This window comes from Microcebus murinus, chromosome 18 (assembly GCF_040939455.1).
Source record: "Microcebus murinus isolate Inina chromosome 18, M.murinus_Inina_mat1.0, whole genome shotgun sequence".
NCBI classification, from domain to species: Eukaryota; Metazoa; Chordata; class Mammalia; order Primates; family Cheirogaleidae; genus Microcebus; species Microcebus murinus.
The window spans coordinates 60,052,392-60,188,171 of NC_134121.1; the positions used below are offsets into that span (position 1 = coordinate 60,052,392).

Below are 135,780 nucleotides of genomic sequence, written 5' to 3' on the forward strand. Positions count from 1 at the left end.
AGGGGAGCCCGTCGGGAGAGGTGGGCGGCAGCCAGGGCGCCTGGCTGTCACGAGAGGCCCCGCCTGGGGAGGAAGAGGTCCTGTCCTACCCCAGAGACCTCCAGCTTGCGGAGCCCCTGCCCGCACGCCACCCCAGGCGAGCACAAGTCCCAGCCCAGGCCACACCTCAGAGAGGCCTTTGTGGGTCTCCCAGATGGAACTCAGCTGGGTGACATGTGGCACTGTGCGTGTCACAGCCCCGACGGCCGCCTGTAACTCTACGGGCTCCTGGTCTGTCCGTTCAACGCCAGCCTTCCCTGCCAGACCCCAGGCTCCCACAGCTTTGCAAAGCCTCTGGCGCCGGACACAGTGAGTGCTCAGTAAACAGGGGCTGGAGGAAGGAGTGGAGCACTGGCTCACGGCCAGGCGACACCTTTCTGCTGGGACCCGCACTTGGCGGGAGGGGGGTTTGCCCCCAAGCCTGTTCTCCACCCGCACACCTGCCCTGGAGGTGGTGCCAACAAACACCATGGACGCAGGCAGGGGCCCCTTGCGTATCCCTCGGGCTCTCCCAGCCGCTGCGGCCCCCGCGCCCACCTGTTGATAACGTGGTTGCTCAGGTGCCGTTTGAACATGAGGCTCCAGCGCTTGATGGTGCTGAGCAGGGCCTGCTTGAAGGGGCGGCAGTCACACTGCAGCCAGCCGTGGAACACCCTCGAGTTCTCGCACCTGGACACCTCCTCGTACAGCTTCTCGTAGGAGTCGATCTGGAAAACAGCCGCCAGAGCCCGTCACGGCCCCGAGCCCGCCGGGGCGTCCGCTGCACCTGCCGCGCCGACCTGCCGGCTGCCGTGGGGGTGGGGCCTCAGTGGGCAGGTGCCTGGCTGCGCTGGGCATCGGGGGCTCGTTACAAGTTACGTTTCCTTCTCCAGCGCCCCAGGGCTCCTTCCGGCCCCAGCGGTCAACCCCAGAGTGGCACAGTCTGCCAGAAAGGGACAGAACGGGCAATGCCACAGCACTTCTGAAGCAGAATAGGACAGAGGCTTCGAGAGGCTCCCAAAGGGAACCCCTTAACTCATCCTTCTTCATGCTGCTGCTGTGTAGCCCAGGGGCTCTCGGATTCCTCCAGCCCCCCGACCCTGTGCGGCAGAATCGCCATGCTTTGGGAACAGAGTTGGGGGTTCGTGTATCAACTATGTTTCCTTATTTTCTGCAGCTGTCAGATGAAATGTTATGCAAATGTCTGTTAGAACCATTTGGTCTAAAGTGTAGTTTAAAGCCAATGTTGCTTTTTTTTTTTCTTTTCTTTTCATTAGAGATGGGATCTCACTTTGTCACCTGGGCTAGAGTGCAGTGGTGCAATCATAGCTCACTGCAACCTCTAACTCTTGTGCTCCAGCCATCCTCCTGCCTCAGTCTCCTGAGTAGTGAGGACTATGGGTACACATGCCACCATGCCTGGCTAATTTTTTTTTTTTTTTTTTTTAAGAGATGAGGTCTTGCTATGTTATTCAGGCTGGTCTTGAATTCCTGGCCTCAAGCAATCCTTCCACCTCAGCCTCCCAGATTGCTGGGATTATAGGAGTGAGCCACCATGCCTGGCTAAATCTAGTTTCTTTGCTAATTTTCTGCCTGGCTGATCTAATCTGAGAGTGGGGTGTTGAAGTTCTCAACCATTATCGTATTGGATTCTCTCTCTCCCATTAGAACTGATATTTGCTTTATAAACCTGAGTGATCTGGTGTTTGATGCATATATGTGTAGAATTGTTATACCCTCTTGCTGAATTGATCCATTTATCATTAAATAATGACCTTGTTTGTCTCCTTTTTTTACTATTTTTGACTTAAAATCTATTTTATCTGATGTAAGTATAGCTCCTCCTGCTCACTTTTGGTTTCCGTCTGTGTGGAATATCTCTCTGTCCCTTCATTTTCAGTCTATATGTGTCTTCACAGGTGAGTTTCTTTTAGGCAGCTTATAATCGGGTCATGGTTATTTCTTAAAATCCATTCAGCCAAACTATATCTTTTAAGTGGAGAATTTAATCCATTTACACTCAAGGCTATTAATTGACAGTTGCCATTTTCTGTATTATTGATGTTCTGACACCTGGGGCCTTGCTGGCCCTGGAGGGACAGCCCCCGCCCAGGCCCGGTTGACTTCCAGAGACAGCAAACAACTCACCTGGGAGCAAACCAGCCAACCAGAGTCCATGTCTCCCACCATCCCTTTATCAGACTCTCACAGGGTCTTACACCCTGGGGCTCGATCCACCTGCCCCAATCACCCCAGGGCCAGGTACCAGATAACTCAGGACAGTTCCTGTGGCCCGGAGCCTGCGGAAACTATTCAAACTAGCCAACCCTCAGCCTGCTTATTCTGCCCGTTCCTTCTGTGGAAACCACGGTGCAGGCTCTTGCCCGTGTTTGCCCTCATTCCCTCCGACTCCTGCCTGGCCCTGGAGCTCCCCTGCACAGCCCTGTGTGGCGTGGTGTGCCCCCTCCTTGGGAGCAGTGGGTAATGAGCTGTCTCCCCCACGGCAGACACCTCCTGACCTGTCTGCCTCACCAGACCTGAACAACAACAAAATCTACACCTTAAAGCAATTCACCCAAGTTTTAAATCCTTTACACAGGAGGATTCAGAGACAAGGGTGCCAGCGGGCGAGGTCTGCACCCACCTGCTGCTGGAACTGAGCAAGGGTGGGCGGTGTCTTGAGGGTGGCATCATCCACCCGGATGTCCACGTCCTCCGAGGTTGGCGGGCGCCCAAGGATCAGGAAATTCTTCATGAACTCCTGGGGGTCGTCCATCCAGAGGTAGGAGTACTTCTCGAAGGAGTCCTGGTACTCCTCGGCCTCCTTCATGGTGTTGATGACCTGGCTGGTCAGCTCCTCCCGCATCTCTATGAGGTCTGACATGTCCTCCAGGTCTGTCTGAGGGGGCAGGAGAGACGCGACCAGGTGAGGCGGTCTGCCTGCCTGCCTTCGTCACCCAGATTGGCTTGCCCCGCCTTGCAGAGTGGCTCTCTGCTGGTGGAAGTGTTGCTAAGCTCTCATAACAGGACACAGGAAAATCTGCAGCTCATTTTTATGACTCACAGATGTTGTAGGGACCGGCAGGATCTATCAAGCGACTCCCCTCTTCGGTGAGCACTTAGGTCTTTTTTGAATTTCATTTTACCGTCACGCAAACAGACACACACACCTCCTCCGACCTGCCCTCTTTGGAGAGCTGGAGTTCCTATGACCCTTGCAACCCCAGGCTCCGGCCTGGCCCTGCATGGGGCTTGGTGGGTATTCGGTGCCTCTGGAGCAGATGGGGCCACATTTGTCACAGTGCCTGAGGGCCACGACATTCAGTGTTCAAATTACAGAATGGAGTGACCATCAGGAAGCGGAGAGGATCACATCTGCATCGGGGTCGGATGGGGGAAGGGAGCCCGGGCAGGCAGCAGGAGAAGCCACGCTGGGGAGGAGGACGGACCGGGGAGTGGGGGCAGGGGGTTGGGCTTGTTGCCCTGGAACCTGACAGCGTGGAGACCCAGGACCCCCTCATCGCATCCAGAGCCATCGTCACTGGAGACGCGCAGGTCTGGGCGCTGCCCAGGTGGGAGGGCGAGTCCAAACCAGGCAGGCAGCTGACGGCCACACGGGAGAGCGGGGAGGGCCGCGGGAGGCCCACACTGACCCTGTAGCTCATCCTGTTCTTGGCCAGCCGGGGGATGAGCCTGGCCACGTTGTAGATGTCGTTGATCAGGCTCTCGATCAGCGCCAGGAAGCCGCGCTCCGAGCCCACCTCCAGGGACGGGCTGAAGGTGAGCCCCTCCTCTTCCAGCGCCATGTGGATCTCGAACAGGGGCGCGACGCTCTCCTGAAACAGGCCAGGGCAGGGTCAACGCCTCCGCCGGTCAGCCAGCTGTCCTCAATGCCCAGGTTGCCCACTCGGGGCTCTGGCCGAGGCGTGGCTGCCTCCCGCTGGCCTGCACCGCCGCGGGGAGCACACACCTGGGGGAGCACATCCCTCAGGGAGTACCCGCCTCGGGGAGCACCCGGAGCCACCCATACCCAGGGCACACCCTCGACGCCAAGAGCAGGCTGGGGCAGGCCAGGGCAAGGCCTCCGCTCCAGGCCCGTGTCTGCCACTTCCAGCTGCGTGACCTCGGGCGTGTCTCTGAACTCCCGGTGTCCCCAGGTAGATAAATGTGAGGACTGCCGTTTAACAGACAGACGTCCATGCTCTCCATCCCTCTGGGTTACTGCGAGGACTAAACGGAGCAGTAATGTACAAAGCGAGAACAACGGCGGCGGGGCAGGCCCTCACGCCGTCCCTGGGGAGCCCCGTGTACGAAGCTCGCGCACGGCCGTGTCTCCGTGCACTCTCCGTGCCCTCGGGAGGCCGTGGGCCTGCGTGTGCGGCCTTCTGAGAGGGGCGGGATCGAGGCCCATCCAGCGCTCCTCCCGCCAGCCCAGCGACTCTGGGCTGCGCCTGCAGGGGGCCGTGGGATTGCACCCATCTTCCCCCGAACGCAGGCCCCCGTGGGCGGGGGTCACGCAGCCCCCCATTTCCCCACGGGCAGGGGAGGGCCGTTCGCTAGTGTCTGAGTCAGGCGCTGCTTGGCACGACGGTAGGCCGTCACGGACCGAGGGGACACACTTTTCTACAGACCCTATCTCGGGGGTCTGCTCCTGCCATAGGGCCACCTGCACCTGCACTCGGAGGGCTCCCCCGAGTTTTCCAGAAGGACCTGTTGTTGCCAGGGTACCCTATGGCTTAGGCTGCGACTCCCCTCCCTGTGTTGCTGTACGCCTGAGCAGCTCAGTTCGTCGCTGGGGTTTTGGTGAACCTCACGATTGGCAGGGACGACCACTTTCGGTAGCAGAATTGTGGGTCTGCGACCGGTCACCCACCGGCCCCCGAGACATACGTCCCGGGCTCAACACCCCTGCCAGAGCGACTGCCTGTACTTTCCCCGGGGAGTCGCCACGTGCAGCCTCCGACGGAGACCTGGTCCTGCGTTTGTGGGAGTATGCATGCGAATACTTTGCAACTCACATCTAGAACCATGTTGTCCGTCAGGTAATTCACAGATTTGCGGATGAAATCCTCGAACTCCTCCAAGACCATGTCGTCGACGTAGTTGACGTACTCCTTCCAGGACGCGCTCGCCGTGTCCGCTCTGAACAGCTCTGCGTTTTCCTGCCAACGGCAGCACACAGTTGGCCGCCGTTTCACCGGTCGCGCGTTCACTCTTTGACGGACCAACCTGCTCGCTCAGTGGCTCTCCAGGCCACCCTTGTCCTCGTTCACGCACGACAGGCACACACGCGGGTCTGCTTGGAGCTTCCAGGCGGGGCTCCCCCACGCCGGGGCTCCCCCACGCCGGGGCCCCCACCCAGGCCGCTGCTCCCCACGCGCGCCAGGCCTGCGTCTCCTGATCTTCCAGGCTTTGGATTAAACGTCACTTCTTCCCAACGGCCCTCCCTGAGCACCCTGTCCATCCACTCATCCACCCACCACCCACCCATCTCAGGTTGGGGGTCCCGTCCCAGCCCCCGCCGGCACCCCTCTAGCAATCTGTCATCTGTGCCCACATGGCACGGACGGCCACTCTGAGTTACTTTATTTACTTATCTTGGGTCTGTATGCCCTTTTGACGCCCGGCGTCACGAGGGCAAGGCCTGACCGTCCTCCCCAGCCCTGCGCCCCCAGCACTCAACAGTGTGCCTGGGACCCAGCAGAAGCTGGTGAATGGTAGTGGGGGGGGAGCATCTTCTCTTTTGCAGGTCAACACAGAGCTCTGCCTCTCACCCCCTCCTCGGAGACCAGCTAAAATGCAAGCTCAGCGAAATGACTGTGAGCGAGGAAGCCACGAACACCCCCTGGGCTGCCAGGAATCCACACAGAGCAATCAGGAGTCTCTACTGCTTTGCACTCTCCCTCTGAACGTGCAAACCCTCGGGGGCTGCCCCAGAGCTCTGCGGGACGAGACCCGCGGACCCTGGAGACCACTGGCAAGGAGAAATAACCTAGGTTCTAGGCAGCAAAGCAGGCGTGGCCATCGCATTCCACCCATTCACGCGCGTTGGCACACACACCGCGTGTTCTCTTCCCGTGTTACTGCTCCTGCCCACTCGGGGGCGAGAAGCCAGCGGACACCGACACGCACACGGACCTGCCCCCAGCAGCTCGCCCCGGCGGAACGGGGTCTGTTGACGTGGTGTGAAGATGGCACTTGCCTATACCGACTTCGTGCTGGGCGGGGGCTCTGACCCCTCAGAGCGGGGCGGGCGGGCACTAGCCAGGGGCATCGGGCTTCCGGGCGTACAGGGGAGAGGGCTGCTGCTTTAGGGTAAGGCTCTCTTGGGTCAAGGATCCCAGACGCCCGTGGCCACTAAAACGCACGTCAGTCCTCTCTGTGAAGCGCTCGCTCTGCCCCGCCCCTCCCCCTGCCCAGGGCGCCGGCTCCCGCGTGCGACCCCGGCTCCCGCGTGCGACCCCGGCGCGTCCTCACCGCGACCATGGCCTGGATCTTCAGGCCGGCTTCCTTCACCGCCAGGTAGCGCTTGTTGAGGTTGGCCATCCTTCCGTCCAGGTCTAGCAGGGCCTCTTTCTTGTTGTCCTTTCTTTCAAACAGCGGGTTGGCCGACCAGTCCTGGAAGGAAAGCCCAGGCGTGAGAAAGAAGTGTTCTGGGGGGAACGCGTCTCGCCTCGCTCCTTTGCCACGAGCGTTTGGTATGCACGTCCTGGTCCCTGGTGGCCGCGCTCTTCCTGCCCTTGGACCACTTTGACACCGTCGTCCGGGGCCAGAGTGTTTAACGGTGGGTTCCCACTGCGCTCGGCCACAGGGCGCACTTTCCGTGGGCCTCTCTGTGAGCCCCTGTCTGCCCAGGACCCCCGCGGCCCCGCGGAGCCGGCTGGCTCACCTTCATGACCTGTGAAATCCCCTCGATGTTCTGCTTTGCTTTTTGCATCCTGTTCTGCAAGTTATACAGAATCTCTCTCATCTCTTGAATATATTGAAACACACCTAAAATATAAGCACGGAGGAATCTCACAGAACGAACGATTCAGCAGGATGAGAACTTGTCTTGGCTTAACGCTCATTGTTACAAGACGGCCATTGGAAAGTACTTCTTTTCTAGAATATGATTTCCAGAAGAAGTCACCGAGAGTTCCCCGAAATGAAATTCCAGGGAACGACGTATATTGTGGCTCATTCGGAAATGGGGCTTTCTTATCTCCAAACGCGTGGATGCCTCACTCCGCTCGGGAGCCTGGGCGGCTGATGTTCAAGGCCCCACCTCGGGGAGCCCCCGCCCCGCCAGCCGTGAGCCTGCAGCCACGAGCAGGTCACTGCTGCGGAAACCTGGACATCTTCCCAAAGCTGTCAGGGCCTGGGGCAACCGGAGCGGGGGCGTGTTCTCAGGCAGAAGGGGGAGCAGAGAAGCATGCCCTCCGCACAGAAAAGTCCAGAGGGACCCTGCTTTCAGGGAAACGGACAGTGACACTCGGTCCCACCTTCCAGTTGAGACAGTGGAGGGAGGACACGGCAGAGGGGAAGCGAACAGGTGGCAAAAGGCAAGTGTGAGGGTATTGGAACGGAGAGGAGCAATGGCAGGGAGCCCGTCGGCACCGGGGCAGGGCCGGGGCATCGGAAGTTGGAGGGCTTCTGCCTGGTCTGGTGGTGGGATGGAGGGAGGAGGGGGCTCCTGGCCACACCTCTCTCTACTCTGCCAGTGTCAGCCCCGAGCCAGCTGGGCTGTGCACGCTGGCAACACGACAAAGGCCGGGCCGCAGCAAGCCCGGTTTGTAAACTTCGGAGCCGCCTGGCATTCCCCGGCAGCCTTTGCCCGATTCCATTTGTAAGCGACACAAACGGGACTTTGTGTCTTTGGCCCGGGCAAGCAGTCAGCACTGACTCTCCTCTAGCTCGAAGCGCAACCCTGGTGCAGTTCAGGCAGCTCCATGAGGCCGCGAGGCAGAAGTGGCTGCTCCAGGGGCGTTCGAGGACAGGGGCCGGGCAGGTTGGACCCCCATGTTTAACCTGGGTGGGACAAACATGGCCTGGATACCTTCACCATTCCAGAACAACGTTGTTTCCGCGCTCTGCAACTTGACGTCAATTGCTTCCAATTCCGACTTTATTAGCGGAAATTCTACGTCCTTCACCGTAGTCTTTATCTGCAAAACAGAAGCTACAGGTTTTATTCCAGACCTGACAAGATTGATGTTAAATTGTCCTATGGTAGGATTCTTACTACTCAATACCAAGCTAGCTACGATGAGGGTTATTTGTTTGAAAATATATATGAATCATATTTCAGGAGACTCCAATTTTTATCACCAAGGATATATATACATATTTCTTTATTATCTATGGTTTACGGTAGAAAACGACGAGAATACTGTATGTAGAAACAGTGAGTGTGTAGGCCCAGACGTTTCGTATTTGGCTTAGAGTCAGAAAGAAAAAAAAAATCAAAGAAACACACGTGGATCACCGAGAATTTCCGGGCTCGGAACCTCTCCTGGGGTCATAAAGCTAAAGCCCAAAGTCTGCGTGTGCAGCAGGAAACCGGGGCCTGCCGACAGACGCCGCTGCGCCCGGACCGCCGTTAACAGCGGCGCGGGTTCTACGCGGTCCCGCCCGCTCTGGGAAATTAGTCTGATGCTTGAAAACCCGAATTTACAGAACAGAACAAGCAAGGGAGACGTTTTTATAGAGGAGTCCCTTAAATGACAAGCACCGTTTGAGCCTTGGGATATCGCCCCTCCCGGCAACACGTCGCTCTACGCAGAGCTTTCCCGGGACCCCTCTCTATGGAGCGAGGGGTTCTGCAGAGTTGAAATTGCACGTCAGACGCCGACCATTTGCCTTCGGGGTGATCTCCTACGCATATCCGGCGCTTTGAATGGCGCCCCGGGCCGGGGCCAGGCACTCTCAGCAGAGGTGGGGGCGGGGGGGAAGAGGGAAAAAAGCCCGAGAGACGTTACCAGCCGAAAACCAGACGGAAGCAAAAGCGGCAGCGACGGGGCTGGCGCCGTCGGGTCCACCGGTCAGGGGTGGCTGTTACCCGGTGACAGGGACGGTGGCCTCTTCCCGAGCACGGAGCCCTTGCTCTGAGCACACATCCCGAGCAAGACAGTCTCATGATGCACCTTTTGGCGTACTTGTGACCAGGCTGTTGCACACGAGCTCAGGAAGGGAGCCCTTCACACAGAACTCAACCGCTGGGAAGAGGAGCCGAGCGGCCGATGACTGGACAGCAGGGCCGCCTGGTGGCTAGAATCCAGGCCCCCCATCCCGGCTGTGGCACCCTGGTGGAGGGACACTCCGGTGTGCGTGAAGACCGGGCTTCGGCCCTTGCCCACAACTCACACGGACACTGGGGAGGGCGATTCACCGCCTGCCTGCACACAGCCCCCAAACGTAGCTGCACGTGACCACGCCCTTGCGACTGCCAGAGCGGCAGAGCCAGGGTGCCGCCGCCCGGTTAACGTGCCTTCGTGTTGCCCTCCGACAGCCCACGCTGCAAACCCAGCAGCGTCACGGGGCGGGGGCACAGACACATGCGAGTGGTCGCTCAGACATGCCAGCAGCTTCCTTGAGCAGCCACGTCCACGGCGGCCGGGCCGTGCGGAGGCCCGTGGTGTCCCCCAGCGGGAGAAGACGCGCTTCGGAAGGACCCAGGCTCGTCTTCAGAGGGGAGCTCGGCGTGAGAGCTCGGCTCAGAGTCTGACTCTCCTGCGCCCCACCCGGCCCGCGCTTTCGTAGGCAGAGCGTCACGGCTCGCAGTTGAGGATAACACGATTGATTCACAGATTGGACGTCGCGTGCTTGGCTGGGTTCTGTTTGGAAACAGCAGCACTGGAAGAGCCATCTTTTGTTTCCTTTTGAACACCGCTTGTTGGATTTTTTTCCTGCTCAGAGAAAACCTTTGGCGTTGAATGTTTGCCTGCATCACGGGGCGTTTTCCCCGCACGCCGCGGCCGGGCATCCCGGGGGTGGAGGATGCTGGGCCCGGGGCTGCCGGTCTTGGGAAGAAGGCGGACTGAGGGGGCCCGTCGGACAGACGCAGGTGTTTTGTGGCACAAGTGAGACAGTGAGCATTTTAGGTTGCAAACGGAATGAATGGAACAGCTTGCTTTATCCTGGACGTAGTGCCGGTCACACTCCAGCCTGCCCCGATTCCCCAGCGGAGCAGGGAGTGGACCGCGCTCGGTTCTTTGGTGGCCGTGGGGGGACAGACCCACACGACAGCCCGAGCTGGCGCCCTCGCCTCCCTGGGCCTCTGCAGCCTCTTCTCGAAGGAGGTCGCTTCTGCTGACGGCGGTTTCCTCGACCCGCCCGCAGCCGCGCTCTGCCTCCGTGACATTCCAGCCTGCGTTCTAGAAGCATCTAAGGTGGGCGCTGACTTCCCGGGTTTGGTCACGTGTGGCATTGTCCGGTCACCGTCCCCTGTGCAAACAAGTCCTCATCGGTAGAAATGCCTTTTGAATTCACAGCCTCACCGCTGCCATGTCCTTCTCTGCAGGCCGGAAGGTGCCTGGCGTGGCGGAGCTCGCACACGGGTGGACCGGGCGCTCCGTGCCAACCCCCGCGGGCTCCAGCGGGCAGCCGACGCAGACAGATGGCAGGCGGTGGGACTTGGCCTCCACGGTCACATGAGGCGATGCCTCTCGGCACGCCTCTCCCCGTATGTCCTGTGGGCTCCCTTTCTCTGGAGAGGCAGCCGCCTCCGCAAGCCGGGAAAGACCAGGAGACAGACTGTCCCCGCAGCCTCTGGGAGCAACGGCCTGGCCACCGCCGAGACTTAGGCAGAGTGAAACAGGCTGGGGAATCTGACTTCCAGAGCTGGAAGGTGACAGAGGTGTGTTCCTGGTGGTACTTTGTCACGCGGCAACGGGAGACGAGCAGAGTCCGCGTCTGGCCGTTCCACTGTGGCTCGGGGGAGGGTTGAGTGTGTGGCACGGTGGTCGCCTTTTGCAGGGTCTGGGTAAGGGGTCCGTGAGAAAGGGGGTGCCTGGAACGGAGACAGGCACCGCGACCCCCCACGGAGCCCCGCGGCCACGCTCCCCCCACCCCTCCGACTCCTGACTCGGCTTCCAGCTTTTCTTGCTGGGAGGGGCCTGGCCCCTGAGGCTGATCAGTTACGGACAGCCTTTGCAATCACCATGTCCGGCCCTGGACCGGGTGGACGTCAGGAGTCCAGGCCGAGAAGGAATCTCGAACCACGGGGCGGGCGGAGGGTGGACACCACCCCCAGGGCCTGCACACGCACGCAGCTTCCTCACTGCCGGCAACAGGCGCACGCGTGACCTCGTCCCATCCCTGCACACTCATGGGAGTCACAGGAGTAACGCAGAAGGACTTTAGCGTCATCCGAATATGTGTAGGAGAGTAAGACTCTATAAAGAATCACGTAACATCAGCCCAAGTCAACGGGAACAAGGTTTCCGTTGTTGGCAGTTTGAGTTTTCACGCCTTTGCTGCTGCTGTTTTGTGAATAACGAAGACTGTCCTGAACCACATCTGAATATTAAGATGTGCTCATTATTCTGTCCCACTTGGAGATCGTACGCCAGCATTTGTTCTAAACAAAACCCAAAACTAGGCAAACACACGCACAAGATAAACCGCACCAACTCACCTCGTTATACCAGCCCACAATGAGCTCCAAGTTGCCCACAAACTTGCGGAAGGTTTCGTTGTCTGAGAACAGACTCTCCGCGCTGACTGGAATCTCCTTTTGTTGCTGGAAATTCAAGTACTTGACTTCTCTCAGAACCGCCACCAGCTAAACGGCAAATGAGGACCAAAGCACATGTGGGAAGAGGATGTCAGTGGTGCGGCGCTCAGCAACCCAGGGAAGGCCTGTCCCGGGACGCCCCTGCAGCAGGGGGGTGTGGCGGTTGGTGGGAGGCGGCGTTTGCTAGCAGGACGGGGATGTTCCACCCTGCCTGCCGGTCCTGACCCGAAAGCGCTCACGTCAACCTCCTCACCTCTGACCTCCCCCAGGTCTTCGGAGAAAGGCTTCAGAGCTCCGCCTGGGGCCTGCCTTCCGTCTCCTCCCACCCGGCTATGGCCGAGAGACCAAGGGGGGCGTGGCACCCCTAGTGCTCCTGACGACAGAGCCGGTCCCTTCCTGTGGCCAGGGAGGGCCCCTCCTGCCTCTGTCCTCTGCGTCTGTCTGAACCATCCGGGTGTTAGCCACCGGCCACCCACCTGCAGCCCACCAGCATGACCTCTGCCCGCTCCCCGCCCTGCCCAGCCAGATGCTTGTCTGAGTCCAGCAGCTCTTTCTTTTTTTTTTTTTTTAATGTTTTCAAATTGGTGTTTCTTCTTGGGATCACACAGAAGCTTCCAAAAAGGCGCTCATTGAAGCCACCGTCAAGGACGCTACTGCCCTGCCTCACCTTAAACATACCCGGGACACGCTCCGAAAAGGAAGCTTCAGGCTAACTACGGCACAAACACCAACCTCCACAAATGCACACTGCCGGGGGGAGGGATCCGGCCTCAGGGTCATGGGGGCCCTCGGGTCCCACCCCTCCCCGGGGCGCCCTTGGCGCGGCCTGCCCCCGGCACCTACCGCTCTGCTAAAGTTGACCTGGATGAGGTCTGTGTCGGCGTCGCGCTGGATCAGCGGCTGGCCCAGGTTGAAGTGGCAGTCCTCGTCCACCCTCTCCACCCACTGCTGGTAGGTCTTATGGCGGCAGGCCGCCAGCAGGGCCATCATCTCGTCATACTTCCGGTAGACCAGCTTGGCCTCCTCGCTGGACATGACCCTGCGGCCAGAGCCGGGCGGGGTGGTGAGGCTCCGGGCCTCGCTTGCACGTCCCGCTCGGGGTCTCTTCCGCAGCCCCCGCCGCCGCTGCCGGGGCTCGGGGTACTGAAGCAGACAGCTGGCCGTCTGTCTGTTTCTTTGAGGCCGACAGACTGAGCGTGGAAAGGGACAAGGGCCAGGCCAGATGTAAAAGGAGAATCGCGAACCGCTGTCTGCAGCAGCCAGCCCACAAGTCAGACAATAAACCGGGTAGCAGTCGGCCCCGCAGGGACGGGCCTTGGCTAATAACCAGCTCCCCGACGTCTGCCCTCCCTTCCACCTGGGGAGCAGCACCCCCACCCCCAGCTGGTCACCCAGGCTCGGCCAGCTGCGCCAACCTCCCCAAGCCCAGAGAATCCCTGTTTCCTCCGCAGAGCTTCGCCCCCCTCTGCCTGCAGGCCGCTGGCACACGACAGTGGCCAGGGCGGAGCTGACTCTGCGTCCCCATGCGGGTGGTCTTCGTTTATTTCTGCAAGGCTGACGGCCAAGGGTGAGGGCAGGCCGGACACTTTGGAGCACGCCCACCGAGAAGGCGTTCGGGGAGGAGAGGGGACGTGAGCAGGGTTTTGCTTTGGGAGGTGAAGGTTTGGCCGGCAGGAGGCGCGGGACTGTCGGGGCTGGGACGGCCCCTCTCCCTCCCACCCCACACGCCGTGACTCACGGGTGCTCGATGTGCTTTAGGTGCTTCATGGACACCTCCAGCCTCTCCTGCAGCTCCAGGCTCCACTTGAGCTGCCCGGCCACGGGGGGCATGTTTTTGTGGATCGGGGGGATGTTCCCCTCCGCGGAGGCGGCCATCTGCTTGTCGTACAAGATCTTGGCGTTGTCCAGCTCGGCGTCGAACATCTCCAGCAAGACCGAGTACCTGGGCACCACCTCGGCGAGGATCAGAGGCCGCTCCAAGAGGCTCCCGCACATGTACAGGAGCTGGGGAGGACGGGAAGAGGTGGCTTCGCCGGAGTCCCCGCCCCTTCCCCATCCTGGTCCCCAGCCTGTGGAGCAAGAGAACGTGCGCCTGGTCAAAACAAAAGGATCGTTTGAACCTTTCCCTGTGCGGAGGCCGGTTAGGCAGACGCCTCTGTGGTTCTCGCGTTGAGGTTCGCTGCGTCCCCAGACGTTGGCTCCTAACCCGGCAGCACACACTCGGCCCAAGGCTAGAAAAATTTGTTCCAGGCCCAGAGAAATCAGCATTTGAGTAAGGAAGATTTGAACAACTAAACAAAATTGAACCGTTAAAAAATAGCCACAACACTGCGTGTGTATACCTAGGCTGTCACTCTGGCAACCGGATGGAGAGATGCCGTACTCGCAAGAAGTGTCGCTCTTAGGAAGAGCGCTGTCAGCCTCGGGGACGTGCTCAGGCAACAAAAACCACATCGGGGAATTTGTTAAGCTCTGAAAAAGTTCTGGGGGAACAGGGGACAGACAAGGGGGAAGGGGAGCCGCAGAGGGAGGGTCTTACACTGCACACGGGGTCCCCGATGCCAAACCGGCCCGGTGCCGGGTGTCAGTGCGGAGCCCACGAGCTTCCCGGGCTGCAGGGACAAGGACCGCACACCGGGGCGGCAGGGCTGGAGCTGCCCCAGGGTCAGATGGGCCCCAGACTTCAGCTTCAGAAATACGACCACTGTCCCTAAAAGTCGCCGTTGGAGGAAAGACTGAAACAGGACTATGAAGAACGGGAGGGAGCTCCTTCAGGCCCGGAGCGCCTCACGGGGCGGCACTGACTCACAGGCCGCGGGGGCTCGGGGGCAGCTGCAGACAGGCGAGGCCACAGTCTCTTCCCCCGATCCCCCTCCAAAATTGACACGTGACAGTTGGGAAAGAAAAACGTTCCTGTTATTGGTTTGTGACAGTCCTGGTTCTTCCTTGCCTCTTCCCATTTTCCTTTCCTTCTTTCCACATGTGCACATTGTTTGGCCTACGGCTTCCGGGAAGGAAGCTAATTTTACCTCCTGCCAGGAGGAGGTCATGCGGAAGATTGCTCTAGAACTTCCCTGGCTGCGTGTGACTTGCTGACAGCGAGAACTCGTTTGGGGAGACGCGGGGCGCGGAGAGGACCGGAGGGAGGGAAACCCCAGGGGCCTCATTAGAGCACAGCGCCGTCAAACGCGGAGAAAGATGGTCTCAGGTCGAGGAGAGAGACCAACAGATGGACGTGGGAATGGTTTGCAAGTTATTTCCCTCCTTTTTGTTTTTCTGGCTTAAAGTTAACATTTTAAAGAACGACCCTTTCCTTTTAGAGCACCGGAGCCGACCCCCACCCCAGCGGCGGCTGTGCTCCGCGGGAAAGCCCGGGCACGGTCACCGCGTCTGTTCTCACCGGGCCGGGCTCCGTCCCCAGGGGCCACCTGCTCCTCCCAGAGCGGGGACCCGAGACTCCAGTGCAAAGGTGGGGTTGCCCGCCCAGCTCCTTCCCCGGGGGCTGGGGGCGGTCGGCTCCCCACCCACTGCCGCCCCCTGTCTGTTCGCCCCCTTGTTCCAAACCAGATTGATGGGGGTGAAACTCCCATGTGCCTCTGGGGCAGGAGAAACTCTGGGGACTCAGCCTGCCCTGGCCAGGGGACCAGTCACTTCACCTCTCTGATCTTTCCGGGCCCATTTGGTCATCTGCACAGCCGGGAGGAGCAGCACCTCCGGTGGGGCTGGGCTGGGATGTTGAAGGTGGCGACACCACCGGCCTGGCCTGTCCAGTCCTCGCGCTCCAGCCTCACCCTCAACCCTGAAGACCCAGCCGCAGGGGAGGAACTGGGGTCTCCAAACTCTTCTTGGGACCCTTCTGTCTCGGGTAGCCCAGAAAGCATTGGGGCTGCACGCCTGTGGGGCTGCTCTTGAGTGGAACTCCCTCCCGACAAGGTCCGGAACAGCCAGGCCGCCCAGCTAGAGCCGGTCCTGCCCCGCAGGGAAACCCAGAAGTGCCTGCCTGTGCTGGGCTCGGGTCCCAGTGAACTGGAGTCATCAAGCGCCTGCCCTCAGGGCGTGTATACTCCAGCTGGGAGGACATCAGTACACAACAGAATGAATACAAGACCAAGCTTCAGTGTCCCCCTGAGGAGAGGGAACGAGCTGGTACTGGAGGGAGGGAGGGGGGCTCTCTGGCCAGTGGTGGCACTTGGTTGGAGGCAGGAAGTGAGGACCCGTGACCAGGGATTCAGCTGTCTGGGCAAGAGTCTTCCTGGGAAGGGAACAGTGACAAAGATTCTTGGCTTGGCCAAACTTCGGCTCCCGACCCTCCTCTCCTAGGCCTGTCTGTGCACCGTCCTTGTAAAATCCGGTTTTAGCGAAGAACCCGCTGAGTCAGCTTAGCAAAAAGCACCATCCTCAATATCTGACCACCCTTGGCCACCCCCCAGGGGACGTCCAGTCACCCTGGCCTGTCTCAGCAAGAGTCCTTTTGGGTTGGTTTGGCCAGAATCCCCCGACCCAACTTCCCTCCTGCTAACTTCCCACCCACCGACCCCACCTGCCCCGTGGCTGTAAATTCCACTTGCCCCTCAGTATCTGGAGCTGAGCCCAGTCTCTCCGCCATGCCAGACCCCGTTGAGGGGTCCCTGTACCTACTGCCATAGTCCTAAATAAAGTCTGCTTTACCTTGCTTTAACAAGTGTCATTGAACAATGTTTTTTCTTTAACAAGAGCAAGAAGGTACCGTATTAATTTGCATTCATTGATATTTTGCCTCAAGCACCAAGAGGATCCAAGACTTAATTGATCATTACATTTGCAGAGCTTCAAATTCCTATGTATTTGCATTTTTAAAAAGAATGTTTAAGAGGCAACGGAACATCCTGGCATTTGCATGGGAGAGATCTGTGTGCTGGGGGTGGAGGGACACCCAGCCCCGACATCCTCCAGAAAGATGACACCACGCGGGCTGCCCAGGCCAACCCAGTTGCCTTCCCAGTCCCGGGAGCCCCTCTGGCCACATGGCTCAGAAGGGGCCCCCCCTGGAAATAGTCAGACTCGGGGGCTGGTCAGGGGTTCTTGCTCCCCTTTTTACTGGCTAGCTGTGCAACCTCAAGTAGGCTTCTTGACCTGTCTGGGCTGGTAAAATAAGGTAGATAATATAGGTAAGGAGCTGAGCAAAGAGCCTGGCTGTTGTGAGAATTAAATGAGATGACGTACTGCTTAGCACCGTGCCTGGGACCAGAGACCTTATAGCAATCATCGGGCTCTCCTGTGGGCATCGCACACTCTGCGGCAACCCAGAGGTTACAAAGTGAACGGAAGACATAGCTCTGAGACTCATAGTTGACAAACAACGCGTAACACTAAGCAGAGAGATCAAAGTAAGCTAGTCAAGCCTATACTTGTATCTGTTCACTTACATTCTCCATACCTGTTCTCCAGATAAGCTGAAGCCACACACACACTAAACCCTGCAGTGATTCTGCCACCGATTGTTGGTCGGGGCCAGGCAGGTCCCAAGCGAAGCATGGAAAGGGCTGGGCTGGGGCAATAGGGAGTGGCGGGGACTGGGGCAAACTGGACCAGTCACGGTCGGCGTGGGGACCCACTCAGACTCCCGTGTTGGCACCAAGATTAATTTAAAGGAAGCACATTTGAGGTTCAACCGATGCAGAGAGAAGCCTGCTGCCGTAAACGCCCCCTCTCAGGGGAGTTTCATCGCCAGGAACGAGAGGGGCCGCTGGCACCTGCACAAACCAACGTCACACAAGCCGTCCTGCCTGCACTTTGTTCTCCTAAAGCCCACTTGCCTTTCCTTCACCAAAACCCACTCGTTTTTCCACAGAAGCCCTTTGTCCTCCCCTTCCCTTCCCCTGCTAATTGGGCAATAAACCCCAACCTCTAGCTGTCCAGGGAGCCACTTCTTGTGTGTGAGCCGTATACACGCACACGTGTGCTCTGCCCTCTCTCCTGTTAATCTGTCGCCTGGCAGACGATTGCTCTGCAGCCCCGCCACCGGGCCCCGGACGGCAGAGGCACCGCCTGCCCCCACGTTCTGCCTGCGGGGACAGCGGCGGCTCCCCTCCAGCGCCTGCCGCCACGAGGGGCCACGCGTCCAGGACGGCCGGATCTGCTCGGCCGGGAGAAGGTGGAAGTCCCGACTCTGATGTGAAACTTTCTCGAGTTTTAAACGTTGGTGACATTTCCAAAAAATTTTCATGTATTTTTTGAAAAAGTGATACAAGACCTGGCAAATCTGCAGAGACAGGAAGCTCACTGGCTGCCCCGGGTCGGGAGGTGGTGGAGAGACGGGTGGCTGGGGTGCGGGGACGGTCCAAAGCTGACCGTGCAGGGCCGAGTGAACCTGCACGTACCAAACCCACTTAATGGGCTTCAGCTGGGCGATGCACGCGGGAGGGTCACAGCCCCCACGCACTGGCGAGCGGAGCGGCCCGCCAGCCGTCCCTGGGCAGCCCGGGCCGAGTCCACGCTGCGGACACGTTGGCACTAACACCAGGGCCCCGAGTTATCTGATGGGACCATGACTTCGATTGTTCAAAACACGAGAAAAAAATCCCAAAACCAGCATGCCTACCCGACTGGCGACTGCCTCACGGCACCTGCGTGCAGGCTCCCCGACCACGTGCCAGGCACACACGGACGGTGCCCGGACCGTGGAACCCGAGGCCGGAGAGTAAAGGGCAGGTGGGTGGGGTGGGCCGGCCAGGAATCCCAGAGGGCAGCCGTCCATGGGTGGGACACGTGGAATGACCCACGGCCTGGACGGGCTCTCTGTCCGTGTGGACTAGGAGATGGAAAGGGTTTGTCTCCTCATTAGAAAACACCGGCTTTGTGAGACGACGGCGGCGGCAGACGTGAGTCAGGGTGAAAAAGAGCCATCTGGTGGGGCCCTGGCAGGAGCTTCTCTGCAACGCTGCCGGCTCACACATACAGTCACGCACACGCTCGCGTGTGCTCACACGCACGCTCACATGCACACCCTCACTCACACACCTGCTCAAGCTCATGCTCACACACACATATGCTCACATGCATGCTCGCATACATGCACACACTCATGCTCACACTCACATGCACACACTCACGCACCTGCTCGTGCTTATGCTCACACGTGCTCACTCACATGCTCACATGCATGACCACTCATGCTCACACACACGCTCGCACTCACGCATGTTCACACTCACACACCCACATGCATGCTCACATTCACACTCACGCTTGCGCTCACACTCACACTCACTTGTGCTCCCCCTCATGCCCGTGTTCTCTCGGGGAGGCCAGCGGAGGAACGAGGCCCAGGGGGAGCCCCGTGCTGGGAAGAAGGTTGGGCTCAATAACCCTCAAGTTCCATCTGAACAAAAGATCATAAGAAAACTCGAATGTGGTGGCAGAAGTTTAAATGACCACCTCCTAGGCAAGAAGTTCAGACAAGAAAGAGAAGGGACCCTTTCTCAAGGGCTCCTCCAAATTGCAGAATGGTTTGTGATCCCACGCCCAGGGACTTTATAAAATAAGCGCTGGAATTATCAGCTAGAAAATATAAAAGGGTCACGTGCAAAATGTTTCTGAAGATTTGAGCTGGTATAAAAAAAGCTAGCAAGCAACAAGGGGTTATTGAGAAATGCCAGAGGTATGTGGAAAAGAACTTAGAACTTTTAGAAATGACAAGCTCAATGGAGGGGTTACATGGGGGCCAACTAGACACAGCAAAAGAGAGACTTACTGAACTGGAAATTAGAGCTGCAGAGATCACTCAGAATTCACAGAGCAGAGAGTAGGGGAGATAGGAACTATGAGACTAGGAGACACAGAGGACGGACTGAGAAGGGCTGCTGTCCTGCCGGCTGGATCTAACTGAAATCCTAGAAGAACAGAAACAACTGGAGAGAGAGAATGGCTGAACCATTCCCAGAGTAGCTGAAAGGCAATAACGCACGGACATAGAAAGCACGGCCTCATCTCATGCAAGATAAATAAGAAATCCACACCTGCACGTCTCCTAATGGGTCCGAGCTAGGACAGAGGCTCAGAGTTACAACAGAGACCAAAACAGCAGCAATTTGAGCACCGGTTTACGTCACTGTCTACGTCACCTAGTCTGTGGCGATTTGTCGCAAGACGCTGTGAGTTCAGCTCAGCGGGTTGGAGTGTACGTGTTTCCTTTTTCTGGCAACTCTCCCTCTCTGTAACTTCTGCTCCTTCTAAGTGGTGGGAAATTGCATCAAATAAGAATAAGTGGGCACCTTTCTTCTCGGCGAGCACAAGGACCAGTCAAGTAACTAAAGTAATTGTCACCACACCCACGTTCTCCCCTTCCTCTAAGGTGTGGCAGTAAAAGCCACCCGAAACTACTCCGGGTGTTCACTGTGACGGCCCCGAGGCGGGAAGGGCCCTGTCCTCTCCGGGCCACTCCTCACCTCTAGGGGAAGGCGTCGGACGAGACGGCCTCCAGGGTCCTGCTCAGCACGAGCCCGGCGCTGCCCTGGTGGGCTCCAAGTCAGCCTGAGTCCCCGGCGTGCACACTCACCTTCGCAGAGGACTCGATAGAGCTGCAGTCATCAAACGCTTGGCCAAACGTGGTGGCCAGCCTCCTATCCAGATCTTGAATTTTGGTCTCAAAATCAGCATAATCAGAGTCAAAACTCTAAAAGTAAACGAAAACACCAACCTCGTCATCGTCGGCACACAGGGCAGGGCAGGTGACCCCTCTGGGGCCACGTCTCGGCGGAACGGGCTTCCCGCCCTGGGGACCGCGCCGTGCGCAGCCTTCAGAGCACAGGGCCTGCCCGTCACGGGCTCCCTCCGTGCGTCTCCCCGCTCCCTGGGGCATTTGTCCGCCAGCCCGTGCGGGGACTCACCGAGTCTCCGGGGTCCAAGGGATCGTATTTGCAGTCCGCAAACACCTTCACCAGCTCGAAGACCTCCTCGTAGATCTGGTTCACCTGGTGCCCCAGGATGTTGCCCTTCACCCCGCCCAGCTCGATCTTCTCCAGCTTCAGAAACTCGATCGCCGTCTTGTAAAGATCCTAGTGGGCGGAAGAAGGAAAACACTTAGTCAATTCTTTTTTTTTTTTTTTTTGAGACAGCTTCTCTGTCGCCCAGGCTGGAGTGCCGTGGCATCAGCACAGCTCACTGCAACCTCAAACTCCTGGCCTCAAGCCATCCTCCCCGCCTCGGCCTCCTACAGCGCTGGGATGACAGGCATGCGCCACCGTGCCCGGCCAGCCCTCATCTCCGTAACCAAACTCAAGGGTCCGGTTACAAAATGAGCTCTGACCCCAGCCAAGAGAAGCCGGGAGCAGAATCACCCCAGGAGACAGACCGTGGGGGGGACAGGCCCATCTGTCTGTGTTGCTGCTCCTTACACGGGCGTTCCGTCCCCCGCACGTGAGCTCTGAGCTGCAGACGAGGAGGCGACGTCAGGAGAGGAGAAGGCCGAGGCGTCTCTCAGCGCACCTCGCTGTACCAGGCCCCCCGCTTCCTCGGCGGGGAGCAGGGGGAGAGGTGCTGGGCGGCGGGGAGCAGGGGGAGAGGTGCTGGGCGGCGGGGAGCAGGGGGGCAGGTGCGGGGAGCAGGGGGACAGGTGCGGGGAGCAGGGGACAGGTACTGGGCGGTTCCTGGCGCTCTCGAGCAGCCTCACACCTCTGCCGCCTGGACAACCGCCCACGCCTCGAGCCCTCCCGCAGGCCACCAAGAGGCTGGCGCCGGGACGCTGGACGGCCCCACGTGCACGCAAGTTCTGCTTCCTCTAGGCCAGGCTCCTGCCGCTTCTGTGTCCCTCCGCGTGCCGGCCGCAGTGCCAGGTGGCACCAGGCGGCGTTTGGAACCAAAGATGCTCCAGTGGGGCTGGCACCACTCCCTAAGCCGGCACCCAGGCCGGGGGTGGGGCTGGACGTCCCAAGCCACGAGACCACGGAAAACCCAGGGAAAGCATAGGCGCAGCATGCTGGGAGCTCTCGGGCCCTCCGGCCCAACGAGGGGACAAGGCCGGCCAAGCTGGCACCGCTGGCACCGCCCGCTTGGCAGAAGTGGACGGTGAAGCCACTTCCCCCCTTCACTTCCTCCTGACTCGGAATCTGTAACGTAGGAACCGACAGCGACTTGGCCAGACACTCAACTGGGAGGTCTCAGGCGCGAATGAAGACCCCACGATCGACATTTCGGGGTCCTGAGTGGGCCTCCCTCCTCTGCCCCGCAGAGGCTTCAGATGAGGGCCGGACGGGCCTTTCCCGAGCCGCAGCCAACGGTGTGCACCCTGAAATCAGCACTCAGTGGCCCCAGGATGACCCTTCCTTTTTCATGATGTGAGGTATATGTGCACAAAGTTAAGAAAAAGTCACATCATACCACATGCAGAAGATATGAAACAAAAAGCAAAACTGTCTTGCCCTGCCCTCTCACTTCTCCACAGAGAAAACCATCCCGGACCATCCTTAAGTTGCCAAGTGTCACTCGAGTATCCACATGGTGCTCACACAGGCTTCTTCTAAGTCAGGCATCCTCAAACTGCAGCCCGAGGGCCACATGCGGCCCGCCGAGGACATTTATCCGGCTCACCGGGTGTTTCTGCCGCCGCTGCCTGTCCTGCTTAGCAGCCGACTGGTCCCGGGCCCACAGTGCGCATGTGTGGAATGTGCACCGCACTCTCCAATGGGCTGAGGGACAGTGAACTGGCCCCCCTGTTTAAAAAGTTTGAGGACCCCTGTTCTAAGTCTTCCTTTGTGATAATTCAGTCCCTCTAAGTGGCTCTGCCCTTGGCCCCCAGGCCCCAGGCTCATCTTTAAGGCGCCAGATGGGGAAAGTAATCAAAGTAGGTCATGTGCCTTCTCGGCTGACAACTCCAGCTGGGAGGTGGCCGCCCCCAGGACACGGCGTCCCAGCAACACCGAGGTCCGAGCCAGACACCACCGTCCCCACGGGGGAGACGGTTCCGACAGGGACGAGGACGGCAGATGCAACACCCCAAGCAGGGAGCAGGCTGGGGAGTGAAGAGGAACCAGATTTTGTTTTTACCTCGATGGTCTGGATGCGGTGGAAGAAGGAGCTCATTCTGGAAAACGCCAGGGATGAAGGGAATTCCCAAGGCACCGGCTCTTTGTCCTTTATAGGGGAGAGAGGGAGGAGAGAGACAAGGCCGTGTTTGCGTCAAACACTCCCACACGTTGGGGACGACGTACACGTGGCCTGGTTTCCGCTGTGACGTCTGCGAAGCAGGACGCACCTTGAAGAACACCTTCATGTTGGCGCAGCAGTAGTCGTAGGCGCGGTACAGCTCCCTGAGCACGGTCACCGACAGGGAGATGCCCAGCAGGACCTCTTCGATCTCGCCCTGCAGGCCCTTCAGCACCTCGTCTGGGCTCAGGAAGCTTCGAGTCTGGGAGAGGGCGGACAGACACCCCCAAGCTCCGACGAGCCGTCTGGGGCCATGACAGGCGGGCCGCCTGCCGGCCGTCAGCCTGACACACAACCACCCGCCGTGGGGCCGTGACCCCTTCTTCTGGCACATGACCTGTCCTTGGGCATGTGGCCCCACCCGTCTGCCAACTGCTGGGACTCTTTGGGGGGTCTGAGCTGTGCCCCTTACTTGCACCCCGCTGCATGCCAAGGCCCCAGCTGACGTGGGTTTGGGTCACAGGTGATTGGAGCCCCCCAGAGACAGGGGACCCACAGTGCCCTCTGGTCCTGCAGCCGGGGCCACAGGCAAGACTTTGACACACACAGACGGCCCGCCGGTGGCCGGCTAACGGGCACGTGTGAGGGGCAAGCAGCAAAGGACGTCTCTGGGGGAGGGAGATGGGGGTGGCGAGGGGCGGGGCCAGGTAAACCCCACAGAGCTCCCGGCTGCGTCTCGGGCGCTGGGTCTCTTGGCACAGAGCCTCCCGCTCTGTCCGCTCTTCCCTTCCTCCTCCCTGCCCGTGTGGGGCGGGCTCAGTGCTGCCCGGGTCCTGGGAAGACTCTAAGCTGTCACCAGGAGTGCTGGACCCCAGCCCAGGGCAGGACAACACCTGCGCTGACACCACAGGGGGACGCGGGCGGCGGGGAGCAACGGGGCGGGCTGGGGCGGGCTACCATCTCGATGATCTGGTTGCAGAACTCCTGCAGGATGACGAGGACCCTGGAGGGCGTGTTGTAGTGCTCCGAGGTGGCCCAGATGAAGGCGATGGTGTCCAGCACCTTGGCGATGAAGTTGGGGAGCTGGGGAGAGGCGGGCCGGGCACCCCGTCAGGACATCTCGGCCCTCCCCTTCCCAGGGCCCTCGCGGGGCCTCCGGAAGAGGGTCCCCCGGGGAGGGGAGAGGCAACTTCCAAGGCTCAGGAAGCCCACAGCCCCCTGCGCCATCGAGGCACGAGAACCACCCCCCCGAGAGCAAGCGCCTCCCGCGCACCAGCGTGAAGTCGGCCTGCTCCATCTCCTCCAGCAGCACCCGCAGGGGCTTCAGGTAGAGCACGATGTCCTCCGCCTCCTTCAGCCCTGCACGCGGCAAGCACAGGCTCGTCAGCACGTGGGCGGGACGCAGGCGGAAAAGGTGCGTGCGCCTAGACCCGCTCCTTCCAGGGACAGGACCGTTCTCGGGAGGGGGCGTGCCAGGGACGATGCCTGCAGGGAAGGTGAACACCCGCCGCCCGCCCCTACTGGGAGGCCCCGACAGTTTCCCGGGCACGCGCACGGGGGGCACAAGCTCACCCTCAGTGACGCTCGTGTACACGTTCTGCAGCGCTGGCCAGTAGCAGCTTTTGGCTTTCTCCAGGATCTCGACTATCTTGTTCACTTTGGGTCTGTTTAGCTGGGAGGAGAGGAGGTGGCCTTTCGCTGGGCTCGGGGCCCCTCGCCCGAGGCCAGCCGCCCCCGCGCCGCCCGAGGCTGAGGCATCTGCACGGGGCGCCCGGGCGGGCAGCGCCACGAGGTTGCAGCTGGGCGAGCGGCCGGGAAGAGGCCCTACCTGCTCGTGGATGCACTTGAGGTTCATCAGCCGGGTGTCCCAGAACTCGAACTCGACCCGGGGCAGCGGGTGCAGCCCGTCCAGCAGGGCCTGGGCCGAGTCCTTGCTCAGCACGTCCCGGATCTGGTGGGACCAGTCGATGATGATGGTCTCGATGGCGTGCAGGAGAGAGTTGTCCAGCGAGGAGGGCAGCCTGCCGGGCAGAGGGCGGGGCAGCTGCTCTCGAGGCGACCGTGCACATACGTGGGTTCCACTGAGCGCCCCCGCCGGCGGGAACCCGCCCCTCTCCCGACAGGCCCCAGACCACCGGCAGCAGCACCAGGTCTGGGCTGACGTCCGTGGTGCCTTCTGGCCACCTGGGGAGGCCGAGCAACTTCCCAAGCCTCCAGCGGGCAGGAGACCCTGAGCGGAGATGGGTGTGGTCGGAGATGCCCGTGCCGGGGCTGCACCTCCAGGAAGAGGAAGAGGAAGGACTCTGGAACAAACCCCATTCCAGGACGGCTCCTCCCGGCAGCTCCTACGGGGGCCGCCACGGGCACGGTGCTGGGACGTAGTGGACACTCGGCGCAGGGCTCGCCTGCGGGAGCCCCCAGGAGCAGTCGCCCCCAGATGTGAGCGTAGGGGACCTTTCAACGGTCTCACATTCAAGGGCGGTTGCCAGTGGTGGCAGGGCAGGCGCAAAGGGACATCTGGGGGGCTCCTGGGCTTCCCAGGGCCTGTGAGACACCAGGGCCTCTGTGCAGACACCCACCTACCTGCTGGAAGTCCCTTCCACCCCTGCTCACGGCCCTTGGTACCTACACCTTAAAGCTGAGCGTCCTGTGTCCTGGCCAAGACCACAGCGTGACACCTTTGACGTGCCGTGTGGCGATAGGGCCGTACACAGCCGTGACCAGGGGAGGGGCCTCAAGGGCCAGAGCCGGGCTCCCCGGCAACCGGAACCCGTACCTTCACTCTTCTGGCACCATCCACCTCAGACCCAGCACCGTCTAGGCACCGCCCTGCCTTTCTGTGCTTCATGGCTTTAAAGCACGAGGGCGGTTTGCGGCAGAACAGCGTGGCGGGCCTCGGCCCCCACGTGTCCCCTGCGAGTCCCCCGGCCGGGGCCGCCCACCTCTCCATGGACTCCAGCGCGCCGTCCAGGCTGCCCAGGTGCTCGGGGATGGGCAGCAGGGTTTTCCCCTTGATCTTGCCGCCTGTCACAAACATCTCGTTCTTCAGCTTGTGGACTTGCTTCACGATGTCTTCCGACACCACCCGGGGCCATCCCTCCATGTTCTCGGTCTGGTTCAGCAGCGAGTAGAGGACCTAGGAGGAGACACGCCTGTAGCTCTGCCAGGCCTCACCTGCTCGGCGGCCGAGGACCCAAGTCCCCAAGTCCCCGGGGGGATTCGGAAGACCTTGGTGTCTGGAGTCCTGGGAAAACCAGTCCTCCTGCTCAGTCGGGGTGTTTGGACCAACGATGACAGCCCAGCTCCCAGGTCTTTGTGGGGGAAAAGCCACCTCCAAGAAAGGGGGACCCCAATGCTTCTAACCACAGCACCCCCTCCCTGCTGCCCTGGAGGCCGTGGCGGGTTAGACTGTTCCCCAGGTCCACATGCCCGGTCTAACCGCCACCACCTCAGAATGTGACTGCATTTGAAGACAGGGTCCTTAAGGAGGTAATTAGGTTAAAACGAGGTCCCTGCGCTGGGCCCTAATCCAACATGACTGTCTTTGTAAGGAGAGGAGACTGGGACACAGACACACGCGGAAGGACGACTGTGTGCGGTCACAGGGAGGAGACGGCCACCTATGAGCCAAGGACAAAGGCCTTGGAGAAAACCAACCAAATCAGCCCAGCCGACACCTCCGCCCTGCACTCCAGCCTCCAGGACTGCGGGGACGTAAACGTGCGTCGCGCAAGGCGGGGACCCCGGTCGCTACTCTGCAGACGAGGAGAGTAGTGGCTGGGAAGGCCGAGGACCTCTGACCCGAGGACTCCGGCTCCCCACAATGTGACACCCCCTCCCCATCACACCCGCCCAGAGTGACGCTGGGGAGGAGGCGGGACAGCAGAGGGACGCACAAAACGGCACCTCTGTTGTCCCCCTTTTCTAACTCAAAGTCCCCAAGTTGGGGAAACCCATCTGCTAGTACTCAGCTAGCTCACACCTTCCGAGGCCACCGGCGGCAACGGTGCGGCAGTCTCAAGGACGTCGAGAGAGAACCAGGTGAGGGACGGGGCTTCTCAGACTGCAGGTGTGCGGGCATCGCCCGGGGCCTTGCTGGACTGCAGGTGTGTCTCGGCAGGCCCGGGCGGGCGCGGCCCGCGCACCCGCATTGCCGACAGCTCCCAGGTGATGCTGCCGCCGCTGGCCCGTGGACCTCCCTCCGAGCTGCAGGGCTCCAGGCCACTCGCTGAGCGTCTGACAGATGACCCCGACTCCCACCTGGGCAGGCCCAGAAGTGCGTACCTCTTCCACCACCGCGATGAGCTGGTCCACCGGCGAGGGGCTTATGTCCCCGTAGAGGAGGCACGTCTTGTAGTTGGTCTTGGTGACGGGCTCGTTCTCCGTCTTGAGGAAGTAAATCCCTTTGGACTTGAGGGACTCGGGGAAGCCCAGGCAGGGCACGATCATGCCGGCGGGGTTGAGCGTCAGCACCAGAACCGACACGTCTGGCTTTTCAAAGAACTCCATGAACAAGGCCACGTGCTCTTCTGCTCCGATCAGTTTGCTCCACTTGTCAGGCTTGAACTTGAGGATGAGGGAAGCAACCGTCTCCAGGTATTCGATTCTGACGTCCGTGCTGGCCATCCCAACTCTTACACCGCGGTCCTCTGTGGAGTGAACAGAGACACAGGTGCCAAACCCGGGCTTCTCCGTGTCCCGCCCATCCCGGGAACCGTGTGAAATCTCTGCCACCCACGCGAGGAGAAGGGGCTCATTGCGACTGTGCAGCTCTTAGCCGTGGACGGGTAGTGGGCAGGGAGGAGGAGGAGGGTGTCGTCCACGCACTCCAGCTGCCACCTGCCCTGCCTGCCCGCTGTGGGGAATCCAGTTGTGACCAAGGTTCATGGATGGGAAACACAGACATGGACGCAAGAGAGGAGAGAGAAAAGGAAGTGACTGTCACTAGGGGAGAGAAGGGGTGCAGTGGGAAGGCACGGCCCCCCAGAACACATCAAAGCACAGAGGGAAGGAAGCAGACCCGAAGTGCGGGATGTGAGATTCAGCATGCTCCCCCCGTCCTAACCCCAGCTGGAGCACACCCCAACTTTGCCCTGCTCTGCCCCCCAGTTCCCTCCCAGGACTCTAGCTGCAGACCCCTCACGAGCCGCTCACGGCCTGCTGGGAGAACCTCAGCCCTGACCGTAAGAGCACGATAGAGCCTCAAGGTCTTCCTGAGAAGCTGGAGGCGGGCATTGGGGGGCCAACCCCAGCCTCAGTTTCCTGCCCTACACCATGTCTCAGGGGCGGGATCACATCCCCGCATGAACCTGACTGCGCCTCAGCGATGACGAGTCTCCAGGATAGAGAAACAAGCAAGAGGGACAACCCGACATTCCTGACTGCCCGCCGCCAATGACAACAGTCACTTTTTCCTTTGTCCCCATAAAATCAGCAAGCCAGGTGGCCTTGCCACTGGCACCCCCGTCTCTTTCTTTGGGCTGCCCCATTGTCTCCCTGCTCTTTCCTCCCCCACTCTCTTACCCCTCTTTCTCTCTCCTCTAAGAAGGATAAAACGAATTTTTTTACTTTGCTATTTCTTAATCACCATGTGAGAACTCTCTCTCTACCTCTCTTGGGCGCCGCTAGGCTTTCCCACCCTGACACCGACCAGTTCCCGGCGAGCAGAGGGGCGATAGGCGGGGCTGCTGTCTGCCAGGCCTGGTCCCCCCGTCCTGGGTCCCCTCTGGAGGCCCCTCAACTGGTCCTCCTGCCCCCCTAAATGCTTAAAGGCTGCTCACAGCGACCAGCTACTCCAGCCGAAAACACAGAACCGACGGGCAGCCTCTCCCACGCTGGGAAAGGAAATGGCTCCCTTCCCTCGAGGGGCTCCAACTGCCACAGAACTTCTGGAAGTCTCCTCAGGGCACCTGGGGCTTCCAGAACTTTCTCCTGGGGATCCCACTAACCAGTGTGCAAATGAGTAGCCAACTCATGGTTCCCCACAGTGAAAGGCTCTTAGTGTAACAGGGAATGGCCCGGCAAGAAAAAATAAAAAGGCAGCAAGAATGTTTTCTGTCTTTTTGAAGCTTCCTCCACTCTTTTTTGAGGAATGAAGCCCGCACCCCTGCCTCAGGCGTGGTGGGGAAGAGCAGGGACAGGGCCTCTTGTTCCCTTCCAGGTGGCACCAGCCCTCAGGGGGGCAGCTGGCAGAGTCCACAGGCGTGGCTTTGGCAGAGAGGGGACAATTAGAATAGTTAACACAGTAATTGCCTGAAGCTGATAACCCTCCCTTTAAAAGCTCTGTCTCTCACCCATGCAAAAATGAAAGAGAAAAATTAAATTGAGGTGATCAATGAAGTAAGCTCTAGAAACTGGAAAAAAAAAAAAGAAAGAAAAAGCTTTGTCTGCTTATGCTCAGGAAATTTGGATTTTGAGACCATTTTTCCTCCTTTGCCGGCAAAGCAAAATCTCTTTCCTCATCCCCCAAACACTCATCCCTCATTCTTCTGATTCGGCCTCGTGGACAAGTGCCGAGTTCTCGGTAACATTAGTTTAAGATAATTTAATTTCAGCTGAACACTCTTTGGCTTTTAACCGGAGCATTTAGTCCACTTCCATTTCTGTCACTGCTAATATGTTGGATTTAAATCTATTGTCTTATTGTTTCCTATTCATCTTGTCTGCTCGATGTTCCCTTTCCCTTCCTGCCGTCTTCTGGATGAAGTAATTTTTATTATTTCAGACCCCCATGCTGTGGTTAGCTTGGCTACTACACTGAAGCAGCTCAGGAAGTTTTACCCCAAAATAAGACTCCTTGGTATGAACAGTGGTTTGAATTAAAGGCCCTTAGAGATCAACAGGCCTTGGCAGGGCCTGTCCCTCTGTCTGCACAAACCAGACGCACCCATCGGAAGAACAATCCTTCCCCTTCCGCGTTGTCTCACCATATTGCAGGAAAGAAGATCAATAACACAACCACACCTGGCCTAAGTCATTTTAAATATAACTCCCATCTCTCAGGTTAATTAATTTGCAAAGAGAATCATTTACAAGTCCATCTTTCCCCTCATCCTTTCATCCTCCCCAGCAACCAGTTACTGCCCCCTAAACAGAATTACCTGTACCCCTCAACTCCCCCCTTCCAAAAAGGAAGGGATAAAAATTTCTGGACCTCACTGGGATATCAGGTAAATCACTCTGTGAACCTCCTTGTGCACACAGAAAAAAAACCTCTTCCTCTTACTAATCTGCCTTAATTGTGAGTTGATTTTTCGGCGAATTTTCAGGGAAAAGGGAAAGTGTCCCCTCACCCCTACAACAGATTCTCTCGTTTCTCTCCCGGAGGTACGTGGAGATCAGACACACACACTTGCTGCGGTACGTGTTGCCTCTCTTCTTCCTGGGCACTGGGACCTGTTTACTTCTTTCCCAAGTTACATGCTGCTGTTGTCATGAATTTTAGTCCTAAAACCTTACTGTTATTAGCAAGTTATTGTTATGGTTAAGTAGTTGGTAGGTAAGTGAACATTCATTAGATTTCCTCCATACGCACCATTTTCTTTTTCTTCCTAAATATCTGAGCTTCCCTCTGGGATCGCCTGCTTCCTGGCCTCCCCTCAGGATTTCCCCTCTGTCTTCTGGAAGCCGGCTCTGCAGCCATGCGGAGGAAGGGGGAGATTCCTCGTTTCCCGAGGCCACTCCCAACAGTCGGCCCTCCCCTGAGGTCAGAGCAAGAAGAGCAGGGCCATTCACACGGTTTCTACTCTTTGTTGCCGTACTGGAGTTTTTAGCCATGGAAATTAGGCCAGAAAAATAAAAGAAGAGGCATTGAAATTGGAAATGAAGAGGTGAAACTGTCTCTATTCACAGTGATGTGATCTTGCATGTAGAAAAGCCTAAAACCAAATCCATAAAATAACTGGTAGGGCTAATAAAAGAGGTCAGCAAGTTTGCAGTATACAAAAATGGATATACAAAAATTAATTATATTTCTATATACCAGCAATGAACAACCTGATGAAATTTAGAAAACAACGCTCATTACAATGTCAAAATAATTTCATTTATAATAACATCAAAAAGAATAAGACTTGTTGCGGCAACGTGTACAGCTAGTGTTACAGCTCTTGACCGGGGAAAGAACCGAGCAGCACTCGAAGAGTCGGAGAACAGTCTTTATTCCTCTGGCAAGCTCAGCACACCTAGTGTTACAGCTCTCCTCCTGTCTTCTGATCTTCTCACCTCCTTCCTTGTTCTCCTCCTGCTTTTATACCCTTGGTAGGGCTCAAAAAGTGCCCAATCAACTACAAGCTTTAACATCCAATCAGCAGCAAGCTTTAACATCCGATCAACAACAAGCTTTAACATTCAATCAACAACAGTGGTATTCAAAAATTACCCAATCAGGATCACACAAGCAGCGTGGCCGTAAACAGGCGGCAGCATGTGGGCCCCAGCAGCGTGCCCTCCAACTGGCCACGTGCAGTGCTGGCCCGTGGAGATGTGGAGCGATGGGGAGGTGGCAAGCGGCTGCATCCTGGCGCCCGACATTTTCCGTGTTAGACTTAGGAATAAATGTTTATAGAAGTGCAAAAAAACCAGAAGTGCAAGAATCATACACTGAAAACCTTAAAACATCATTGAAAGAAATTAACGACGACCTAAATTAATGGATAGCCATGCTGTGCTCATGGGTTAGAAGACCTGATATTGTTAACATGACAATTCTCCCCAAATTGATCTACAGAGTCTACACAATCCTATCAAGAATCTCAGCTGGTGGCGTGGATGTGGAGAGAGAGGAACACTCCTATACTGCTGGCGGGACTGCAAACTAGTTCAACCTCTGTGGAAAGCAATATGGAGATACCTCAAAGCGATATGAGTAGATCTACCATTTGATCCAGCAATTCCACTACTAGGCATCTACCCAAAAGATCCAAAGTCACTTTATGACAAAGACACCTGCACTCAAATGTTTATAGCAGCACAGTTCACAATTGCAAAGCTATGGAAACAACCCAAGTGCCTATCAATTTGTGTGTGTGTATTAATAAAATGTGGTATATGTATACCATGGAATACTACTCAGCTTTAAGAAACAATGGTGGTATTGCCTCTTGTATATTCCTGGATACAGCTGGAACCCATTCTAACTAAGTGAAGTATCTCAAGAATGGAAAAACAAGCACCATATGTACTCGCCAGCAAATTGGTATTAACGCATCAACACCTAAGTGGACATATAGGAGTAATATTTATCGGGTGTCGGGAGGGTAGGAGGGGGGAGGGGGGGCATATACAATCACAATGAGTAAGATGTGCAACGTTTGGGGGATGGACATGCTTGAAGCTCTTACTCAAGGGGGAAGGGGGGCATGGGCAATATAAGTAACCTTAACACTTGTACCCTCATAATACGCTAAAAAAATAAACTATATATATATATATTCTCAGCTGACTTTTTTGCAGAAATGGAAAAGCCCATCCTAAAATTCACATGGAAATGCCAGGGACCAAGAGTCACTGAAACAGTCTTAGAAAAGAGCAAAGCTGGAAGACTCACACTTCCTGATTTCAAACTTGCTACAAAGTTACAGTCCTCAAGACTAAGTGCCACTAGCATGAGGATGGACACACAGATTAATAGAATAGACATGCATTTATGGGCAATTGATTTTAGGCAAGGGTGCCAAGACACTTCGGTGGGGGAAAGAATAGTCTTTTCAACAAACAGCATTGGGATAACTGAATACCATAACAGCTAAAACTATATAACTCTTAGGAGAAAACACAAGAGTAGATCTTCATGACCTTGGGTGAGGCAATGGTTTCTTCCATATGACACAAAAAGCATAAGTGACCAAAGAAAAAATGTCTAAACAAAATTAAAAACTTTTGGCCAAGCACAGCAGCTCACACCTGTAATCCCAACACTTTGGGAGGCCGAGACAGGAGGATTGTTTGAGGCCAGGAGTTCAGGACCAGCCTGGGCAACATAGGGAAGCCCTGTCTCTACTAAAAATTTTAAAAATTAGCTGTGTGTAGTGACATTAGCCTGTAGTCTCAGCTATTGGGGAGGCTGAGGTGGGAAGATCGCTTGAGCCTAGGAATTCAAGGCTGCAGTGAGCTGTGATTGCACCACTGTACTCCAGCTTGGGTGACAGAGTGAGACTCTGTTTCAAAAAAAAAAAAAAAATTAAAAACTTCATGCTTCAAAGGGCACTCTAAAAAAGTGCAAAGACAACTCATAGAATGGGAGAAAATATTTACAAATCATATCTCTGATAAGGGACTAATTATAATGCAACAATAAAAACAACCTAGGGCCGGGCGCGGTGGCTCACGCCTGTAATCCCAGCACTCTGGGAGGCCGAGGCGGGCGGATTGCTCGAGGTCAGGAGTTCGAAACCAGCCTGAGCAAGAGCAAGACCCCATCTCTACCATAAACAGAAAGAAATTAATTGGCCAACTAATATATATAGAAAAAATTAGCCGGGCATGGTGGCGCATGCCTGTAGTCCCAGCTAGTCGGGAGGCTGAGGCAGCAGGATCGCTTGAGCCCAGGAGATTGAGGTTGCTGTGAGCTAGGCTGACGCCATGGCACTCACTCTAGCCTGGGCAACAAAGCGAGACTGTCTCAAAATAAATAAATAAATAAATAAAATAAACCTAATTTAAACATGGGTAAAGGATGCAGACATTCCTTCAGGAGAGTTATACAAATGACCAATAAGCATCTGAAAAGATGCTCAGTATCATTAGCCATTAGGAAATGCAAATCAAAACTACGATGTGTAAGGCTGGTGGCTGGGTCTCCCTCTCCCCTGTTCCCCCATCCTCACAGCACTGCAAAGCCTGAGACCTTGCACAGCAGCTGCCCTAACTGCATCTTGTTACCAACGGAACATCTCCGCCTGGACCCCCGCCAAGGCAAAGCAGGAAGACGCCCCGGGGCAAAACATCCTGCCCTGACCGCCAGAGACAGACAACAGCAGCAGCTAGCCCCCTATAAAAGCTAACTCGCAGTCCTGGGTGGCGGGACTTCTGGGGCCCCTGCTCTGGGGCCCTTGAACCTCGCCCGGGAGCGCTTTCAATAAACGCTGCATTTGTTAGCATCTATTCGGCCTCATTACTCTTCTTCTGTCACCACAAAACTTACGCAGTGAACTTACATGAGGTAGTAGAGCAGTGAAATCTACAGCCAGGAAGTGGAACACAGGCTGCCGGGGCTGGACAGGGAACAGGAGTTAATGGGTGCAGGGTTTGAGTTTTGCAAGACGAAAGGCATTCTGGGATGGATGGTGGCGATGGTTGCGGCAGGCCTGGTGTCAGCTTGCCCTGGGGACTCTAAGGCAGGCTAAAGTTTAAGAGCTACTCAGTAAGATTGTGGCCTCTGTTTCAAGTAAACACACGTGAAGCAGCCAGTTTCCCTCGGCGGGTTAGGGCCCCTGCAACCCTACGGCGGTCACACGTGAGGCCTGAGTCGCCATGGCCAAACCTGAGGAGCAGGTGTGACTTTTTTTTGAGACAGAGTCTCACTCTGTTGCCCGGGCTAGAGTGAGTACCATGGCGTCAGCCTAGCTCACAGCAACCTCAAACTCCTGGGCTCAAGCAATCCTCCTGCCTCAGCCTCCCAAGTAGCTGGGACTATAGGCATGCGCCACCATGCCCGGCTAATTTTTTTCTATATTTACACATGTTTAAATATTAGTTGGCCAATTAATTTTCTTTCTGTTTATAGTAGAAACGGGGTCTCGCTCTTGCTCAGGCTGGTTTTGAGCTCCTGGCAGGCGATCCGCCTGCCTCAGCCTCCCAGAGTGCTAGGATTACAGGCGTGAGCCACCGCGCCCGGCCGAGCAGGTGTGACTCAAAGCTGAGACTCTCCACTTGGCCGTGGGCAGGATCACCTGGAGCTTGCAGGGTTGATGGTGCCGGAGGCGGGGCCAAGCGTGCAGGTTTCAAGGCTCGGGTTTGGGTCTGCGAGTGGGGGTGTCGGGGAGTCCCTGGTCCCGCCATGAGCGCCGAGCTTTGCTGCGCTGGGCCCATTTTAGCGCATAAGTCGCTGATAAGACAAAAATGAGAAATCTAGGCAGCTTTGCCTCAGAGACAAACGCTCTCCAGCTGGGCCCACACCAGGGCGGTTCTGGTGCTGAGGGAGGGTCAGAATTTAGAGCATCTGCCGCCCTGAGCTCTTGCAGCTGGGCTGGTTCATGGCGACTGCTCCCTCACAGAGCAGGACGCGGCCCTGCAGCCTGAGCCGCAGGTGTGTGGCCTGTTCCTCCCACAGCCGGGGAAGGAGGCGCCAGCTCCCACCGGGTCCTCTCCGGCTGCTCCTTCCGCCTCTCCCTCCAGCACACGGCCGTCTTTGGGGTGCGGGATTCAAGGACCGGCTGGGCTTTAAGAGATCTGGGGTCCCTCCCAGGGCTGCCAACGCGTTATAGCTCAACTTCTACCAAAGGCCCGGAAATATGAAATATTTCTTAAAAGGACACGGACGCCTTTACTTTGGAATACTTAAAAAAGGAACTAAACTGTGTTACAGAATAAGCTCTTTTTCAACAGCTCTGTTTATAATATCTCATACTGGAAGAAAAGTTATCTCCAGGATGAAAATCAAGTGTTCTAAGGACTGAGTCAGGCCGGGCGCGGTGGCTCACACCTGTAATCCTAGCACTCTGGGAGGCCGAGGTGGGCGGATTGATTGCTCAAGGTCAGGAGTTCGAAACCAGCCTGAGTAAGAGCGAGACCCCGTCTCTACTATAAACAGAAAGAAAATTAATTGGCCAACTAATATGTATAGAAAAAATTAGCTGGGCATGGTGGCGCATGCCTGTAGTCCCAGCTACCCGGGAGGCTGAGGCAGGAGGATTGCTTGAGCCCAGGAGTTTGAGGTTGCTGTGAGCTAGGCTGATGCCATGGCACTCACTCTAGCCTGGGCAACAAAGAAAGACTTTTTTTTTTTTTTTTGAGACAAAGGACTGAGTCAAAACAAGGGCGAAAACACCGAGAGACTAGAGACGTTGGGGTGTTCCCGCTCAGATCGCAGCCTTCCCTCCCCGCCTGGTTTCTGTCAGCCTTGGCCCTGTTTGCAGCAAGAGCTCAAGTTTAACTCTGGACTTCAAGGGAAGGGAAGAGGGGGCCACAGGGCCCCCAGGGTCAGGGCCTCTGGCTGGACGGCCTTGTCTGCTTTGTTTGCAAAATTAAATGTGCTTTGCATGTGTGAGTCAGGGAACAAGAATGTGAATGAGGTCTGGAAATGAAATTTCCTGCCTGTGTTTTGACTCACTCTGTCTCCAAGCCTACCCAAGGACGTTCACTCCTCGGGGACAGGGCTGTCTCTGCAGAGCCGGGCTCCTGCAGTGGGGAGCGCAGACTCTCCGGGTTGGGAAGCAGGTACAGCACTGGCCACCGACTCTTTCTAGCTTCCAATCTTTCTCACCACCTTGTCACACTGCCGCCTGTGCCCACAAGCACCCTCCGCGTCCTCCGTTTTGCATCTGTGGACTCAGCCAAAATATTCGAAAAGAAAAACAATGTAAAATAATAATGCAATGATAAAACATAATACAAGTAAAACCACAGTACATAACTATATGAGAAAATAACCACTTTTGGAATAAATTCTTCCTATAGATCCTACTATTTTGAAAGCAGATGTTGGGAATTACTTCCATGGTTATGCTGATTTTATTGCCAAATATGATACAACTGTTCCACCTATTAAAAGGTTTATACTCACATTTATACTCTTTAAATGATTTTCTTACTCCTTTAGAAGCCCTCCAAGGGCGAGTATTGTTTAAACCGATTTAAATAATTGAAAAATACGATGCCTTACCCTGAAGTTTACAAGAAAACCTGAATGACATGAAGAGAAATGGAAATTTACTAATCAAGTGTTAGGAAAAATTGCATTATGGGTAGAAGAGACTGGACAGCGAGTACCATGACTTAGTAGAGAGCCAGTGATGAGCCTGCCCGTCGGCTCTTGCTGAAGGCCGCCAGCGTAGCGGGAACATACACGCACAACTAGGAAGCTCTTTTTGTTAACAGCAGCAGCTACCAAAATGTCTGAGTGGGAGAATTAGCCCCCCACAACCTCACAATCTGGAGATAACAGAAGCAAGTCCCAGGCCGGAGTCTGCCACACAGAATGGCACTTATCAGACCAACACTAATCAGCAAAGCAGGCACCAAACTGTGCATAAGGCCTGCCAGTGTGATCGACACCCCAAGTGACACATACGTACATACATAAGCAGCCGTTGTCCCCTGGCTGGGTTTCCTATACCTGCTCGCCACTCAGGAGTCACCCGGCTGGGCGCGGTGGCTCACGCCTGTAATCCTAGCTCTCTGGGAGGCCGAGGCGGGCGGATTGCTCAAGGCCAGGAGTTCGAAACCAGCCTGAGCAAGAGCGAGACCCCGTCTCTACTATAAAATAGAAAGAAATTAATTGGCCAACTAATATATATACAAAAAATTAGCCGGGCATGGTGGCGCATGCCTGTAGTTCCAGCTACTCGGGAGGCTGAGGCAGGAGGATTGCTTGAGCCCAGGAGTTTGAGGTTGCTGTGAGCGAGGCTGACGCCACAGCACTCACTCTAGCCTGGGCAACAAAGCGAGACTCTGTCTCAAAAAAAAAAAAAAAGAGTCACACGGCTGATGGTTTGTAGCTTTCTTCACTGTTCCCATAGATAGCGTCAACCCTTGGGAAACCGCAGGCCCTGCACTCCGGTGGGCCAGCTGACCCAACCAGACTGTCGCGGCAATTGTACGGCTAGTATTACAGCTCTTGACTGGGGAAAGAACCAAGCGGCCCACGAAGAGTCGGAGGACAGTCTCCATTCTTCCACAGCAGGCTCCACCCAACAAGTGTTACAGCTGTCTTCGTGTGTTCCGGTCTTCTGACACCCCTCAGCCCCCTCTCCTCCTGCTTTTATACCCTTGGTAGGGCTCAAAAGGCGTCCAATCAACTACAAGCTTTAACATCCAATCAGCAGCAAGCTTTAACATCCAATCAGCAACAGTGGGATTCAAAAATTACCCAATCAGGATCATGCAAGCAGCGTGGCCAGATGACAGGAGGCTGCTGAGCACCCAGCGTGGCCTGGACAGGTGGCACGTGGGACTGGGGGCCCTGGCAGCACGGAACCAACGCCACTGGTCTTGCTGCCTGGGAACTGACTCAGGACAAGAAGACAATTTCTGCTTCCCAATCCTGAGGTCGTTCCCAGCCAATCGGCAGACTCAATTCCTTAGCCCTCTGCCTGCCAAACTATCTTTAAAGACCCTTTCTCCCAAATTCTCGGGGAGACAGATTTGAGAACTTCCTCCCAGCTCGTTGTGTGGCTCCTGCGACATTAAACTCTTTCTCCACCGTAATGCCTGCTGTCTCAGTGTACTGGCTTCCTCTTGAGCAGTGGGCAGGGAACTTGGGCTGTAGCACTTGGGGTGCACTGACACCAGCACTCACGGCTGCACACAGGACCACTTAGGGCTCCTGCCTCAGTCGCCCCTGTGAGGTGAAGGGTCCAGGCCTGGGGAGATTCTTCCACCCTATCTGTGCTTGTCGCAGGGAATGTCTCCAAGTTACAGCAGCTCACAGCCCCATTGTGCTCCTTAGCAGGTTTCTAACTTCTAACTTCGCCAATAAAAAAGAAACTTTTTTTGTTTTGGAGACAGAGTCTGGCTCTATTGCCTGGGCTAGAGTGCCGTGGCGTCAGGCTAGCTCACAGCAACCTCAGACTCCTGGGCTCAAGCGACCCTCCTGCCCCAGCCTCCCTGAGTAGCTGGGACTACAGGCATGCGCCACCATGCCTGGCTGATTTTTTCTATTTTTGGTAGAAGCAGAGTCTCGCTCTTGCTCAGGCTGGTCTCGAACTCCTGACCTTGACTGATCCTCCTGCCTTGGCTTCCCAGAGTGCTGGGATTACAGGTGTGAGCCACCGCGCCCGGCCAAGAAATGATCTGTGACACCCTTTTGGCGGAGCGCCAGTTGCAGATGGAGAGGCAGGCGGCAGCACGTGTAGTCGCCACCTCGAGAGGGCGCTGTCTCCCATAGGACGCCTGCTGACCACCCTGGCCTGCGCATGCATTCGGGGGAGCAACTTAGTCCGTGATTCTTGGGGCCAAAGCTTCTATCTTCAGCACGTAAGTGACGCCACACTAGTGACACTGGAGCAATTGCGAGAGAGTTACAGGCCTTGTGGTAGACGTGTGTTGTTTTACAGTCACTTCCCACCTGTGGTGGCTATTCAGGCCAAGTGGCTCATCTGTTGTGAATTTCAGAGTGACCGCTCAGAGCCACAGAAGAGGGGTAGCCACTCAGATGGCCGTGAAGATGAAATGGGATCATAAAAACGGAGTCTGAAAGAAAGCAGGACGCAGGGAAGGGGACAAGAAACAGATGGAAGCAGCTGTAAACAAATAGCAGGCGGTAGTTTAAATCCAATCACTTCCGCGATTACGTTCAACAGCCACCTGCCAGCATCCAGCCGGGCCTGAGCTGAGGGCGAAAGGGGTGGGGTGGGGGGAGCAGAGAGAAAGGCAAGGAAGAGGATGGGGGTGGTTGGTAAAAGCTGTTTAGTGGCGAGACTGAAGTTTCCATTTAGACTTTTGGACCTTTCAATACCCAAGATGAGAGCCCTGCAAAGTGACCCACCGGGCCCTGGAACCCGCCCGAGGGCGGGCCCGGCTTCAGGGAACCAGCCGTTGTATCCAAGCTGGTGCGAAGGACAGGTGGGGGAGATGTCAGCGTCATCGCCAACTTTTGTGCTGAAAGGCATCTGGCCAAAGCAGGGTGTGTCCGTGACTCAGACGTTGACAGTCCCCTCGGAGGCAAGTCCCGCTGCAGCAGGAGGGGCTGGTCCCGCACAGTCTGCACCTGCACTTGCAGGACAGATGCCGGCCTGGGTATGTGAAGGGGCCGGGCTGTGGGCTGCCTCCGTTCATCGCTGTTCTTTCCACCCTCGGCCTGGGAGGTCCCAGGCTGTTGGAACTTGTTCCTGAGCCACTGGCTGACTGTTTACCAAAGAGCAATAGTGCATGGGGACTCTCTGGGCCTCCTGCACACGGGTGTCCTGCAGCCTGGCTCCGGCAGCTGTTTCCGGTACAAAAGGGACCCCTGGGACAGGATGGCTTTCCCACCCTTGGCGAGGTCTAAGCCTATCCCAGAGGGGCCGGTGGCATGTGGCCGGGCTTGCTCCCCAACACGTGTGTTGTCCCTGGGATTCCAAAATCAGAGCACGGCGCAGTGCTGGCCCCCAGGCCCCTCCCAGAACCCTTCTCAATCCACCTGGGAAACCTAAACATCTATTTAAAAGGCCTCGGGCCGGGCGCTGTGGCTCACGCCTGTAATCCTAGCTCTTGGGAGGCCGAGGCGGGCGGATTGCTCAAGGTCAGGAGTTCAAAACCAGCCTGAGCAAGAGCGAGACCCCGTCTCTACTATAAATAGAAAGAAATCAATTGGCCAACTGATATATATATAAAAAATTAGCCGGGCATGGTGGCACATGCCTGTAGTCCCAGCTACCAGGGAGGCTGAGGCAAAAGGATCGCTCGAGCCCAGGAGTTTGAGGTTGCTGTGAGCTAGGCTGACGCCACGGCACTCACTCTAGCCTGGGCAACAAAAGCGAGACTCTGTCTCAAAAAAAAAAAAAAAATAAAATAAAATAAAATAAAAGGCCTCGGGTCTCCCCACCAATCCCGGAGCACTGGACGTTAGGCGCTCGGGCCTCGAGAGCGGGGGAGGGGCGGCGGGGAGCCAGGCGCTCACCTTGGGTGCAACATTTAACGGGGTCTCCAAAACACGGTGACCAAGATAACAACATTTTAACACAATATTTGGAGAACATCAAAGTTAATGCAAATAATTCGTGAAAACACAATACCCACATTTTGCATGAAGACGGGACCAGCAACAGTGCCGTGCGGAGCCCTGCTGGAGCCGGAGGCCGAGGGAAGGCTCTGGAAGCTGTAAGTCTGATCCTCTGCCCGCACCGACTCTGCTCCCAAGGAGAAACCGCATCCCACCTCGTCCCCAGGTGGTTTAAGAAGTGCCCGGCTAGCAAACAGAAGAAGCCTACAGGACTGGATCACAGGAAAAGCACATTTCTGAGACTCCTAAGTCGAGAAGAATCCCTTGTACAGGATGCTGTGTGCGGCCAGAAAGGATTCCCAACAATAGGGATCGGGGGCAAGCAGGACGGGGAGGAAGGGGCCCCAGGGTCTTCCTCGAATCGCCCTGCAGTCCTCCCAGCCCTGCATCTGCTTGCCTGGGGGCTGTGGGACGGTCACCACACTGTCCCTCCACACCACCCCCCTTTCTGGACAAGGCGTCTCCACCGCCGGCCCAGCTGCCGGCTCCAGATGGAGTTTTTTCTCCTACGGGGAACCCTCGGCTGGCAGCTGCGGCCAGTGACCAAGAGTTCCCAGCCGCCCCTCCTGAGCTGTGACTTCTGACCTCCCCAGCCAGGTCCCGCAATCACGAAAAACAGTCCCCTGCTCTAAACCCACCGGTGGCACGTCCTGACCTCCCGCCGGAGCTGCCTCCTGGCACCGGGCAGGCCCCTCTTGCGTCTCTGAACCCGAAGGTCCTCTATCTCCTGCCGGTTTCGTGTCCCTGGTTAAGCCCTGACGGACGCAGCTTGTGTTAACAACGAGGGCCTGGTCAGAACACCCGGAAACCAGCAAAACCTGAACCTCTGTGCATGCGGACACGACGGCCAACAGAACTCCTGTACTGTGGAATAGGACGCTCAATTTCCTATTTTGTTAATCCTCCGAGCTGAGCACGGGCCCCTGTCCGTGCCGGGAGCACAGCTCCTGCCGGTCCCGCAGCTGGCAGCCAAAGGCCAGCCCAGGGCCCCACGGCAGCGCGGGCCCTGCAGTGGGAGTAGGGCCGCTTCCCTGCACCTCAGTGAAAAGAGATGCCAAGATACAAGAAAGAGAGGAAATCCACGGCCTTTTGCTCCTCTTCTCGAGACAAACGCCTCTCCTCTCCTTACCGGTGGAGAGACCAGCATGCCCAGGGGAAGGGGGATGTGGCAGGTCCCCTCAGGAGCCTGGGGACAGGACCAGAGTCCTGGCGGCTGACTCGGCCCTCGAGCCAGCCCTCCCACAGGCCAGCTCAGTGCCCTCAGGGAAGGACCCCTCACCCTGTGTGCCTCAGTGTCCTCTTCTGTAAAATAAATTGACCGGATGATTGCCAAGATCCTCCCTCCTGGCACCCCGTGGTTCCATGGGTGAGACACCAAGGGCCACGTCACACGCAGGTGTCGAGCCCGGGCACTCCCGCCGGTATTGAGACAGCCTGATTCCTGTTGTGACGTGTTTTTTTCTGCAATTGCTGAACAAGGTTCGAGGACCTCTGGACCTCTAGCTTGTGACCTGTGTCCGTCTCCCTGTGACGTCTGGCTGGGTTCAGAGTGCAGCCTCTAGGCAGGAGCAGAATGAGATTGATCACCCAGAGCTCCCAGCTCCGTGCAAGAGGCTCCAAGATAAGTGTCTGCTTTGACACAGGTGACGCCGGTGACGCCGAGGCCCTTCCAAGGCTCATCCTGGGTTTGTCTGTGCAACACACATGTGACCTCGGTCTCCGGCACTCTACCTCTGTCATTGCCCAGGAAACACTGGGAACTGCCTGCCCCACCCGAAGGCTTGCAAAAAAAGTTGCCCATGGCCAGAGGGTTTCTTTGACGTGGAAACCGGTGGCGTGTCTGCTTCGGGAACCGGCTTGCAAGAAGCCACCGTGGCGCCCTTCCAGGACTCAGAGCACATGGAGGCCAACGGTTCTCCTACTCGTGTGGAAGGCGTCTGAGGCCACGCTCTCCACCCAACCTTTCTCATCAGCCTGAGAACCTGCTTCTGCCTCTCCAGTGACTTGTGAAAGCAACGGCCACACCAGCCGTCAGGAGTCAGATCCTTTGGGACACGCCAAGGACATTAAAATGGACAAAGCCGTCTGTTGACCTTGAGTGTGCGCAGATGTTTAACATCAACTGTGGCATGCAGAGGAAATCTCGGCCTTCCCAGCCTGAGGGACCGGACTCCAGGGAGGGACGTGATACTGCACAGGTGCCGGCCCCTCAGGGAACTGGCTGGGTCTTTCCGCCTGGAAGATGCGGGAAATGATGAGACCAAATGCCCCAGGGACTTCTTGAAAATCAAAACAAGGATAAAATGGGCTGGGAGAGCGGAACCTTCCTTTGCAGACGGTGCTGGGCTTTGTCACTGAGCTCGGAGACATCTCCCGGCTTAGGCTCCTACGTGCGAGTCGTTTTCAGGGGCAGGAAAACGCAGGTGTCCGTGAAAGCGGAGGGGTAAGGATGGCGAGCACGGCACATCCTGGGGCCGTTGGCAGCAAAGTTGGTTTTTTCCTACCTGGAATGTGGTCATGCTTTGAGTCGAGGGATCAGGGCCAAAGCTCCAATGGAGATCTGGAAATTTAATTTCTGCTCCACGGCTTACCTGGCCTGCCTTTCCCAGCACACCTGCAGGACTGGCACCTTGAGGATGACTCCTGCGCCACCCGAACTCCCGCCGCCTCCTTGTGATCACGGGAAATTGCAGCCAAAGACACCTGTGACTCTTCTGTCACGACCAGCGCAGAAGAGGGGCCTCTGGGTCTGACGTGGTCAGTTCAATACCTCAAACCCCGCAGGCCGCCGTGGCACCTGGTGGCACCGGGACTTCGACACTCTTCTCCAAATGCAAATCCCCGATTCTTTGGTTCTGCAGCATCGCTGCCGGCTTTCAAGGGAAGCTGAGCCCAGCGCGGCACCTCACGCTCCTGCTGTCAGCTCCGCTGGCCGGTGCCTGCCGCAAGCTGGGTGCGGGGCCGGGAGCCTGCTCCCTGCGGCTATTTCTAACTCCAACAACCCGCCGGAGGGGTGTCAGGATCCCCGATTTAAGGAAGGTGCTTCCACCAAAACCAAAGCTCTGAGGACCGCCACTACAGCAGTGTCGACTCTGTGCGGGCCCCACGTGTGGTCCTGAGGGTGCGAGTTGGCGAGGGGGGTCACCTAGAGAAAGAACCAGTGTCCCATGGTTTCCCGGAAGGCATGAAAGGCAGGGGTGTCGAGGTGGCCAGTGACATTCAGGACGTGGAAGCCCCAGTGTCCCGGCTTCTGTGTGCCCTTAAGTTTGACAGACACCTGCAGCGAGTGGAGAATTGGAGTCGTGCGAGTGGTACCATTTGTCCATGAGTTGCGGGATCAAGGCTCATCCCAGCCATCAGGACAAACAGACCTGGAGATATTTGCAGGATTACTGGACTGGGCGGGGATCGGGGGAGGAGACAGAGGGAAAGAGGGAGGCCCCATTTCTGGAGACTCGAGCACTCGCCAGGCATTCTATCAGGAAAATTACAATAACTGTGATCCTTCCATCTGTCCCGCAGAATGCATATTATCATTTCCATTTCATGGGCGAGAAGATGGAGGCTCAGTGTGCTGGTCTCCAGGGCTGTTCACAGAGGTTCCATTTCTCCTCTTTCTGGGTGACTGTCCCACCTCCGTGCTCTCTCAGAGCTGGGCGTGGTTGTTGTGTGACTTGTGACTGGGGTGCCGGGTCACTCCTAGGTGGAAGCCTTAAAATCCAGTGCATGATCCGACACGTTCCCTTCTCGTCCTAGAAAATCATGAAGCCCATGCCATGACAGAGCTTAAGTCTTTGTCGTCCAGTGACTGAGATTTAGGGATATGTGTGTGTGTGTGTGTGTGTGTGTGCTTTTTACTGGAGCATTAGCTAGTCTATCCCAAGGATACACTGAGCAGGGTGCCATGACCACCATGCGGGTGAGCTGGGTTCAAGTCCAAGCCGACCTGCTCCGGCCTTATCCGTCCGTCGGGGCGGCCGTCTGCCCGAGGTTCCTGCTATGCTCTTGGCGGAGGAATGACAGACACGCCAATAGTCACGTCCAGACTGTTACCTTGGAAAAATCACCTGCAGGGCCAACGTGACAGAGTGACCCGAGGCTGAAAGCGGTTTCATACGAGCAGCTCTTTACGGTAGAGCAAAAGCAGTCTGTATATGTGAGTGGGAGAGACAGGGAGAGAGAGACTCACTCACCCACCCACCACGCTCTCGGGATTCTTGGACTGTTTCCTTTTGTTGGCCCAGTCCGGGCAGGGCTCCCGGGAGGTTGGGATATTACCAAATGATCAAAGGTGTCCTCAAACTCCATCTGCATATATAGCTCCCCCTCTGAAAGCCCATGTGTGTGTGTGGGGGGGTGCTGGGGGGCGTGAACCAAAATGGAGATTTAAGCAAATGACATGATAACTCCGGCCAGAATCAGGGATGTGCCAGGAGGGCGTGTCCAAAAGGGAGCCTGAAGGCCAGATGGGAAGAGGAAACTGAGGTTTCTCAAGGACTGGCATTCACTGCTTCCTTCACCAAGGAAGTCTCCACCCAGAATCACCAAACCGTGGATGAGACAGACACACGCGTATTGAGATGTGCAACTGAGCGCGGGCACAGTCCCAGCCCTGGCATCGTCCCACTCTTGCCACTTCTCCCTAGCTCCCAGGGCCACTTTCCAAGGAAGCTAGGGACTAAGGAGGCCACCTTGCATTCACCTCTGGTCCGAGCCCTGGGCGCCCCTTACCGTCCGGCCACTCAAGCGAGGTCATGTTCAGGTAGCACAGGGTGAAGCCGCCACCTGCCAGGGTGTGCCGGGTGAGTTCCGTGTAGTGGTAGCGGGGATCCAAGCTGGCAACGTAGTCATCCAGGGGTGTGAGGGCCGAGGCCAGCCCTGCCCAAAGGCCAGGGCCCAGGAGAAGCCCCCAGGGAGAAAACTTGGCCCTACATGAGGCTGGCTCGGCCCCACGGCCAGCACGGCTCCGGGAGGCCGGTGGGCAGCCTCAGCCCAGGCCACACTGCCTGTCTGGACCCTTTGCGTCTCTGTATTTAAGACTCTCTGAGTGACGCCATCATTTGAATATCACTGAGGACATAATTTTCGTATCTGCTGGTCCACCGCAATCTCTTCGTTTGGGTACCATCCTTCTGGCAGGCACCGGTGGTTGACTCTGGAGTTTAGGGAAAGGTGAGACTCATGCGCTTCACACGCGGCCCAGCCCCCGGACCTGGTGCTCACGGCCCACAGGCCGCCTCGCCCCTCCTGCTGGGGCCCCTGGGGAGAAGGCAGCAAGTGGCCTTGCAGACTGGAGTCCTACAGGCGGCACCCCGCTTCCGGGTCTCAGACCCAGTCAACACCACCAGCAAGTCAGCATTTGTTGAATGAATGAGTGAGTGAAGGGGCTGGCCAGGACTGGCCAGGAGTCACTCTCTACAAAACTACTGCAAGAAGAAAATAGAAAATCTGAAACAAAGCACTTCAGATTCTTTCCCCAGAATTAACCAGGAGGCAGAAGAAAGCTGGAACTCAGCCCTTCGGATGAATTAAATGTCTTAAAACAAGCACTTGGAGATTCATAAAAAGAAACGGCTAAGATTCAGAAATTCAAAGCCTAAGAACAGCAATGACAAATGAAATGTAGGAGAATATTTTAAAACTGGGGACTGGGGAAAGGTATATGGGAGTTCTCTGTACTGTTCTTGCAGCTTTTGTGCAAGTCTGAAATTATCTTGAAATGAAAGATGTTAGAAGCGCTGAGGATGTCCTTATGGATGGCACTGGGGCTGGTGGGACAGTGCCCCTGGCCACCAGGGAGGGGCGTCCCCGCCCAGGAGCTGCAGAGAGGATAGCTCAGGCGGGACCCTCCAATACAGGCCACATGGGCGGTGCTTGCCCACAAAGTTGCCGGCGGCGGCCAGGAAAGGCCCCTGCAACCATTAACCTGCTTTCCGTCCCCGCAGATTTGCCTTTTCGAGACATTGCATATAAACTGAGTCATACACAACGTGGACCTCCGTGTTGGGCTGCCTCACGGAGCGTGACGCTTTCAAGGCTTAGACGCTTTCCGGCTTCGGTGCTCGATTTGGGCGGTTTCCACTTTTTGGCTGTTACGAGTGAGGCTGCTGTAAACATTTGTGTGCAAGTGTTTGTGTGGACATGCGTTGTCGCTCTCTTGGGTACGTACTAATACCTAGCGGTGGAGCTGCTGGATCAGATGGGGACGTTTTAACTTTCCCACGAACTGCCCCAAACTGTTTCCACGGCAACTTTATGTTCATTTTACGTTCCCACCAACTTATGAGGCTTCCAATTTCTCCACATTCTCGACAACACTTGTCATTGTCTGTCTTTTTGATCACAGCCGTCCTGTGGGGGTGGAGGGGTTTCTCATTGCAGTTTTGATCTGCGTTCCTGGATGGTCAATGATTCTGAGCATCATCTTTTATGTGCTCGCCGACCACTTGTACATCTTCTCTGGAGCAAAGTCTATTCGAAGTCTGTGCCCAACTTCAACCAGGTTTGTCTTGTTATTGTTGAAGTCTAAGAGTTTTTCATATATTCCGGCTACTAGACTCTGATCAGATATGATTTGCCAATATTTCCTCATTTTTGAATGATTTTTGTGCTGCTGTAATAGAACACCACAGGCTGGGTTATTTATAAAGAAATTAATTGGCTCACAGATCTTGGGACTGAGAATCCAATGTCAAGGTGACGGCGTCGTGAGGGCCTTCTTGCTGCGTCATAACACGGCAGATGGCACCACATGGCGGAAGGGTGGAAGGGCAGGGCGAGCCAGAGCGTGCGACCCCACCCCGGTTAAAGCCCACTCCTGCAATACAGCAGTAGTCCATGCACCTCTTAAAGGTCCTGCCTCCAACTATGCTACGATGGCAATTAAATTTCAGCATGACTTTTGCAGGGAATATTCAAAACCACAGCATTCTTGTCCCTGGTCCCCCCAAACCCTTGTCCTCCTCACAATACCAAATGCATTCATTCCACCCCAATAGCCCCAAAGTCCAAACTCATTCCAGCATCAACTCAAAAGTCCAAATCTAGAGTGTCACCTTATATCACATACCGGTGAGACTCAAGGCAGGATCCATCCTGCGGCAAATTCTCTCCAGCCGTGAGCCTGGGAAGTTGAGCCAGTTATGTGCTTACAAAACACAATGGGGGAGGGGGTTCCCATTCCAAAAGGGAAAAATAGGCAAGAAGAAAGGGGTGACTGGTCCCAAGTAAGTCCAAAACCCAGCAGAGCAGACATTAAATCTTAAAACTCCAGAATCATCTCTGACTCCACATCCTGCCTTCTGGGCACACTGGGGCAGGGGCTGGGCCCCAACACCTTGGGCAGCCCTGCCCTGATGACCTTGCTGGCACAGCCCACCACGCAGCTCTCACAGGTTGGGGCTGCCAGCTGGTGGTCTACAGTGCTAAGGTCTTGGGCCGGCCCTGCTCCCACAGCTCTGCTGGGCATGACCCTAGCGGGGGGTGTCTGCAGTGGCTCTGCCCGTGGCAATCCTCAGCCTGGCCCAGGGCTCTCTGATGCATCCACTGACATCCAGGTGGAGGCTGCAGCGCCCACAGCTGGAGCACTCTGCACGTCTGCAGTTAGCACCATGCAGAGGCCACCAAGGCTTATCACTGCCAGCCCAGGAAGGGTCCTGGCCCATCCCCTGAAACCATTCTGCCCTCCTAGAGTTCTGGGCCTGTGGTGGGAGGGACAGCCTGAAGATCCCCAAAATGCCTTCGGGGTCACTCTCCCACTGTCTCGATGAACAGCACCTGGCTCCATCTGTGCTGATCCCCTCGGCAGAGGGCTGGGGGCCACATCCTCGCACTTGCTCTTCACCTACTGTGTGGCTACGCTGTGAATTTTCCAACTCCCACATTCCACCTCCCTTTTAATTATAAATTCTATCTTTAAATCATTCCTCTCCTCATTTTGCTATATGCAGTTAAAAGAAGCCACACAGCACCCTGCATGCTTTGCTGCTTAGCTCCTTCTTCTGCCAGACGTCCTAGTTCATCATTCTTAAGCTCTGCTCCAGCATGGACAGAGTTCAACATGCTCTTTGCCCCTTTATAATGTCGCGGAGGAAATATAATTTCTCTTCAACTCTCTTAAGCTCATAGTTGGGACAGGCCCCAGTACCAAAAAGACAGATTAACACGATAGCCAGGTTTATTAGTGTGTGCGGTGCACATCACACAGGGGAAACCTCAGTGAAAGGCAACTCAAGGGAGTGGCTTGGCACTCTGGCTTCTGCAGCATCTTCTACAAAGAGCAGTGAGTTTGCAGCGAATATTAATACAAGTAAATACACGGGAGGAAGCTGCTGGAGTAGTTGGTTTGCAGATTATTCTGTTGCCATCTCTGGGCTGAGAGTCGTCTCCAGGGAAGGAGAGTTTATATTGTTGTCAGGCAAACACATAGAGGATAGGGAAGGCTGCTTCTCTGCTTGATGCTTCTTAATTGCCTTTAGCTCAGAAATAACTTTTATGCCAACGAGGCTTATTTTGGGGTGACATGTTCTGGTTTCTTTCAATGACAAACATGGCTTTTCCTCCAGTTTCCAATACCTTGCTCCTCATTTCTGCCCGAGACCTCGTCAAAGTGGCCTTTCCCATGTCTATTTCTACAACCCTCGTAAGCTCACAGTTGGCACAGACCCCAGTAAAAAAAAAAAAAAAAAAAAAGCCTCCCACCTCTTAGTTCTGCTTCCCTTTTAGTTCTAAATTCCACCTTTGCACCATCACTTCAGCCATCTCTAAGCCGCTCCAGCCTTTCCCTGCAGCTCTCCTCCTCTTCCGAGCCCTCACCAGAACCGCCCTTCACGCTCTGTTCACTCACAGCGATCAGGCGCTTCCTAGCCCGGTCCTCCAAATTCTTCCAGCCTCCACCCACTACCCACTTCCAAAGGCACTTCCACGTTTTCAGATGCTTGTCATAGCAACAGACCCACTTCTCAGAACCAATTTTGTTTTAGTCTGCTTTGTGCTATCGCAGAACCCCACACACTGGGCGATTGACCAAGAACACAGATCATGGCTCGCGGGACCGGAGGCAGGGAAGTCCAGTCTCAAGATGCTGCCATCTTGCTGCGTTATGACACGACAGAGAGCAATTGGGCAGGTGCCACCTCTTAACACTGCTACAATGGCAATTAAGTTTCAACATGAGTTTTGGAGGGGACAAACATCCAAACTATAGCAGCATCCTTTAAGGCACAAAAGTTTTGAATCTTGAAGTCCAATTTATCCTTGTGGAGGGGGGTGTTGCTGGTGGTTAGGGTGTCGTGTCTCAAAAACTGTTGCCTAATCTGTGATTTATTGTTGCAACCCTTGTATTTAGGTCTTTGATCCATTGTGAGTTCATTTTTGTGTAATAGATGGTGTGCGGTGGGAGTCCAGCTTCACTCCTTTGCGTGTGGACATTTGGTTGTCTCACTACCTGTTGTTGAAGAGACTATTCTTTCCCGCACTGAATTGTCTCGGCACCCTCATCTAAGAGCAGTTGCCCACAAAGCCATGAGTTACTTCCTGGACTCTCGAATCAACTCCACTGGCCTACGTGTCTGTGCGTAACACCAGCGCCTCATAGTCTTGAGTGATCGTGGCAAGTCTGGAAATCAGGAAGTGTGAGTCCTCCAGATTTGTTCTTTTTTCAAGATTGTTCTGGCTATTCTTTGTCCCTTGCATTTCCATGTGAATTTTAGGATGATGGGCTTTTCCACTACTGAAGAAAAGCCAGCCGGGGTTTTGGTAGGGACTGCGCTGAATCTGTAGACCAATTTGGGGAGCACTGTCATCTTGCCAGTATTAAATCTCTCATCCATGCAAGTGAGATGTTTCCATTTATCTAGGACTGCTTTGATTTCTTACAATGATATCTTGTGGTTTTCAGCAGACAAGTCCTTACCCTTTAAGAATAAACAATTCTACTTACAATAGCATCAAAAATAATAAAATACTTAGGAATAAGTTTTTTAATTTCTCTCTTTTTTTTTTTTTTTTGAGACAGAGTCTCACTTTGTCGCCCAGGCTAGAGTGAGTGCCGTGGCGTCAGCCTAGCTCACAGCAACCTCAAACTCCTGGGCTCAAGCGATCCTGCTGCCTCAGCCTCCCAAGTAGCTGGGACTACAGGCATGAGCCACCATGCCCGGCTAATTTTTTCTATATATATTAGTTGGCCAATTAGTTTCTTTCTATTTATAGTAGAGACGGGGTCTCGCTCTTGCTCAGGCTGGTTTCGAACTCCCGACCTCCAGTAATCCGCCCGCCTTGGCCTCCCAGAGAGCTAGGATTACAGGCGTGAGCCACCGCGCCCGGCCTAATTTCTCTTTTGAGTTGTTCATTGTTAGTATATTGGAAACAAATGATTTGTATGCATTGATCCTACAATCCTGAATTCATTTATTAGCTCTAATAGGTGTTTTTGTAGATTCTTTAGGATTGTCTATGTACAAGGTCATGTCACCTGAAAACAAATACAATTCCTACTTCTTTCCTATCTAGACACCTTTTATTCCTCCCTCTTGCCAAATGCTCTAACTTGAACCTCCAGTACAATGCTGAAGAGAAGTGGCAAAAGTGAACATCTTTGTTTGGTTCCTGAGCTTAGTGACTTGTTTTTTAAATAAGACTTGGGCATTTATGTGGTTGGAGGGAAAGAAATCAGTGGGGAAGGAGATTATACACAAGAGGGAATAACTGATAGAGAAAGATACAAGGGAGGCAGGTAGAAAGGAGGTCACTTCCTCCAGACATGGGAGGGAAGGACAGAAACAAGGACACCAGGTAAGGCTGGCACTTGGAGGGAGGGTGCTGCTCTCCACTTCTAGTAAAGTGGAGGGGTGGCCTGGGGGAGGCTGGGGGCTTGAAGCAAGGAGCAAAGGTGAGAAGTTACTGCTGCTGTTGGAGAAAGACAAGCTGGGGAGAAGCCTGCAGCAGGTGCGGCTCAGACGGGCTCCTCCCTCTGTTCTGTGATGCTCCACTGAGCACCTCCTCCTGGCTCCAGGTTCCACCCCACCGTGACGCATCACCTGGGCATACGTGGAAACTGAAATCATACTAAAAATGTGCTATATTGACGGAAGGCGCATTTCTTGACTTTAAAGTTAGGTGTTTCACATCTGTTTCTTCTGCTTCAAAAAAGGGAGGCAGGCCGGGCGTGGTGGCTCACGCCTGTAATCCTAGCACTCTGGGAGGCCGAGGCAGGCAGATTGCTCGAGGTCAGGAGTTTGAAACCAGCCTGAGCAAGAGCGAGACCTCGTCTCTACTATAAATAGAAAGAAACTAATTGGCCAACTAATATATATAGAAAAAATTAGCTGGGCATAGTGGCGCATGCCTGTAGTCCCAGCTACTCGGGAGGCTGAGGCAGGAGGATCGCTTGAGCCCAGGAGTTTGAGGTTGCTGTGAGCTAGACTGATGCTATAGCACTCTAGCCTGGGCAACAGAGTGAGACTCTGTCTCAAAAAAAAAAAAAGGGAGGCAAAGACGAAGTTCTTTTCTTGCGGTGCTCTCTGTAATAGGAGACACACCCTCTCCCCCGCTTCCTGTTAGATGACCACCGCACTTGGGACAGAAATGAGAGTGACACCCCTGCACAAGGACGGCTGATAAACACGCCTTCCTGCGCAAAGGCCCACCCCGGCGCGAGAGATGCCACAGATGACAAAGACGGCTTGGGCAGACTTGGAGTTTATTTGCTGCAGTTCCTTGGCGCTAGTGTACAAGGCAAAAACAAACAAAAACAATTGGAATAATTATAATTATTTAAAAACCCTGTCAACAACTTTCAGTCATTTCTTTATATTTTATATTTTGACAAAACTTTTTTTAAACAAATACAAAATAATCTAAAAGGAGAAAAACTATACATGGATTATTTACACCTCTGATAAATAGACTAATACTGATCCAGGGGCGTTCTGTCTAGAAGTATTGTGAGAACCAGGGCAAGGGACCGGGCCGCCAGACAGGCTCAGCACTGGCCCTGGTGCCACCCAGACTTCACTGGCACCGCCCTGGTTCTCCCACCCAGAAAGTTCTGGTTTCCAGCCTAGACCCTCTTCTGGCACCCTCACAAGCTCTGGCCTAAGAGCACCCGAAGCCATTCCAGGTAGGATCTACATGAAGGGGGGTGCCAGAATGTCCCCCACACTGCTCCCACCACTGCTCTGGCAAAAGCTATTTCTAGAGGTGCTCACCACTGCGAAAGGAGCCGCGACGACATAGTCCGGCGGAGACCCGTGGCTCCTCACCTGCCTCCTGGCGGCAGCGCTCTGCGCCAACCCGGTCCAGGGCCATGTGGAGATGGCCGGCAGCCACCTGCTCTGTCCAGACTGGCTCGGCCAGGTGGCAGGATCTGCCCTGGAGAGTCCCTGAGAGAACGGCAGGAGAGCGCGGGCCTAGGCGGGCCACTCGCTCACATGCCCCACGGGGAAAAGGGTTCCAAGAGGCTGAGCTTGGCCCTCTCGTCCCACTGCACCCTCTGAGCAGACAGAGACCCGCTTCCCCTCAAGGGGACCCACCCCCAAACTTCCAGAGTAGTCCAGTTAGGGCCAGTTGAGGCAGAAAAAGCTGAAGCCCTAAGGGGCTCAGGCAGGACCTACTCCTTCCTCTACAACGAGGACTAGAGTTTGGGGAAGAGAAGAAAAACCAAATATGGAACAGTCAGGTCATCCCAGACCCTCTGTTGGGATGACCTTCCTCACAGTTTTGGTTATTAGGTATTTAGCTCAAGGAAAATGCTGACTTTATACTTTAAAGCCCAACAAGAACTTGGATTCTGAAGGAGAGCAACAACACAAGCGTCTAGTCACTTGTCTCCTGTCCTTGGCGCCCCGCAGGCACTTGGGATGGGACAGCATCTGCTGGAGCTGCCGACCCGCACCCGCTCGCTGCCACCGCGCCGGCCAACAGGCCCCGCAGTCTGACTGCGTCATCTGGAGATCCCGCTGCGCCTGCAGCACCCTCTGCCTTCTCTACGTCACCCTCCCTGTCACCCTCTCGCCCAGATGAGCACCCAGCAGCGAGCTCCCCCTGGCTCCTGAAGCACAGGAGGGCGGCCTGCCCTGCCCAGGCTGACACCCCAGCAGCAGCCCAGGGAGCCCTTCTCTAGGGTGAGGCTCCCCAAACCGGGCAGGGCAGAATGCACCCGAACAGTGCTATGTTCTTTAAAAAAAAAAAAAAATAGATCTTTATAGTACGTGGCTTCTTTTCCTTTCCACCATTTTCTTAACATAGAATAATGTATCAATACATGTATTTATGGTGCAGGGGTGAAGGCTCTTCGTGGGGAAACCACCAAGAGGTAAACGTTCTGCTCTGAGCTCTGCTATCAGACCCGCTGAGCAGGAGGCTGGCAGGAGGCTGCTCTGCCGACAGCAGCTCTGCTCTGCTGAGAGAGAAGGTTCAGGAACCCATGCTGGACAGGCGGCAGGCCCCTCTTCCCGGTAATAACTGCCCACCCTTCTCCCATTTAAAAAAAAAATAGCAAAAGCTGAAGCTAGTCTCTAGGAATTCGGGGCAGGGCCCGGCGGAGAGGACGCCCCTCAGTGGCGCCCCTCAGTGGAGGCCGGAGACAGGGCCGGGCTCCGCAGGCATCGCGGCTCACGCCCTGGGCTGCACTCAGTGTCTTTTCGTGGAGGAGACCTTCTTTTTCCGTGCTGCAAGCATCTCGTAGAAAGGGTCCCTGCTGATGGCTGCTCTGGAGCACAGAAAGGAGAGAAAACAGAGGCATGAGGGACATGGCCAGGGAGAGAGTCCTGGGTGGGGGCTGCCTGAGGTCCTTGTACCCCCACCCCACCCTGCAACTATCCTGTAGAGGCCAACCCAGTGCGTCAACTCTTGCTGCGACACACAGGGCTTAAGGTGACCTGCTTCAAAAGAGACACACAGTGACACATAACAAGATAATTTTTTTTTACCTATTTGAATTTAATAATTAATTTACATTTAGGAACAGAAGCATTACACATTCTTACAGCTATATTCTAATTCAGAGAAAAAGACCACACGCGGTACCTTAGTTCCACGCTGACACCTGGCTTTCCTTCATGGCAGCGAGTGCCTTACCAAGCATGTCACGCGGCAGGCACCTGAGCAACTGAGCTCTGCACGGTGGCAGCAAGTGCAGCTGCCTGAGTCACACCGCTCAGGCTAGGGGGGCAGCACCACCTCTGTGTGGCTCTGGACAACTGACGTAACCCTGCAGGGCCTCAGTTTCCTCATCTGTGAGGCAGGAGACGCTTCCTGGCAGGAGTAAAGAGGCTGCGCTTGCAGGGCGAGGAGGGGTCTGCGAGTCCCACGGCTGGTGAGGGGGTCCGGACGGACCAGAGCAGCTGACAGTCCGGGGGCTCGGCTTCACTGAGGCCACAGCACTGCGTGGCTCAAAAGAATGCTCAGTTCTGCTGGCCACGGGGGTACTAACCGTACGAAAGACAGAACGTACGACACCAGCCGAAACTGTTCTGAGAGAACAGTGAGGGGACGGCAGGGGGACAGGAGCTCCCACACGGCAGCAGCTGGAAGGCCGCAGGGCCAGGGCAGCGCGGGTTCGTCCTGAGAGACACGCGGTGCAACAGAGGCTGGCCTGCGTGGGCCAGGGACTCAGTACAAACTAAGGAGCATGTCACCTTGGTCGGGAGAAACGCGTTGACCGATAAAGGGTATTGGGTCAGACAGCTGTTCATTCAGTTGTGAGAACTAAATTACAACCCTTCAAACCATATACAAAAAACAAATTTCATAACAATTAAAGAGTTAAATATTTTTAAAAACATATGTTAAAAAAAAGACATGAGATGCGTAGGTGACATCCACCTGGCCCACAGGTCCCCACCGCACTGGGCTCTTCTTCCCCAGACCATAGGGCCAGCGCCACAGCTGGTGGCAACTCTGACAGTTCTGCGGTGCCACACGCACCCAGTGGGGAGGGGAATGGGCCCACTCAAGGCCACACTTATGACGACAGTTCTTAGCTGTGTGACCCGGAGGCAGCGTTTCCCTCTTCCCAGACCTTCAGCTTTCTCCCAGCACAGTGGGGCATGGTGCTATGGGACTTTGGGCAAATTTCTTAACCTCTATGGGCCTCAGTTTCCTAAGCTGTAAATGGGAAAATGGTGTCTTACAGGAGTAACAAATTATAAAACACAACCACTATCTCTACTGAGCTGTATCCATGAAAATGAGATCTGCTGCCTTAGAGATGGACAGACAGCCCAGCAGATGGCACCGTGCCCGAGAGCTCGCTCACTTGGGGAACCTAGGCAGGAGGTGCTCTTTAAAAATGCGTAACAGCAAAGAATGCACAGGTCTCCTGCGAGGTACTCTGGGAAGCACAACTGAACCATTCCCTGAGGACCTAACACAGAGCAGGAGCACGGGAAGGCAGGGCAGCGGATTCCGGAGTGGGGACGATCCGTGTCTGACAGTGTGAGTCACGGTCAGGCAGGCCACACTCCTGTTTCCAGACGGCACTTACTTAATGCACTTGATCCACTCCTCCTTCTCCTCGGGTGTGGGGGCTGAGATGCGGTACACGGTGTGGTTTCCCTCCACCACGCGCCCGTCCGCCTCGGTCTTGCAGGCCTTGATCACTTGGTCTTTGTTGTCAGGGATGTACAGCTCAAAGCAGTTCTGAGAAGCGACAGGGGAGGGGGGCACAAAGGTCTTAGGAAGCTGCTGACCAGAAAAATGTTCATTTATTTCCCAAAACACTCTTTATCTGACCTTCATAAAATATGGGCAATATATGTCTTCCGGGGAAAAGAGGAGCTCAGAAGCAGAGCTCTGGAGAGCGGACTGGACATGAATAGGTTTTATTAGCAAAGACGTCAACCAGCAACACGGCGAGAGCCGCAGGTTACTTCATCCTTTCTAAAGCCAAGGTAATACTACCACGATAGTCCAAAACACAGCAAAAACATTTATGAAGTGTCCCGATAAAATAAGTAGCTCGACCCTGAGTGCTTCCTGCTGCCATTCAGGGAGGGACAATTTCTACACCTCAGCAGGCAGAACAAAATGTGACTCAGAGTCTCACCTTTGGCTTCAGTGCTAAAGATGATCAAAAAATCAGACTAAATTAACGGCATGATACTACTTTTCAGGTTTTTTGTTTTTCTTTTTTTTTTTTTTTAAAAAAAACCTCTGAAATTTCATTCTTTTCCAAAGAACTTCATGCTCATTCCCTTCCTCCCCCAAAATTTCTCAGCAAAGATACTCACTGGTTTTTTTGAGTCCTCCACTTCCCGGATACTCAGATTCTCTAAAGGGATAATGCCACGGGGCTCCTTATCCTACAGGACATTGAAGAGAAGGAGACTTCACCACCCAGTGGAAGACACACGCGCTGTTCCATTCCTTCCATTCCTTCGCAGCAGCTCATCCTAAGTCCCCTGCCTTCTCCCGTGACATGGAAGTCACACATTAGCTCGAGGGACCACCCCTTATGTGCTAAAGCAAGAAGAGGTACAGAAGTGTCTAGGGATTGTCCCTATAACCAAAAGTCCTTTGCAAGTGGGAAAGCCCAGGAGATTCGACAGATGCCCCGGAAGGCCCTGCCCCCTCTCGCTTCTCGCCCTGCCTTCCCGCTCACCTCCCGAGCCTCGGTTCTGGGTCAGCAGCTCCAGGAAGCCTTTCCTCAGCTCACCCAGTGTCCCCCAACGCCCGGGACTGCAGCTGCGGCACAGACCATCCGTACGCACTGTCTCTGCCCGCTGCCCCCACTGCCCTCCTGACAACTCTACCTGGATCTAAGGAGGCTCCCAAACTCCTGTCCAGGACAGAGCTAACCCCACCCCCACTGGTCCTCCCTGGCAACTCATCCTAACTCTCCTGCCTTCTCCCATGACATGAAGCTCACAGTGCAGCCCGGGGGACCATTCGGTACGTCCTCCCCTCACAGCAGAGCCCCTGCACATGCTCGCACAGGCCTGCCGCAGCCTTCGCTGTGCTCCGACACCCAGCTAGCCAATCACTTCGCAAGTCGTTGTATCTGACCAGGGTTACACATGCAAAAAGTGTTTAGAAAATCAAGTTCTACAAGTTTTGTAAAAGCAAAACAGTCTTTCAGCCATTTCCTCATCCCTGGCAGCAACTATTTCAACTGCGTTAAGCCAATCTGTTTGGTATCTACCACTGTGTCACATACGTCTCTAAGATACCACGTTTGAACTGCTGACTTCTGCGTGTTAGTTTCAGGTGTTGCCTACAGCAGAAGAGGACGTGGCTCCTGCTCTCACCCTGGCGTGTTCACACTCCCCATCCTCCAAAGTATCTGGTACTTTGGGTCACAGCCGCAAGCACACAGCGTTATCATTAACGCTCTTTTCTCTTCAGACTTGTACCACATAGTAACCTTTTTTACTTTTTTTTCCAGAAAATAATCTCTCCCTCAACCCCCGAACTCAAAATTACCTTTTACTGGGGATAAGGGTTGTTTCTTTTATTTGGTTTTCTATGACCTTAAAACCAAAATCAATTATAAATGGCTCACCTCTTGTCACAATCTCCTTTCTAATGCTAATTTCCCAATGGCATCTCCCCTGGGGCCATTCCACCCGCCTGGCTGCCTCAGGCTCCAGCTCTCCATCCTGCTCCTCCCTCTGCTGCCAGGGTCTCCCCTCTCCACTTAGCGCCCAGGACTGGCAGAGCGCACCCTCTGCTCACACCCCGAGGCTGTGTGGGTGGGAACTGCTGAGATCCTGCTTATGCAACAATGTTCCTACTCGGCCTGCACACATGGCTGACAGTGTGGCCGGGCATGACAGCCCAGGCTGGACGCCATCCTCCCCCGGGACTGTGATGGGCAGCATCCGTCTAGCTTTCAACGTCACCCTGTCCAAAGTCACTGCGGGTGATGCTGCCTTGCCTGTGACTGCTGCTTCCTTTGTCTTCAGTGTTCAGAGATTCCACAAGGATGCAGACTTGGTGTGGACCTATTTTCAGCCATTATGTGGGGTATTCAGTAAGCCTTTCAACCTTGAAACTTACACTCTTCATTTGGGGGGAACTTTTAAAAGAAATCGTCTTGTCAAGGGTCACCTCCTCTGTCTGCTTCCTTAGTCCTCTCTGGAGCACGGTGGACCTCCTGGACTGGTTCTTTTTTCTTTAAAATAATCTTTCCTTTATTATTTTCCATCTCTTTGACTTTTTACTCTTTCTGGGGGATATTCTTGGTGTTTTTCATCCAACCCTTCAATTAAGTTTTTGTTTCTATCATACTTTTAGTTCCCAAGACCATTTTTGATTGTTTTTGTCCTTGGCTTAACACAGCTGCAGGAAGTCACCCCTCTGAGGTGTCCGAGAGTCTCTGTGACTGGCACTGGGGCTTTCTTCTCCCTAGAGTCCCTGTCCCCCACGCTGCTCCCTTGCTGTCTGGCTGCTCAGGTTGGGGCACTCAGACATCTGGCACTCTCCGGTTGTCCCACCTGAAGAGCAGAAGACTACGAGGGGAGATTCCGAGCTGTGAGTGTCTATAAGGCCCCTCTCACTAGGCTGCCTGGGTTGAGTCATTGCCAGGTGAGCAGGTGAGTGGGTGAAGAGTTAGCATAATCTGGACCTTAAGGAGGCTGTGACTTCATTCGCACTTAGACTGGTGGGGCCTGCAACATCTGGGTTACGTGTGCATCATGATGCATGTTCTCCATGTAAGGTGATTTTAAACCAAGAAGACTTATACTGTGGTCCTAAGCTGGAAGTAGGGAGATTATAAGGTGACCCTTACAACCATAGGGAACCCCACTGGAGATCCTGGATCTTTCCCTGCCCTGCCTCATCCATGCTGCTGCATCACGAACAACACAGCCCTCCTCACTATCCTGCTCACACCCATCCTATGCTTGGGACCAGCCAGCACGAGCCAGTGCCACTCACAGGAGAACTCTCGATCCCGCGGGTGCTGCGGAGGAAGCAGACTGAGAGAAACCGATGGAAACGGACGTTAAGCTCCTGGGCAACCACGTAAAGTGCCAAACATGGAGAGGGCTCCCCGTCCAGGGTCCTCCTCCCTGGAACTAAGTGGACAGCCAGGTCTAAGAATAGGTACCCGGCATGCATCACTGATGACTGTGTGTCTGGTAATCACCACGTCCCCAGGAAGAGAGCACTAACCAGCACTGATGTCTTTGACTTATCAAATTTTTCTTTAAGAACAATTATCATTGTTTTTGTAAAAATAATTTCCCATTAAAAGACCTTAAAATACTGCAGAGAAGAAATAAGGCGAAAGGTTTAAAAACACACCAAATCCAATCACTCCTAAATTATCACTGCTGACCTTAGGTGAAGATATTTTGTGTGTATACAGAGGGAGAGATACAGGTTTTATGAAAATGGTATATTTCAGTTGGTATCATTTCCACAAAAGACTTTCCATCTTAATTTTACAGAATAGAAGAAAAAAATGGAAACAGAAACTGGAGAAGCCTTGAACTTCAAAGCAAATGTTTCTTTACTGTAAGAGTTCCTAAAATAACTTTACTCAAGTTAAGAAAAGAGAACTTATGAAAAACATTAAGAAGTTTTAGTCATTCTTTTTAAAAAAAAAAAAAAATGTGTTTTAATTTTACCTGTTGCCGAGGCTGGAGTGCAGTGAGGCGATCACAGCTCACCGCAGCCTCAGACTCCTGGGCTCAAGTGATCCTCCTGCCTTAGCCTCTAAGCGCTAAGATTATAGGCATGAGTCACCACGCTCAAGGTAACAGTACTTCTTGACTCTTTGTTTTGAAAGAAATAGTCTCATAATTCTTCATATTTTTCCTCCTCCTACCTCCGGATTTTTGTTGATTATTTCATTTTTGCATTGCCTAGGTTTATAACATTCATAGTCTGTTCTGTGGCCACAATTTCCAGTTATTTACTATTAGTCCCATATTTAACTATATGTTAATATTACGTTCTATGTTTAAGTATATTTTAGTATTAGTCTTACATTTATGTATTAGTTTTTTTTTTTAAGGCAAACACGAAAATGAAGGTTATTGAGGAGAGAAAGATAGGATTATAGGGCAAGAGCAAAATATAGGTTTACAGAGCACGGTCCATATGCCGCAGATGATGACTGGACCCATTCTTGCAGCAAAGGGAGAGTAAAAGGAAGGGCTCCCCGAAAAAAAGGCCATATTAGTTCTATACTTTAGTGTATGCTGGAGTTAGTTCTGTATTTCAGTGAATTGGTTCCATGCTCATCAGTGGGCTTTTACTTCCTTGGGTCTTTCTTTGATTCATTTACTTAAACGCTAACGGGTCTGGATGAAGGCTGCTGGGTCATCTTCCTTCCACAGCCGTGGAGACCTTGAACCACTAGCTTCTGGCACGGACAGCTGCCTGAGATGATCTGCTTTTGCCAACTGAATGGCCAGAGGCCTTGCTACAAGTGAAACTGTATGAAGGGCTAGCTAGGCCTTGGGGCCAAATTTTCTGTAAGTTTCCTGAAATACTGTGCACTCTCTTGATTTATACAGTCAGGGTTTTTCCTCCTTCTCAGGCAAATGATCTCATGACACATCATACTTTGATTTTGCAGGCACCAATTATTCTGGTATTAGGATTATCTTCTGTCCCCCACATCCTAGCTTTTATCTAATTGTTTCAATTCTTATCTTTTTCTGATACTATCTCTGTGATAAGCACAAGCCCTTCCTCCAGGACATGATTACATTTCTGCTAATCTGTTCCACTCCTAGAAGTTTTAACTTATGTGTTCATAAGCTATACTTCACAACAATTATATAGTTACATTACATAGTTTTGGTGCTCACTTGTTTCAAGACTGCAACCTCTCTTTTCTAGCCTTCCTGCTTATTCTGGTCACTCCACGAGTGGTTCCCTGATTCCCTCCCCTGAATCTCTGACCACTGACTTGAGGTGGAGGGTCAGGTGTTTTGCATTCAGCACTTTCTACAGACTCCTAAGACAACAGTGAGTGAAGGAGAGCTCATCTAAGATGCTCCCTGAGCTCTGACCTCTCCTCTGGGATTGTGAATGTCCAGGGTCCGGGTTTGCTTCTCCTAGTTCAGGGCAGACATGGAAATTATGGGAGCCCTCCATGGACAGTTTTCCCAACCGAACATACAGTCCTGAGCCTTCCCCCTATGTCACAGTGAGCCCTGTTCTTTCACCAATTTCTACCCAGCAGCATATTTTGCTCCTTCTTGATCAGAAGTGAAAACACCAGTTCCCACTGAGCGTGCTTCCCCCAGTCTGAGGGCACCCGTCACCTCCCAGGGATGCCAGCTGGGACTCTCCACTCTGCTCCCGAAGCTGCTGCAGCTGCCCTGCAGCCAGCAGCTGGAATTTACTGAATTGCCCATGCCCCTTTCCTCACTTGCTTGCTGTTTTCCCCACTCATTTTCACTAGTTTCTTGCTCTGTTAGATAATTCTGTGTGGAAGTTTCAATCTACGATCTTAACCCCCGGCAACCCCCTCTCTGCACATCTTAACCACTTTGGTACAGCATTCACTGGCTGCGAAACCTTGCCCACGGCCGGCACTCATAGTCCACACGATAATTTGTGCTGTACACTGGACAACGAGTCCGTTCTGCTCTTGTGTGATGAGGAAAGCTTTAAAGCACCGAAAGCTTGTTTTACTTTACAGGCAGCTTTACTTGTAATGTAAATCAGAATAGGTAACACACATATGTGTTTTCATTACGTTATTTTTAAATGTTCACAATTTTATTTTGATAAATGAAAAATTAGAAAAGTCATATCACGGCTGTTGGCTAAAGTCGATGCTTGGCTGAGCGTGTTCATCGGTGGCTGTCGACTATAGTCGACGCTTGTACCGAAGTGGCTAGGGAACGCATTCACTCCTGTGTTTCCATTGCCTCATAAAATGCAGGCGTTTTGCTGAATAAATGTTGCTGAATTGAGCTGAGGTGACACCACCACAGTCAGCACCACGAGGAACACAGGATTCTATCACAGAATCTCACAGTACCAGGACTGCCTAGCACCTGAGACTACACTGCTTAGAAGCCTGTGCAAGTTTCACTTTGACCCACGACAGTGAAAAAAAATCCAAACAAGACGTTAAAGACGTCATTAGTGTAGATATCTTCAAGAAAAAGGCAAAATATGGGAAGAAGGGTGAACAAAACAGAAAGAAATTTACCAAGCTGTTCATAGTGATACTTTCAGGGGAGAAACAGGGAGAATCTTTCTTTTTTACTACTTTGTGTATTTGAAGTGGATCACTGTCATGTGAAAAGACTGTACTAACAGGAAAGCAAAGGCAGCTGCAGAGCTTGCATGACATGAGTTTAGCTCCTGCAAGCCTGGTCAGAATTCCCTTGCAAGTCATTTAATATCATAATAAACAGCACACCACCATCAGAATGAGCGGCTTTGATTTACAACCTGATACTGTTGCAAAGCTCATTCCCTGTGCAAGAAGCTACATTAGTACAGTATCCATGACGATAGGGAACAGTGCAAGGTGTTAAATGCATTCACCTGTGTACTGGTCCCTAATAATTTGTATCTAAATGTAGCTAGGATTTTAATTTTTACTTAAGCACTATTTTGCTCTACATTTATTAGAAAAGATAATTCTAAGTCTTAATTTTCTCAGTAGGATCAATGACTTTTACACAGTGAAGATAAGCTTGGACAACAAAAGAGAAGCTTTCCCAACTCAACTGCCTTGAGTTGTTTCAAGACACAGGTGCTGCCGGCAGTACAACCATTTAGCTTCTCAGACAACCAAGAGGAGTGACAGAAATGAAAGAGCATCAAAGTCTCCATAGTGGGAGCCACAGTTTGGGCAGCAACCACTAACCTGCCAGGGTTCCAACGTGCTCTGCTCAGAGAAGAGAGCACTGGAAAGAGTTTTATTTTATCATTTTTATGCTCACTGGCTATTTTACCAAAGGGACGCAAATGTAACACAGACTTGCGGTTGTTAGTCTCTTCCACTGAATAAAACCCAAAACTTCCATAGTTTAAGAAAACTTCAATTCTTAAAACTCCAGATAATCTCAATCTAACTTTTCCCATTTCACTTTACTTCTTCTTCTCCCCCCATTATATATTTTATCCCTTGGGCTGTTTCTTCTGAATCAAATCCTTCAGGATTTCTGCTACCCCAGCACATCTGAATTCTCTGAATCACAATTATTTTCTTTTCTTTACATCTCCCTTTCAATAGGGCCACAGACTCTTTCTTGCCAACTGATGCCAGCTCCTTCCTTCTAGCCCAGCTCCCAAGCAGGGTGTCTAACACAGTCTCTCCCCTGTTCTCCCGGCCAGGCGTTGCTGCCACCCAGGTCCGATGCTCGCTATGAGCCACAGTGCCTTTCCAGGCACTCAGCATTCTGTCGGGTTCCCCATTCTGAGATGCACTTTAGTTCTCTACTTTGCTTAAACTCTCCCCTGACCCCTGAAGATGCGGAAGGACAAATGTGACTGTCTCCCCACTGCCTCCTCCAACTTGGTTAGGGCCGTTTAGAAACGGATGCCTGGCCCATCCCTAGTCCCGAGGCCGGCCGGCAGGTGCTCACCGTGGTATATTCAAAGTAGTAAAGGCAGTTGTCGGTCAGAATGAACCAGCGTCTTTTCCAAGTCTTTACCCTGCCACCTGCAGAGCAAAAAGAGATGCACGTTCGACCCGAGACAGCCGGGCAAGCGCAGGCTCCAAAACGCACAAAGCTCTCTTCTCAGAGAGGGGGGGGGAGGGGGAGGGAGGGAGGGAGGTGCTGGGCATCAGGAGAACATTTAGACCACAAATTTTACATCGGTAACGAGACACAGAGCCAAAACAGAAGCATCTTTCACAAAGTGAAAGTCTGTGGGTACAAGCGGAGCAAGCGCGTCTAGGTGACACCTGGAGATGAGATCAGGACAGCAGGATGAGAGAGTATGGGTTTGTGGAGGAAAACCCAGGGCAATCATGACGGCAATGCAAATTTGCCTCGGGCTGGAGAACCCTCAGCAAAAAGCCTGCGTGGCAGAAGTGGGCAAGGAGAGAGTGGCGAGGGCCAGCGTCCCCGTGCAGGCCACGCTGCCGCTGACACGCAGCTCGGCAGAGAGCAGGTAAGGAGGGAAGCAGGAATGAGACACTGTAGGCCCTTCACAATCAAATCTATATTTCCTTGGAACAGGACACCAAACCCCTGCAGTTTTACCCTCTACCTCACCTTCCTGATGGTACTGAATTTCTACACTGGCGTTTAGCCTCCTAGGGTAGTGTGCTGAAAGTAATCTCTCCCCAGAGACCTGGGTGAGAATCAAAGCAAAATGCTTTTACTGGGGAGGAATCAACTTGTAAGGAGAGGTTGGCTCAGGAGGCTTTTTAGTTCTCACCTGTGTTCTCACCTGAGGTTTTAACAAATGCAGTTAGCAGAGGCCAGAAGCCAAGTGAGCCCTCGTGGTGGTGGCTGGGAGCTGGCCAGGGCCTCTTTTAGGCCTTTTCAATATTTCTCAATAAATAACACTGATGTCATGGAGTTACGCAGAGACAGATACTAAGCAGGAAAACTTTAACTATGGCCTCTCTGAAGGAAGCCACATCCTGCTCTCAGACAGGACCATGAGCCTCTCTTTTCCTGCCCTTCCCTAGGTCAAGGGAAAACTTTCCAAATAATGAACCACACACAAATTATCCGGGCCAGGCACAGTGGTACAAGCCTGTAATCCTAGAGTTCACGGCCAGCCTGGGCAACGTATCAAGACCCTGCCTCTCCAAAAAAAATTATCCCTACGGTCCTCACATGCTATGCTATGCATGGCCTTCTAGAAACATTTGTGCCCTGCTCTTTTGAGCCTATGCTCTTTTTTTTTTTTTTTTTTCTGAGACAGAGTCTCACTTTGTTGCCCAGGCTAGAGTGAGTGCCGTGGCATCAGCCTAGCTCATAGCAACCTCATTCTCCTGGGCTCAAGCGATCCTATTGCCTCAGCCTCCAGAGTAGTGGGACTACAGGCATGCACCACCATGCATGGCTAATTTTTTGTATATATATTTTTAGTTGGTCAATTAATTTCTTTCTATTTTTAGTATAGACGGGGTCTCGCTCAGGCTAGTTTTGAACTCCTGACCTAGAGCAATCCACCCACCTTGGCCTCCCAGAGTGCTAGGATTACAGGCGTGAGCCACTGCGCCCGGCCAAGCCTATGCTCTTTGGCTAAGACTTTACCTACACAGAACATCACTTCCCCAATATTCATAAAAAGCAAGGACCACAGGGCACAAACCTTGTCCCACTGGGTCGTGCTTTTATCTCTTGCTCTCACCACAAAAAGGTGAGCAGAGGGTGGTTTTACAGGGACTATGTCCAGCTGCCAGGACCTGCCTGCATGCTCATGCCAGAGAAACCTAAGAGGAGAATGCAAATAGTGTCCAGTGTAGGTCCTGGCAGACAAGTGTCAGGACTATGAGACTGTTAGGCTCATTTTACGCTCTGCTTGGGTGCCTGAACTCTAGAGGTGCTTAAGTGACTGATCATTACCTGCTAAGATTCTATAAGACACAGACCTAGGTCGCGTGAGGGAGTTTGCCATCAGTAGGCACGTGTCACCCACCCACCCATCCTGTGCTGGTATCAAGCAAATTGAGACTCTCTCCCTCCAGTGATTTGTGAGTTTATGTGAGCACTTGACGCTGGTCCCCAAGGGTTATATGGCATGAATTAAGAAAAAACTGTAAATGGATAATATGACATGCATGTGGAAAACAGGAAGGCTGGGCAGAATTAAAATAAATAAGGAGGAGAAAGAAGACAAGGAATATATTCAGAATTGGAGCCAACTTGTTCTTAAAAAGAAATCCCCCTCCCTCATTTCAGGGTCTGAGATCTTCGGTCATCCAGCCTTGGGGGCCTCTGGTTCTCCCCGCAGGGCTTGGCACACAAGGAACATCAACCCATGCTGGCCTCCCATGCACTCCGCCACAGGATACTACCCTCAGTGACACTTGGGACTTAGGAGATCATGGAAAAGCAGCTCAGATGCCAAAGGAACAAGATGGAAGGAAATCAAGGATAAAAAGCAAAGCCAGAAGAAACTTTCTGCCTGATTACAAAAGCTTGGTTACTTCCCTGAACGATTTGTTGCATTAGAGACCTCTGCTATAAAGCATCATTGCAGGCCCATGGGGAGCATTTCCACGTGGAAAGAAAAACAGACATGAAACAAGCAGACAGATCAATGCGCGCCTAGGACAGTCCCTGTGGAACTCACAGGACCACCTCCCCCTGCACGGCTCCTCGTGCCCTCCTGTGACCCCTCAGATAGCAAGGCCAGATGCCATCCTCCCCTACAGTTGAGAACAACCTGACAAGTCCCTAAAACGTTTGAATAAATGTCAATGTTTGGGGCTGTTCTTTTTAAGTTAGCTCTACTCAAAGGATGCTTCGGCACAAACCTGAGGAGCTCTTGGGCTAGGAAAAATGTATTTCCCCCAAATCAGCAAATGGAGAGTAGATACCAACAACATAACTGAGACGCCAATTTGGGGTTTTAATGACTCCCTGAACAGGAGGAACAAAATGAAACAAAAACAGAGCTGAGGCTATAATGCTCTTCCATGACACCCAGAAAATACAAGGACTTTAGCTAGGGATTTTTTGGTTTTGGGTTCTTTTTAAACTTCACTTGGCACCAGTTTGAGCTTAGGGGAAACATCATTTCCCTTTTTCATGCAAAGGTAAATGTCCTAAATGTCGCCTAATTTAATGCTTTTCCTAATTTGCTTTTCAGTCATGGTATGTCAGAAGCACATGGCTTTGGGACTTCATTCCCTTCCTCCTCTTCCCCACTTTAGATACTACTTTCAAATTGATTCATGGATGTCAATTTGAATTTAACAAACATAGCACATGCTTAGCCAATAATTCCAAGTGAAAATGCAATGAATACTCTTTTTGCTTTTTATAAACCTACTCTTAGTATGTTTCCTTGCATTACTGCATTCAGCAAGTTAAATTTCTGCACATCTTGGTGCCTAGCTGTCCGATGTACTCCCCCAAAAGGGAAAACAAGAGAAGTGCTACAAACCCCCAGCCTGACCAGTTCCCTAGGGACTGTACGCTAAGTTAGAAGCAGCATTAACACTACCACCAGCAATTAAAAAACAAAATAACCAAAAATAACAAAATAAGAAAACGCTGCAGCAATGACAGTGGCCTGGGCAGAGCGCGAGCAGGGTGAGGGGTTACATACCTCCTGGAGTTTGGGGCAAGGAAAAGGAGAGCCAAAATCATGGAAACATACAAATGAGGGAGAAAAGAAAATTAAAACAAAGAAATCAAACCCGATTCCTTAATCTTAAAAGTGCAACGTATCAGTCACATTCATGTCTGCTGGGGAGGGAGCTGACCTAAAAACTGCCGTGGGGCAGACGCTGTCCTGCTGCTGTCCAGCACGGGAACCAGGGGACATCTTACGTGCCACAGACCACCTGGTCAAGGCAAGATTTGAGGCACTACTGACAACCTGGCCCCAAAGATGCCACAAATAAGTGTTTACATAGCCAGCATTTATTGGTATATCCAGAACCGGAGCAAAGAAAGCAAAGATTGCTTCAGGGAAATTAAATGTCTTTTCTTAGATGGCTGTCACTTTTTAACGTGTGTGTAAGAATGCACACACATATACCCATGAAGACACATGTACGTATGTGTATACACAAGAATACACATTCTTATGGCTATATGCATACACAGACATATACACACAACTACAGATGGCTGGAGGCCCTGCCTTCTGTAGCACATAAACACAAAGGAGTGATTCTAAGTGTGCTACAATAAAAACACAATATTAAGAGTTTAGAAGGGTTTGGTGGACATTTAGAAAAAGTAATGCAATGAGCTAAAACTGAGTCCTACATTTAGTCAACTTTTTTCTTTTTAAAAATATGGGATGTCTCATGAATTTGCATATCATCTTGGTGCAAGAACCAAGATAATCTTTGTACTGTTCTAATTTTAGTATCTAGGCTGTCAAAGCCAACACTTAGCATTAGCGTTTAAACAAATTTCACTGGAGGGGGAAGTAAATCCAAACTTGGACACACTTTAAAAATTTCTAGTAGGTTTCCTTTTAACTTTATCCATTTGACAATAAGAATGTGGAGCAGAAGGTTGCCTATGGGTTAGTAATTTTAGAGCTTTAACTTCAAAGATTCTACTGGCTTAAAGATACATGAAATGATGGCCAATTCAAGAGATATTTAAAGCTCCTCTCAGTGAAGTGGTACTTTAAGGGGAATTTATGAATTAAGCCATTATGTATAAGCTCAAGGACTTGGGATATGCTTTTAAAAGGAAATATAAATCCTACTGCTATCTGAACTCATCAGAAATAAAAGATTCCATTTTATCCTTCCTAGATGTTTCAATGGCCAAGAGAGTAATGACTTCTAATCACTGTGGCAAGTAATTGAGATGGTAGAGGAAGGTCATTCGAATGGAACACCCCCTGCTAATGTGGGACCCCAACTCATCAAAAGCCAAGGCAGGAAAAAGCAGAGGAAAGTACTCTCTCAGTGTCCAAAAATACGGACATCATCACGTCCAGAAGTTTTAGAGCTCTATGTTCTGAAACAATTACTAAAATCATCACATGTGGGCAGGAATGTGTATAGAAACCCTATTAATTTTTTTCCCTTTGTTTACTTTGTCACCTTCATGGCGAGGCATGACCGCAAATCTCAGCAACACAAGCTCACTTTTAGCAGAGGAAAGAGGAATACATTTTCAACTTTTCTGAATGAATAAAATCATTAATGTGGCTGATTCGGATTGGGAAGGAGCGGGGAAAAAAAAAAACCACTGCCCGAGGATGAGTAAGAGTGCTGTGGATTGCGCTGCAGCCAACGGCTCTAGGGTTGCCATGCACACTGCCTGTGGGGAGCCAGATGCAGAAGGCGGTGATGATGCGCTGGGGTGGGGCAGGAGCGCCAGATACACGTCTGGGTGACGCAAGTAGAAAGACGGAAAGTTGGCCACCCTCCCTGTGGGTCAGTGGACAGGAAAGGGAACGGACCAAGTCCTCAGGGAACCACCTTGAAACAAAACCTGGCCAGTCGACTCAAGACTGGAAACGTGGAGCACAAACATGTGGGCACTATTTATGGCGGACTGAAGTCTTCCCCCCATAGTCTCTGAGTCCTGTGGGGGCACTGACTGTGCAAGTCACTTCCTTCCTGGAGGTGGACCTTTGTCAGAATAGAACTCCTACCAAAGTCTCTCCAGAGGGCCCCGAAAACCACCCCTTCTCACACTGGACGTGTGTGCCTTTCTTCCCGCGTCCCTGCTCTAAGAGCCCTCACCCAGAGACAGCACTTACCGAGTTTCAACAGCCAGCCTTCTCGGTCGGGGTTGAAGAAAGTGTGCGTGAGGTCATTCCCATCATCTTCCGGGATTTTAAAGGGTTCGTTTTTTATGCTCTCATACAGATTCTGGGATAAAAGAGGAAACCTCATGTCTTTGATTCTGGAAATATCTTTTCTTCCTGCCCTTTCTCTTCATTCATTCTACAAACATTCATTATGTGCCCATGGTAAGCCACATACTCTGCTAGGCACTGAGACTAGAAGAACGTGACCATTTCTGCATTCAGGCGGCTCTCAGTGACAAAATAAGTAAGATGCCCACTGGATAATTAGGAAAACAAGAGAAAGTGTTTTAACTTCTATTCAAGCCTTTAGTTTCAGATTTACAAACCACTGTCCCCTTCCTAACTCCTTTAGCTAGGCCTCACTACCAATTTCTTAATGAAATTCACATAATTAAATGAATTAAAAGAGGAGACATTCGATAAATCCTATGTCTTTCTCCTCTCCTACAAAAAAAGACACTGTTTCAGGAAACTTTCTTGAGTCGAAAGAAGGTCGAGCTCACCCGGAGCAGCTCCTCAGGCAGGTCTCCCCCATCGTTGATGCCTCGGTTCATGGCGATGAACCTCTCCACGGTGGGCTTATCTTTGACATTGGGGTTGTGCAGGCTGGTGTTCAACATGATGATGGCAAAGGAGAGGACGTAACAAGTGTCTAGAGACAAGAAAAAAGCAAAGGAGAGCCCTTGTATGTTCAGACGATCAGAAACATCCCATCCAGAAGAACAAGAGATGCCAGATGAAATCAGGAATAAGCAGCCAAGCTCTCAAAAGAAGGGGACAAATCCACACAGGTGGGTATGCTAGGGCATGCTGCTATCAGAAAGAAGCAAGGCATGAAATGTACACCAAGTATTCAAGATTTAAGATGCTTATTTTTTCAGATTGAAAAAGGAGAATGTGTACACTATAGAAGATCCCAAAAATGACACAATGTATAAAAAAGAAAATACAAATTACCCATGTCAATAAAAATTCTTTATAAAAACATGTGTTTTTGAGACAGGGTCTCACTCTGTTGCCCGGGCTAGAGTGCCATGGCGTCAGCCTAGCTCACAGCAACCTCAAACTCCTGAGCTCCAGCGATCCTCCTGCCTCAGCCTCCTGAGTAGCCGGGACTAGGCATGCACCACCATGCCTGGCTACATTTTTCTATATATATATTTAGTTGTCCAGCTAATTTCTTTGTATTTTTAGTAGAGACTAAAAGGGGTCTCGCTCTTGCTCAGGCTGGTCTCAAACTCCTGACCTTAAGCGATCCTCCTGCCTCAGCCTCCAAGAGTGCTAGGATTATAGGCGTGAGCCACCACTCCTGGCCAAAAACATGGTTTTTAATAGTTGTGTGTTTCACAGTTCAGAGGTACCATGACTTATATTCCTAGTGCCTTACTGTTGCACTTTTGGATTACTTCCAACATTTTACTATTAGAGATACCATTAATTAAATGTTCCCAAGCATGAATCCAGGAATCTTCAGCCCTTTTGATAATTTTCCAGTGCTAAGGAAAGAATCCAGTGTAAATGCTCAGTGCACGCCAGGATGGGTGCTCCTACGTACCCGTGGACTGGAACACTCCATTATTGCACTGACAGTAGCGTTGGGCGAATGCCTCCATCATCCGGTCGATCTTCTGGGCCTCCCCTGGCAGCCGGAAGCTCCACAGGAACTGCCTGAATGGTGAGACAGGGTGGGTTCCAGGACTTGGGGAAATAATTTATTTCTCTGTGAAATGTTAAACTGCCAATGACTTTTAACACGAATGAGTAAAGGGAGAACTGCCAGACTGCAACCTTCTGGTACTCTCAACAGATGCAACTGTGACCAGATGCAAATTTACTACTCCACATCGTTGTTACCTCAATCGAAAGTAAAGTACTTAGGAAAAAGTGAAAAATTAAGATTTTCCTATTCAAAAGAATGGTTCTCAGAAAAATACACAGGACTAAAATATAGATAACGCTCATCTTAAACAAACTCCATTTTCAGAAAACAAGACGGGATAGCAGGAAAAGAAAAGAATGCCTATCAAAGCATTCACAATTGATCCCTATAAGTCAGAGAGACCTATAGCTGATAGGTTTAATTCTGCATTATTTCATCCACCTAAATGGCAGCACAAAAGATACTATTTATACCTTTAGCAGTGAAAATACAGAATGACAATTTCTCAAAAAGCACAAAGTAACAGTAAAAATTAAAGTTTACTTTTTTCTTTCTAAAATGAAACTCAGTACTACTTATTCTAGGGCAAGAAATTAAAGGATTTTCTAACTTAAATATTAGAAAAATTTTACTATTCATCAATTTGCAAAGCTTCAAATTTAAGACTCAGCGAAGTTTTTTTTACATAATCTGCTTTCAGGACATATCATAGGCCAATAGATTGTTTTCCTTCAAAATACATCAAGATGTTCAAAATAGTCCCCCCAAAGATTCCAGGGTGCTTGCCTCGGGAGCACTCACCGTAGCGCCTGGACGAGGTTAAGGTCGGTAAACTCGTGCAACTCCACAAATGCATGCAGAACCTGGATGTTAAACTCATCTCTACCAAGAAAAGACAAAAGATGGGGGAGAAAGCAGGAGTCAGACACTGACTGAGAATCTAAGACCCATCCCCATCCCCGGCTGGGCAGTGTCTCACATGTTGTGTCCTGGCGTCATGTGGCTGCCCAGACAGCCACCCCCCCCAACACACACACAGTCAGCAAGAAGCCTGGCTAGCTCTGTTTACCAGCTAACCACACCCCCTAGACAGACCCACCACCATTCTCCAGGACAGCTCCCCTCAACACCAGTGTGGTTACTGCTGCCTTAGAACAAAAGCCGGTCCAGGAACCTGGAGCACTGGGAGCTGGTTTCTGCACATCATCCATGACCAGCCCCTCTAGCAGGCTCACCTCTCTCCAAGGTAGTCCCCGATGGCTGTCTTGTTGAGCCCTTCGCCTTTGTACAAGAACTGGGCGATGTCTTCACACGTGTTCTTTAGCAGATCGTTCTCTATTAAGAACTGGATCCCCTAGAAAAGGACAACAAATACGCCAATGGTGCTAGGAGTAGGCGGCAAGAGAGAAGGGGAAAAGGCAGAGGAAGAAGTGGGTGTAGGAGCACTGGATACAGAGCATCTCATAGATACCTGCCCACTGACACAAAGGGTCAGGGGTCACAGTTGAGGAGCCAGGGCTTGAAACTCCAGACAACCCAGGGTCTATTGCATGGCATTTGCTGCACACAATGCAGTGTGAACTGTAACACTTGGGAAAACACCTTTGGGTTCTACCTGAGTACTGCAGAAAACCCATCCTAAACCCATCCTAAAGACTATGGGCTTTGGCCACTTCCCTCTCACTTACCTTCTTAGGGTCCATGTTAAATTTTTTCCTGCCCATGGCTACCTGTTTGTTCCTCTGCATGTTTTTCCTGTAAAACAACCAACACAGCCATTTTAGTACTTCAGGCAACTGGCAAGTTTTAAAAGACTAATATAATTCCCACCTGCATCCAGTAATTTACAGGTATTTTTGAAAGATTTATCCAAGAAAGCAACAGGTTGGTCTAACTATGAAAGGTCAGTTAAACCCTGACTTGGCTCCATGCTCACTTGTGCTCCTTCTACCCCAGATCAGTGGTTTTCTTTTTAAACATGATTTTTAAAAAAGCTTTATCATGGTATAATTTACTTGTCAAAAAAGATTCCTATTTTAAGTATATATGTGAATAATTTTGCAAGCTTATTGAATTGTGCAACCATCATCATAATCTAGTTTTAGAACGTTTTCATCACCCCAATAAAATTCCTCACACCCATTTACAGTTAATCCCCACTCCTAACTCCACCCACAGGCAACTACTCATCCATTTTCTATCTCTGTGGATCTGCCTATTCTGACATTTTATATAAACAGAATCATAAAATATCTGGGCTTTCATATCTGGCTTCTTTCACTTAGCACAGTGTTTCTCGGCTCCTCCAGGTTGTGGTGAGCACCAGGACTGCGCTCCCTCTTACTGCTCACAGACTCCACTGCACGGATGCACCACATCTGCTTATCCACTCACCACGAGGGACTGTTTGCAGTTTGGAACTTCTATGCATAAGGCTGCTATCAGCATCTGTGCACACGTCTTTATGTGGACATATGTTTTTGTTTCTCTTGTGGAAATACCCAGGGGTGGACACGGCTAGATCACGTGGTACACATATACTTAACATTTTAAGAAACTGTTAAATGATCAGCAGTTTTCCTGACTGTGCGTCAGAATGAAAAATGCGGATTCATAGACCATGCTTCTCAAAGTGTGGCACACAAACCAGCAGCTTCAGGAGCATGCCCAGTTCTCCTATGTGTGTGCGTATCAACTGGGGCCTCGTCGAAACAGATTCTGACTCTGCGTCTGCAAAGAGCCTGTGCTTCTGCATGTTTCATGTGATCCCACATGCGGACTCTGAGTAGCAATGGACCAGCTGAATTGTTCAGAACTTCAAGGAGCCTAGGAATCAGAATTTTTAAAACCTCCCTTGGCAATATGGTGTGCACCCAAATTTGGGAAAGGCTGCAATCAATGGCAATAATAATTTTATAATTTCAGACGGCAAAACAGTTGTTCAGAAATGGAATTATAAAATGTTACTGCCTTGAGGAACAAACATCTTCTCTGGCTAAATTGACAAATGGGGGGAGATGTTCCTAAGTGGTTTGAGGTATCAGAATTTCAGGAGGTGAGATAATCAAGGATCCCCTATGAACAGCTGCCTTAAAACACACAGCCACAGAGGGAACACACAGTTTAATTTCAGCTAAAATGAAGGGTTATAACCAGACATCTAGAAATTCCTATTTAATTTAAATGGTCATCTGATCTTTTTTCGTAAGTCCAGAAAGATTGCTCTGATCAGTATTTCCAAACAAATACAAGGAAAACCTTTCTGACTTCTAGTAAGACTGGTGTGGCAAGTTCAGAGGCACCTATAGAAGCAAGGTATGAAACTGCTAAGAATCCTCAGGTTGGTCCCTTACTAAAGGCTTCCTGTGGCCACCAGAGAGTACACTCCCAGATCTCTGCCAATCAGTTTCTGCTATGTGACTGCCTCACCTGAGCTGTCCCCTAATTTCATTAGCCAGTCTGCCTGCTTCTCTGCCTCCCCTCATGGAGACCCTGTGGCTCTAGGTCTGAGGCAGGCACTTCTCTACGGGCTTTCCCCAGTCCCCAGACAGAGCTGACCCCAAAGCGAAATAGCCAAGTTACTGCTCTCATACCACCTTAGTTAACCAACATGTATAAACTTCAGAAAGTCTTAAATGCTTTAGTATGTGAATATGTTACTAGTATTTTATCAGAGTATTTAGTGTCATTTTACACAATGTTGGCATCAGGTCTTTGATTAAAAACATAAACTGTCTCCTGTGGAAAAGCTGGAACAAATGTGACACCTGTTTGAGGAACTAATCCACGTGAATCTGAGAATTATTCATATGGAGTCTCAGGGATCTGCAGAGTAACTCCCCTTTTGGGGTTTTCAATACTGGAAAGCCATTTTAAGTTCCACATTAAAAAAATAATAATACCCTTATTACCACTCCCTGACTCCCAGCTCCAGACGCAGCTGAGGGGAGCTCCATAAACTCATTAGCTGAGGATAGCTGTATGCATATATAATATGTATCACTAATATTTTCTTCCAATCTGTAGCCTGCCTATTCATTCTTTTAACAGTTATCTTTTATAAGAGCAGAAGTTTTAAATTTTGATGAACTCGACTTTATCCATTTCTTTTAAACTATGTTTAACATGGAAAGTTAGAAAGTTGTAATCCAAAACACCAAACGGACAATACAGAGCCTGGCAGTGATGCCCCAGCCACCTTCTCTGGACACCTAGCTTCACTTACCCTAACACACGGCCCACAGGAGTCTAAAATAACAAACCAAATGGTCTTATGAAGCCAGACAGGGAGACTTAGGCTTAGAAAAATATAGACATAGAGTGAATTGGAAACAGCCCGTTTATTGCATTAAGCAGTTAGAAAACGGTCTGGGAACCCCATTCAAAACTAAACTCTCAAGGTCACTAACATTTCATGTAATCAAAAGAAAAAAATTCAAATGGTCCTTGTCATTTTACACTATAATTTCATTTCTGCATTCTCTTCCCTTAAGCATTAGGGTAGGCACAAATAAGCCCCCAATTATACCCAGACATAACTGCATACTCCAGCCTTTTGAAATTGTATTAGCAGAATTCATGAAGCTTTTCCTTTACACAAAGGAAAACCAGAAACTTTAAAATATAAACATAGTGGACAACAGAGGTGAATAATTCACATAAAAATTTAAGAGTAGTTTAAAGCTTTCTGGGATTCTTGAAGTTCTCTAGTTTAATCTTTCGAACAACGTAAAAAGCTTCTACATGTCAGGAGTCCTAGCAGTGAAGGCTGGAAGGCAGAGAGCATGGGTATGAACGTGTCCATCAGGAACTGGAAGATATAAAACTTACTTTCTCCTCGTGTGTGCCCGGTCAGCGTAATTAAGGCCAGCACGCTTTGAGAAGCTACAACCACAAAAACCACCCGGCAGGAGGATGACCCACCTTTCTTCTGTGGATCCCAGGTTTTCAATTTCATTAGCTACTTCTGCTATCTCATCCTTCAGCCTCTACAAAACAGAGTTACCAAAAGAGGAAGATACAAATTAAGGCTTATGAAATCTCACATAGCCCCCTCCAACCAAAAACAAAATAAAAGCAAAATGAAATAAGACAAACCAAAAAAGCTAAGAAAGTAAATTAGGAAAATTCATCTATTCAATAAATATTTATTGAGCTCCTACCAGACAGTAAGCATTCTAGAAAACACAAAGGTAGAATAAGATGCAGCTCCTGACCTCAAAGAATTTGTAGTCTAGGAAAGTTAGAAGCATAGATGCTATGTAAAAACTGCATGTTCCACTGGAAAATGGCTGCTTCATCACAGTCTTTCAGGACAAATCCACAGCTTCCTAAACACAAGTGTGATGGAGGCTCCCAGGACAAACTCTCCCACCCCGAGCCCAGGCTGCAGCGTCAGCAGCAGCTGTGCCAGACCAACACTGCCGCCAAGTGGCCGCCAGAGGGAATGTCTGGTCAAAGAGGCTGTTGGTCCACACCACCCTCCCAGGTGCAGCAGGTCCTCGGTCAGAACAGATTCTCACAGCAAAGGGGACCTGAGCTGAGAACTACTTCACTTTCTCAGCATCGACCAGTGGAACAGGAACCAAAGAATCAGGGCAAGCTATCAAAATACACTCAAATTCACACCAGAGCAAGTCAAGTCTTTCCTCACCATGTCGTGCAGCTTTGGGGTAACTGGGTTCCCTCTTTCACCCTACCAGATAGTTTATAAAAAATTCTAGAAGAATAGCAATTGCTGCCCCAGGGCTAAAACAATATAATTATTGGCTTCTATGACATTTCTTACAAAGCTTGACAGTTATGGAAAGGAACTTGGAAAAAGAACAAAATTGCTATCACTGACTAGCACATCTAGGGACCAGAAACTATGCCACGTCTTTTATAAATAATAATTCATTTCATCCTTACAACCACCTATGAAGCAGGAGTTTTGGTTCGGATCTTACAGATGAAGAAACTGAAGTTCAAAGAACCAAAACTCTCTTATCTCAAATCATTTGCTAGTAAGTGGCACAGCCAGGACCAGGGCATCTAGCTTAACCTGAAGCCCGCATTCTCATCACCTCCCCTCATCCGCTCTCCACTTAGCATGGCAAACACAGCAGTGACGACTTTGCTCAGAAGACAGGGGACCTGGGGGTCCCTCCAGTTCTGACAAGTGACAGCTAAACTTTTACAAACCGCCCAACCCCTTTAAGATTCCACTTTCTCACCTGTAAAGCAAAGATGACAATACTACACACTGTGCAGAGTTCCAGTGAGAGGTCACAGGTGTCGTGAGAAGACACTCTGTAAAGCCCACATTTTTACACAAACAGAACTGTCACTGTGGTATTTACGCTGGCAAAGCCACCATGCCGTCTCCCACCTGAATGTCGGCCAGCAGCTCCTGCTTGCGTCGTCGGATGTTCTCCAGCTCTTGCCGCTCCTCGGCAGTCAGGTCACTGGGAACTACAAAAACGGAGGGAAATGTTACTAAGAAAGCTTTTATCTCACCAAAAACAAAGTAAAATCCAGAGACCACAAAAGGAGAAAGATACCAAGAAAGAAGCTAGAAGCCAGTTCCAGAACTGACCAACTGCCAGGAGCAGTTCTGGCTCCAAACTCTCATCAGGTTTTCGAAAGAAGGAAGGACCTTAAATCACACAGAAAAGCTCTGAGAAAGGAACCCTTGGAAGAAAAACCAGAGAGAAAAGATTGCTGGAGGCTGAACTGGGATGGCTGTGAGTGAAAGAGCATGAATATCAGCTGACTGCCTCCCCATCTTCATCCCTCCCAGTTGGAAGACTTGGGCCGCTTTTAATCAATCGCTCTAGGCCTCAGCTGCCCGGTGGTCAGAAAAAAAAGTCACCACCTCACTGGGCTGGATAACGTGGAAAGATGTCCCTGACGCCCTGAAGTGGGGGGTGGGGTGGCAAGCTGCAAAGCGGCATGAATAGTTTTGTGCCGTTTCTGGGAGGGGGTGGAGGAAAGAGACTGTATGTACAGAGAAAAACATGTAGAAGGACATCACCAAGCCAAAGTCAGTGCTTAACTTAAGGGACTGGGATTACAGGACTTTCCCCTTCTGCTTTGCATCCTTCTACATGGTTTGAGTGATGTTTTAAAATGTGTTCCTATCATCAGAACAAAGTTACTTGATTCCTGGATCACAGTCGGCACCATGAAATACTTCTGCGCTCCTCCAGTGACTCCATCCCCCTTGTCTATGCAAATGGGAGTTCAACAGATGCCCTCCAAGATGACCCTTCCATGCATGCTGTGGGAGCCATGCGGACCCATGGGAACAACAGCATCAGAACCAGCCAAACCAGGTTCAAGCCCAGCTCCAATCTACCATGTGCCAAACTGGGTCCCTCTGAACAAGTTACTCAACCTATTTGCACCCCATCAATAAAGTGGACATACCATCACCCACTTCGTAAAGCTGCTGTGAGAACAAAGGGAAACAGAGTAATTAAAGTGCCTGGACCTCTGCCCAGTGCTCAGCAGGAGCTCAAAAGGGTTGGCTCCTGTTCCCTCCGTGGCAAAGTAAAAGGTACCCACACCCCCAAAAGGAAAGGCAGGATACACGTCCTCCTATCCTTCTAGTAGGTGCCTAAATAAATCACAGCTGCATTGTATAATATGGCATGGTGGCCACAAGCCCCCTGTGATATTGAGCACTTAAAATGTGACTGCTCAGTTTAATATGTGCTGTATGCATAAAATACATACCACACTTACTACAGAAAGTAAAATGTCTCTCAAATAATATTTTATATTGATTATACAATGATACGATAGTAACTTGATAAATAAAATATACTATTTTAATTGATTTCACAGGGGCTACTAGGAAACAAAATTGCATTTGTGGCTTATATTAATATTATATTTCTACTGGACAGCACAGAGTTGGAATAACATCTCTGCTTGACAGCCAGTTAGGATACACACACTTTAATGCTTGTGGCATTAAAACTTAATCTACTACATTCAGAGGGCAGTTATTTTTCCCAAAATAATTCATAAAAACCACGACAATAAAAGAGACTAGAAACAGATCACAGTGAAGCCTACAGAATGGGTTCATTAGCAACATTAGAAAAGCTGATTTTCTTTTTTACCCAGCTTTTCCCCATCCTTCTCTAGAAAGGTATCTTTTAAACTTCTCCAAGATCCACCATAAGAAATGCATTTTATATCACAACCCAATCTTCCCCACACGTGAAAAGTATCAAGAATAATACCTCATGTGAAATTCAGTGGTATTTTCTGTTATTTCCCTGTTAGTTCCCTTAGCAATGGCTGTAGTCCAACTAAACTGATTTCATAAACTACCTAATGCATTGAGTCCTATAGTTTGAAAACATTCTTCTACTTTCTAAAGGCTGGAAAGGACAGTCACTCTGAAGATTCAACAGACGCAGGTCACCTTCATAAGAGTGGGCCTCAGACTGCACCCCTGAGAACTGGGGGTGACGCCTAGGGCAGGGTGGAGCCATAAACAGCACTGCCTGCACACCTGCTCTCCAGCCTATCCCTGTGTCCAGTCCAGCAATCCATCAGTATTACAAGGATTCTCATCTCCCCTAGTTTCTCCCCAGGCTGAGCCATTCCCCCAAAATAAAGAAAAAATTTAAAAACCCTACCTGCTCCAGGAGAAAGACAAATAACAAGTCAGCTCTACTTATGGCAAAAACCACTTTGAAAAACAACATACATATCCCACTCTAGAGAAAAGCATGCTTAAAGAAGTTCTTTATAATTTTTCTGGGCTTCACAGACCAGAAAAATTTCTAGTCCATGAAGACTAGAAGATCCCTTTAAGAAACTAATTTCCTGAGGTTCTAGAAGACAAATATTCATTCCAATATAACATGATTTTGAAATTGAGGCAACAGTTCATTTTTTAAAACAGCTATTCCATTCCATGGGGGGGGGGGGTGGCTCAATCATCCGTATTTTATTTTGGAGCTACAGAGCTGCTTAATCAGATCATCAGTCTCCTCCCAAGCAGAGGCAGGACTAAATTCAAGGTCCTTATAATCAGGCCGACAAAAAACAGGCACCATGTAAAAAAAACTCCTATCTCAAGACTGCTGTGTACCTGAGAAACCCACTTTCATCATTCTGAACTGGGAACTCTCAGTGGTTGCTTTCTTTTCAGAATCTGAGCACCCAATTATTCTAGGTTAGTATTCACAGATGACAATTTTTCCAGAAGGTCACAATCTAGTTTCTGTATTATAAATTCAAAATGTGCTGCCAGTTCTCTACCTTCTAAGCCACTAAGTAGTGGCTTTTAAGTAAACAGTAAAGGAATAAAAAAAAATCCATAAAGCTACAATATCAAAGAGTTTGCAGAGAAGGGCCATCGGAAGAGACTTCAACAAACTCCCAGACAGAGAACGCAAAGGAAGAGTGCTAAGTGCTAATACCTTCTTGCAGAATGTAAACTCCAGGAAGGCAGGGACCTTGTCTGCCTCACACACTCTTGTGTCTGTGGTACCCAGCAAGGGGCCTAGCATACTAAGGATTTTGAAAATAAATACCCCCAGGCAAAACCAAAAGAACTGAACCAATTTTCTAGTGAGTGGGCAGTGAGCACGGAGCTGGTGCCCAGGGAGACCTGAGAGTACCCTACTGCAAATTGGGTGTCCACTTACCCCAAAGCCTAGCCTCCCTGTCCACATGGCCCAGTCCACACCTGAGCCACCTCTGCTTCATTCTTCCACTTACAGAGATGACCACACCTGCAGCATGAGGGAGAAAGAACGAGAGGGAAAAACCCACTCGGGACCAAACAGAGACAATGAGGGAGCAAAAGAAAACTTTAAAAGAATAGGAAACTCTGGAAAAGGGACAATTACAGAAAAGGAATACATCCTTGCAAATTAAACGTGTTTTTGCCCCTTATGCATCCTTCCAAAATAAAAAAGTCAATAAAGGATTAAAAGAAGGCCGGGCGCTGTGGCTCACGCCTGTAATCCTAGCTCTTGGGAGGCCGAGGCGGGCGGATTGCTCAAGGTCAGGGGAGTTCAAAACCAGCCTGAGCAAGAGCGAGACCCCGTCTCTACTATAAATAGAAAGAAATTAATTGGCCAACTGATATATATATAAAAAATTAGCCGGGCATGGTGGCGCATGCCTGTAGTCCCAGCTACCCGGGAGGCTGAGGCAGAAGGATCACTCGAGCCCAGGAATTTGAGGTTGCTGTGAGCTAGGCTGACGCCACGGCACTCACTCTAGCCTGGGCAACAAAGCGAGACTCTGTCTCAAAAAAAAAAAAAAAAAAAAAGGATTAAAAGATAAAGTTGAGGCATTCTTGTAGAACAAGAGCAAAAAGAAAAGACTTGAAAAATATAAGTAAAACTGAAAACAGAAGCAAAAACATCAACTCATTCAGTCTGATAAAACTTTTTTTTTTTAAGTTCTGGAGAAATATTCATAGGAAAAATTCAGAAGTTCAAGGAGTAAGGAAAATACTAAAACATGCACGGGTGAGGGGGTCGGGAGTGATTAATCAGACGCCCTGTGAAGGCAGACTCTGGCTGGTGTCAGAATGAGAACACAGGGCACCGAAGACAGCAGGGTGCAACTTTCAAACTTCTAAACAAAAATGACTTGAACCTAGAATTCTCAAGCAAGCAGGAGGGTAAAATAAAATCATTTCAGACACTCAAGGGCCAGAAAGTTTGTCTCCCGTGCACCCCTTCTGAAGCAGCTACTTTCAAGAGGAAGAAGATATGAACATGAAGACAGAGATTGACTCCGGAGTCTGAGGATAACAAACACAGACCCTGGATGGACAGAAGGAAACTGGACCGGGTCAGAACAGGAAGCCAAAGGGCTGCAAGAGGAATGTCACCGCAAGAATGAAATCGATAAGAAACCAGGGAGCGAAAGAGAAAGCTCCTGAGAAATATTTGGGATATGAGTGGGCATCATTCATGCTCCTCTCAAGAGAATAAAAAGTACCAGGAGACAGGAAAAGCTACACTAAAGGGAACCACGGAAAGAATGAAACAAGCCATGTGTGGTGTCATCCGGGCCACCTAGGAACAGCTCCCTTTGAGCGGGCTGCTGGCTCTGGGGTGAGCAGCATTTACAGTCTTGTCACGGCGCTGTTTACTGGTGGTTAACTTTTAGAATCAACCTGTACACAAAGCCCAAAAGACTAACCAGGCTAGAGAAGAAAAGCTATCTGTTATCAATGGTGAAGGAAGAGCTGGCACAAGTGTGAAGGACGTGGGGGCAAAGTGGAGAGACAAGCAGGGTCCCCCCACAGCTTCCTCCTCCAACGGAGCCCAGAGGCACAGGCAAGGCTGATGGAACAAGAATCCGAGCTGTAAACATGCTTGTGGAAGTTTCAAAGGTACAAATACAGGAAGTGAAAATTGTGATGAACTATCAAACATGGATAGGGAGAATGATGTGAGTTGTATCCTCATCCATCACAGGAAGAAGGCAGGAGATAATCTTTGACAAAATAACCAGCAATGTAAGAACTTGGCAGCACTAACATAAGATCTAAAATCAGAAAAAGTTAATTAATAGTGGCTGCTTTGGTACCTAGGAAAAATTTAACCAAGGAGGTAAAAGATCTCTATAAGGAAAACTATAAAACACTGATGACAGAAATTAAAGCGGATATAAACAAATGGAAAGACATTCCATGTTCATGGATTGTAAGAATTAATATCATTAAAATGACAATACTGCCCAAAGCAATCAACAGATTCAATGTGATCTCTATCAAAGTACCAATATCACTTTTCACAGAATTAGAAAAAAAATCCTAAAACTCATATATGGAACCAAAAAACAGCCTGAATAGCCAAAGCAATCCTGAGCAAAAAGAACAAAGCTAGCGGCATCAAATTACCTGATTGCAAAATATATTATTAATACAAGCCTATAGTAACCAAAACAGCATTGTATTGGTATAAGACACAGACCAATGGAACAGAATAGAGAATCCAGAAATAAATCCACATATTTACAGCCAATAGGTTTTCAACAAAGGTACCAAGAATATACACTGGGGAAAGGACACTTTCAATAATGGAGCTGGGATAATTAAATATCCATATGCAGAAGAATGAAACTGGACCCCTATCTCTTATCACATACAAAATTTAACTCAAGATGGATTAAAACCTTAAACATAAGACCCAAAACTATAAAACTACTAGAAGAAACCATAGGGAAAACACTTCAGGACATTGATCTAGGCGAAGATTTTATGGCCAAGACCTTAAAAGCATAAACAACAAAAACAAAAATAGACAAATAACTATATTAAACTTAAAAAGCTTCTGCACAGCAAAGGAAGCCATCAACAGAATGAAGAGACAACATATTGAATGGAGGGAGATATTTGTAAACTGTCTGACAGGGGACTAATATCCAGAAAATACAAGGAACTCATATCAATAATAAAAATAAAAAATAATCCCATTAAAAAGTGGGAAGAGAGCATGAATAGACACTTCTCAAAAGAAGACACACAAATAAATGGCCAACAACTATATAAAAAAATGTTCAACATCACTAGTCACCAGGGAAATGCAAATCAAAACCACAATGAGATATATCATCTTACCCCAGTTAAAATGGCTATTAATAAAAAGACAAAATATAACAGATGCTGGTGAGGACGCAGAGAAAAGGGAACTCTTATCCAGTAATCCCACTACTGGGTATTTATACAAAAGAAAAGAAATCAATGTATCAATCAGATACCTTCACTCACGTGTTTATCACAGCACGTTTCACAATACCAAAGGTAGGAGGGAATCAACCTAAGTGTTCAAAGGACAAATGGATAAAGAAAATGTGGTATATACAAATCATGGAATACTATTCAGCCATAAAAAATAATGAAATCATGGTATTTGCAGCAATATGGATGGAAGTGAAGGTCATAATGTTAAGTAAAATAAGCCAGGCACAAAAAGACAAATATTGTATGTTCCCGCTCATATGTAGGAGCTCAAAAACTTGACGTCACGGAGGCAGAAAATAGAATGACAGATACCAGAGGCCAAGAAGGGCACATAGGTGGTAGCAGGAACAAAGACAGGTTGGCCAGTGGGTACCAACACATGGATGGCAGAGAAAAGTTCTAATATTCTGCAACAAAGTAGGGTGACCACAGTCAGCAACAATGTATTATATATTTCAAAGTTGCTAGAAGAGAGGATTTAAAACCTTCCCAACACAGAAATGACAAACACTCAAGGTAACAGAAACGCCAAATATCCTTACTTATGTACCCCATAAATATGTAAAATATTATGTGTCAATAAAAAAGTAATGGCTGCTTTTAGAAGTGGGTCTGGGAGTGGAGAGATGGAATGTACCAGCCCCTGAATATCTGCTTTGAAATAAATACATGTATGTACTATGACAATTTAAAAAACAAAAGATAAAAATGTTAATCTATGTTTACTAGAAAAGATGGGCCTTCTGTGTCCTTTAGTCAGACAGAAAAAGCTTCTAGCCAATTTTCAGCTAGAATAAACAAGACATGTATTCACATTTATTTGATCCAGTCTTCTGACATTAGGCTCACAATTTCTCAACTACTTCTTTATCCCATACTTAGTAACCTTAACTCACAATGTTGCTTCCCTCTGATTCAACAAATAATTTAAGAACTTAAAAAATAAATAAATAAAATCCGATCTAGATCTCATTTTTCTAGAGGAATTTTGCTTGGAGAAGAGGAAAAATCTAACATTTTAACAAAAGTATTTTCCTCTGCATAAGCTTATCAATGCAACAGCAAATCTTTAATTCAAGTCCTCATTCTCATGCTGACCACGATAGAAAAAAATTTCAAAGACAAAGTGCTTGGTTTCATTTAACAGCATAAAGAGTCGACGCTATTGCTGGAGAGCAGGAGGTGTCACTGATTCCCACAATCTTGGTTGCTGTCTTAAGGAGGCTGCCAAGGCCACAGCTAGGACAGGAAAGGAAGAGCTGATACTTTACACCCTGGGAGTTTCTGGGAAAGCAGCATGCCCGCCCTGGGAAGGCGGTCTATTCATGCCACTTCTCTCCCGAGTAGCCATGAGGGTTAAACTGTAAAAGAACGGCTGGCTCCGAGGGGCCAGATGGCAGAGCAACAGACAACTCCTCCCTCCCCCAACTGCCACGTGCTGCAGCCACGCTTATGTGCCAGGGAGGCGGCTAAATTCTTTTTTCTTTAGAAGAATGGACACTGGGAAGGGCAGCAGGCTGTCCCTGCCACCAGCCTGAGCACAATGGAGACGATCAGAGGGGGAGCCACCCTGACACACCACCCACCCGCCCTCCTCGCCCACCGCCAGAGAGGCCCGGGAATCCACGCCTGTGAAGGTTAATATGCAAGGTGTCCGGCTGGCAGTCAGGGGACGTCCAGCATCAGCCCCCTCACCATCTCTTTCCAGGGTTCCAATTTAATGAAGGGGATTAAAGTAAGGAAAACAACAGGGGCCGTTGTGCTCTGCTGTGAATAGAAAAGCCACACAAGGGAAGCTTTCATTTATTTATTTATTTAAATGTTGCTTTGCAGATTTTAACAGTCCGCAGAAATCCAGAGCTGAAATGGGTTCCATCAGCGCATACAAAGGAGGACTGTCTTAAAGGGACAGACCCTCTTTTCCAAGCCAGGGGACCATTAATGAGCACATGGCCAACTCTGGTCAAAAACCCTGCAATCCCCGCTCCACTGGCCACAGGCAGATGCCCAGTGACACGCCATGAAATTTCACTGAAAATGCAGCCCTCTGGCAGCAGGTTCTGCTCACGGACACATGGCAGCTGCCACCCAATGGACCACAGTGTCCTCTGGCAGTCTTAACTCCCCATGGGTCATGAAAGTGTCCAAAAGGCATGCTTTAGGACCTAGATGCCATTCTTTGAGGTCATCCTGCTACCACCAGATAAGAAACCACTTATTTTTACCACCATAATTATTAACTGGCATCCTTCCTATAGCCCCTGCCTTTCAATGGATAAAAAGGGTCCACATTTAAACCAGTACTGCAGAGAAACATTCTAAAAAGTAATTAAGAAGCGAGCCTAAGTGTCCCGAGAGGCCTACTGTTCTCTCACTTGTGGAGAAGGTAAATACACGTAAGGTAACTAGCTAGTTAGAGCTCTTCCCAGGGCAAGGAGGTCATGGCCATTTCTTCTTCAGCCCCCCAGGTGGCCTGCTCCCAGGGGTACCCTCCTGCTCACGGAGGCCACACCCCTTTACAGACCTGGGAGTTCCACAAACACTGAAAACACACATACAATTCTCTCTCCTGTGTGAGACCCTAGCAGCAGCAGCAGCAGTGGCAGCAGCAGCAGCGGCGGAGAAATAAAGCAGCCAGCTTTCTATACACTGCAGAAACTGCCACTTGCTTGGGGGGGACAACTGACTACCTACAAACTGGGCTTTTAGGTTCAATTTCCAGCAAATTTGGAAAACCACCTCCAAAGACACAGCAATCGCAGGGCCTGCAGGGTAAAGAAAACTGAATGTTCAGAGCAGCGGCGACAGCATTCAGCACCCACTGATCACACACCTGTAGATCCCGCTAGTCAGACCCTGAACAAAACGGCATATTCGCCACCCTCTGCACCACCCTACGAGTGTTTCTGTCTCCCAGGAAATCCCAGTGATTTGTAATTTGAAAAACTTCAAAATACTGGGAAGAACTCAGGCTTTGGAGACATACCAATGTTTGGCCAACTCCTAACCTCTCTGGGCCTCAGTTTTGTCCATCTGTAAAATGAAATTACCATGCTCGACTGTTGGCAATGTTGTGAGGAATAAGTGAAGGAGAACAAGATAAAATAGCTGGCACAAGCAGGTTCCCAACAAATGCCAAGTTTCTTTCCTTTATCTAATTATCTAATCTTCCTCTTTTGTTTCTTTCTACCTATGTCATCATTGACTCATTCAATACATTTACTGCTTGCCTGGAAAGTGCAAGGCCATGGGGATACAACATCGAAGAGCCAGATCTGGGTCCTTCCTGTAGGAGGGGCAGTCGCAGGAAACATCTGCAGGTGCAAGGACAACTTCAGGAGCATGTGTTAAAGAGGGACCATGAGGGACACCATGTGAGTCCACAGCAGGGGCACCTCACCCAACTTCTGGGGCTAGTCTGGGGACTGCCACTCTACATGTCGTGGTCCTGGGATCCTAACCCCAGTCTAGGTCCATGCTCACCTGCTGCGTGACCCTGGGCGAGTTACTTCACCTATCTGTGCCTCAAAGTAAACAGTAAGATAAGAGGTTGCTTCCTGAGTAGGATGCTCTTTAAAACAGACTACAGCTTTTACATTGTAGGAGAAAAACACAAATCACCCTCAGCAGTACAAAATCTGGTAAGTTAAAAACCGCAGTTGAGAAGTTTGTGCTGTGAAGCATGGTTAAGAACTGCGGGCAAGGCAGCAAAGAGAGGAAAAAACCAGCCAAGGACTCAAAAGATAAAGTTCTTATATAGATGATGACTACACTTGGAGAACAGGGTGGTTTAGGAAAATTTTTTTCTCCCTAAGAAAAGTAATTTTCAACTTTCACAAAACTTTCAATTCCATGCTCACATTTCAAATAAGATCTTTAAGACAAGGATGAGAATGCAACCAAAATTCAGAATAACTTTCAGGTAAAAGGCAACAGAACAGAAATATAAAACAAAGAGCTTATGATTCCAAGATTTCACTGAAATCCTTAAATTTAGAGATAGGCCTCAGGATAATTGTTAGGGATCATAGCATGTGGGAAGGTACATAGAGAAAAGGGGTGTGACTGGAGCCCTGAGACCAGGGTGACACATTTTCTGCCAATAACAAGCAGATGAGTTCACTTCACACCTTTACAGAAATTCTCTCAACTTTGGGAAACCAATTACATTTCCTTTCTATTGAGTAAAAACCATAGCAATATTTTCTAAAATTTAATACAACATCATTCAGCCTTAAAAAGGAAAAAAAATTCTGATACATGCTACAACATGGATGAGCCTTGAGGACACTGTGCTAAGTGAAATAACCCAGTCACAAAAGGACAAATACTGTATGATTCTACTGATATGCGGTGCCCAGGGCAGCCAAATTCATAGAGACAGAAAGCAGAATGGAGGGGGATGGGAGAAAGAAAGGGGAGTTGGTGTTTTTAATGGGGACAGAGTTTCAGTTTTGCAAGATGAAAAAGTTTTGGTAATTGGGTTGTACAACAATGTGAATATACTTAATACCACTGAACTGAAAATGGTTAAGAAGATAATTTTTTTGTTATATGTATTTTACCACAATTAAAAATAAATTAACATTTAGACAAGAAAACATGAAAAAATAATAAACAAAAATTTAATAGCAATATTCTAACTTCCCAATTTCTGCTTACCTTAGTCGCTTTCCCAAGAAACTATGATTTGACTTTTGTGTAGAGCACTTTAAAACAAGTGTCTCACCACCAACTTGCAGCCTAAGAGATTTCTAAAAGAATCTACACACATTACCAGGACCAAAGAATTAAATTAGCACGCAGCTAGCATAAATGGTATTCAACATGGAGAGCCAGAGGTGCCTTCCAGCTATTTGCCAATATGAATATTTAGACTATTCTAGTTTAAATTCTTTCCATGCAAAAACCATCCAGTCTCCCCAGTAGAAGTCAGTCTATTCAAGATTTGATTACCATTCTGCATTTTAAAGGAAGACTTCATTTCTGTTCTCAGGCTTAGAGACATCTCCCCTAACAACTACTCTAAGAACTACCCTAACAACTGAAATCAGAGGAGACAGCTGCCCAGGGTCAAGAGTGGGAGGAGTGGAGACACCTGCTTGGGTTTTCACTGACTACTTTCTGACCTTGGGCAGACTGTGACTTCCTCCTACCCCCCACTGTATGTAATGGGCATGTCATTGATGCAGTCCTTCTCAAATGAAAGAATGTATATTTTAAAAAACTCTACAGTCTTATAAATGAAAAGTGTTTTACTATCTTATCTTAATCCTAGAACTCAAAGACTTAGTTTGCATGTTATGATTTATCCAGTAAATCAAAGGGAAATGAGGTCACTTTTCAAGGCAGTAACAGAAACTAAGTCATAAAATTTTATCCTAAGAATGTGGTTTAGAAAAACAAAGTTAACATCTGCTTTCTATAACAGCTAAAAACTAGACAACAATTATTTGACGATGCTTAACCTTTCCTAAAACCTCACAGTGACAACATCTGATACAGCTGGGGTTTCACAGCAGCTTCTTCCTGGCACTCAGACTTCCAACGTGTGTCTCCACGGCTGCTTCTGGAAGGATCACAGAGACTGAACACAGAGCTGGGACGAGCTCAGCAGGGAAGAGCCCTCTTCTGTCACGGGCCTCCTTGAGAGAAGAGGCATGGTCCTGAAATCCAGGGAAAGCCTGTGATTCCCTCTGCCACCAAGCAAACCAAATCCTCTGTGCTTGTCCCTCCTCCCAAGAGGGCAGGAGATGCTCTTGTTCCCAGGGTGAAGCACTGCCACTCCCGTGCCTGCCAGCTGCAATCACTGTCAGCCTGCACAGCTGGGCCACCACACCCCTCCATGTTCAAAACAGAGGCTTGGTGGGGGTTTTAAGAGTCAATTCTCTCTCATTGCACCCTCATTCCTAAAACCTATTTGTATGCCGGGCCTTTGTAAAGCCCTGGATTTTTCTGTACACTTAAACGTTCTCCCTCGGTCTAACAGCTGGAAAAGACCCCTGGATCAAGTTCAATGTATAATTCCAACTCCTTTTCTGTGTGTACTTCTAGAAAGAAGGTTACCCATGCCCAGGAAAGGTTCCAAAGCCCACAGGGAGTGAAACAGAAACTCCGTGGGCGGGCAGGCCTACAGGGGAAGAATCACCCCGAATTTGCCCCTTTGCTTTCTGCCACCCTATTTCTAACCTCACCAAAGCCAGAAAGGAAATTGGTTATTGGCATGTTCCTAAGTCTCAAGCCTAGAAGAGACTAAACTGAATGCTTGAATACCTATCCAAAGGTGCCAGGGGAAAAACCCTTGGAGAAGAGAGCACAGAATGCGGAACCAAAGGACAGACATGCAGAGAAACATCAGCTCCCGCTGCTGGCTGCTGGGTGGGAGAAGCAGGCAGCAGCACATAACGGGGGACCCGCAGACGTGGCTCACACACCACCCACCCAGCCTCTTACCCACAGCGAGTCCCCTCTCCTACGGCCCCTGTGTCCTGGCAAGCCCCGGGCAGCAACATCAAAGCCTCGGCAGGTCGCAGTGCTCCACGTCAGAGGCCATGGTGGCTCTGTGCAGCGATGCCACAGTCCCAGGCTGCCGGGAGCTCCCACAGCTCTAGGTGCAGGGAGATCAGGAGCAAGGACAGCATGTGTGTGCCAGCACGGCAAGGCCAGAGAAGGAGGTGTCCAGAAGAAACAAAAGCCGAGCCCCGGGTGTAAATGCGCTGAGCCTGGCAGGGAAGGCTGGCTGGAGCGGGGAGCTGGGCGCGCGGAGCTGCAGCCGAGGCTGACGCGAGTGTGTGCTGCTCGCGTCCATGAATGCGATCACAGCCCGCCCCTCCTACTACCCCCATTCCCGGCCTGGGGGAGGGGAAGCACCACCAGCATTTGCTCCCAGGCTCCACGGGCTTTCTTCTCCCCCTTAGAAGCTAAACCCTGATGGCTGCCCTCACTGGAAGGATGTTAACCCTTACTCAAGATGCCCTCTCCTCACCGCATGGATACACAAGAGGCCAGATCTGGGGAGTGGATGCTCTGTCACCAAGGCACAAAAGCCCAGCCCTTGTCACTGCTCTGCACCAGGTCAGCAGGCAAAGTAGCTGACCAGACTGCTCCAACACCATCTTGGAGGGGTTCCGGAGGCACTGTCCTCTGCACCCCTCCTCCGGGGAGCCCCATGCCCTCCATCTCCATGTTCACTGCTCAAGCCCTTTTAGGACTACCCTCCTACTCAGTGTGGTATCATTCAGTGTGATATCTCCACCCGCCCACAGGGCTTTCTCCACCAGAGGCTGCAGCATCACCTTTGAGGACACTCTGGTTGGGATAAGTTAGGCAAGTGGATTTTGGGGGTGACAATGTAAGATGGCTGGGGACAAGAAACACAGCCACAACCTGAGTGCAGCAGCTCCAAGCTTCTGAGGCCTCAAGAATCACCAAGAGCACTTGTTAAACACACAGATATAGGACCCCAGTCCCCACAGCACAAGCTCCACAGGGCCAGCCTCCCCACATTAAACAGAACACAAGGTGACTGCAGACCACACTGAGAAATACAGTATGTTTCACCAACAAGGGAAGAGACATAGGTTTTTTAAACAGTTATAAAATAAGTAAGGAGGAAAAACAAAAATAAATCATTGTGGTAGACCAGGGCAGCACTGACGTTTGGCGATCATGCTTCGCTGTGGGGGCTTCCCCGTGCATTGTAGGGTGTTTAGCTGCATCCCTGCATCTACCCGCGAGATGCCAGTAGCACCCCCACGGCCATCACCTCTTCCCTACAACCAACTGTGACAACTAAAAATGTCCCCAGACATTGCCAAATGTGCCCTAGGGGCTGAAACTGCCCTGGTTAAGAACTACTGTTCTAGATAAACAACAAAGAGGGGAACCCTAAAAACTCCCCCCTGCCTTCCCTCCTTTCTAGTCTTCTGCCATTAGGAAATCACTAACAGAGGCACCCACCCCTCTGCAAGCCCTGCCCGGTGCCATGCCATGGGGGCTGGGCCCACCTGGGGAACTCGGATAGACTTCTTCATCACCAGGCAGTGCCACCAGGCCTGACCCGAATACTCTGGCTCTACATTCCAGCCTGTGTCTTTTAAGAAACAGCCATAGCATGAACAATTTTACTTTAGTGTCAAGATGGTGGTACTCATTTAAAAGAATCATACCAAGTCTTTGAAAAATTATAAAATTTTTGCTTTAAGCTGTAAAAGAACACAAGTTTTCTTTTCTTTTTTTTTTTTACTTCTTAATTATACTTTTTTTTTTCTTTTTTCATTCAGTTTAGATGACAGCACTGTCAAGGACACAAGTTTTCAACAAAAATGTGGACTGAGCATCCCAATGCCACACGTGGCTTGGCCTCCTGTCTTCTTGCCTCTCACTGTGCGGTGAGCTGTCCCACCTCTCCTCCCTGGCGCCCCAGGGTGCTCGGGCCCACTTCCTTTGCGTCTTTCTTCTTGTTTGAGGGCTCTTCTTCGCCACCCATCACAGAGCAGGACTCCCCAGTTACTTCAGCCGAGCTCCTGGCTCATTTTACATGTACTATAGCACTGAAGCTCTTCTGAGTTCTGAGTCCACTGTCTTCTGGACTCCTTCTGAGTCTACTGTCTTCTCTGCATTTGTATCATGCATTTTGCCATCTGGTCACACACCACCTTGCTCCCAGGGATTTCATGTGTACACGAAATTAAGCTCTTGCTTTTCAGTAGTAATAACTTATACTGTGAATGTTCTCACAGTACTTTGCAGTCCTAAGAGGTATACCCCTTATCTTGAGGTAACATCACTGGTTTTTATGCAAATACACATACACACACATTCCAGGGACTGAAAGATCCCAGCAGGTGAATCCCGACCTATCACTTCCTACGGAAGACCAAGTCGTCATGTGCAAGGCTCTGTGGCTCTGCCTTTGACCTGGCCAGCTTCCACTGAAGCATCCACGCTGGGATTTACTTGCAGCGTGAACCTGGACAAAGGTGTCAGTCTGAATTAGGCCCAGAGGCAGCTGGTAGCGAAGCCTGTAACTACAGTCAATTCTAGGCACAAACAACAGTACACAAGGACAGGAGCAGGCAAGAAGAGAAAAAAGTTACAAACAGAAAGTCCACAGTGTGGCTCTCCTCATATCTAAGGAATTCAGATGCCAAAATAAATTGTGGCACAGTCAAGTTCATGAAATCACAGTGACCAGAGATCAGAGAAAATGACAGCTCACAGAATAGGAATCTCAGGAATCCCAATACAGAAAATGAAACTTATTAAAAATAATTTTCTGAGACTCATAATTCAGCAATCTTTTTAAAAAAGAGGCCATCCATGTAAACAAGCACCTTATCAAGTACTCTGGAAGATACGAAGCTGGCGAGACATGGCTTTGGCCCTCAAAGAGCTCACGCATTACTATCCTTTTAACAAAAAATTAATCAGACAGCTCCTAAGTGCCAAATAAATGCTGCCCATAAGGGGCTGCTTGGGGTCGGGGGACAGAGCAAAGTGTGGCCCAGGTCAGCCCAGGACGACTGCTTGGGAGAGCTGAGACTGCCACCCAGCCTTGGGGTGGATGAGCGGGCATCCCTGCGGAGGTGGGAAGAGCAGCGCCCAGGGGCTCTGCCCGGAAGAGCAAGCTCCAGTCAGAGCCTCTGAATCGGACGCTGGGACGGCCAGCTCTGGCTGGCTCCTGCTCTGCCATCAGGTCAGGTGAGATAAAGAAAGCAGCACTTCCGGAAGAGCAAGAAGTAGTGGCACCTTGCCATGAAAAAGCAGAGGGGCTGGAAGCTTTCCAGTGGTTGCAAGGGTTGCAAAGGGATGCAGGGCATTTGTCCAATGCGGTAAAAACCGGGTCAGAAGTGGTAGCAAAGAAGTGTTTTTTCCCTCTACTCATGGCTCACAGCTTTGATTGCCATCCTCACCCAATACGGATTCCCCAAACGCCACGGTCAACTCCCCACCTTTCCTCAGTTATGTCTCAGGCAGGCACAGGACTCTGGAACCAGATTGTGACCCTCTGACACGTGTATGAGGGGAATGGGCATCAGCCACTTTGTTTCCCTGACAGCCTCTGAAGTGGAAAACAAGGTGCAGAGGCTACACTAGTACCGTGCAGCATCTCAAACCCACTAATCCACATGCTGCTCAAAGACCCTCAGTGCAGAAGAGGCCTACCCAGCCCCAAATTACCTGGGCCACAGGTATGATAAGCACCAACAGGCATGATAAGCACAAGGCCTGTAGGCCAGTCTTAGGGTCCTAATCTCCCCTCCTTCGGTGTCCCAGAGCCCTGGAGTTTTTTTTTTTTTTTTAATTCTACTCCATTCCTTATACTTAAAAATGCCTTGTTATTCTTTTGTAAGAGCTAAACGCATAAATTGCTTCTTCAAAGAAGCAAAAGCCAGGTCTTGCTCCTGCTGAGAGGGGAATGAAGATCTCTTGGGGGGGAATTTGTTTCTACTCCCCCCTGAAAGTAGGGAACTGCCTCCAGGATCAGACATCACACACTGCAGGTAGGGTGCAAATTCATGCAACATTTGGCACTACCAAAATGTAAAATGCACACACCTTTTAATTTGATGTGAATCAAATTTAAGATTCTTTTTTTTTTTTTTGAGACAGAGTCTTCCTCTGTTGCTCAGGCTGGAGGGCAGTGGCATCACTGTAACTCACTGCAGCCTCCAACTCCTGGGCTCAAGCAATCCTCCTGCTCAGCCTCCCGAGTAGCTGGGACTGCAGGTGCCACCCACCACACTCAGCTAATTTTTTTCTATTTTTAGTAGAGACAGGGTCTTGCTCTTCCTGTGGCTGGTCTCGAACTGTTACCTCAAGTGATCCTCCTGCCTTGGCCTCCCAGAGTGCTAGGATTACACGTGTCAGCCGCTGCACCTGGCCAAGTTTAAGAATTTGAGTCTTAAATCCTATTTAAGAGTTTACCCAGATGGGTGCAGCAGCTCATGCCTGTAATCCCAGCACTTTGGGAGCCTGAGGTTGGAGGATCACTTGAAGCCAGGAGTTCCAGACCAGCCTGGACAACACAGCGAGATCCTTTCTCTACAAAAAATTTAAAAATCAGCCAGGCAGTCATCTGTAGTTCTAGCTACCTGGGAGGCTGAGGCAGGAAGATCACTTGAGCCCAGGAGTTCAAAGTTATAGTGAGCTATGATCACATCACTGCACTCTAGCCTGGGTGACAGAGCAAGACTCATTGTCAAAAAAAAAAAAAAAAAAAGAGAAAAAACAGTTTACCCAATGGATACTGTCTCAAAATCACAAAATTTGGAAACTACTTAAACACTATTTGGTGATTAAAAGAATGGGGTGATACGTAATGCTAATATAAAAAGATCTCTAAGACACATTGAATGAAGCAGGAATATACAGATCACTGTGTAAGGATTCCTTCTCGAATGTGACACACGTGCTTGGTAAGTGCACAGGGCTTCTGAGAAGGACTCACTTGACACCACTGGCAGTAATCACCTTTAGAAGGACCGACTATGGAAGGGAGTGAGGGCAGGCTTTGACTCTTCCTTTTCTGCCTTGCTGTATATTTGGACCCATAACTAACACAAAATTTGATGTTAAAACTTCTATTCAAAGAAAACACAGAAATGCTACCAGCCACTTACATTTGCTCAGGTTGGTGCTAAGTATTTCTTTTGTGGAAGAAATCCTTAAGTTCTATTCTAACGTCCATGAGATACCTGTTGTAACAACACCCATTCTGCTATAATTTCACATGTGGTCTTTCATCTGAATTCTCTGATTCAGAACCCTGACTCTTAACAGAAAATACAAAGGGAAAGAGACTTTAGATGCCAGAAAGAAAGGAGAATCAGAAACAGCCACTGACTCAGAAAAGAAATTCACTGGATCTTTTTTAGGTCAGAAGTTGAGCTTCCATGATTCCTCAGCAGAGGAAGGAAGAACATGACACAAGTCAGGAAGTTATCTTCTGGGCTGGGTGTGGTGGCTCACGCCTATAATCCTAGCATTCTCGAAGGTGAGGCAGGAGGATCACTGGAAGTCAGGAGTTTGAGAAGAGCCTGAGCAAGAGCCAGACCCCGTCTCTACTAAAAAATAGAAAAAATTTGCTGGGCAACTAAAAATAAAAATAAATAAATAAAAAAAAACTAGCCAGATATGGTGGTGCATGCCTATAGTCCCAGCTACTCAGGAGGCTGAGGCAGAAGGATCACTTGAGCCTGGGAGTTAGAGGTTGCTGTGAGCTAGACTGATGCCACTGTACTATAGCCAGGGCTACAGCGAGGCTCTGTCTCAAAAACAAAACAAACAAACAAACAAAAAACGCTATTTTCTTAAGGAATATGCTAGGATGAGTGCTCGCACACCAGCTGATCTGTAGGGCAGCAGGACTTGACTTTTCTGTCTCCATTTTTTCCCCTAGTGTTTTACCTAGGTCTAGAGAATCAAACACACCATGTAGTCAAGAGAAAAACAGAAAGGTAACTATTAATAGTAACATATGAAAGCATGAGACCATTCTATCTCAACAATGGCCGGTTAACTTAAATTCTTGGCTGATGTTGACTCTGTTTTCAGAGAGTCCCCGAAGAGAAGAACAGAGACAAGAATGCCGTAAATTCAGTAAAGTTGCCTTTGGAGGGCTGTCAAATCCAAGAGGGGCCACAGCAATGGCTTTTATTTGCAGAGCTGACCAGGGCTGGACTAGATAACTTCTGAAGCACCTCATGGCTTTAAATGTCCATAATTACGTTGCTTTAGGGTCTCTGTCTCAGCTAAATACTTCATGGCTCCATCTGCAAGATGAAACCAATCTGAATTCCTTACAAGTTGAAGTTCTTCAGAAGGTCAACAGGAAAAGATGGCAGTTACAAGAGTCCTTTTCTAAAAAGGAAACCTCAGCTGAGGTGAAAACAAACAGAAAGAAGAACAGAGACGAGAATGCCGTAAATTCGGTAAAGTTGCCTTTGGAGGGCTGTCAAAATTCAAGAGAAAATGAGAGATGGATACTATAAAAAAATTCCAGAAGGTCTAGCCCTCCATCTGTGATTTAACCAGCAGTAAACTGTATGTAGGCTCTGTCAGGGCCCAGCCACAAACATATTCCAGCAAACCTGTCTGAACCACAGGCGGGGCGGAACAAAAACTGAAATGTCTCCTGTTTCCCCAGGCCACTCCTGCCCCATCTCCGACTCCTACTTGGACCTACAGCACCTAACTTTGTCCTCACCTCAGCTGACCTCTCTGCAGGCTGAGAAAGGCTCTTACTACCTCAGATCCTTGCCCGCCAAGACCTACAATAACTGCCTTTTCTTTCCATTAATGTTGGCTTCTTAGAACATTCCACCTGCTGCCTTCCACATTCCTCCTGTCTAACTGGACTTTGGGTCATGACCAGCCACTCCTATATTTTTATTAGTATTAATATATGCCATAACTAAGAGAAAACCTGGCAGGCTACAGGAAACCTCAGACAATGGAGAAAAGTAAACTTTTTTCAGAGGGGCAAAATCTAAGCCCTTGTTTCTATTCATTGCCTTCATTAAGAAGAAAGGGCAGTTCTAACTCTCTGTACAACACCACGAGAATTCATCTCCAGTATATTCAGTAGGAAAGCCTTTAAAATTCAGAGCAAGTCCCCTTCAAAACTTGTCACAGCAGATGGTGATGCAGGTTTCTTGCTATGATGTGTACTTCATATAATGCCAAACATGCTCCTGCTTAAAAATAAAGATGTAACCATTTTTGATTCTGCAAAATACAAACCCAATCCATAAGGAAGGGAGTGAGAAATATTTATGGGGACATTCATTTATAGTTACAGTGCCTTGGGCATTCCTGCTAATACTTCAACCTAAGCAACTGTCCAACTCCAGGATAGCACAATCCCAAGGAATACAGTAAAAGAATAGGAAAATGTAGAAAGTTAGTATCAAGGATATCATTTTAGATGCAACCTGAAAATCCGATGTCCCATTAGAGAGGCACCATACTTAATTCTATTTGACATATTTTCCTATAAATAATACTATTTTAAACTCATATGGTATCTTATAGCTTAAAATGTTTTTTCATTTCCATTTTTCTTAACTTTACAGCATAGCTCAACTATAAACTCTGCAAATTTCCTGACGTTAAACTATGCAGTGTTCCCACCAGTTTACAGATGAGGTAAAAGGCTCAAAAGGTAATAACTAATCTACCTAAGGTAACCGCCAACAGATGGAGCCCCTCAAACTCAGGGTCACTGGCTGCATCCTCAGCTCTTTCTTTTCTCTTACTGGGATACACGGATTTACTTCAGCTCAGCATTTATTGAGCATCTGCCACAGGCGCAGCCTGTGCTTGGAGCTGGGATTTAAATAGATGCAGTCCCTGCCCTGCCTGGAACGTGAAGGCCCATGGGGAGAGGCGTGTAAGCCAACAGCGACACACTAGGCCACTGAGCAGTCAGAGAACACCCAGGCACACCCAGAGGCTTCAGAGAGGGGCCAGCCTCTGTGCCAGGACTTGAAGGACCAACAGAGTCCCCAAATGGAGAATCAGATAAAATGGCGCACACCGAGCAAGGTGAGGTGCCTGGGGAGTGACTGGGAGCCAGGGACGATGGCCACATCACAGGTCAGGCCCGGGGCACAGCTGGTACCAGAAAGAGGGCTTAGTGTATGCCTGTGAAGGGCCTCAGGGCCCACACCAAGGAGTCTGGATTTCATCCCAAAGAGAGGGTTCAAAAGCAAATCAAGGGGAACTAACTGATCAAAAAGATAAGATTAAATAGCAAAAACCCCCAATGTATAGCAGTTAAGAAAATGGTGCCCAATTAATTTCGCTGGTTAATTCTCGCTTACACATACACATGTAATACTGGAATGAAAATGGACAACTGTATGCACCAGGTAAGGATGGAAACAGAAAGCAACATGTTTGACTTAAGGATCGTGGGTTTGAGATTAGTGCAACAGGAAAGGGTCTGGCCTCCTTAAAGAATATTTTCCAAAGCTCCCACTAACCCTTTCTTAGGTGTGCTCTTCAGGGCAGTAGATCCAGTAAAAGCACCTCTATGAGGAGCAAAATCCTGATGCTTAACTTCTGTCTTCCCCTGGGATCTAGGGGACCTGCTAGGGGAAACCCCATTTGTTCTCTTTACTCTCACACTTGCCTAAACACCATTCTCTCCTCTAAATACCTAAGGTGGTTAGAAGGGCAATGTTGTCCCTCTACTGCCTCAAACAGACAACACCCTAGGACGGGATAAGGGAAATGGAGAGGCTCCGGCTTTCAGGTTACTTAATCAAAGCAAAGTTGTTCAGCAATCCAATTTCTCAAGTCCCTACCCCAAATCATGTGCCAGCCCCATTACACCCACTGTAGAATCAAATGTACACATATGGGTCAGTTTATGTTGAATTTGAAAGCCTCTAGGATGGCCAGGGGCCGAGGACATATGAGCCCTCTGACTGAGACTCTGCAGTGATTATCAGATAGCACCCGAGAGGGTCTGACACTGGGCTCACCAGAACCACGTAAGTGCGAGGGACCATGGCCAGGCCTGGCGTACCCACTGTCCCAACACAATCAGTACAGTATCCTCTCCCACTCTCACAGCGTTCCCTTCGGCAACAAAGACCTTGGCTAGCGTAGACTCATCTTTCAGACACAAAAACCCCACGTGGGCATGTCAGCCTGGCCTGGAACTGCCCCTCACTGCTGCACCCTGGTTCAAATGCAAACGTGTCACCCCAAACACTTGTACGTCCTTCTCTCCCAAAGTCTTTCACACCCGGTACAGCTTTCCAAATCACCCCACAGACACTGTCTCCGATCCCCTGCACTTAGATGTGAGACTTTAAAATATGCGTTTTATAGGAAAAGCATAAAAAGGATTGCCCAAATTTATATAACTTTCACAAGATTAGCCTTGAAATGTGGTCTAATGTTCATTTCAAATTACTGGTATCATTCATTACCAGCTACAAATCAGCACACATTCTTCTATTTTGTCATATGGCATTGAAACATTGCCATCTGATGAAGGCACCACAATTAAATACACACACAAACTCATGTGCTGACCCAGGGTGCTTGAGGACACAGTTCTTCAGCAGAGTCTTTTGGGATTTAGAAGCCACCAAGTTTGTCATCCCATTACTCATGGCTCCACTGTTTACAATATATGGGCGTGGAGCAGATGAAGGAAGTTCTAGAGCCGTGAGGCTTTAAACACTCTAATACCAAAAGACAAAGACCAAATTATGTCTTTTCCCTTGGTTACATTTTATTTAAGAAAATTATTATTCATCCTGAATCTCACTGGTGCTTTCAATCTGGTCTCTAACTTCTTACTTTTTAGTATCAGATTCGTTCTGGATATTCCCAGAACTTCTGACCGACTGTTATTCACATACAGGAAGTACAGACACAATTACCACGTACGAAGCAGTAATCTACCAAGAAACACCCATGGCGGAACTCTAACGAAAGCAAGATTGGAAGGGGAACCTTCAGTTTAAATACACAATGAGTTACCTTATTTTCTCTCTCTCTCTCTCTCTCTCTCTCTCTGTCTCTCTCTGTCTCTCTCTCTCTCTCTCTGTCTCTCTCTCTCTCTCACACACACACACACACACACACACACACACACACACACACACACACACACACACACACCAGTGAGAACCTCAGCTTCTTAACCACTACAGCACTATGTAGCCTTTCTCCTGAAAACAGTAAGATAAAAACTATAATCTAGGTTGGTCCTTAACTCCCCTCAGTAAAACTGTCTTCACAGAATTTCACATATTGATCAAAAGAGATACCTAAAACTCCACTCCATTTGACACAGGCCACCTCAGGCCTGGACTGGGGCTGTGACTCACCATCTTCCTCTTCGGTTTTAAGGACCATCTTGTTCCTTTACAGCACAACACAAAAGATTTGCTCCTTTCTGTCCTTCAAAGAAGAGCTGTAACTAACTCGGAGCCAAGTTTTCCTGTGGGGTACGACTGGGAGGGCCCAGGGATACCTGAGGGGCTGGTCCAGCCACCAAGACAGCCCAGAGCTGCTTCCTGAATGGGCAGGGAAGGGCTGGCCGCAGGCCTGGCCAATCAGCCTCCCGTCTCAAAGCAGTGGCACTCCCAGTCACTGCCACCACCCAGTTCCTGAAGTCAAGCTCAGGCACCTTCCAAGTACATTAACCATCTGCTTCCTGAAACAGTCTTATACTGCAGCCAAACGAGCTCAGCGCAGCTCTTCCAGTCTCCTCTCAGACCTGGCAGAAGCAAGGGATGGGCGTGCTGCTGTTTTTCTGCTGGCTTTCTAGTACAACTGTCCCTCGGCAGCCACGGGGGACTGGTGCCAGGACCCCACCCCAGGTACCAAAATCCATGCTCAAGTCCCTCACATAAAATGGTGTAGCATTTCATATAACCTATATGAATCTTCCTATATACTTTAAATCACCTCTACTTATCGGTGTAAATGCTATGTAAATAATTGTCACACTGTATTAAGGGGATAATGACAAGGAAAAAAAGTCTGGACATGTTCAGTATACACTCAACCACCATTTTCCCCCCCAAATATTTTTGATCCATACCTGGCCCACAGATATGGAGGGCCAACTATTTCTTAGAAAGGAATCACTTAGAACCCCTGGTCCTCTCACAATGAGATAATAGCACATTGCTCAAGTGAATGACTAAGAGATCGTAATCATGACGGCATGTATGAGGTCACAGACTAAAACCAGAAGGGAAGTTTTAGAGGCAAAAAAACATCCAAGGGCCAAACTCCCAATATGTTCAATTTTATCCCCATTATAATTTCTCTTTTTTTTAATAAAAAAATTATATTTACTTAGAAGCATTCAGAATGTCAACAAAACAGCTGCAACTTTTTTTTGCAATTACAGAGTGGTATTCAGTTAACAGAACAACAATTATTTCGTATAAGCTGCACCAGAGACAAGTGAAGATGAAAAAACTACCATCACCATATATAACTAATTTGTGCTGTGCACCAACAAGAACTTGCTTTAAATTTCCATGCCAATTTACAACCCCCATACTGTACGAGGCAAGGTTAGTGGCTACTGGAAATACCACCAGGACAGGGCTAGCTAAAGACACATTCGGTAGTGTGTTAACTATACAAAAAAAAGACACTGTACAGTTTAAAAACAAATCTTACACAGCCTTACATTTCAATTTTTTTCTTTAAAAGGAGTGAGTTGTGTACAGGGGGGTTAACTGCTTTATAGACAAGAAAAAAAACTGCGCTAGAACCAACTTATTCATCATCTTCATCTTCCTCCTCCTCTTTATCCTCTTCATCTTCCTCATCTTGCTCCTCTTCCTTCTTTTTCTTGCTTTTTTCAGCCTTGACCACTCCCTTTTTTGCTGCACCAGGCTTTCCTTTAGCTCGGTATGCAGCAATATCCTTTTCGTACTTTTCCTTCAGCTTTGCAGCCTTCTTTTCATAAGGCTGCTCGTCATCTGCAGCAGCGTCATTCCGCATCTCTCCCAGTTTCTTTGCAACATCACCAATGGAAAGGCCAGGATGCTCTCCTTTGATTTTAGGGCGATACTCAGAACAGAACAAGAAAAAGGCCGAAGGAGGCCTCTTGGGTGCATTGGGATCCTTGAACTTCTTTTTTGTTTCCCCTTTAGGAGGGATATAGGTTCATTTCTCTTTCATACTGGGCCTTGTCCGCCTTTGCCATATCTTCAAACTTTCCTTTCTCTTTAGCAGACATGGTCTTCCACCTCTCTGAGCACTTCTTAGAAAACCCTGAGAAGTTGACTGAAGCATCTGAGTGCTTCTTCTTGTGCTCCTCCCGGCAAGTTTGCACAAAGAATGCGTACGATGACATTTTGCCTCTCGGCTTCTTAGGATCTCCTTTGCCCATGTTTAGTTATTTTTCCTCAGTGAGGCACAGAGTCGCCCAGTGCCCGTCCGGCTCTCACTTGCCCCGGCGCTGTCTCTATGGAGCTCAATGTACTGCAATGGCTGTCTATCCCCATTACAATTTCTAATGTGTTGCACCAAATAAGACTTTTCTGCATGATATGTTCATGATACATACATGATTAGAAAACAGTGATAAGGGGAATAAACACCTTAATCCTATCTCCCAGTGATAACTACTAATGGCATTTTAGTGTATATTTTCCAGACTTTCTCTCTCTACATATACACATACACACACACCTGGATATTTTACATGCTGTTATAACCACATATTTTTACACCGAACATTTTTCCAAGACTGTAAATGGTCATCTATCACACTTTTTATTACTGAAAGTCTAGACATAATATTTAACCAGACCCCTATTTTAAGACTTTTATTAGTAAATGGTTTCCATTTTTCTGCCAATCTCAATACCCATGTACACACATTTTATCATATCTCTTTAATTATCTCCATAGAAAAAATTCTTAGAAGTAGAATTGCTGGTTTTGGATACAGCCTCCCATGCGCACATGGGAAGGACTAAGAGGCCCCATAACTCAGTTATTCACACTTACAAGTAACAAGAGGACAACCTGTACCTGGCACATCACCATTTCAGGTGATGCTGTCCACTCTGTGCCCAGCTTGACGTGACCTAACTCATGCAGTCCTAAAAGCACTTATGTGGTGCGTGTTCTCTCCACCCCCAGTTCCTGAGGACGAGCACCCGGAGAGGACATGTGGCTCACCCAAAGTCTGAGGCCTGGCTGCGAGCCCACTCGGGGCACCCTGCTCTCTGCTGGACTCCCAGTGCCCTCTCCTGTTAGTCCTGGTATAAACGCAAACCCCTGCTGCAGCTCTCCAGGCACTGGGCCCTGCTAGGCTCTGGCCAGGTCCTCGTCTTGGAGTAAGAGACACATACGTCTACAGCAAGACAGCAGAGCACTGTCTCCAATCACACTCTGAAGGTGACCACAGGTGCTGACATGCCTCAAGGGCAGTGGTTTCATCCCGCTCTCTTCCTTCTTGCTTAATGATAGTTAAATAAATGTATATGCATGTACTTTAAAAAAAAACACTTTGTTTCATAGAGGCAACTAATACAAACCCAACTTATTACCTTTTAGCTTAGTGTGTCAAAATAGTGTGCTTTGTCCTTTCCAATCCCCATCCACACGAAATCCCAGTGTAAGTTCCACCCTGAGCCATTTCAAGACCTAAGTTCAATGATTCCCAAATCGGCCTTTCTATCTTCTGGTGTGAGCTCTGATTTGTGCACGGTGATCCTAACTTACCAGAGGACAGGTCACTTCTATTTTCTGCCCACTGTCAAATGGCACAGCACTTCCCTGGAACAGACACCCAAAGGCAGAACAGCTGGTCAGGAGTCTGAGTACTCAGCGTTCACGGATGCTGCCAAAGTGCCTGCCCCTTCCCTGATGGAACCGAACTGAACTTCTGCCAGTCTGATACGGAAAATGGTTTCTCGTTGTTGTTGACAGCTTGCATTGACCTGACTACTGGTGATGGTGATTACCTTTTCATAAATTTGAGGTATATGCTTGCTCTCTTGTGAATGGCTTGTTCAAATCCTTTGCCCACTTTTCTACTGGTTATCATTTTTCTTAATGATTTCTAGATTACTAGTCTTTTGTATTAAATGTTGCAAGTATTTTCTCAGAATCTGTCATTTGTTTTTAACTTTAGTTATCTCTCACAGATGTTTTTATTCTGTTATAATCAAATCTATAATCTTATCACTATTTCATTCAACAAACATGCAATAAGCACACTGAGCACACTGCGTGTCAGGCATTAGGGAGACTTCAGAGAACCAAACAGATGAAACACCTGTCCTCACGGCATGTCTGCTTTACTGAGACGGAAAGCACAGCGAAACAAATAAGGAAGAAAAAGATGCAACATGCCAGGTGGTGAGTGCCACGTGGGGGGGCCAGGAGGCCAGCGCAGGGGAGTGGACGAGACAGTCTGAGGGGTGAGGAGGGTGATGGAGAGCTGCACAGAGCCTTGGGGACTATTTTAAGAGCTCTGATTTCTATTTTGGCTGAGATGGGTAACTGCTGCCAGGCTTCTGGGCAACATGGAGCAAAGTGCCTTCCTCTGTAACAAGACCACTCTGGCTGTGGATAAGAACAGACTGGGACAGTAAGAGCAGGTGCTAGGGACCAGCTGGGAGGCTGCTACAGTCCTCCAGAGGAGAGAGAGTGGAGGCTTAAGTAGTAAAAGTGGCCAGATTCTTGCTACATTTTTTTTTTTTTTGAGACACAGTCTCGCTTTGTTGCCCAGGCTAAAGTGAGTGCTGTGGTGTCAGCCTAGCTCACAGCAACCTCAAACTCCTGGGCTCAAGCAATCCTGATGCCTCAGCCTCCCGAGTAGCTGGGACTACAGGTATGCGCCACCATGCCCGGCTAATTTTTTTTTATATATATATGTTAGTTGGCCAATTAATTTCTTTCTATTTATAGTAGAGACGGGGTCTCACTCTTGCTCAGGCTGGTTTCGAACTCCTGAGCTCAAAGGATCCACCCGCCTCGGCCTCCCAGAGAGCTAGGATTACAGGCATGAGCCACCGCGCCCGGCCTACATTTACTTTTAAGCTAGAGCCAAGGACCTGCTGATGGATTCCATGTGAGGTGTGAGAGAAGTCAAGAGTGACTCCATGATTTCTGGCTTGGCAGGTAGAAGAATGGCGCTGCCATCTTCTGACCAGTGACTGGCTGCCAACCGGATCCCTACTCTCTACCTGCATAGCCTCTGCCTTGTGGGGGAGCCACCAACCCATCCACCCACAGCCCTTCCCGTCCCCCACTTCTCTGGACCTCGAGACTTTCAGCTTCTGCCCCCACTACTCAGTGTCTCCTCCTTGCTATACTTCCCAGTTCACATCCTCAAAAGAGGGAATCTAATGGCTCACGAAGTAGCCACCATCCCTACTGGGCACAGTAGCCACCTTCTAGGCTCCTGGCCAGCCTATGTGCTGGCTGCCTTCAGCACAGGTTTGTGTCCCAGCTCCCATAAGCCCCCAGCAGAAGAGCTGCCCCTCAGGCTATGTGAGCCAGGCAGCATCCTTTAAAGCATCCCTAAAAGCATACCTGGCCCAACACCATATTGTCATCTGTTTGATTTTTGTTGTTCCAAAGCTAGTGCAACAAACAACACTGTTTAAAAAAAGAAATAATGCAGAGACATGTCTTAAATTCCTTAAAAGAGACATTTAACCACTGAATCACCAAATAATACGTTTGACTCACTCATGAGGAAAGTGACTATATAAGTTATTGTCCATATCAGGACATTTTTGAGATGAAAGTGGGTGCTATAAATTACGTCAGCCAACTGGCATAAACTGGAACTGTCTCTAGTAAACTAAAACATATTACCACCCAACCAATAAGGTACATCTGTAATATCAATCCCAAATAGAATGTTACAGAAAGATTATAATATATTTATTTAAAAGGAAACTGTTAAAAAGTTTCAAAGTACACTTTTAAATAACTAGAAAAATAATGGCACATTACAGAACCAGAACAACTATCTAGGCCTCAGAGCAGTGTCTAAGCGGACAATATGGAACACACAGGAGCTGGCACAGGCCTTATAAGCATGAAACCAACAAAGTAAACACTTGACAGCTACTCGTATCAAAACCATACACTAGAGTATGCTGATGCAGGTATTTGACTAAGGACATTTTATATTTTCAACTAATAAATGCCTTAAATAGACTCCATGCTTGATTCCAGACTCACCCCCTCTGGTGGATAAGATGAGAATATACAAACATGTAATGGTTTAAACTGAAACTAGAAAACAATTTATATGAATATTTATGCAATATTGTAGGGAAAGTTTGTTTTTTTAGAGCATAATACCCACATCAGTCATAATCCCAAAGAGACAGAAACATACTCAGAGCAAGAGTTTGGAGAGAGTTACGAAGGGCATTATCGATTAACAGTGCACTCAGAGTTCAGGAAGACCACCAAGGAGTGACGAAGTACCATGGCTGGCAATAAGGGTGGCCTCATCGATGTCAAGCCAGGGGGCCGAGGCGCCCATGCTGCTGTTCAAGATAGCCACAGAGAGGCCACCTGGCCAGAGCACTGGGAGGGGACTGAGTGAGCCCTCCACTACCTGGCAGGAAGAATCACCTGGACTCACTCTTCTCCTACCCTCCAATCTCCTGGCAGAGCCCCACGGGGAACCAGAGGGCCCGGAGCCTGCAGATGCACTCTGTCCAGGGCAGCCTCCAGCAGACAGCAGGGAGGAGACAGGCAAGAGGTGGAGCTGGGGCAAAAAGAAGGCATGTGATGCAGCCCCCGAGCCAGAGGATCACAGTGGCCAGGTTTCCCACTGTTGGAAAAGGCATTTGGAAATATGGAAATGGGGAAGGCTAGAAGAACCCTAAGGCTGGGATGGCAGGACCGACATTTTTCATGGTGGCACTGTGTGTATATATTGTAATTTACTCAGCCAGTTCTACCACTGCACATCCACCCTAACTTCCCTCCCAGCCCATATAACCCGGCAACGTCCTGTGCCTTTGTCTCTGCTCAGCTCCAACTGGTTCCTGGGGCTTAACTCCTAGAAGTGAACTTAAGGGTTAGTCAAAACACTCAAAACTATGTGATGGCTCCCTATAACTGCCATGAAATCAATTTCTGAAATAATTATTTCCATATACCAGCTGTTTTTTAAAGTGCTTGCGTCGCCACAGCTAAATGCCCAGCAAGGATTATCATTAAAAATGTGCCAACCAGATGCAGACAGTAGTAAATGTCTGTGCTTCTGTGGTATGGTGACATCAGGGCTTTCTGTTGTGTCTATTTAATGTGGACATTTGTCCTTCTGTGAATTACCTGTAAGTATTCCTTGGTATTTAAAAAGGCAACTGGAAAACTGCCACAGATCTATCTTTTTTATAGAGAAAGATATTTGTCTTATATTGTTACATGAAAAAATCATGTAACAAAATGCATAGGTTGTAAAGTTGCATTTTTGCTTTAAAAATGAACAAAGAAATAAGCCATGAAGAACATACACTAAATACTTTCACAATGATTATCTCCAGGTGGTGGGAGGATGGGGAATTTTCCCGTTATCTGCATCTGTTCACTAATCCCTCCCTCTGTTCACATGGACACTGTGCCAGACTCCTAACTGGTCTCCTGCCACCAGTCTCGCTCCCCATCTCCACTCCCTCGTGATGGCCACTGAGCTGTCTGCCCAACCCAAACCTACACATGTCTCTGGACCTGGTCTGGCATCTCACAGCGTTTTGTTGTTTTTTTTTTTTTTTTTTTTGAGACAGAGTCTCACTTTGTTGCCCAGGCTAGAGTGAGTGCCGTGGCATCAGCCTAGCTTACAGCAACCTCAAACTCCTGGGCTCCAGCAATCCTCCTGCCTCAGCCTCCTGAGTAGCTGGGACTACAGGCATGAGCCACCATGCTCGGCTAATATTTTTTCTATATATATTAGTTGGCCAATTAATTTATTTCTATATATAGTAGAGACGGGTCTCGCTCTTACTCAGGCTGGTTTCAAACTTCTGATCTCGAGCAATCCGCCCACCTTGGCCTCCCAGAGTCCTAGGATAACAGACATGAGCCACCGCACCCGGCCTTCTCACAGCGGTTTTGAGGCCCCCCTGATTCCACCCTGCTGCCTCTCCAGCCTTGGCTCTCAACACTCCTGCCTGTTTTTTTCCTTTAGGCAAAGTAACATGCACGCAAGATTTTAAAAGCACACAGAAAACCAGTTTCCTGTCTAACTCTACCCCACCCCCTGAATCCTACTCCATAGAGGTAGCTTCTTTTGCTATTTCTTCTACTAATTACCTGCTTGCTTCTAAAAGCACATGCCCACACCACTCATTCTCAATGTTTCGCCTCTGGAACGTCAACCACCTGCCAGGGAAGATGAAGACTTGTCTTCCCTGCTACCCCACCCCACCCCACCCCACCCCACCAACATACACGCCCACTCAGCATAGTTATATGTACATTTTTATTAAATCAGCATTTAGTATTTCTATAAATATTGCTCACAATTAAGCTATATGCTGTACCATGATTAAAATTACCATAGAGGCATTAAGTCATTTTTTTCTATTTGCTTAGTTTTCTACATCTATAACTGATTAATTGTCAAACTCTCTACCAAGGTATAACACGCTACCGTAGGGTCAAACACACCATGTGATGTGTGTTCTGAGGTACCCTCCAGAAATCACCCCCCACCATCCAGTCTGGCTGCTCCTACTGCTTTCACAGCCATTGTCCTGGGAATTCCCTTCACCACTGTCCGATGCTGGATCTTGTTTCTTTGATTTTGCGTTTCTTTCCTGGATTCTTGCTCATTTTGGTAGAGCACATCCTTTAATAACTTAGGAGAAACAATGTGGAGGGGTGGATTTTTTATTGTTGTTCAGAATTTTGCATGTCTAAAAATACCTCACTTCTTTTCTTACACTTGACTGACATCTTGGCTGGGTATAGAATTCTAAGTTGAAATTATTTTTCCTCAGACAGCCCCACCTTTTCTAGCTTCCCATATTTCTGTTAGTTATGGTGCCATTCTTTTTTTTTTTTTTCCTTAGGAACCAAGTTTTCTGCTATATGGTGCCATTCTTATGCCCACTATTTTCTATGTGACCTTTTCCTCCATCTCAAAAATCTTTCAGAATCTTGTCTTTACCCTTAGTGTTGTGAAATTTCATGAACTGACCAGAAGTGAGTCTTTTCACACATTATGCCAGCCACGAAATAGAGACCAGTTCTAAAGTTTTGTATTCTTTAATAGTTTCCTATTCTCCTATTTTCCAGTTTTCATTTTTTGGAATTCCTATTAGTTGGACACTAGATCTCCACTGTGGATCCTTTAATTTTTCTCATCTTTTTGCTCCTACTTTTCATCTCCTTTTTGAGTTGCTTTCTAGTAAGTATTCTCTAGTTTTTCTTCCAACCTACCCATTGACTGTCTTATTTCTATTTTTAATTAGCAAGAATTTACTCTTAATCTCTGAATACAAGTTGAGGATCCCTAATCCAAAAACCCAATATCTGAAATGTTCCAAAATCTGAAACTTTCTGAATAGCAACATGACGCTCAAAGGAAACATTCATTGGAGCATTTTGGATTTCAAATGTTAAGATTAGGGAAGCTCAACTAGTTAGTATAATGCAAATATTCCAACATCCAAAAAAAATTCCAAATCTAAAACACTTCTGGTCCCAAGCCTTTCAGATAAGGAATACTCAACCTATACCCCTTTTTTATAGCATCTTATTCTTGTTTCATTAATTTAAAATTTGAGACACCTAAATATATAGTTTTTAAAGCTATCTCCTGTATCTTCCATAACCTATTTCCTTAAACTTCTTCTGTTTGCTTTGTTCTCTTGTTAACTTTGAGGATTTTCCTTAAATGTCTAGTAAACATGGCTGTTTCTTCACATTTAAGAGGGAGGCACCAACAACCTGGCTAAAAGCTCTGTGTGCTGGCATGGCCTATAGAATGGCGGGTAGCATTGTAATAAAACAGCAATGTGTAGGGACCCCACAACATGTAGGATTCTAAGGGTTCTTTTTGCTTGGGCCAGTTACCAAAAGAAATATTCTCCAATCTCCCACCTAGGCTGTGTGGCCTATAAACCTAGCCACCAGTATTTGGGGAACCATATAGAGGGGGAAAGGATGGGACCTCACAATTAAGTATGTGGACTTTCACTCACTCTCTTTACCTTCACAGCCTTATTCAGAAATTAAATCTTCATGTTTTACCAAAAGTGTAACAGAAAGTAACTTGCTGCAGGACATGGAGAGGAGATCTGGGAGTCTTAACTGCCCACCACGAACACTTTCAACCCACCCTCCAGACTCAGAGGTCCTGGGTGCCCTAAAGCCTTTCTGGAATTCTGGGGTAATTCGTTTTGCTCCCTGGTGGCCCTGCCCTCTATAGCTTAGATCTTTCTCACAAACTGCCAGTGGGAGAGAGCATAGGGCACTCAATCCTGCAAGCGTCCTCAAAGACCTGGAAGTTCATCTGTAGGCTAGGGTGGAGAGTGACAAAGATGTGCCAAGCCTTTGTAGGCAAAAATCCAGACCCCTGGAAACACTGCAAAATACCTTCAAAGGTTACTTATACTTTGGTTACCTTAAAAACATGGATTTGTACTGTTTTACCTTACAGACATGGACAGCATCAATTAGACCTTGAAAAAAAAGACTTGACAATAAAAGATATATGTAATGTGTCACAAAGAATTCAAAGAATGTTGCCATGCCTTGCTGTGTGCCCACCTTGTATTTAGCAAAGCAAAGTATGGGATTTCTGATCACATCTGCAAGTAGTTACCTTTATAAGGCAGAATTTTTAGCACTTTTATCATCAAAAGAAAAATTCAAACCAATTAGATGTTTAAAAAAAAACAAAAACCCTAAGCCATGCCCTTTGTTTTATGTACACAATTTGAAGTTATTTTTTAAAAAAATTTTTAAAGGCCATTAACTTCTGCAAGAAAATAAGAATAAGAAAGGGGTGATGCATTATAAAGACTGACCTTATTTTCTATGTCAATAAAACCCCTTATCAGCACCATAAAATGCCACAAAACTGAAAAACTGTGCGGTTTTGAGTTCATGTACATTTTGGAGCTTTGTTCTTTCTGAGAAGGGGCTCAGATTCTCAGGGAGGACCCTTGTGGGGGGGCTTTGCTTCCTGGGGACTGCAGCCTTCTTGGTGCACAGCAGGTTGGGGGGCATCATCAAGACCTATGAGAGCTCTGGTTCAAGTGACCACTGCATCCTGGAGGCAAGGGGACAATGCCTCTCAGGGCCCCATCATTGCCAGCTCGTGTCAAGATGACTGGAACATGTGAATCTGACACATTCATGAGGCTAAAGTAAACAGAAACACCTTTCCCCCATAAAGATGAAGAAGAAACAGTATGATTCACAAGTGAGAAAAAAGAATAACAAACCCGAATTGAAATAAACTTCAGACTATACCTGGAAGCAGTTGCTACAGTAGTTTTAAATGCCCTTTAAAGCCAAGTCAGGAATAGAGAACGTGCTGTGCTGTAAGTTCCATCTGCGCTGCCCTCTGCTGGCTAAGCGAAGAGATTGTTAAAAGGCTGACAGACTTTCCACCAATAAACTCGATCACCTTTTTAATGGGCATGGGGAGAAAAGAGGCAATTCATGTCTACCTGGCACCTTGCTCTGGTAACATTCACCAGGACTTATTCTCTGAAAGGGCATTGTTGATATGAACATTGCTTTGTCCTCTGTCCATGCATGCTGGCTAACTCGGGGGAATAAGGAATAGCCAACATGAGTTCATATGGCACAGGCAGATACAGCCAGAAAAGCAATATACACAGTCAATAATAAGCTAAATAGCACGCCAGAAAATGATTAGTGCTGGAAGAAAAGAAGGAAATCAGAAGTGCATGGCTGGGGCGGCAGGGATTATTAAGTTTTAAATAAGATGACCAGAACAGGAATCACCGACAAGATGAAATTTGAATCTTGTTACTTCTCCCCCCACCCCCAAAAAAATACTGTATTCAGCCTTTCCTTTCCTAAAATTCTATGGTATACGAAATGCATTTGTATTCTTCTCTGAACCTCCTACTTCTTTCTATTCCGCACCATGTGGACTAATGAAATTATGCAACATCTGCAAGACATGATTACAAAGATCATTTCTCCATGAAGAAACCTGAGCACCCGGACCCACAAGGTGGCAACTAAGCTTCCCACTTCCTTGTGTCTTCTTAGGGTAAAATCTCACCCTCTGGTAAGCTGAGATCCTCCTACTTCCTACCTGAAAGAACTAATATACTTAGAATAACTGTTCTTTCATTTTCTAGCTGGTGTTCACACACAAATTACTCATTACAATAAAAAAAAGTATATGCTGAATACTCTGCATTCATTCAAAAAAAAGATGACTCTTAGGCTGGGTGTGGTGGCTCATGCCTGTAATCCTAACACTCTGGAAGGCCAAGGTGGGCGGATCATTTGAGCTCAGGAGTTTGAGACCAGCCTGAGCAAAAGCGAGACCCCCATCTCTACTAAAAATATAGAAAGAAATTAGCTAGACAACTAAAAATATATAGAAAAAATTAACAGGGCGTGGTGGCACACATCTGTAGTCCCAGCTACTCAGGAGGCTGAGGCAGGAGGATTGCTTGAGCCCAGGAGTTTGAGGTTGCTGTGAGCTAGGCTGATGCCATGGCACTCTAGCCTGGGTGACAGAGCAAGACTCTGTCTCAAAAAAAAAAAAAAAAAAGAGGTGACTCTACGGTGTGTTCATTCTAAATGATGTGCATCAAACTGTGCTGAGTACCCCGTTAGTGAGGTGCTAGGCCTACAAAGACGAAGGGAACACAGCGCCTCCCCTTCAAACCCTGACAGCTGCCTGGAGGACACAGGAGGCGGTGGCAGCACTAAAATAAATCCCACACGGCAAGCTGAAGACGAGGCGGTGAAGGCCCAGGAACTCCAAGCTCATAGGGTAGAATGCCAAAAAGTCCCTGGGAGAGGCAGGGAGGATGTTGGAGTAGGCATCCTAAAAATGGGGGCAATGGGTGACTTTTAAGAAAATCCACTATCTTAGCAGCACTATCTGGTATTTAGGAGGAGACCTGGAGAGATTAAAATACTACAGTGTGGTCACAATCTTGAAGGATCGAGAGACCAACATTGGGGGTGAGGAGGAAGGATATTTTCAGACAGAGCTGTGCAGCACAAGAGACCCTCAAGACCTGGTGCTGTCTGGTTCCCCAAACGGGTCTACTGCAACCCTCACACAGACACCATCATCCGCAGAGACCCACCCGTGTTTCTATATTTGCGTAACGAAGTCCCATTCTTACAAGAATCTAGTTCCTGACCTAACTTTTCTTTCCCAAACAAATCCTCAGACTAGTTATTCTACTGTCTTTCAAAATGATTTTATGCCTGAAGTCACAGAACAATTATTTGTGTTGGCTGGACTGCACATTCCCTTCCTAGCCAAGAAACCTACCTGGACCTACCTCAAATCAGACAAAAAAGGATGTTTTCACATGATAAACATTACACTTGGGGCCGCTGTTGAAAGCTTTTCCTTTAACACTGGGAAAAAAGGAAGGATGCCCACTGTCAGCATCTCTATGCACACTGTGCTGGAGAATTTACTAACCCAATCTTTCCCAACCAGGAATCCCCAAGAGAATTAAGCCCTGCTGCCCTAGCCAATTAAATAGGACGAGAAAAAAAGGTATAAGGATAGGAGGGTGAGAAATGAAATCATTATTATTCACAAAGTTGGTTTGACTGTCCACATAGAAAAGGCAAATGAACTTAAAGACAAATTGTCTAAATCATTAACAGTTCACCAAGGCTGCTGGTTACAAAATCAATACACAATGCATCAACAACCAACACTAATTAAATACATAGTAATAAATCTATCAACAATGTGCCAGACTTCTATGGGAAGAAGTTCTAAATTTTATTGAAAGACTTTAAGGAAGACCTAAATAAACAGAGAGATAAACTGCTCATAGATACATGGACTCAATATACTAAAGATGTCAATTTTCTTCCAGATAATCTACAGATTCAATCCACTGCAAATCATAACCCCAGCAGGTTTTACTTGTTTGTTTTGAGGACTGTAAGATACCGTGGTCAGACCAACAGAATGGGATACAAAGCCTAAAAATGACTCTACACAGATTATAAACTCTTGACACATGACATAGCTGGCAACACAGGTCATTGGGAAAGGATCGATTTTTCCACAAACGCTGCTGGGTATACAGTCTTCACATGAATACCAGGAAACAGGAATATAAATGTTCACAGCAGCATTTGTAGCAATAATCAAAACTGGAAACTCCCTAAATGCCCATCAAAAATGAAACAGATTGTTGTTTTAAATTACGGTATATTCAAACAATCAAATACATTTACATTACATTTACATTCGTAAAATGAACAAACTAAGGCTACATGCAACATGGATAAGGCTCATGAACATTGTGTTGGGCCAAAAAAAGCCCTCGAAATTGGGGAAAAAACTTTATTGGAATAATTTTATGCCAAATCCAAAAAAAGTACGACAACAGATTAAGACATTTTCTAATACCAAACTCAGAACACAGACCTCCCACATATCCTTTACTAGGAAACTTCTAGAGAATGCGTGTACGCGAACTTAAGGTAAATTAAAAACAGGAAAGATATGGGCCCTAGGAAAAGTGACCCAACAGAGAGGCATGATATAGTGTAGTCCCAGAACAACTCCAAAGGGACATCAAAACCCAAAGGCCACACAGCAGAGCCAGGAGCAGCTCATCTTAGATTCGAGCAGAAAAATGATGAGCATCGCTCAGGGGATCGGCGCTGACTGGTGCGCTTAAGCAGACAGAAAACAGGATAGACAGAACACAATAGTTGCTCATCCATAAGCAGGAGGCAGAGATAGAGTATGTTGAAAAACAACTGACACCATACTGATCAACAGAAAGTCAATAGATACTGTCTGAAATTAGCGATCAAGAAATAGTAGGAGAATATTTTAAATTTGGAGGTAAATCATGTCACAACCAGCTAGAAAAATTCAAAATTGTTGCCCCTAGGAAAAGGGTCCCAAGGTGGAGTGGGAAACTCTATTTTTCATTATAACCCTTTGAATTCTATATGATCTTTTTCTTTTCTCCAAGATGACAAATGTTTATCTGTACCTATCATTTAGAAGACATGTTTATATACTAGGTAGAATTTTAAATAAGAGGCTGAAATTAATGCAGTGCTGCCAAATATAAAAGAGCAACTAGAATTACTGTTGGTTACATAGAGGACTCCACAATTTAAGTGAAGATTGAACAGTATTTTTAAATGGTTTGAACCTGAAAATAGTACCAACATGTTGAATCCCCTTAAGGTAGAATTTTTAAAAATTGAAACATAATTCACATGCCATAAAATTCACTCTTTGAAAGTATACACTTCAGTATTTTTCAGTATATTCACAGAGTTATGTAACCATCACCACTATCTAATTCTAGAACATTTTCATCACACCTAAAAGAAAATTCCGTACCATTGGCAGTCAGTCCCCATGCCCCTCACCGCCCCCTACCCAGCCCCTGGCAACCACTAATCTACCCTCTGTTTCTACTGATTTGCCCAAGTACGATACCTGGCTTCTTGGCATAGTTTTCAAGTTCAGCCATGTTGTAGCATGTGTCAGAACTCCATTCCTTTCTATGGCTAAATAATCTTCTGCAGTAGGGATAGGCCTCATTTTGTTTATCCCTTCATTAGTTGATGAACATTTGGGTTATTTCTACCGTTTGGCTATTAAGAAAAATGCTGCTATGAGCATGCATGTAAATTTTTCTGTTGTATATGATCTTTAAAACTATGTATATATATCGCTTTCAGATAAATTTTATAATTTTTTCTACTTTTCTGACTCCTACCTATTCTTCAAAGTCCAGCTCTGGAGCCTTCTCCCCTCCCCTGTCTCACTGTCGCCCACCATGACCCACATGTAGGGAACAAAATGAAGGCACTGACACAGGTTTATGATGAGTTTCACCTCTAATCATCCCCTCATTCTATGAGCTACGGGTCCCATCCTCAAAGATGAAAAATGTCTACTGAGCCGCTTTACGTGCTTGTACGTGATCACCGAGTAATCATGGCAGGTGGCCCATCAGCTCAGTATTAAGTACTGATTGCCCCACTGTGTGGGGAATGAATAGTTTCAACACAGTCCTGGGTCAAAGGAAATGTTTAAAGATCAAACAAGCACAGTGGTTACTGTAGAGGCACAACCACAACTAGGCTACCAGAAAAGTACACTCCTAAACTGGATTAAAGTAATGCATTACAAGCGCCAGCTGATCCATGATAAACACAATTGATCTTTCCAAAAATGATCTTTCCAGTACCTCTGCTACCTGGAATAATACACGATAACTGTCTGGAGAAGGAGGGAGGGAGATTATTAAATTCATTTAGTTTTCTGTGCACTTCTAAACCAAATTCTATTAGTAATTTTTACCAAAAAATTCCAGTCTTAACTAAACATGAAACCAGTTGCTCATCACGGTATGAAACTCAAGTAATGAAGGCAAAGTTCTCTGACAACTCAAATAAGAGCACGTAAAAAACGGGGTGGGGTTTGGAGATCTGCTCTGAGGCATGAGCGCTGCAGATCCCCTTCCTGTTTCCTTCTGAATCCTTCTGCCTTACTAATTATACATCACTCCTTTGTCTGTAAAACCACAAGGCCATCGTTACAAAATCGGTGTACTCCACCCATCCTTCTCAACTGAAACAGAGCAAACTGAACCGGTGGAGCCGTGCCACCACCCTGAAGACGAAACCATCATATGACAGAGGCGCTTGCAAGGAGAACAGAGTACACCCACGCTGTGTGGAGCAGAGAAGAGGCAGCAGAAGACAGTGTCACCCCGGTCAGCCAGTCCAAAGTTCTTCTTGATATCTATTATTGATTTTAAAACAACCTAAGCAGAAACCATTGTTTAGTCTAAAATCTAAACTGTTTTAGAAGGCACGTGGTTCAGGAAAAAAAAACACAACAACAACAAACTCTAAAACAATCTATTCTTGAAATGGTGAATTTTTTCAAGAATGTCTCAAAGCTTTTACTTAACCCATTGTTCAGATGTTTATTTTCCCTAAAAAAAAATTCCCTTCCAGTTCCAAAAATATCCCTTACAGGTTTAGAAGCAGCTCTCAACTTGCAGAAGCTACCATCACCCAAAGAAATACCAAGTGTTCCCACAATAATACCAAATATTTATTCCATGAAATATTTCTCAGCCTCTTCCCTCAGGGTCTAAAAAGGGACAGCAAATCAACTGCTGGGGAGTGAGAAGTATGGTCTTCCATGTGCCCAGAAGGAAAGAACTGTTGCTCAGTTGCATTTTTCAATGCTCTGTGCATGTCCAGAAATGACCACGAAAGCACTACCTTTGGATTGATTTGGGGGTTACAAATAAACTTTAGTGATAGGCAAATTCACAAATACAAAACCCATAAATAATGAGGACTATATAAATTTGGGAAATACCAAAGTATAGGTGGTACCTAAAGCTTCTGGTTATATCAAATGATAATTCCAAACAGTCTGGTTCATCTTCCTATTACTGGAACAGAAATAGGTAGAAATTTAACCTATGTTCGAAATTTGCAACATATTTCCCAGATGCTTGAAGTTAGGGGAACTTGTCCATCTCCCTCTCTTCACCAGTTATAAGGCTGGTATTAGGTTATCAAGTACGAAATGCCCAATTTCCTGAAGTAGTATGTTTGACAGTTGATATCTCTGAGAAATTTCACTTTGACCCTTCTTGTTTATTTTATTGTGAAGCTACATCCTCATTCTTTCCAATACACATTTTGGCTTGTGATTATCTTCCAAATTTTTTTTAGAGCAATTTTTGTGAAACCATGGATAAGTCAAAAATTCGTGCTATTTTCTAATATGAATTCCATCATGGAACCAATGCAGTGCAGACAGCTTGAAATATCAACGAAGTGTTTGGGAAGGATGTGGCTAATGAACGCACAGCATGTCAATGGTTTGAGAAGTTCTGTTCTGGTGATTTTAACCTTGAAAATGAACCATGTGAGTGACCTGAGACCAAGGTGGATAATGATGAGCTGAAAGCTGTAATGGAAGCGAATCCACCTCAACCTACATGTGAATTAGCAGCAAAGTTTGCCAATACTATTCCAACAATATTGGACCATTTAAAACAAATGGGCAAGGTAAAGTAGCTGGATATATGGGTACTGCATGAATTAAACAAGCATCAGGAGAGAAAACATCTTGAAGCTTGCCTTTCTTTGCTGTCACATTTCTACACTGTATTGTTATATGTGATGAAAAATGGAATCTTTTTGACAATCCCAAGTGTTTGGCACAATGGCTGGATAAAGATGAAGTGCTGAAACACAGTTCCAAAACAGTATTTATCAAAAAAATCTAATGGTGTGTGTTTGGTGGTCCAGCACTAGTATTATCCACTACAGCTTCGTGAAACCTAGTCAGTCAATTATAGCACACGTGTACTGCAACCAACTGGACAAAACGATGAGGATACTTGTGATTAAATGGCAGAGATTGGTCAATAGAGATAGGCCAATCCTCTTGCAAGACAACACTCGACCACATGTCACAAAAAGGAACAGTGCTCAAACTACAGAAGCTGCACTTAGAAACTCTCTGTCATCTACCGTATTCACCAGACCTTGCACCAACTGACTAGCACTTCTTCCAGGCTTTGGACCACTTCTTGCAAGGGAAAATATTCAACTCTCAACAAGCTGTGGAAAACATCTTTCATGATTTCAGGCTTCTTTGCTGCTGGCATGAGCAAGCTACCGTTAAGATGGCTAAAGTGTATCAACAATTAGGCACATACTTTGATTAATTGTACTGCTTCTTGTTTGAGATATAATAAACTAAACTTTCCATTTGAAATCGGACATTTCATATTTAATGACCTAATAGTTTGATCTCCATTTTCTGATTTCTTTTTCTATTTCTAGTAGGTTCAGAATGTAGGAGGAAAAGAAATTTTATTTATTACACTCTCTCACTGTAAAGGAAAATTTTTTCATACGCACTGTATAGAGATTTTCATAGAAATTATCTTTAAAAAGCACCTATTCAGAGGAAAGTCTTTACTATCAATGAACAGGTCTAGGGCTCCATAAACAATGTTGCCAGTGGTCATGGAGAAGACTGAGAACTCCTCAAAAGCAAAAAAGTTTGTAATTTTGACCAAGTAAACACCGTAAGTAATGTCACACACCTAACATCAAATGATTATACAGATTAAATATTACATTGAAAATGTTTAAATGACGAATTAAATACAAAAGTACAAGTAGTACTATAGAACACGTAACTTTTTGTTTGTTTATTAGCTCAAGATTGGTCCTCCCAAAAAGCCACGTACAATCTTGGTTGGAAAACAAGACCCACAAGAACACATAAAAAAAAAAAACGAGAGTGTAGGCCAGCTGTGGTGGCTCACACCTGTAACTCTAGCACTCCAGGAGGCCAAGGCAGGAGGATCACTGGAGGTCAGGAATTTGAGACCAGCCTGAGGAAGAGTGAGACTCCTCTCTACTAACAATAGAAAGAAATTAGTCGGACAATTAAAAATATACAGAAAAAATTAGCCAGGCATGGTGGCGCATGCCTGTAGTCCCAGCTACTCGGGAGGCTGAGGCAGAAGGATTGCTTGAGCCCAGGAGTTTGAGGTTGCTGTGAGCTAGGCTGACGCCATGGCACTCTAGCCCAGGCAACAGAGTGAGACTCTGTCTCAGGAAAAAAGAGAGAGAGAGAAAGAGAGAGGAGAGAACTCAGGGCTACCAAATCTCTCCTAAAGGTTTACTCTTCCTTTTCCCAAAGTCTTAAGGCACATGCATCAGTGAGTTTGAGGGCAAGACAGAGGGGCACTGGAGCCCCAGGAATATGGGACGAAGGCTCTCATGTCACCTCAACCACTAACAGACTGTCCACAAAGGGCCAGAGGCCTGCTGGCATTTTTGTTAATCATACGGGGTTTACGCACTGACCTTAGGAAATCTAGCAGTAGAAAACAAATGTTAATTAAGCAGTAACAACAATGAAGATAGAAAATAGTACATAATAAGATAGTAAGTGGTCTAAATAGGTGTTTACCATACTATAATTATGAAAAGACCAATTTCTCTAAACTTTAAATTAAGTTTAACTACTTTTAACTCCTGCCATTTACTTCATTTAAGGACATAAATCACTGATTCATTAGATTAACCTCTAATTAAAACTTTAGTTCCAAAGTAGATCATCCACCTAGTAGCTCACCAAAAACCCCTAAACAACAGAATTATTCTAAAATTATTTTTTAATAATCCCTTTAAAATATATATATAGTACTCACCCCACCCCCCCTTTTCTAAAGAAGATTTACTACTCTGAGCAGCGGTGGTGTGATCACTTGGCAGGCTGCAGAAGCCTGGCTACTGACAAGAGAGCAATCCTCTCCTCTAGGTGCACTGGGGAGAGGGAGGAGGCTACGTCCAGTCATGTGCCATAAACGTCATGGACAAAGCCACTGAGAAGCCTGTCCAGACATACAAAGAAACTCCGGAAAGGAAAGGGCACAGGAATCGCGTGCATGTGATGCTGACAGAACTTTCCAAGAGCACGCTGTCTTCTCTGATTTCTGCCTCGCTCAGAAAACAAACTTTAAGTGACATGCCCACTTAAAAGAATTTACACTTTCAAATTTATGCATGACTTTCCCTCCAATTTTAAGGAAGTACAAATTTGTGATTTTTAGTGCAAGAACAGAAAATAGATTTTTGCATAGTTTATGACTAAAGTTTTTTGTTTGTTTTTTTTTGAGACAGAGTTTAATTCTGTTGTCTGGGCTAGAGTGCCGTGGCGTCAGCCTAGCTTACAACAACCTCAAACTCCTGGGCTCAAGCAATCCTTCTGCCTCAGCCTCCCAAGTTGCTGGGACTACAGGCATGTGCCACCATGCCTGGCTAATTTTTTATATACATTTTTTTTAGTTGTCCAGCTAATTTCTTTCAATTTTTTTTTTTAGTAGAGACAGGGTCTTGCTCTTGCTCAGCAGGGTCTCCTGAGCTCAAATGATCTACCCGCCTTGGCTTCCCAGAGTGCTAGGATTACAGGGATGAGCTACCATGCTCGGCCATGACTAAAGTTTTATGTGGCTTTTTTTCCAGGTAAATCCAGGTTTTTTTGATTGATGCAAAATGATAACATACTTTAATAATCTCTAAGTGATTTGTACATTATACTCATATACTTCAGTAAAAGCTTTTCTAAGACTTATTTTAAAACTAGCTACATACCAGTTGTACATTCCCTTCCTTATTACCTCCATTACATTTGATACATAATAAAACATGTTTAAGGGGAAAAGAAAAAACCCTGCCATACAACCCAGACATTCTAATCACAGGTGTTACATAACTCAATAGAAATGAACATGTATCCACACAGTGAGGTTACATGAATGCTCACAGCAGTTTTATTCACAACAGCCAAACTGGAAACAACGCACAAGCTCATCAACAGGTGACAGGTAAATAAAACACAGTAGAGCCATATAGCAGAACCCTACTCAGAAGTAAAACAGAACTGATACCCCCAACGATGAGTGTCAAACACATTGTCCTGAGTGAAAGCCAGACACAACAGAGTGTATGTTATATGCTTTCGCTCACATACTATATAATTCTAGGAAGTACAAACTAACCTGTATTGACACAAAGCGGACCAATGGTTGCATGGTGCAAGAAGTGGAGGGAGCATTGCAAAAGGACAAGCAGCAGCTTTTCAGGACAATGGAAATGCTCTCTTGATTGTAATAGTGGTTTCACTGGTGTACAGATCTGTGGATTATATCTCATCAAATAGTACATTTTAAATGGAAAAAGTTTATCATATGTAAATTATATCTCAATAAAGTTTATTTTTTAAAAAAAAACTATGAGGAGGAACTTGAAAAGTTTGTAGCAAACAGATAAATGGAAATTAATGTACTTATTATCACCAATTATATTAACAGATGCTTAAAATGTCACATTTGGTATCCTTAGTTTCCTACTGAAGCTATATGAAGTCCCTGAGATGTGTTGATGGTAACAATCTTTGCTGACACTCACCAGGCACCTGCTAGGTGTCAGACATCAACTCCTCTGACTGATGTGCATGGACCACCTTCACAATAACCCCATGAAGTAGGCACAACTGTGTCAGTACTCCAACTCTACAGGAAGGTGGTGTCCTTAGAGAAGACAGATATTTGCCCAAGGCACAAGACAGTATCAGAGGCTATAGTAAAAATTAGGCCTAATTAATGAAAGATCCATAAAAATGCATTTTGAAAAGAGTATTAGAAGACAAAGTTATAAAACAAAATGTGAGCTGCTTTCAGCTGGGTGTCCTGGAACAAGCACTGTCTACACTATACAAACATAAACGAATTTTAAAACCTGTCTATTCAGAACTGAAGCATGATCTGAGTGGACTCATTTTCAAAAATCTTTAACACATTTTGGAGACACAGTTGTGCCTCACAGTCACAAGGGGACACAGGAACACTGAGAAGTTAGGAACACAAAGTTCAACCACTGGTCTACATTTAATAAACATGGCAAAACTTAGACTAAGATTATTCACAAGGAGGAAAGGCAGGTAGTTTTCACCATAACTTAACTCTTAAGAAACCATCAGGCCAAGTGTGGTGGCTCATGCTCGTTATCTTAGCACTTTGGGAGGCTGAGGCAGGAGGATGGCTTAAGCCCAGGAGTTTGAGAACAGCCTGAGCAATAGAGAGACCCTATCTCTACAGAAAATTTAAAAATTAGCTAGGCATGGTGGCACACACATGTAGTCCCAGCTACTCAGGATGCTGAGGCAGGAGGATCACTTGAGCCTAGAAGTTTGAGGTTGCAGTGAGCTACGATGATGCCACTGCACTCTAGAATGGGCAACAGAGTGAGACACTTTGTTTCAAAAAAAAAAAAAAAGAAAAAAGAAAAAGAAAAAAGAAAGCAAGCCTCATCTGAATTTGCCAGAAAAACAAAACTGAATGAAACATTCACTATCCTGAGAATCAGTTCTCTTTCTTGGCTAAAGGTCAAAGTTCTCCTTCTGTCTAGAATGTAATGTCTCCAAGAACTCTATTCATGTCTAAACGTCAAGGCCCACAGAGTGCCTGGCTCATAACAGGTGTTTGATTAGTATCTGTTGAATAAGTGAACTTAAAAATGATCTTGGAGGCCGGGCGCTGTGGCTCACGCCTGTAATCCTAGCTCTTGGGAGGCCGAGGCGGGCGGATTGCTCAAGGTCAGGAGTTCAAAACCAGCCTGAGCAAGAGCGAGACCCCGTCTCTACTATAAATAGAAAGAAATTAATTGGCCAACTGATATATATATAAAAAAATTAGCCGGGCATGGTGGCACATGCCTGTAGTCCCAGCTACTCGGGAGGCTGAGGCAGAAGGATCACTCAAGCCCAGGAGTTTGAGGTTGCTGTGAGCTAGGCTGACGCCACGGCACTCACTCTAGCCTGGACAACAAAGTGAGACTCTGTCTCAAAAAAAAAAAAAAAAAAAAAAAAAAAAAATGATCTTGGAAAGAAGCTGCTATAATTTTCCCATTGTGACTTATACAGACACTAGGTAAGGTTCTTAGAACAAAGTTCATCCCGCCAACACTGAGAGAAGAGAGAAAAATTTTTTTAATTACATCGAAAAACCAAATGATTTTAAAAAATTCAATGTTGGGAAGGATAAATTAACAAGCATCATCATGTACTGCTGTGTGTAAACTGATAGAACTTTCTGGAAATCCATTTGGCAGTACATATCAAGAAAGTAAAAAGTTAAACTCACCGACCCAGTATTTTCACTTATAGGAATCTAGCCTAAGAAAATAATTACAAATGTGGGCAAAATTTTACCAACAAGAAGAATGTTAGAGGGTTATCTGTTATAGGAACAAAGTGGAAACTTCCAAATAACCAATAAGAGAGGATGATTAATTAAGTTATGGTACATCCATTCAATGCTGCGTTTAGCAGAGGTGTCCAGCAGGGGCCCTGAGCAATCCTACACGTCCTTGCCGAGTGTCCCAAACTGCAAGGTCTAAACATCTTTCTATAGCTAGTGACATTTAGTCAAGGAGACCACAGAGTGACACACTCACTCCCAGGAGAGGACTGGCTTGTCTGCTTCTTGCCACAACAGGTGCTAAGCCCTTGGTCCCTGGTTCCTATGCTGTGGACCAACCCGATTCACACACAGCCACCTGGGCCCACCATGTTAGCCCATGAGACTTGAGGTCAGGGAACCAGTACTGCCATGCTGATGATCTTGCCACCTGCTGTGCTATGCATACTAACCAGGCTCCTTCTGATCCAGTGTCTCACTATCTACTTCTGGCATCTAAGGAGCTATGGCAAGCAGACATGCTTGCCTGTAGTCTTCTTTGGAGTCCTGCTCTCCTAGCTGTCCTCTAGGACTACAGACCCCAACCCCCAGGCTGCAGCCTGGTACCAGTCCATGGCCTGTTAGGAACCGGGCTGTGCATCACCACCTGAGCTCTGCCTCCCCCCTACCTCACCCAGTGGAAAAATTGCCTTCCATGAAATTTAGGAACTGGGCTGCACAGCAGGAGGTTAGCAGTGGGCAAATGAGCAAAGTTTCATCTGTATAAATAGCCACTCCCCATCACTTGCATGACCGGCTAAGCTCTGCCTCCTCCCGACCCCCACCCCATGTGGAAAAACTGTCTTCCATGAAACCAGTCCCTGGTGCCAAAAAGCTTGGGGACCACTGCTCTAGGGGGTTTGGGTCTTTCTCTAACAGATGCCACTAAAAACTGTGTAAGTACAAAATTTAAGAACAGAGAAAAACATACTGGTTTTAAAAAAAACAAAATAGAGCAAGCTACAAAACACTTTACATCCTACATTTTCCAGAAAGGACTTGAGACAGGTAAATACATAGGACCATGCATGGAAAAAAGGCTGAAAGGTAATTATACCAAAATGTTAATGGCATTGGGCCTGTGGACGTTCATTACACTCTTCCCTCTACTTTTCCATGTTTAAAAACTTTTATAATAATAATTTTTTCAAAGTTTGTCCAAGTGCTAAAGTAAGAAGGGCACTATTATAGCCAATCCAAGCACACTGCCTAAAGTGGCCTCATTTGCAAACTGCACCAATAGGCCCTGAGGAGAGACCAGAGCTACTTAGAAGACCCTCTGGGTAAGGGGACTTGGCCTCAGTCCTTCCGAAGGTCTCATAAGCCTGACAACCCACGTCCCAGTGCAAGCCAAGCCTCTACTTCATACAAGTGGGAAAGGTGAAAGGATCTTTTTAGGTCACTTCCTCTCTGTTGTACAAGCTCTAACCCTGGCACCCATCCAGCGGCTGCCTAGCAACAGGTGCACCATAAAGGGACGGTATCTCTTAAAAGGAACAAAACAGAAAACCACAGAAAGACACTTGGGGAAGCTGAAGTGGGTAGGGAGATGCACCTGGTAGCTATAAAAAAAGAGTTTTAAGAAAATCCAAAGTTAGTTATTTTTTGGTTCTTTGATCTGTTGAGCCTCTTCTTAAAAACCTCTGTTTGAAAGATCAAAACCCTCTGAGGCAAATACTGAATGGCCTAAAGCAAAGCCACATAAACTAGACAGAGCTGGAGAAATGCATTTAACACTCAGTCGTCCCTTCTTACAATCATGAGCACACAAACTCTTGTAAAATCCTTGTATGCAATTAATACAGGAAATGAAGGAAACCATCTCTGGCCTAGCCAACCCAAGCCACAGCCGACCTGTGCGGTGTGCCAATCTGAGGTTCCCGAGAGTGGGTCTTCTATATCTAGGGTCCCCAAATCTATAAGCTTTAAAAACGTGTGTGTGTGGATGTGGATGTATGTGGACGTGTGTGTATATACGTATGTATGTATTCATTCATTCCTGGATCTAACTCTGGGGAATCATGGTTCAGGCATAGCTAGAGTAGGGATCCAGAATAAATTGCTTTTTAAAAAAATTCACTTAGGTAAATATGCATATTAGTCAAATATGGAAACCACTATTTTAATCCAAATTTACTAGATTACTAACTTTAAATAGGTAGGTTAAACAAACCACTTTTACATGGTCATTTGCCTAGGACACTTGACTACTCCATTTGCAAAAGGTACTCAAAAGTTTTCTGGAACTGAAAAGTAAATGCATGGTTATTTTACAAATACAATCTATAAAAGTCAAAAATGCAAGAAATATTAATTCCCTCTTTTGATCACTGATGTTTTAATTCTGGCCTCTCATCCAAATAACTAGGGTTGTTTTTTTTGGTTTTTTTGGGTTTTTTTACAGTTCAACAAAGAATGCAATAGTATTTTACTAGCTTAAAATCCTTTTTTCTTTTATTTTACGTCAGATAGGCAATGTGCCACTGTAACAAGGTTTGAGGGAGGCATATCTCACACATGTGCATGAAAACCCAATCATCATGCTTATAAACTACAAATGGATCTAAAATCCTCTTTTGTAAAAGCAAAGAAAATTCAAATCCCATTATAATAGACCTTAAGATTTTTAAAACAGAAGTGAAAAGTAATTTTTCACAGAAAGCATCACCTATCTTTCTAAAAGTTACAGATATCAAATAAGTCTGATGACATCGCTTCTTGAAATCCAAGTTTATCCTAGATGCTTCTCAACTTACAGTGGGGTTACATCCTGATAAGCCTATCCTAAAGTCAAAAAGTCATAAGTTGAACCATTCTAAGTCAGGGACAGTCTGTACATATTTTCTTGCTAAATAGGATATTTTATGAGCAACCTGTTTTTCCACTTGGCATCACAGGACCATCATCCTCATCTATATAAGCATCTCTCATACTTTTTAAAGGCTCATTTAGTATTCTTTTTTCGTTTTTTTTTTTTTTTTTTTTTTTGAGGTAGAGTCTTGCTCTGTCACCCCAGGTAGAGTGCAGTGGTGGCATCATAGCTCACTGCAACCTCAAACTCCTGGGCTCAAGTGATCTTCCTGCCTCAGCCTCTTGAGTAGCTGAGACTACAAGCACATGCCACCAAACCTAGCTAATTTTAATTTTTTCTATTTTTAGTAGAGACAGAGTCTTGCTCTTGCTCAGGCTGGTCTCGAACTCCTGAGCTCAAGCAATCCTTCCACCTCAGCCTCCCAGAGTGCTAGGGTTACAGGTGTGAGCCACCAGGTCCAGTTAATTTAATATTCTGTAATGTAAATATATAATAATGCATTGAATCACTTCCTTACTGATGGACATTTAAGCAGTTTCCAAGTTTTCATTCCTGTAGCAATGCTATAGTAAACATCCTTGCTCACATATTCTCACACACGTGAAGTTTCCCACCTTTTGAGTTCAAACTGTACTGAGGGGTTCTTGTTTTCTCCAAGTTTTGGATCTCTAAGGGTAACTAATTCTCACAGGAACAATTTTCTTCCAGTTCTGCTCTAGGCTGCAGGGGTGATGTGTAATCTCTTTTGTGCCAAAATCAATTTACCTTGGGGATACAATAATAAGGGAACTGAAATCACTCAAACGTCTTAAATCCCATTAAAACTCCTTTAAAAATCACAAGTGATTCTAACTATATGCTTTTCTTTATCAATTGATTTTTACTATAAGGATGTATTTTTATAAATGTTTTAAAGTAGAATTTCAAATTCCTCTTTTATTAGAATGCTATACACACACATTTATATGTTCAAGAAAATGAGAAATTAGAACAAGAGCTAGAGCTAGTGAAAAAAACTAGTGAAAAAACACTAGTATTTAGACCGATATTTGGTTTTGTATCCTTGAAATCTATTCAGGATGGACATTAAACCAAATGAGCCTTTAATGTGAATGTGTGAAAGAGTAATAGCACCAAGCCTGCCTCCTCCACGATGAGGTGTCCATCATGTGACATGTAGAAAGGCAGATGTCTAGGAAAATAATCGCCAAATAATGTCATGCCAATATCTACTTCTTGAATAATGAACTCCTTTTTCCTATTAAGATCCATTGTTTACGGATGCTTTCATTATCTAAAACCAAGAAAAATTATCTTTACTCTCAAAGAGAGTACTGAAACATTCCCAAGAAGGGACAGCAACAACATAACCTTTGACTCAAGAAATTCTCTGGCCGGTAATTTGATGACAAAAAGAGCTGCCAGGCCGGGCGTGGTGGCTCACGCCTGTAATCCTAGCACTTTGGGAGGCCGAGGCGGGCGGATTGCTCAAGGTCAGGAGTTCAAAACCAGCCTGAGCGAGACCCCGTCTCTACCAAAAATAGAAATAAATTAATTGACCAACTAAAAATATATATACAAAAAACTAGCCGGGCATGGTGGCGCATGCCTGTAGTCCCAGCTACTCGGGAGGCTGAGGCAGTAGGATCGCTGAGCCCCGGAGATTGAGGTTGCTGTGAGCCAGGCTGACACCACGGCACTCACTCTAGCCTGGGCAACAAAGTGAGACTCTGTCTCAAAAAAAAAAAAAAAAAAAAGAGCTGCCGTTGAGCAGAATGCAGCATGCCAGGGGTCAAGGCTGGCTGCTGCTTTTGCACATGGCTTCCCCTGCCTTTGAATTAGGAGCACTCTTCTAAAACTAGAAATGCTGAACAGCGCTAGACAAAGTCTACATCAATACTATAAGACTTATTATCCACATGGCACATCTCCTCAAGAAGAAAAAGATACACAGAAAAGGTTAAACTTCCTATCCTCACTAGAGACATCTCAGGACAAAAGCACTGGGTGGATGTGGTCAGCAGAATAATGGCCCCAAATATGTCCATATCCTAATCCCCAGAACCTGTGAATATGTTAAATTACATGGCAAGCGGGGATTAAGGTTGCAGGTGGAATTAAATTTGCTAATCAGTCAACTTCAAAGAGGGAGATTATCCTGGATTATCCAGGTGGGCACAAGTGTCCTTAAAAGTGGAGGAGGCATTCTGGGAGGCTGAGGTGGGAGGATCACTCAAGGTCAGGAGTTCAGCCTGAGCAAAGTGAAACCCTATTTCTACTAAAAATACAAAGAAATTAGCAGTACAACTAAAAATATACAGAAAACATTAACCAGGCATGGTGGTGCATGCCTGTAGTCCCAGCTACTCCGGAGGCTGATCGCCTGAGTGATCAAAACTATCTAGTTTATGTGGCTTTGCTTTAGGCCATTCAGTATTTGCCTCAGAGGGTTTTGAGCTTTCAAACAGAGGTTTTTAAGAAGGGGCTCAACAAATCAAAGAACCAAAAAATAACCAACTTTGGATCCTCCAGGCTGGAGGATCGCCTGAGCCCAGGAGTTTGAGTTTGCTGTGAGCGAGACTGATGCCACGGCACTCTAGCCCAGGCAACAGAGTAAGACTCTGTCTCAAAAATATTTTCAAAAAGAGCAGAGGAGGGAGGCAGGCGAGTCAGGGTCAGAGTTATGGACATGAGGAAGACTCAACTGGCCACTGCTGGTTTTGAAGATGGAGGAAGGGCCCAGAGCCATGGAATACAGAAAGAAGCTGGAAAAGGCAAGAAAACGGATCTGCCTTAGAGCCTGCAGAAGGAACACAGCCCTGCTCATACAGTGATCATAGCCCGGTGAGACCCATTCCAGACTTCTGACCTCCAGGAACTGTAAGATAATACATGAATGTTGTTTTAAGCCACTAAATTTGTGATAACTTGTTGCAGCAGCAACAGGAAACTAATACAGTAGAGCCACTTCTTTTGTCTCTACAGCATGCTGAGGGCATGTCCCAAACCAAAGCAGCATTCTATCAAGATGTCTATCAGCTGCTTTCTGGATTTTTTTAAATCATGAAATAAAAACCTGCCAATATTTAATCCCTTTCAAGATACAGACATTTGTCAAACACCATAACACTTTCTAGAATAAAGTGGGCTCATACCACAAATCATCTTACTGTAGTCTATACAGCAGTCCCCCATCCACAGAAGATATGTTCCAAGAGCCCCAGTGGGTGCCCAGAACCAGAGATAGTACTGAACCCTATATACACTATGTTTTTTCCTATACATATGTAGCTATGATAAAGTTTAATTTAGAAAGTGGGCAAAGTAAAGGATTAACAACAGTAACTAATAATAAACTAAAACAATTATAACTATATACTGTAATAAGAGTTATGTGAATATACTGTCTCTCTCTCCAATATTTTACTGTGTTTTACTATTTTCAAACCACAGTAGATTGGTGGATAATTGAAACCACAGAAAGTGAAACTGTGGATGAGGAGATTATTATATTAGCTCCTCTTAAAGAATTTCTTTGCTACATTCATCTTTCAGAATAGAATAAACTTATTTTTCATCTAAATATCTTTTTTTTTTAAGATTTGTACTGAAATCTCTTAAAGCACAGAAAGTGTCTCTACAATCCCCCCAGCAAGTCAACAGTGAGGATTTACTAACTGGTTATCACCACAACCAGAACTAGGCCTCCAAATAAATCCCAAAGCAGTAGAAGAATGGAATGAGACGCTGTGTGCATGAGGTAAGAGGGCTCTAGTTTCAGCTGCAATTCACAAGTTGCCAGAAGCAACCTCAGTGACCTTACTTTCAACATCAGAAGCAGATTGGGGGAGTGGGGGGGGAGCATGGATTTAATGATTCAGTCAACAAACTCTGAGCACCTACAACGTGTCAGGCACATGGGTTGTGGGTTGCGTTGGATAACAAAAAAGACAAAGATTCCTGCCTTCGCGGAGCTTCCCTTTCAGCTGGAGAAGACGGCCCACACATAGTAAACACCATAACTTCCAGAGGATGGCAGGGCGGGGGAGGGTGTGCAGGCTGCTTAGCTAAATGGGACACGCTGGGCGAGTCTTGACACAGTGAAGGAACCAAGCAGGACATGTGGGTGAAAAGCACATGAATGGTTAGAGAAAGGCCCCAGTGGGAGAATATGCCAGGCACTGAGAGGAGTCTACTGGGTGCAATGAGCCCTCCCTGAGGCATCAATAGACTCAAAGAGGAGCTTCTGGTGTGTACCGTGGAGCACTAGGAAGTGGTGGTTCCTTCTAGAGTTAGACCCCAAAGTCTGGGGTAGAATCTCTATTTCTTTTAGGATATTATAAATCCAGAAAACAATCTTTCAATTCTAATTCTAGGAATCTTTTCAGAATTTCATTTCCTCCATGCTTGGTCACTGCAGTCTGGGCATAAGAGGACATCACAGAAGTCTCTGTCAAAGTTAGAGAGAAGACTGAAGAAGAAATCGCCCCCTTCAACAGAAGAGGAAAAGTCAGTGTGGACAGAGACGAGTCTGAAGTAGGCTATTCAGGAGACTAGGAGGGCATTAACTCCAAGTAAGACAGGACCTTCAACAGCTATACTGACTCGACTTTGCCGTCAGGCTGTTATCCTAAGAATGATGGTCCATCAGGAGACAAAAACCAAGAGGCACCAGAACAAGACGACACTGGTGTTTCCAGGGCTCCCAGAATGTGCTCCCGAGACAGCTGAGCTGAGAGCAGCCAATGATCAAAACCTGATTTTTAAAAAATCCTTCAAAGACAGTAATAAATTGGCATTGTTATTTAATAGTTATGAATTTGGGCCCCAAATTCTACTTTGAACCAGTAAAGCTGGTGTCTTATCTCAGGACCCTTGGTGACCCCAGCAAGGTACTCACGTCCTGATGAGACCTGACGAGACCCTGTCAAAAACCAGCCTCTCCTCTGGCCAGGGACAAAGCTGCCAAGCCACGTCTCCATCAGGAAACTGGGAGACGCTCTGCAGCTCCCCTGAAGAAACGCCATTCTCCTGCCAGCGTTCTCCCGTTTCACTGCCGAGCGCTCTTCCAACGGCCTTTATATTTAGTCACAAAGGGCTCCTGGAAGGGGCTGAGAGGTGAGCTCAGTCCAGATTTGCAAGAGGCAGGATCACTAACACTATACCTTTACCTAGTTACCTGGATTTCTCATAAATCCTGGTTGCCCAACCACAAACCTGTTCTGGCTCCAGGGACTCGTCCAAGGCCAGGCTGCAAAGCGCCTGCGGCCGCAGCCACAGCTCCAGTCCCAGCCCCAGCCCCAGCCCACCAGAGGCACTGGGAGGAAACAGTGGTCACTAAACCACTACCACCCACCTTCACTGCCTGGTCCCATGTACTCCTCAAATCTCCACCCTCAGATTAACAACAGCTCTTTCCATATAAATTTGTCTAATAAGCCACAACACAAGTTTAACCAAAAACTGTCCATTAAGACATGGAACTCTGTGCCCTAATTCCAGGAGAAAGATGGAAAGCTTAGAAAGTACATAAAAAGTGTATAAGGTATGTAAAAGTGTAAGTATATTCAAATGAAGAGAGGGTTGTGAAACAACAGGAAACAAGGAGGAGCAGGCAGTACAGACAGACGCAGCCCATTAAAAGCAAGACCTCTGGAGCGGAGTCTGAGAGATCTGAGCTCCAACACCAGGCAGACCACTAGTCAGCTATGGCACTTCACACAATCTCTCAGTGTCTCCATATCCTCACCAGTGAAACAGACACAGTATTTGGTTCTACCACACAGGATAACTGTGAGGAATAAATAAGAACTTATGAGGCTGGACACGGGCTCACTCACACCTTTAATCCCAGCACTCTGGAAGGCTGAGGCAGGAGGATCACTTGAGGCCAGGAATTCAAGACCACCAGCCTGGGCAACACAGTGAGACCCTATCTCTACAAAAAATAAGAAACATGCCGGGCACGGTGGCTCACGCCTGTAATCCTAGCACTCTGGGAGGCCAAGGCGGGCGGATTGCTTGAAGTCAGGAGTTCGAAACCAGCCTGAGCAAGAGCAAGACCCCATCTCTACTATAAATAGAAAGAAATTAATTAGCCAACTAATATATACAGAAAACATTAGCCAGGCATGGTGGTGCATGCCTGTAGTCCCAGCTACTCGAGAGGCTGAGGCAGTAGGATTGCTTGAGCCCAGGAGTTTGAGGTTGCTGTGAGCTAGGCTGACGCCATAGCACTCACTCTAGCCTGGGCAACAAAGTGAGACTCTGTCTCAAAAAACAAAACAAAACAAACAAACAAACAAAAAGAAACATCCAGGCACAGTGGTATACACCTGTAGTCCCAGCTGCTCAGGAGGTGGGGGGATCACTTGAGCCCAGGAATTCAAAGCTGCAATAAGCTGTGATTATTGCCACTGCACTCCAGCCTGGATGACAGAGCAAGACCTTATCTCTTAAAAAAAAAAAAAAAGAATTTATGAAAAATGTTCAGCAATGAACTTGGTACACAGCAATCAATTAACTACTACTGTAGAAATAGTTATGGCAGTAATATACCCTCTGGAACGCTCCCATCTCATCTGACCACAGTAGTCAGGTGGTTTACTCAAAACTATTTTTTACTAAGAGCACACTGAAAACTGAAAGCCTCCAAGATCCTGTAGCATTTCTATATATCTCCATCACAGCACCTGCTGCATACTCTTGAAATGTTTCAACTTATCAACTGCTCTACACTATGAGCTTCTTGAAAGCAGGGCCTGTCTTTTGAAATTCTTCATGTCCTGAGTATCAGGCAAAAATCCTGACACAAAGAAGATAATTTTAAAATGGTTGAATATGCTGGGCCCAGTGGCCCATGCCTGTAATCCCAACATCTCGGGAGGCTGAGGCAGGAAGATCTCTTGAGGCCAGGAGTTCAAGACCAGTCTAGGCAAAACAGCAAGACCTTGTCTCTACAAAAAAAAAAAAAAAATTAGGGAGGTGTGGTGGCATGAGCCTGTAGTCCCAGCTACTGGAGGCTGAGGCAGGAGCTTCGGACCACTTGAGCCTAGGAATTCAAGGCTGCAGCGTGCTGTGAGTGGGTCACTGCACTCCAGCTTTGGCAACAGAGTGAGACCCAGTCTCTAAAAAACAATAAAAAAAGTTTGAATAGATGACAAATGGATGGATGGATAAATGGAAAATAATTTAAACGGCAAGAAAGAGAAAAGAATCAAATGCTTTTCAAAGCCACAATACTGGGGTGATAAGTAAATGGTGATAAAACTTAAAAAATTAGGGAAGTCCGTGGGAACACTTGAATGAAGATGGGCAACAGCACACTTTCGACATGCTGAATTTTAGATGATGATGGAATATCCAAGAGGAAATGTCCAGTAAGCAGTTGAAAATGCCAGAATACAGCTAAAAACTGAAACGCTCTCTTAATTTCAATCATTAGGGCTGTTGGAAGTTATATTTCAGGGAATTAGAGAACATAAGAGAAAGTAACTTGAGCTAAATAGGCTGTAGAAACACATGCAGTCTGCAGCTGCTGGCTACAGAAGCCCAAACAGACAAAATGAAACATGAGCCCAGTCCTACTGGAGGTTTACAACCCCGAGTGTACAAATACTTTAATTCAAGACTGGTTCAGAATAATTTTCAAAATGCATACAAGAGTCCATAGACAATCTTAAATATCCCAATTAAAAACAAAAAGCTCTCCATTCGGCGTCACCTTCCTGCTACTGCTCTCTCTCTCTCTCTCTCTCTCTCATTTACAGTGTAGTTACTTAAAGAGTTATAAGACATCTGCCTTCAAAGTCTCCTTTTCAGATATCCTTCCTCTACGTGGTACCTCAACGATGACATCACTGGACCTCTCAATCAGCATGTGGCATCACCCATTCCTGGGTTCCACTCCCATTGACATGATTATTTCTTGAGTTCCAGGTCCAAATCAATGGGCCTCTCAAAGTGGAGAGTTCATGTAACATTCCGTAAGTACTGCAAACCCCACACAGTACATC

The 135,780-nt window shown here is 48.6% G+C and overlaps 2 protein-coding genes, 1 non-coding gene and 2 pseudogenes across 4 annotated transcripts in view; all 5 read right to left on the reverse strand.

The window, feature by feature from the left end:
• DNAH17 (dynein axonemal heavy chain 17) overlaps positions 1-27,518 on the reverse strand; it is a 101,723-nt gene extending 74,205 nt beyond the window's left edge. The window contains exons 1-20 of the mRNA XM_020281208.2: positions 27,140-27,518; positions 25,798-25,991; positions 24,684-24,876; positions 24,428-24,527; positions 24,129-24,214; positions 23,813-23,938; positions 22,965-23,117; positions 22,757-22,843; positions 20,602-20,769; positions 20,271-20,387; positions 13,473-13,738; positions 12,578-12,773; positions 11,636-11,782; positions 8,057-8,165; positions 6,908-7,011; positions 6,496-6,636; positions 5,037-5,180; positions 3,672-3,854; positions 2,663-2,917; positions 577-746 (exon numbers count right to left, since the gene is read on the reverse strand). Of these exons, the coding sequence (XP_020136797.1) occupies positions 577-746; positions 2,663-2,917; positions 3,672-3,854; positions 5,037-5,180; positions 6,496-6,636; positions 6,908-7,011; positions 8,057-8,165; positions 11,636-11,782; positions 12,578-12,773; positions 13,473-13,738; positions 20,271-20,387; positions 20,602-20,769; positions 22,757-22,843; positions 22,965-23,117; positions 23,813-23,938; positions 24,129-24,214; positions 24,428-24,527; positions 24,684-24,876; positions 25,798-25,991; positions 27,140-27,481 (3,281 nt within the window). The 5' untranslated portion in view covers positions 27,482-27,518. The remainder of the gene's footprint in view (positions 1-576; positions 747-2,662; positions 2,918-3,671; positions 3,855-5,036; positions 5,181-6,495; positions 6,637-6,907; positions 7,012-8,056; positions 8,166-11,635; positions 11,783-12,577; positions 12,774-13,472; positions 13,739-20,270; positions 20,388-20,601; positions 20,770-22,756; positions 22,844-22,964; positions 23,118-23,812; positions 23,939-24,128; positions 24,215-24,427; positions 24,528-24,683; positions 24,877-25,797; positions 25,992-27,139) is intronic.
• A 24,878-nt stretch (positions 27,519-52,396) lies between these two features.
• Positions 52,397-101,428, reverse strand: CYTH1 (cytohesin 1). 2 transcript variants are annotated; one of them, XM_075994824.1, is made up of 13 exons: positions 101,293-101,428; positions 78,092-78,174; positions 76,645-76,709; positions 73,410-73,476; positions 72,957-73,075; positions 72,523-72,603; positions 71,617-71,729; positions 70,565-70,713; positions 70,011-70,122; positions 64,226-64,302; positions 56,945-57,016; positions 56,200-56,354; positions 52,397-54,423 (listed from the first exon to the last, which is right to left on the reverse strand). In XM_075994824.1, the coding sequence occupies exons 1-13, from the start codon at positions 101,318-101,320 to the stop codon at positions 54,345-54,347; spliced, it is 1,200 nt and encodes a 399-aa protein (XP_075850939.1). In that variant the 5' UTR covers positions 101,321-101,428; the 3' UTR covers positions 52,397-54,344. The 2 variants fall into 2 exon arrangements, with proteins under 2 accessions (XP_075850939.1, XP_075850940.1); XM_075994825.1 differs by lacking the exon at positions 101,293-101,428 and having other exon boundaries at positions 64,226-64,304; positions 70,010-70,122; positions 78,092-78,154.
• LOC142862285 (uncharacterized) lies at positions 68,572-68,671 on the reverse strand (annotated as a pseudogene).
• LOC142861981 (high mobility group protein B1 pseudogene) lies at positions 76,644-109,345 on the reverse strand (annotated as a pseudogene).
• Positions 109,346-127,415: 18,070 nt separating this feature from the next.
• On the reverse strand, positions 127,416-127,516 carry LOC142862354 (small nucleolar RNA U13). The gene has a single exon (XR_012913416.1). It is a non-coding gene; the product is annotated as a small nucleolar RNA U13 (small nucleolar RNA).
• Positions 127,517-135,780: the final 8,264 nt, after the last annotated feature.

Bases quoted from the DNA above. Each gene is read 5' to 3' on its own strand.
- CYTH1 (XM_075994824.1), bottom strand. From the start codon at position 101,320: ATGGTCCTTAAAACCGAAGAGGAAGATG. The intron at 76,710-78,091 runs GTGGGAGACGGC...TCTGTTTTGTAG, and splicing joins AGCTGCTGGCCGACATTCAG to AGGCTGAAGGATGAGATAGC. The intron at 73,076-73,409 runs GTAAGTGAGAGG...GTCCTTTTCTAG, and splicing joins TTAACATGGACCCTAAGAAG to GGGATCCAGTTCTTAATAGA.